General features: G+C 38.3%; 3 protein-coding genes across 4 annotated transcripts; 2 read left to right on the forward strand and 1 right to left on the reverse strand.

Annotated features, from left to right (window-relative positions):
* Positions 1 to 28840: 28840 nt before the first annotated feature.
* On the reverse strand, positions 28841 to 103342 carry LOC131076384 (uncharacterized). Its single transcript, XM_058013529.2, has 4 exons — positions 102962 to 103342; positions 30331 to 31324; positions 30031 to 30197; positions 28841 to 29879 (listed from the first exon to the last, which is right to left on the reverse strand). The coding sequence occupies exons 1-4, from the start codon at positions 103129 to 103131 to the stop codon at positions 29672 to 29674; spliced, it is 1539 nt and encodes a 512-aa protein (XP_057869512.2). The 5' UTR covers positions 103132 to 103342; the 3' UTR covers positions 28841 to 29671.
* LOC131856331 (uncharacterized) lies at positions 39572 to 42217 on the forward strand. Of its 2 annotated transcripts, XM_059207997.1 has the most exons (5): positions 39572 to 39766; positions 39886 to 40118; positions 40219 to 40371; positions 40464 to 41386; positions 41486 to 42217. In XM_059207997.1, the coding sequence occupies exons 1-4, from the start codon at positions 39678 to 39680 to the stop codon at positions 40877 to 40879; spliced, it is 891 nt and encodes a 296-aa protein (XP_059063980.1). In that variant the 5' UTR covers positions 39572 to 39677; the 3' UTR covers positions 40880 to 41386; positions 41486 to 42217. The 2 variants fall into 2 exon arrangements, with proteins under 2 accessions (XP_059063980.1, XP_059063979.1); XM_059207996.1 differs by lacking the exons at positions 39572 to 39766; positions 39886 to 40118; positions 40219 to 40371 and having other exon boundaries at positions 40894 to 41386.
* Positions 103343 to 110432: 7090 nt separating the features above from the next.
* Positions 110433 to 111371, forward strand: LOC131076379 (replication protein A 70 kDa DNA-binding subunit E-like). The gene has a single exon (XM_059208580.1). The coding sequence runs from the start codon at positions 110433 to 110435 to the stop codon at positions 111369 to 111371; it is 939 nt and encodes a 312-aa protein (XP_059064563.1).
* Positions 111372 to 144179: the final 32808 nt, after the last annotated feature.

Consider the following 144179-nt stretch of genomic DNA (forward strand, 5'->3'; position numbering starts at 1 on the left):
ATCCCCATTTTAATCGATTGGTTGAGGAAATAATGAGGAGAGATAGACAATACTTTTTGCAAGTGATGGCACAAGTGGAGCCAAGATACCTCATGATTTTGACATGTCTCAAATAATGGAAAATCGACCTTTGCAACATTCTCACCTCAACATGGATCAAAGGAGGCCTAATAGTGGAGGCAATAGAGGACCACATCTTGTGCCTAAATCACCATCATCTTTGTTTCAAAAACCTGAGGTCCCACATACACATGGTCAAGCTTATGATACTCACCTTCGTAGACCATCATGGAAGTCTTATGCAGAAAAATACACTCAAGCACATACCAATGCTAAGGACCAACCACCAAAGCAATTGGATATCCAAAGACATGTTCAAAATTTGGACACAAGGAAACCCCACATCAAATTTGGGGGCAACACATTAGAACAAACTCATGACATGCCTGTAGAGTATGGTATACATGGACAAAACAGATATTCCATTCCTCATTATGACTCCATACCAGGTGGTCCTTATACGCAGCATCACTATAGACCCCCTCCATATGAACATGTGTATAATCAATACCATCCATATACGCAACATGCTTCTCCTCCACCCGATGGTTCAGGCATGGGGTATGGTCCAAGAATTTGGTCTCCACCTAAGAATAATTTGGAACAGAAAATGAAGGATTTACAAAAGAAAATGAAGGACATAAATACACCGAAGCCAACTTACACAATCAGAGACATATGTCCCTATCCATTTCACAAAAGCATTCCAATGCCTCCATTTCCTACACACTTTGTAACACCTAAGTTTGATAAGTACAGAGGCAAAGGAGATCCTAAGGCACATATAAGACAATTTTTTACAGCTTGCATTGAGGTAGCAGCAGAAGAGACATATTTGATGAAATTATTCCCACAAAGCTTAGGTGATCAAGCTATGGAATGGTTCTCCCAACTCCCACCTGGAATTAAGTCATGGGATGACTTAGCATAGGCATTTATCCAAAATTTATCATACAAAATAGAAACAGACATATCAGTCACCACTTTGTGCAACACCAAGCAGAAGGATGGAGAATCTTTTTCATCATTTTTACAAAGATGGAGAAATCTAGCCAGCAGATGCTCTTGTGAAATTCCACAAAAACAAATGGTAGAGATGTTCACCTAGAATGTCAACAAAGACATTGGTTATGACTTAAGAAAAGCTTGTTTGTCCACCTTCAAGGATGTCATTGAAAAAGGATTAGTGACAAAAAAGGTCCTAATTGAGCAAGGCATCAGCAAAATATTCAAGGAAAACAAAGAAGACTTTAAAGGAAAAGACAAGCCAAGATTTTGGAACAAAAACAAGAACACAGTCAATGACGGTGTTGTTGATGCCAATACGGTGCGACCTAAAATCATTTTTTAGGGGATCAAGCTCTACAAACAATCAAGTGAATACTCAAACAACTTCCAAATCACAAAGGAAGTACACCCCATTGAGAGAACCACTTGAATCAATTTTCAAGAAGCTAGTGGCAAACAAAATAATAACAATCCTAGATTTGCCTCCATATGAGCCAAAGGTGAAACCAAATTGGTGGAATGATGATGAATATTGTGAATTTTATAAAAGCAAGGGACATAAAACAGGAAATTGTCATCGACTGAAGAACATCATACAAGATCTCATTGATAGAGGTGACATTGAGATTGAAGTACACTCATCCAATCAAGAACATGAAATCTTTAAAGAACCATTCCCAAAACATGACAAGGGAAAAGCAAAAGCCACAGATGACTAGACCAACTATACCAAAGCATCTTATAACTATGATTCAACTATCAATCACATTTCGATGGACAGTTATGTCTCTACCATTATCATCAAGGATAAAATGCCTGAGAATTTTACCTAAAGACCCAAAATTGTCCTAAAAGGAATTGGATCTTCTTCCGAACCTACCTCTGAATGTAATGTTACAACTCGTCGGGGTAAATTCACCTTGCAAGGTGCTCCAGCTAAAAACACACCTTCCGCGTCAACTAAGCCTGAGTATGACCTTGTAGAGAAGTTGGGGAAGACGCCCACACTTATCTCAATCCTTGAGCTCTTACGCATATCCCATGCACATAAAGCCATTCTTGACAAAACCTTGAGAGACACTTATGTCCCTACCAATCTGAACGTGGACCAGTTTCAAGCCATGGTGGGATACCTTTCTGTTCCACACTCCCTTACATTCACAGAAGTTGACGATGGCTCCATGAGCCAACCACATAATGCACCTTTACACATTGAAACCTTCCTACACAAACATCAGGGATAACTTTAAGAAACCCCCGGACAGTTGTGTAAAATCCTGGCGAATCAAACATTATTTTTGGGGTAAAATTTTCATATCGATGGTGCAAAAAAAAATTTAAGTGAGGAAAAAATTATTTTGTATTGGCAATTTTTTTTCCAAGTTACGAAAATGCCATAAATTTCTAGCGAATAATACCTTGTTCTATGGGGAAAATATTTATTGTGGTAGGCAAATAATTATTGTTAAAAGGAACAAATATATAATTGTATGAGAGAAAAATTTTACTCTGAAGGAAAAATTATTTAAATGTATTGGCAATTTTTATCCACTGCTTGAAAATTATTTAAGTGTATTGGCGATTTTTATCCACCGCTTGAAAATTATTTAATTTGTTTTCGCAAATATTTTGTTATTTATGGTACAATATATAATTCATTAGCGATTTCATAAATTCATTGCCATTAATAGACAAGGCACATCACATCACATCACATAATACATTGAGTCTGGGCTCTGCACGATGTATCAATAAGCGCGGCCTCTTTGACACGTAAAGGGTGACACATACCTAAAATCTATCAATGATTTTAAACCATTCGATGATCGTAGATCAATGGCTGAAGTTTTATTTCGGCCTAATTTTCTAAAGAGAACATAGCTCACCAGAAAGTGCCCAGAATGGAATTGGATTCAATAGATAGGTATCAAATGTCACGAATCATGATCGATAATTTCATTCATTTAATATATATCTATTCACTTACGTCAATCCACTCTATCCCACGACTTCCAATGTGATACTTGGCAATTTGGTACTGGTTCATAGTTGTTTCCAATTTCGCACACTTGTGCATTTATGGGAAAGATTTGCAAAGATACGAAAGATTTAAAAAAATTTATAGCAGTTAATATTGTTAAAGAAGTAATTATTACAATCAAGAGCTTCAACAATTTATATACGATCTCTGCTTCTTTCATCTTCAATTAGCCTTTGCCATTTGGTAGATAAATCGTCAGAGCTCACGGTATTTTAGATTTATAGGCTCACTGCTCAGGTTGTTTAATTTTTTAATCTATTTTCTCATGATGGACACTCTCATCCGCTTGAGAAGCATTTCTACAGAGGACCAGATGGCCTTTCTAGGCTCCGTTAGAGACCCAACCCTCTAATTATTCAACAAGGAGTTTGAGTCGTTCACCAATGAGGTTGGGCGGATGGTGTTGGGCAGAGAATTTTTATGAAACGAAAATAGGTACCGTGTTAACACGGACCTTACATCCCACTTCCTAGTGTCTCTTCTGGACTTGGGAGGAGACAAGGTGGATATGTTGATACTGTTGAGGAATTTTTTTAAGGAAGACTTCCTTGTAGATGGTATTACTCTTGTCGTTCTTGCAGAAGTAGAGGTGGAGATCCCTTGGGCGAGTGATTTATCCAAGCTTCTCCTCTCTGACCAAACATTGTTAGTGGCGAGGCAACCATTTCTCCTAAACCTAAATGTGGAGCAGTTGACGCATCACAAAAAATGGGGGCGGATTGGCAGGGACTTCCTCCAAAAATGGTTCCTCCTACATGACTTTCCAAACTACATGTGGCTTGAAGAATGCTCTTAGCTTATGCTATCTGAAGAATTCTACATGGAAGGAGGGCCAAATTCTTAGGGCAAAATTGTAAACAATTCCACTAACTGTAGTTTTTTTTTCTTATGTCCTTGAACCCTAACAGGCTACGTGCCAGTGGCTCACTCATTTTGGCTTTTAAGTTTTGGGGGGACTCAAGTCTCTGACGAAAAAATTGTAAATTTAAAAAGCATAAATATTAATGATAATTTTTCAAATTCCAGTTTGTTTCAGTTTGCCTCTTACAGTCTTATGCATATAAAAATGCTTTCTATAATTTTATTTCATTTTTATTAATTAATTTCTTTCAAATATTTTTTGTATATGAGCTACGTTGTTTCAATTATTTGTTAAACAATGGAAATAAATTTAATATCATGATCTTTTTATGTAATGCTATAAAAAAAAATTCAATTCGTTCCATTATTATTTGTACATTGATTATGGTTGATTATAATTTTATAAATATATACTATATAGTCATGCAAAATACAAAATCTCAAAAGTATCAAGATACAAAAGTTTATCGGTAAAGGTTTTTTCATTCTATTAATTCAAAAGTTTCAAGATACAAAATTTGGCCACAGCTTATAACAAGCAGATGAAAAAACTAGTTCATTGTCGATAGGCGGCTCACTCAGTCTCACTATCCCCCTGGGTCGCCTCCTCCCAGTCCCTTCCCTCCTCGAAGGTCGATGCTTTGGCTTTCCCTTTTTCCACTTCAACTTTCATTTTAGGAATGAAGTTTAGGCACCCGAAGTCGGGGTCACCCTCCAAGCTTGCCAGTAGCTGTATGGACCTTCCTTCTTCAACCCTATCTCTCAATGCCCTACCAACCTCCATCCTTGCCACCACATGCAAAGCCTTTAGGATTTCATCCACCCTCATTAATTTCACAGAGTTTCATCGCTTCCCACCCTACTTGGGCTCGTTCATGGCACTGGTATTTGATTTCATCCTCTAGGCCACGAGTAAAAGGAAGCAATTCCTCCTGGTCGTCCCCTTCCTTAATTCGAATGCCAACTCCCGGCAACACCCACTCCAAGATTGAATCCAGGTTAATCAAAAACTCCCCATCAATCAATTTGACCAATGTGAGTTTTACCTTTTCCACCTTCGGTTCGAATTCACAAGGCCACGCCATAATCAGAGAGTAAACCTCCATGTTAGTTCGATACCGGTGACTGATATGTGCCACCTCCTCCGCAAGCATTAGTCGAGCTACCACCCACAACTTCTCCTCCTTAAACCTGAATAGTCCTTGCATTCGTTTATCAGATACTTTGCCCAAAAAGGGCACCAACTTCTTGTCTGTTCGAAGTGTGAAATTGGCCTCCATTGTCACCTGCAATTTCAAAATCACTTCCTGCAAAAAATGTCTTATAGAAGGTACGATTCTATGAACTACGGATTTGTTCTGTAGCTGCTTCAAAGCAAAAAGTGGTACACACTACACAAATCAAAAGGCAAAAAAACTGCCTCCGTCTTATAGGCCGGGTAATGAATGTGCACGATAAGACATTAATGTCATGAGATCAGGAAAAAGATTTCCTGCCATCCTCCCCTTCCTCCGTTCGTGCGACATGTCGCAGGCAACTCCTTCTGCAACAATTAATCACCACCTTGGCATTTGTACTTTCCAAATTTGCTCGCCTTAACAAGTTGAGGACTGCAATTGAACATTTTTTTAAATTAATACACTAAATTTATGTTGAACTTTTATATATATTTTTAAACTATTTTTGAAAATTATATATCGTAAACATATTTTCAAAGAATTTTGTTAAACTTTAAATTAATATTTTAGATTTAATATTGAATGTTTTCTTTTTAATATTAAACTTTTACCTTTCAAATTGTATATCAAAATTTATATTTTTATTTAGTTATTTGTTTTATTCTAGAAACTAAGTTTCATGTTTTATACTATTTTTGAATTTCAAATTTTTACAAATAATATTAACATTATATTTAATAGTTATCTCAAACTATTGCACATCTTTAATTACAAATAATATTAACATTATATTTAATAGTTATCTCAAACTATTGCTCGGAATTGAACATTTTAAATTTAATTAAATTGAATTAAGTCTATAGTCTATAGACTATAAATCTCTTTTTTGGGTGGAATTTCAAAATGATTAAATAGACTTTAAAAACAGACTCAAAAAGTAACATGAGTATGGTGATGTGCCAAAAAAATGGTAGAAGTTGTGGGACCCACTTCATCTTAAAATAGGTACCATGGACCGTTGGATGAACAAAGATCAACGACTAGGGTGGATTTCGGCCCGAATGTGGGAAGTGAACACCTTTCTGAGAACTTCACCCGGAATCGGACATTTTAAATGTAATTAAATATAATTAAGTCTATAGCCTAAATTATATTTAATTATTTTTCGGGCGGAGGTTTAAAATGATTAAATAGACTACAAATCAAACCCAAAAAGTGACAAGATTATGGTGATGTGCCAAAAAAATGGCACAAGTCGTGGGACCCACTACATCTTAAAATAGGTACCATTGACTATCGGATGAACAAAGATCAATGGATTAGGGTGGATTTCAGGGTGAATGTGGGAAGTGAACAGATTTCTGAGAACTTTGCCCAAAAAAGTGACACGAGTATGGTGACGTGCCTGAAAACTGGTAGAAGTCATCGGACCCATGACAACTGACAACATGTACCATCGTCTGTTGGATGAGCAAAGATCAACGGCTTAGGGTGGAATTCGGCCTGAATGTGGGAAGTGAACACATTTGGGAGAACTTCGCCCGGAATTGAAATGTTTTAAATTTAATTAAATATAATTAAGTCATTAAAGCACTTTGTCAAGCGAAAGTTTAAAATTATTAAACAGACTTAAAAATCGGACCCGTAAAGTCACAACGGGTACCTTGGTCCCTCGTCCATTAGATGAGCAAAGATCAACGACTTAGGGTGGATTTTGGCCCGAATGTGGGAAGTGAACACATTTGGGAGAACTTCGCCCGGAATTGAAACGTTTTAATTTTAATTAAATATAAGTAACTCTATAAAGCACTTTTTCGGGTGGAAGTTTAAAATTATTAAACAGACTTAAAAAACAGACCCGTAAAGCCACAACAGGTACCTTGGTCCCTCATCTGTTGGATGAGCAAAGATCAACAGCTTAGGGTGGATTTCGGCCCGAATGTGGGAAGTGAACACATTTGGGAGAACTTCGCCCAGAATTGAACGTATTACATTTAATATCCTCAAAATTTATACTGAAGTTACGAAGTAGTGAATGTTTTGTCCTTCGGCATTGAATAGTTATTAATAATAATTAATAAAATTACAACATGATTCTTAATGTCCTCGGAATTTATATTGATTCACTGAAGTAATGAATGTTTTGTCCTTCGGCATCGAATACTTATTAATAGGAATTAATTTTGTCCTTCGGCATCGAATAGTTGTTAATAGTAATTAATAAAATTACAACATGATTCTAGATAATTTGCCCTTTAGGTTTTACTTTTCTACTTTTCAGAGTTTTCAAAATAAGAGACTCGTAAATCATAATCGTCTTTCATTTCTTGGACAAACCTGTGAATCAAGGTAGATTCAGAAACAACTACTAGATTGAGGAATGCAAGTTGCAACAGAGACTGTCTGTGCCAATCTAGTGAAATAGAAATTCCAATTTCCGGGTAAAATCTAGAACACCTACATCCCGCCTTTTTTGCTTTTGGTAATCTTGTGGTCCAATTTGAGGGTTAGCATTTTCAGGTTTTTATCTAGCATGATTTTGAATTATTGACAATAATAGTGATGGGGAAAACGGGATGCAATAGTTCAACAAGAAGCCAAGTGAAAAACAAAATGTACCTAACCGAATTGGTTAAAACACTAGGTTTCACTGATGAATACCATGATATTTATGACCCTGCTATCCATGGTGAAAAGCGTATCATAGATATTAGATATACATTGTCTAGTAAGGCGGGAGATGCAAAGAGGGTAAAATTTACTGTTTTCAACCCAATGTTACAACAAAAAACAAATAAAATCGCATCATGGGATGTTGGATTGGGAAGCATGGTGTTTCCTGAAGTATTCCCTTGCCCTGATTTTGTCATGGTCTGCGCCAAAAATTATGATGAAGATAAAAAAGCAATTGTCAATAAAAATACAAAAGAGGAAATTCTATCCATAAACGAAGGAGAATTTGCTCGTTTGTTGAACCTGAGATTTGAAGTCAAAAACTCAAACGTCCAAATTGACCTTGAAAAGTTGGCAGGGAATTATGAGAGTCTCGATCCAAGTCATAGAGATTTATTTATCAAAGCTCTAATAAAGAGTGGTACTGGTATTGTGTTGGATCAGAATCATAAGCCTCCTTATGATTCTAACATTTTTGCTCCATGGGTTGGGGATACTATTTCCTTGCTGTCGTTTTGCCTGGGATTGGAAAATGATAGGGAAGTGGGTGCAAGCCTTCTTGAAATGATTTATAATAGCCATTGTGTAGGTCAGCTAGTAAGATATAATTTGTTGAGCACATTGTTCAATCCATGCAAAAACAATTACCAATGATCAAAAAAGGTTCCTGTAAGACATTTAGGTTCTCATCCTACTTTTGCTATCTCCTTCTATCCAAGTATCGTGCAATATTCGAGACCAACAAGCTTCAAATTGTGAGCTATAAGATTGATGAGAAGACTGGGAAGAGAACAAAATGTCCAATATATGATTGGACGCCAAAGATAAGGATGCATGATAATAGGAAGAACTACAACCATATTGTAGACTTCTTTTTGGCACCAATGTATAATAAAATTACAAGCACTCCAATGCCTAGGTTGCCTATGTCTTGTAGAGATTGCATTCAACTCGGAAGTCAAATAGAATTGGCTAATTGGTTCTTCATGGAAGAATTCACTATGTTAAGGTTTTACGGATTGGCAGTAAAACCATATAGACTTCCAATACATGTGACAGACAAGGTATTTGCATTAGAGTATGTACGGCAATTGGAGAGCACAGATAGGCACTTCCATAGTCAGCAAAAGAAGAGCATATTTCCTTCCTTGCCTTTCTCATGTGGAGTGTTCACATTTGAGAGAAAAGCATTCAATGTGGCACATGATTTTTTGAGAGTTTTTAACTTTGGTGATGAGGGTCTTTGGCAGTATGATCCAATCGGTGTAGTTCAAGCAAGGCTTAAGAAAAATGGGAACTCTTCAGCATTATGTCAACATGAAAGTAAACCATTGCTAGAAAAGCTTAGAAACATGGACTCCTGGGATAAGGTTAAAAAAGAGATGGAGAAAATTGCAACTGACAAAAACATTTCAACAGAAGAAATTTCATCACAAATTATGGCATTGCAAATGCACACGAAGAGGACAACAGAGGAGGGCCAGGGCATCCAAAATAGGAGGTCCTACAATTTCTACCTGAAATCTGCTAATCCATCTAACAAATCTATTCCCAAATCAATTCTGCACGATTGTAAAGAGAATTATTTCACTCAAACCAAAATAAATGATTTTTGGAATATGAGGAGGAATCTTGGTGAACCAAAGACAAGTGCAGAATTTGAGAGCATCGACGAGGATGCAGAGTTTAGCAAATTGTGGGATATGGAGCATGGTAGGACTGAAGGTGATGATGATGAGCATGAGGTTGTCATTGAGCCCCCTCCAACAACTACTACAGCCCCAAAAATATTAGGTGGAGTCAGTGGGTCCATGAAAGAAAAATATAGCAAAGGGGCAAACCTTGTGGAAAAAATGGGTTTTGAAGGTGGTGGTCTAGGTCCCAAAGGAGATGGCATTTGGTATCCACTTCAGGTACAACTTCCATCATAGTCAAAATCAAAAGGTCATCTTAAACCAGTCATTGGAATTGATTCTTCAGATTCATCATGGATAGGTACTACTCATTACCCTCAGGGTCCACCTACATTTGTTTCAGGTTCAAATCCACAACCCCCAGGTCCACCACCACATCATGGTATTCCCATTAGTGGTGAATCAAGTGCCACTGGCACTAGTGGGGAATCTAGGGATAGTATTCCTATTATTGTTCAGTCAAGTGCCGCTATGATTGGTGGGGTTAGCATGGGTACTACTACTGATACTAATTGTCTTGGTGTTGGACAAGGGCAACATCAAAATATCTCTCGCAAGAGGCCACTAGAGGTAGATACTCAATCTCATACTATTGAGAATCCTATATCAAGTGCAACTGACACTAGGAATCAATCATTTGCAGCTTCAGATCACACACCTCAAAAGACTATGAAAACTACACATGAAAGTGTCAGTGGGAGTGGGACAGCATCAGGAACTATTGTTGGTAATCCTGGTCAAGCATTAGTTAAAACCACAAGAATAAGTTGAACTGGAGCCTATGGTATTCCTATGTCACCTTTCAAACATTCAATTGCTTCAGCCAGCCTAGATTTTCAATTTCGTGATTACTATGAAAAATATGAACACACAACAAAAGCAAATAAAGAAAAAAAGAAAGCATTTCATAGGAATTTTGTGTCTGAAGTTGTAAACGAACAGCCTGCAAGGAATAGGGTATTTCCAACATATGACCCATAGAAAGATATGATGGAGTTCATGGTTGTTATGCCCCCAGGCCCATCTAAAGATAAAAATCCACCACATAGTCAGATAGATCCCTATCAATTTCAAGTTAGCACCCTCCAAATGGATTTTTCCAAAGTACATAATATGGACAAAATTAGTGTGTCAAAAAGGACTAATGAAATGGTCTACACTTCACTACTAAAGGTGGAGAGAGAAAAAAATAAACTGGAGAAACAAATACAAAAGTTACAGGCAGACCTGGAAAATGAAAAAATCAAGGAGGAAAGCAGCAAATAGCAAGTGCAATGATTTACAGAAAAGGATAAAAAATTTAGGCTCTGCAATAAAAATTGCAAAGCAAGAGAAGATGGATGCAGAATTGAAGGACCTGACAGAAAAACTGGCTAAAAGCAGTAAAAAAATCGTTGAGGGAAAAGCCAGTTTTCAAAAATTATACAAAAGTTATGAGTCTGCTGCCACCGAAATGAGAAAATTACAAGACCTATTAGATCATGGGAAGGAAAAAGAAAAACATTTGCAAGAGGAAGTAGAGGAAGAAAGAAAAAAATGTGCACAAATGAAAGAAGACCTGCACAATGCAAATGATAAAATAAAAACTTTGTAGGATAGATTGAAAGATAACATGAAAAATACAACGAAGTATAGACAAGAAAACATTTGGCGGCAAATAATGCAGAGGAGTGAGAAGTTGTGTGAATGGTTTCAATTCACTGAAAGTATGAGACATTTTTTTATAAAAATCAAAGGGCACTATGAGAAGAGCACACATGTTTATTCAAAAGAGGAAATAGCAAAAAAAATTCTGAAAGTAGTCTACAGTTCCAGTGATAGCTACTTGGCATCCAAGGGAAATAAGAGCCACATTGATGCCACAGTTAAGACATCATTTATCATTCAAAAATGCCAGAAGTTAAGGGAAACATCAGAAGTTATAGAAAGTTGTGGAAAAAAGATAGTGAAGCTGGAAGAAAAGAAAAATAATTTGATTAAACTTGGTTTGTCTAAGCCTGTTGACACATCAAATAAATTCATTGGAGAAGAAGCTTACAAAAAAATTATGGAGATAAAAAAGAAGTCTGATTTAGACTTGCTTCCAAAGGACACAACTCCCAAAAACTTTCTGGAATTCATCCAACCATTTACAACTCTAAATTCGGTATTGGATGAAACAGTGATGTCAAGTAAATCTTCTAAATATGGAATGTTGACGAAGTTGGAGTTGACTTTCCATAGTTTATAGAATATTGACCTTCCGTCAAATGAAGAGTGGAGCACCCTACAAAAACTAGCACAGAATTCTTAAGAATCATAGTATGTATTGCACAATTTTCTTCTTTTATTCTTAATTTCAAGGTTTTATGTTTTTTCTGTTTGCTATTTTGCTAATCCAGCCTATGAATCTATGATGCACTCGTTATTGCTATTTTGCTAATCCAGCCTATGAATCTATTTTATGAATAGGAAAAAAATAGCACTCGCTATTGCTATTTTGCTAATCCAACCTATGAATCTATGATGCACAGTGCAAAACTTCAGCCAGTAAATTTGTAATCTCAAATTCTCCCTTGCTTTAACATTTATTCATTTCTCTATTTCTGATTAGTAGGTTTTAGGCACTGCTATTATCTATGTTTGATTTGTCATGGCGTGAATTAATATTTAATTTTGAACTCTATTTTTTGAACAGGAGACATCAAACATGTACCAGATGTTAAATTGCTAATACGGCCTATGATGGCCATATAAATATGTGTCGAGTTTGTGATTTTGATGTTCAGTGTTCACATGTTGCAAACTTGCAATTCGACCTGAAGTTGTTGTTGCTCCCTTGTTTCTATAAAAGGGAATTCAGGGTCATTTGCAATTTTGCAAAGGGTTTCAAAACTTTGTATTCACTTTTGCATGGACATTGGAGAATCACACGGGAGTTGTTGTTGCTCTCTTATTTCTATAAAAGGGAATTCAGGGTCTTTTGCAAAGGGTTCTGAAACTTTGTATTCACTTTTGCAATTGGCATGGAGAATCACATAGATTGGTGTATTGCTATTGAATGAATTGTATCATATGGCTATATTTTGAAAGAATTAATGAAAATCTAAGTGCTCTACATGTGTATTACTATTGAATGAATTGTATCATATGGTTCTAAAATGTATGACACAGATTTGAGACTCAAACATGTATAAATAAACAATAAACATCTTTGTAATTGTATCAATAAACACATTATGGTTTTTTTTTATTATGCTATTTTAAATCTGGAAATAGAAAGTTGAAAAATATAATTACAAATCAATATTAATTTCTAATTGCAAAAAGTAATATGCTTTTGTAATATGAATGATGAGATACAGTAATAAGATTAATAAATACCAATCTCTTACAGTTGTCATTCATCCTCATCAAATTCAGTGCTTTCTTGATTTTGATTCTTGTCTGTGGTTTCTTCACTCCGAGTCTGAGTCTGCATATCTTCGCCGCACTGCATCTCAACGCTACCATTAGGTCTAGTAGTCCCACTGGCACTTTGGTTTAAAGTGTTACCCAAACTTTTTCTTTCACATTTGGACCTCCAGATTTCCAGTGCCCTGTTGTAAGGAAAAGTGTGGACATCATACCTAGATGTATAGAGCCTCAAGCAATTTTCCAAATTTTTGTCTAGTTTGTTTCTTAGCTTTGATTTTAGGAACCCCAAAGCACTGAAAACTCTCTCATCTTCCACCGAACCCAATATCATGGTAAGACATAAATCAGCAAGCTTCACATATTCTATCATTGAATCACACAAGGATGGGTTCTCAGCTATATATTTCCAAAGCCTTGTTACTGATCCCTCTTCGCGAGGGTTCTCCATTTTGGCATATTGTTCTTTCATAGTGTATGCAAAATGAGATGATTGCTCTCGAAGATGAGTTTCATCTAATATTCCATCTATAGTTACTCCATTAAATTCTCTGGATATGCAAAATTGTTTTATCAAAGTCAGTAGCTTACTTCGAAAATCAGATGCACTGTTGAGACTCCAATAATGAGGAAACACAATAGACATGGCTTCGAGTAGGTTGTCAAGAGGGAATCTTCTTCTAATTTGTGAGGAAAGATCATATGCAATTTTCTTCACAGAAGTAGTTACAGTCTCAACAATCTTGTCGAAATCCTCCTTTGTAACTCTTGCTAGTTTCTTCCTGGGGTGCTTTCATGGTTCCTCAGGGTCGACCATGGCATAGAAGTGCACTGGTATCTCAACTGCCTGTACATTGGCACATACCTCCCCGTCTGCACCGATTTATAAAAATTTATCAGGATTGTTCAAATCTGTGAGTGTCCGCCACTTAACAAATTTTTCATCAGATAGTGTTGGTTGATTTCGATAGATATTGTTGAGGGTCATGCATGTCATCTTACGCAGCGTAGCATATTCTGCAATATACAGAGCTCTTTTTTGGGCAGCCTTCATAATATTCCTCATTTCCTTTAGCATGGGCAGAAGAGCTACTAAAGTTAAGAGTGTCTCTAAATTACTTAACCTACCAAGAAGTTCAGGAAATTTTGGTTGATCTGATTCATCGTGAGTTGTGTGAAATAGTCCAATCAAGGATGGATATTCTGAAAACACTCGATGCACTAGACCATCCAAAGAAATCCATCTGGTATCATTATCCTTGAGAAGCTTGTTCCCATCAGTTAATCCATCAGCAAAGTGTTGAAATTCCATAAATCATATGGGACTTCGACAGAAGTGTGAGTAGAGCTCTCTGATTAAAATTTCAATTTTTTTAACCGAAGCAAACTTGCTCACAATTCCAAAAGCTAGATTCATTCTGTGAGCCATGCAGTGAATTGCAGTAATGTATAGTGCAAATGAAGTTTCAATCTTTGTACAGAGACCATTCTTGTGACCTTGCATTACCGAAGCTCCATCTGTTCCAATACAAACCAATTTTTTGGCTACCGTCATGTCATCCATACCTCCATATTCAATTAAACTTCTCTTTACTAGTTGAAATAAATTTTCCGCTGTCACACTCTCCTTCATTTTAGCAAGAGATAGTAGATGAGGTTGGCGGGTATGATTCTCTACAGTATAAACATGCATGCATACCCATGAAGTATTGTCTAATGTCGTAACTTCATCTAAAGAAAATGCAATGAAGTTTGACTCTCTTATTTTTTCCTGTACATCTTTTTCAACCTCAGCAAGACAACTTGCCCATTCCCATCCACTGTTTACTGACCAGTGTCTATTAGGATAGTTAGGAACTTTCAAAAAGTGTAATAAACCACTAATTGATGGGAAATCTGTCATAGCATGTCCTCTGCTCAAAATATGAAAAACAACACTTAACTAAACAGCTTTTCCCAGTTGTTCTATTTGCGTTGCTTTTCCAAAAACAGCTTCAATAGAACCTTTAACTTCAACAGGCTTCGTCTGTAATTTCTCATGAAAATAATACTCTTTAGCATTCCTCACATGCTTACATTCATCCTTTGTTTTCCATCTTATCACTGATTTTTCAACCCCGTCTATCATTTGTTTTTCATAAACTTTACCCATATGCTTTTCTATGGTGTCAAATTTTAGTTGCAACCTAATTTCCTTGTTATGTTTCCAAGTGCAAATCTTACACTTGCATTCTATTGGATGCTCACCTTCAATTGGATTCTCGACTGGTTCAATGAATGGTACTTTAATGCCTAATTAATTTGAAAATTCCTCACTGACATATCCCACTCCCGATCCTTTTTTTATTATGGTTCACCCTTTTTTGCTATGGCTTTTCTTTTCCCCTTCCATGCATTATCATCAATGGCATTATCACCCAAGTCGATTATATCATTCTGGCTAACTTGGGTATCTACCAGATAATCTTCTTCAAGATCATCTTGATCTGAGATATCAAGTTCACCGTCATCTTCAACATGCGGTGCAGGTGGCGAATTTTGTACTTGTACTTGTGACGATGTACCTTCCTGATTTTCACCAGTACCACAATCTTTTCCAATGTCAAAGTACGAAGACAACGTTCTACTTTTTGTTGGCCTCTCCTGGCCTTCCTCACATTCAGGTTTCCTACCCCTCTTCCTGTTCGACATCACCAACGAAATAAAGGCTGCCAAAAAAATATCAATTTGCTGAAGAAGAAATAATTGACTATAATGTATAATATACCACTTCAAAAATATGATCACTCACCTTTAGGCTTTAGGTCACTAGCAGTTGCCAATACAGTCAACAACAATGATTTTCCTTGGTCTGAAACTTCACTATTGATCAGAATTCAGAGCCTAGAACCCACCAGATTGTGTTGAGATAGATCTGATCTTTGCATGTATTTATACCAATCCTTATATGGTGAATTTCGCGGGAATTTTATATGGTATACAAATATTTGGCGAATCCCGCGTAACTATAACAGGACTTGTGTAATTTTCAAGGCGATTATAGGTCGTCCAAATACGACTTATGTAATTTTTGAGGCGTTTATAGGTCATCCAAATAATAGGCGAATACAATATAGTTGGCGAAAGTTGGGGTGAATGGAGACACACGTCCCCCTAGCTAACAAATCTTCACATGTCTATAGGTGGATTAAGGTCATCTATTAAGGCAACCTCAGAGAGTGTAGGCGAAACAATTAAATTTACCGTGTGTCCACCATATATTGTATTGGCGAAATCATCGCATAGAAATATTTAATTACATAAAACATATGGCGATCGGGCCCTGACTTTGACGGAAATTGATAATGTTTTGGTGACATGGCCACCCCCAGACAGTACAAAATATTCGCCATTTCCAACATGGCCGACGTGAAAAATTTGTCATTGACGAATATTTGGCACTAAAGTAAACTCTGACAAACATTAAATAAAACGAGTCCTGATAGACAGAGGAGCAGGTCTAAACATTTGTACATTGAGCACTATTAAACAATTGGGATATTCTGATAAAGTTGTGAATGCTACAAACAAAATTACCATCAAGGCATATGATGATGAAGAGCATTCGTCCAAAGGCACAATCACCTTACCTCTCAGAGTAGGGCCGGTTACAAAGGATGTCGTTTGTCAAGTCCTAAACCTGGATCTCACATAAAACATATTGCTAGGACATCCATGGATTCATGAGATGAGAGCAGTCCCATCTACATATCATCGATGTATCAAGTTCCCACATAATGGAGTTGAAGTAACAGTTAATGGTGATCCTAACCCATTCGTATATTACAACAATCTGCGACCTAGATCAGAAATAACAATACCAGTCCATCGAGAGGTTGTTCCTTCATCAGCATATGTGGATCCAGAATCCTTGAAAGCTTCTACATCAAAACAAGAAGAGATCAAAGAAAAATTCAAGATTAAAGACATGGGATGTGGTGAGTATATCTTTCATGTTTATCAGCTCCCACTATCTCCTAACACATTTAGTCGACAAGAACAATGTATAAATAATTTGCAAGGAATTGGGTGTGAACCACCTAGTGTTGTGGCTACTAAGTCTGAATGCAAATCTCCTCTAATGGTGCAAGCAGCTCTTGATATCAATAGTCCTAAGAGTGGTTCCAACAAAGAATCTATTGAGCATATTGACAACCCTCTTGAGAACTCATATAGCCTTACCATTTCATCTGTTCATTCCATTTCCATCTCCACTCCTCTCCTAGACTTGGATCAACAAGAATCAGAAAAACCCTTACTAATTGGGGATCCAGAATCAAGCTTTGAAAAGAAAAATCTAAAAGTCAAAAATAAAGAAAAGTCCTTTAGTCCAAATCAAAATCAAAAGCTATTGGACTCTGCAAAAATCAAAGTCAAGGATAAAAATCCCATGAAAGAAAAAGAGGAAGAGTTGATCTCCCCTAATATCAAAATAACTAGGGGCAAAAATTCTAAAATTTCAAGTCAAAAAGAATACTTGTTGATCCTAAGTCTCCATCATGCTATCCTACTTTCACTTCTTTTCACAATCATAAGCCTTCATCACTCATCCACTTGTTTCACACATCCTTTCCCTTCTAGCGATACATTGTGGACCTTTAATGGATCTTCCTCGAGGGACTTTGTTGTCAGGGATGCCCAAACTTCTTTAGGTGACACGCATATGGGCCTACGTAGTCCACACACTAGTAATTTTATCTCAGTTCCTTTATCAAGGAAGACAGTGACTCAAGCTATACATAATTCAGTCAAGGAACGACGCATCTACAATCATAAGGTGAAGCCTCACACATTTGCAGTGGGTGACTTAGTTCTCAGAGAAAATCCTAAAAATCAGCAAGACAGGGAGAAGAAGGGCAAGTTCGAACCAAATTGGTTTGGTCCTTACATCATCACAGCAGCTTATGGATTAGGTGCATATCAACTTTCAACCCCAAAGGGCGAACCTTTGGAGGATCCTATCAATAGCATGCACCTTCGCAGGTTTTACACATAGCTCTTCAGAGTATCCTAATTCAAAAATACAAAAAAAATCAAAAAAAATCAAAAAAAATCAAAAAAAATCAAAAATGTAAAAAAAAATATAAAAAATACAAAAATACAAAAAAATCATAAAATAAAAAAATCGTTACTTGGTGAAAACCTGGCAAACAGGTGCCTTGTGACACAAAAAAAATTGAAAAATCAAAAAAGTAAAGAAAAACATTTCGTCCAACGGTCAAAACCACTTCGATGGCACCCTGGGCAAGTACCATGGTGAAAACCGGGCCACTGGCGCTATGCGTAGAGACATTGTGCCTCCCCCCTTCAGGATTCCATTTCATCTTTCACTTAGCACACACTCACAACCTCTTAATACATAATAAACTTACCAATTTCCATCATGGCTGGTCATTGATCTACCTAAGATTGGTTAGCCATTCATAATAAACCTCTCTTTTCACCCCTTTCCATCCATAATAAATCAGCTCCTACCTGTGGCTAAGGCAAATCCTACGTCTAGTAATGGGTGTGGAACTGAGCGCATCACATATTTGGAGGAGTACAGTTTCTTCCAATTTTCTTTAGTCTATCCACGCACAATCCATAATAAGGCAACATTTGCATCACGGGTCCACAATAAAGTTTCGTCTTCTCCACAATAAAGTATCAGTTTCATGGATTCAGTCAGTTTCAGATGAAACACAGCAGCAACAATGGGCTTCAATAAATCAAATCTTTCAACAGACTCAGACAACATTATGGTTCAGTGCTATCTATCCTTTTGTGAAAGTAAACATTGTGACCACAATCAAATAGACTTATGCAAGTGACAAGAGACACTAAACTTGAGGACTACAGTGGATGTTGGTGTCAAGTCTTGGTTTTCTTTTGATTTTTTTTTGTTTTTGGTGACATGTCTTTTAGCTTTTCCGGGATGTCTCTAACTAGAGATTTTATCTCCAGGATGTCGTTGACTAGAAAGGCGAGGATGGGGTATCGTCACCTATTTTTCTTTTGTTGTCTGTGGATTGTCTCTTAGTAATGCTATGACTTGTCCAAGGATATGAGGACACTGTGAGTCTAGTGTGAACTGGGGCATTATTTGTTTGTGACTGTCTAATCTCCATGCAAACAGGTACAATGACTTTCTAGGTCAAACATATGTCTCGATTGTCATAACCTATTATGCTATAATAAAGCTCAATGATGATAACACACAAGAAGCTCTTTCACTTCCATATCTTCTATCATCCATCCCCCTTTCTTGATTGACTTCTATCATCCTTCCTGAATCTATGTAGCCTGCTATCACATGACTAAGTATAATGACACACCAAAAAAAAAATGTTTGCATTTCATGTAGTTTGCACCTACATTACCACATATTAGCATTTCATACATACATATAGATATCACAATTGCATCATATCCTACACACAACACATGTTAGCACATTCTACATTCTCATCATATTCATCTGCATTTCATACATTCACATTTGCATTGGCATAACATATAAAAACATAAAAATTCAAAAATATTGCATTTCATCATGTACATATTTGCATCCATATCATAACCATCACATAGAAACATACATCATGAAACATCTCATCACATAGAAACATACATCATGAAACATCTCATCACATAGGCACACATGCATATAGCTTTCGAAAGGATGAATCTCATATATATATAATCATAAGTGTCATGATACAATGATGTCAAAATCATATGGCTACAATCATCCAAAGGTGTCATCATACAAAATGGTACAAAACGGATACATAGGGAGCCCTCTTAGGATATAATGAACTCCCTCCCTCGGAGCCACCTAGCCTCGACAGAGTCTAATCCCTGGAAGGACCCGCTCTAGGATCATCTCCCATGTCCCCTCTATTTGGTGGTGGTGGAGGATTCATGACCCCACCGCTAGATGCATGTCTCCTGTCTCTCCCTCCAGTGGTCATTGTAGTCCGCAATGGTCTCCGGAAGCTCCTAGCCCGCTGATCTGGTGGCACCGCTCCATAGTATAGGTCTCTCCAGTAGCCTATCTCCTCCCCTGGCCATAGAACATAGGCATATTTGGCCCATGTGTCTGCTACTGCCTGTCTCCCTGCCCTCAGTGTTGTCTCAACCTCTGTATAGCATTAGTACTGCCAACCCTCATGTCATCCTATCCAGACAGAGGAACTCACTGATCACTCCTGTTAGTACTATTGGTAGTGCTAATCTTGTTTGTGTCATCGTGTCCCATACCACGTTTCCAGCCCTCATCTCCAATCCCGGATTCTGGAATACTCATCTCAGTGCATCCCTATCTCTATCTTGATCATAAGGTACTAACTCCCCATCGATCGGTATCCTCAGAAACCTGTAAACATCCTTTAAGGTGACTGTCACCTCACCCATCGGCAAATGAAAATTGCAAGTCTCTAAGTGCCATCTCTCAGCCAGCGCAGCCAGCAATCTCATGTTCGCTTGAAACTCAGGCACATACAAAATATGTCGCAGGCCCATAGCCTGAACCGCTGCTCTCTCCTAAACTGTCAACTCTACTCCAGCATAGGTAGGTCCTCCTGCAGTCAAGAAAATCAACTGTGTTGATCCTAGTGGTACTCCCTGTTCATCACAAAGTGTTGCTCTTTTTAGTACTCCCTGTTCATCACAAAGTACTACTTTTTTATCCTAGTGGCATTCCATGTTCATCACAAAGTGTTGCTCTTTTTAGTACTCCCTGTTCATCACAAAGTAGTATGTTTTGGTACTCCCTGTTCATCACAAAGTGTCTTGATCTATCTTATCCTAGGGCCTCTACTTGAGTGTATCCTCTTGAGTAGTTTCCTAATTAGCAACGTATGCTCTATCACAGAATTGTCAATCCTAGCCCTATCTGCTATCCTAGTCTTCCTTAGAGGACCTTCTTGAGTGTATCCTCTTAGCAACTTATCCAATCGACGGCGTATGTTCATCACAGAACTGTCGATTTGACCTAGAAGACATAAACGTGCTTACATACTACACATACGCGTCTTTTCTGCACAGACACACCTGACATACATAGACATGCCTCTACTCTGCATAGACGTTGCTACATTCATAGACTCGCCTGGCAAAAACACAAACGCGCCTAGCCTACCTAGACATGCCTGACACCATCACAGATGCACCTTAGTGTTTTTTGCCCACTGCTTGACATATCTAAAATGCATTAAATGTGCTACCTAGCATGCATTAATGACAACATTTATTGCTATAAAGTACAAGGAGGTTTTGCGGTACATACCGACTCTCCTGGATCTGTTGGCCTCTGAAATTGGTGAATGCGATCAAATCTATACACCAATGCCATCATTGCTGCTCTATTCTCTCTGCACTCTGATCTCTTGGATGTGTGGATGACAATGAGGATGTTTTCCCCTCCTGGTCTATCTTATAGACTGCCCTAGCCCTAGCCCTAGCCCTAGTCTCCCGTGTTAGTCTTCGTTATCCCGTGACTCTATCACTCTATCCGATCAGTCCATTCTAGCCTTTCTTATCGAGAGATTGTTTGTGCTCTTTTCAAACATTTTCATCCAATCTCTTGAGGGGGCATATCATTCCCATTTTGGGGCAACTTTGTATCAGTTTATCTTATCTTCTTTGAAACAACGCGACAAGTTGCATTGTCTCAAAGAGGGGAAACAATGTAGACACCTAAAATTGTCTCATCTAATTTATTTAATTACTTTAGCTTAAGTCTTCTATTAATTAAATAAATCTTTTTTTATTTAATTAATTCATTTATCCTCTTCTAGCCTTATTTCTCATTTAAATAAATACATTTATTTATTTAAATTATCCTTTTCCTAAATTAAATAAATACTTTTATTTATTTAATTATCCCACTTCTTCTATTAATTAAATAAATCTTTATTTATTTAATTAATTTATTAACATTTTCTACCCATGACACATGTCATTCATCTCTTAATTCCTACACTACCTACCCTCTCATTATTTTCTTTTCTTTTATCTACCCTCTAATCATAGCTGACCATTTATCTTTTACACCTCTCAATCTTATCCCTTCATTTCTTATAGTGTCTTCTATATAAGAGGATTCTCCTTTCACTAATCAATCTACACATTCTAATCATTCTAATCAAGCCTTCAAGCAATCAACCCCGCTGACTACCCGACTACTCTACACTTTCGAACATTCATATGCGATCAAGCCTACTTGCAACCACATTTCTGTTCTTTGTTGAGATCTTGTGCACACATAAAATCTGAGAGCAAATATATCAAGCAAGATCAATGGAAATAGAAAGAATGGAGATCCAAACCCTATTGGACATGTGATGGTAGAATCTTTGTGATTTCATTTGATTTGCATTGTCTTAGGTAATCTTCATATGTTATGGTGGATCTTTGTTGTTGTTAGGCTAGGGTTTTGTGGTTGAATCTATTTAGTCTTTCAATATTGTTGTTATCCACTTTCACCATAAACATAAACAATAGAAGGCAACAAAATGTAGAAGCCATGGTGGCTAGCATTGAAGGACCAATGGTGAAATCACTAAGAAGAAGAAGAAAGCAAGTGATAAGACCAACCCACCTCCAAGAATATTGTCTCTAACAAATTGATCCCAATGGGGCATGGGGGTGAACTCACAAAGCTGGTTCCCACTTTTTCCAACGAAGGAAATTGGCTAAAGTGGAAAATTTTGTTTATAGGGGGTTCGAGCGAAGTGGGGGTGTTCGAACGGAATACCCTTTGGGGTTCGAGCGAAGACCCCGCTTCACTCGAACCCCATCTTTCGAGCGAAGCACCTTTAATGTCCGTTTATGTCATTTTTCAATTATAGCGCAGGGGTTTGATCAAACCCCCCTTCATTTGAACCCCCCTAAAAATGGGGGGTTCGCTCAAACCCCCCTTCGTTCGAACCCCTTTTTTAGCACTTCTTTGAAGATTTTTACATTTTTTTGCAGATTTTTGGCCTTGAAACCTCTGGTTGATGGCTCAAATGGAATGATCTTGACAACCCAAAATGTAGTATTATAGTCCTCGAAGCAAGCTTTCCAATGAATATAAGTTTATTACATATTGAGTTTATTATGAACTTGTTTTTTTAATTTTACCAAATATAGGTTTTTCACCGAACATGAACTTCTCTGTTCAACGCATTGGGAAAAATAGGAAACTAATTCAAAAAAATTCTAAAAAATATCTAAGCCCTGGGTATTGATGTCTTCTTTCTAACAAAAATAATAAAATTGAATTTCGATATATATAGAATAAGTTATGTGTTCAAACGTAAACCTATGTCTGAATTATGACTAGTCGGACTTCAAAACTTAATAAAATGAAAAATATTGAACATATCACTATCAAACCAACTGCAAGCCTTGGATATTGATGTTACAAACCAAAATTCGAAAGAATTGAGTTTTTATCATTTATAGAAAAAAAGTTATGTGTTTCGGGAGGCACATCACTCTTAAAAAATGTAGTTTGTTGTAAAAAACTACTTTTCAAGGGAGACGGAAAAGTTTTTTAAAAAATCCTTGAAAAAAAATTGAAAAAAATATATATAGAATCTATAGACAAAATTCTACAAATCACTAATTTACATCATCTTCAAATTTTTAATAGTTTAAAAGTTAGAGTTGTCGGAAGTTGAAGATTATTTTAAAATTGTTCATCTCAGTGTCAAAAGTGGCAAAAAAGTGGGAACCATTATTGTGAGTTCACCCATGGTCAAAACTCTATGGTAAAGCATAAAAGAAGTAGAACAAAAGAATCAACTTCCTCAATTCAAAAAAGTAAGATTACTAAAGATCAATTGCCTAAATGCTTTGGCAGATTTAGGGAACTAATGGATGCCTCCAACTAAGTTTTATTGTGGACTTGAACTATATCTCATAGAATGTTAGGGGACGAGAATCCCAAGACGAGAAATATGTGGTTAGGAGGTTTCTTAATTTAGCTAAGAATAAAGATGTAGTCTTTTTGCAAGAAGTTAAAGCCATCAATTTTACACTTAATGTAAACTTAAAATGCATTTGGAAAGATGCATCCCAATTCACTACCAATCATGATAAAGGTAAAGTGGGGGGTTGTTATTTATTATCGAATAAATGGGATATTCATAGTATGACTCTTTAGAGCCCTATAATAGGGTTGCATGGAACATAGTTTAAAAAGATTATCTAATCTTTGGATTATGCTCCCTCTATGCAGCAAATGATTATAGAGAGAGGATTGAGTTGTGGGAATGGTTGTATAACCTAGTTGATGTTCCATGGATTTTGGGTGTGACTTTAACATGGTAGAACACCAAGAAGGTAAAATTGGAGGCTTAAAATTTGAGTGGAAAGGTAATAAAAAATACTACTGGTCAAGAATGAAAGACAATCTAAAACAATTTGACCCCCTTGAAGGTAAACATAACGATCATAACTCAATATGGTACACATGGTGTAATTATCAACAAGGGAAGAAGAGGATATATTGCAGACTTGACATGATCTATGTCAATAGAGAATACTTTACTTTCAAACAGGATGGAAATGGAAGCATTGTCAAAGTCTCTCCTTATACTTTGTCATACCATCATCCATCCAAGCTATCATTACCATTGGCGGTACCTCATCAGTTTCCCAAATCAGGGATAAAAGCTTCCTACTCAATGTTAGCCTTCTGAATGATGATGATTGCAATTGTGCTATTTATATGATTAAAAAAATTAATAGATGGTGAATACCTATTTCCTTTGCCATTGCCAAATGGGAGCAAAATGTCATTAGCTAGAGGATTTTGTTTCAAACCATTGGGAAGAAGAAAGCCAAAGACAACAGAAAGTTGGAGGATGAGTTGAATGATAACCTCCTATGTGAAGCCCAACTTCAAAGTGAGCCCTTTAATTCAAAACTTAATGAAAACCTGGCTTCGATCAATAATTCTTTAAGGAAGATCCAAAATAGAAAAATCCAAGTGATGAGGCTTAAGGCTAGATTGAACTAGTTGCAAAATGGGTTTAAAGGGTCTAGATTTTTTTTTAAGTGTTTAAAGCAAAAGGAGTTCAAAGAGAAAGTTGAGAGGTTTGTGAGGATGGCAAAGCAGTCCATGATCGACTTGAAATTAAGAAGGCTTTCTTCCAATATTAAGAAAACTTGTTTACCACAAAAGGTAATAGCTTCAAGTGTCAAGAGGCTAGAGAAACCTGCAGGAGGCTTATCCCTAATAAAAAATTCAGAGGGATACATACACGGTCTCAACAAAGTTATCACCCTAGAAGAAATCCAAAAAGTTATCGAGGTGTTTAATAATGATAAGTCTTCAAGCTCATAAGAAGAACATTCAATGGATTAGTGAAGATCTGCTACAGATTTATAAAGAAGCCCTAGACAAAGGAACATTAGGGAAGAGCATCAACAAGGGGATCATTAAGCTTCTTCCCAAGGATGGTGACAAAACTCTAATAAAGAATTGGAGGCCAACCACCCTTCTGAATGTCTCATATAAGATCCTTACCTAGGTTATGGCACTTAAGCTTGTAGAGATTCTTCCAAAGTTTGTGAGTAATACTCAAACTAGTTTCACCAAGGGAAGATATATTTTAGAGAATCTTTTGCCTAGTCGGGAGGCAATGAATTGGGCCAAGGCCTCTCACCAAAATACTGCAATGTATCTCCTGGATTTTGAGAAAACCTATGACCAAGAGGAATGGTCTTTTCTGATTATAATGCTAAAAGCATTTGGTTGCCTTGACAACTTTTGTCACATAGTTTAGACTCTCATGAAAGATGCCACTACCCAAATTGGCATCAATGGATTATTAACTTAAAGCTTTGTGCTTGAGAGGTCAATCAGGTAGGGTTGTACCCCTTGCCCCAATTACCTTATTTGGTATAGCATCTGATGCCATCTATTACCTATTCAGAGATCCTACTATTTCACCAAGGGTTAAAGGCATTAGCCTCCCCATTGGCAAAGACCTTGATATTTAGTTCAAGTTGATGATATAACCCTCTTCATTAAACTCAAGGAAGGGGGTGTGGTTTCCTTGTTAGAAAATCTTAATCTATTGTGTGACATTTTTGGGGCAAAAATTTCTAATGCTAAATCCATACTATTTGGATGGATAGATGACCCACCTCTCTAGGTTAACAAATTCAATTTCCAATGGGGTGGTCCCACTAAACAAGCGAGATACCTTGGCATTCTTTTTGTTGTTAACCCAAACATTAAAGAAATGTGGCTCTGCATAGAAGGTAAAATTGACCACTTGTTGCTAAGTGGATCTTCAAGGCTATGGAAGGCGAAGAGCCTAGCATTTCGATGCCCAAACAAGCCAAAACCTAGAAACTTCTTCCTCTTGATGATTTGCTAGTTGGGACTTTCCTTGTTACTCCTACAGCCTCTATTGTCTTCGAGACTATTTGGAAGGCATGGTAGAGTATTAGGAGTCTGATCACCCAAAATGGGGTTATTGTGGATGGCAACAATATGTGAGGAAAGGTCCATATGGTGGAACCTTCTTCATAAGGATAAGCCTTTGGCTCTCCTTCAAGGATGCTCTGCCAAGAATTGGCATCTTAAGGGTATTAGATGCTTTAAAGACATTCTTTGTGATGGTCAGTTAAAGTCATGGGTTTCCTTAAGCCGAGAGTTTGGCCTCTCGGCCTTCCTCCAACTAGAGAACCTATACCCTCCTTAGCGATGCTCGTGTTAATCTGCATTTGCCGAATAATTGCTCCTAGAACAAGGAGAGATTTCAATCCTATAAGTGGGTTAATTGTATCTCTTTATTGAATGTTAATGCTAAATTGATTTATAATTCCTTATGCAGCAAAATGGATTTAGTTGAGCATCTTAACGAATGTTGGCATTTGAATTTTACTAACAAGATTTTGCAGGATGTATTTTCCAAAATCTAGAACAGCAACATAGAACCTAAAAAGGGTTGCTTTAGATGGCTGCTCACTCTCCAAAGGTTGCCATACAAAATTAATAAGTATGACAATGATCTGTGCTCTGTATGCACTAAGCTTGAAACTAGTAAGCGCATCTTTTTTTATTCTTTTATCGCAAAAGAAATCTGGAATTGTTTTTGTTCTAGCCTAATTGATTGGCACAATAATAATAAATGCTCCGATAACCTATTTGGTTTTGTTCATGGCATGAAAAAAGAATGCAGATTGTTTTAGTTCTTTCTTACAAGTGAAATTTTATGGCAAATTTGGATTTTCAAGAATGACGACAAGTTTGAAGGAAACAAAAGGGTGATTACCGAGTCTTTTAAGAGAATCATCTTTCATAATGTTTCCATGCAAGTTTCAGTTACCATGAAGATATCAAGATTCAAGTTTGAAAAGCTACTAAAAAATGGTACCAACACAGCTAAGATCCCTATGGCCACACTTGGGTACATACCAATGAAGACTATCAACCATTTGTGAAAGGCCTTCAAGAGTTTGTGAAGGCGTACAATGAAGGAAAGAAAACAAATGATAAGCTCAAAGGCAAGCAGTCTAAGGAGCCCCAACCCAAGATCAAGGGAACCAGATACTTCATGAATGTAGATGGATGGTCAGCCTTGGAGGAGGTGAAATCTAGTGAGGAGATATCTGGCATTGACCTCCAATTGGGTGGGGGGGGCTAAGACCGGTGCAATGTTAGCAGGAAGTTCTAGTTGCATAATGAAAAAAAGGCCTTTTTGAGGATTTTATAGGGTAAACTTAACTTGATATTGCTTTAACTTTTTGTATACTTCATGTTCACGCAGATTTAGGCCTTGCACTATATGCAATACTTGAGCCCTACGTGACTATGACAGACTCTTAGCACGATTCTTTTTGGTGGTTGAGTAACTCAATCCTAATACCAGCGATAAATGCTTGTGTAATGTTTACTATCTTTAATAATTAAAAAAAAAAATTGAACCACCAAATGCATACCACTAAACATAAAGAATAGCATATGCAAATAAATGTAGAATCAAATCTATAAAGTTTAATTATGAATAAACTTATTACATCATTTCAATATTTGACAATTATAATTCAGTTTCAAAAGCTCCGAAACTAATTCCAAAGAATATTTCAAACAAATACACAAAATATAGCAGCTTATTATTTTTATATTTCTACATTCATGAATTGTCTAAGTAGCTTGATTGAGAGAGGGATTTGATTTATACCATGACAAATGCCAAAATGATTACAAATAATACATGAAAAAATGATAAATGAAATAATTCATCCTCTCTTATATTGATTACTAATGCATTAGTCTCTCCTCCCTGTCCTTCCTATATTTACCTCTACAGATCTTCTGCAGTTCATTTTTCTTCTCCTTGAGCTTTCCATCATCCTGATGATGGATCACAGAGTGTGATCCGAAACGTTGATGCAAATAAACACACAATCAAAACCAGGAGCATACTGAATTACTAACATGGATTGTGGAAAACTAATATCTTTAAACTTTTTTTTTTGCTCGATAAAAGCCTAGACTGTAAATTGTATTTAATTATAAATAAGCAAAATATAACATCATGTCTTAAAATATTATAAAATACTGCAACCCTTTGCCATTACCAGCCCAGATCAACCCCCTACAAAGTCTGATTCTAAATACAGATATAGTTTAGTCAAGTTAATCCATAACAATATTAATTTACATATAATTTGCTATCAACGTAACACGTGCACCTTCTTCGGGTGCAAGTGCTCCTTGTACACAAGCGATTTCTGTTTCCGGATAAAACTAGTTGGAATCATCCAATTGTCACAAAGTAATGATAAACCTGCATAGAAAGGAGCTATCCTAGGTCTTCTCTAATGACAGACGAGGGAAGTTTCAAATCTGGATATTTCTAGTAAGAGAGAACATATATAAAATTAAAAACAATCAAATCTCTAGAACAAAACAAAGCAACTTTATTCTTTGTTAGTTCCATTGACATTATTAAGCCATACAGTAATGGACTCTCAACCCAGTACAGAAAATGCTACATGTTTGCCAATAAATTTCATCCAGCAGACCCACCCTTCTCATCAGTCTTCCCAGTATTTAACATTTACAACCTTTAGAAGTGGTAATAAACCTCCTCGAACAACTATTTCAGAAAGACACCAAAACCCATTACTGGTAGATTGTCCATGGTAAACAGGTCACTGAGTTCTGCAATCTTTTGTTGCGATTAACCTCATTGCCCACAATGCTGCAGTTGAAGATTTGCCAATATAAGCTTGCTGAAGTTCTAAGCACTAGTGAAGTGCCCCTTTTGATATATGTCCATATGATAAATATAAGATTTTCAGAATCTGTAACAAATTTTGTAACAAGCTTCTCAAAATAACTGTAATCTTTCGCATCAACAATTTGGTCACCAAGGGAAGAAAGAAAGTCCATATGCCAACAAGCTACTCCAAGATATGATGCCAGGTGCCTCATCCACAATAAACAAAGGAAATCATACAAACAAGATGCCGATGTCAAATCATTACTAGTAGACACAATTCAAGTTTGAATTGAACGAAAATCAGAAAATTCGTTAGTTGGACAGAGCAATAACACTAGCAAACATCTCTACAAAGAAAGCCCATGCTTAGTAGTTAGTACAGTGAGATACAAGGATACATCATACAAGGGAGTATCGATGAACAAACTGAGAAAAATTCTGAAACAAATTTGAAGATATAAATCAGTCTCAATTCCCAGACAGATTTCTAGTTCGTCGTTAGAACTAACAACCAACCAAAGCCCGAGGTCTATGCTCTAATACTAATAAGGGCATCCCTGTCTGCCGTACTGCTCTCACAAACCCCATATTAGCAGTCAATGTCGGAGCATGCAAGAGATCTCCAGTGCCAAAGATCACTTTATGCTTCAATTTGATTTTCCCAGTCTCAGGAAGGCCCATCACACGAGCAGAAGGATTGTCTGGCAAAACCCTGCCATTTATGTAGGATCACCAAAAATTTACAAAGGCAACAATCCCCACAGAAAAATAATAATAAAGAAAGAGCTAGGTGACCAGGAGTAGCAGATGCTAGATGCAAAATTAGTACAACGTTTCAGCTGAAATTAGCATAGGTAACTTACAATATACACTTTAGTAAGCATTCTGCTCGCAGTTTCTCATTAGGACCACTGCACATTGAAATAAGATCCCTGAATTCATCATCAACATATTGAGAAATTATTGCTCTTTTTCCTCCTAGAATAGATGCCATATCTTCCAAGATGGGGTTCCTAATCTCAGACTTCGCCTGTTTCACAAGTGCAATAACACATCCATGGTCATATTTGAATCAACAAAATTTCGGAGTCCTTAAATTAAACTTCTGACATTAAAGACTACATATCAAGCTTTCGTAAAAATTAACAAGAAACCAACATTACCTGATCCCTCATGAAGCTTGTCGTACTCTTGAAGCGCCTGTTCATGTCTTCCACTGACATTTCAACCAGTTTCTTAGCACAACCATTGCTTAGTTCAGAAACAAGTGCCACTAAGGCTGTTGTATCCAGATTAATCAGATTGTCTTTCAAAATAGTTGTCTCTTTACCATTTACCAACAAATCTGAAGACAAGTCCATTGATACAAGTATTGAAAGAAACTTCTTGTCAAGTTGGGGGATGCATTCCTTCAACAGGCCTACATTTTCACTCAATAACTTCTCTTCCAGTCGATCCATATGTTTTTCTTCTTGGGCAAAGTCATTCTCAGGACAGCTTTTGTCTACCATGTTAACCCTATCAATTTGACACTGAACATATCCACTCCCAAGATTTTTCTCTTTAACTTTTATCTCAAATGCCATCCAAACTTGATTTCCATTGGAAGCATCACTCCTTGAATCTTCTATGCATTTTTCTTTCATATCAAGAACATTGACCCATTCACCGCCTTCCACATCCTGAAAAATATCAGAAAAGTAACATGTCCCTGGCCTTCCTAAATATTCTTTAGTTACATTTTTCTTTTCAACAATATTTTGCTTGAAATCAGATATTTGCACTGCACTATAATCTTCTTTGAGTCTTTGAGCGATAACATTCTCAATCCCATTGGCAAAACAAAGAATTATTGAAACTGGCTGTAGAATGACACTGCTCAATGCAGCTTCCAGGAGGAAATCCAAACGTGTTTTTAATCCCTTTCTACTGCATTTATTTGACCAAGAAATATACTTTGGATTTCTATCAGAAACAACAAACCATGTTGGCTTTCTGTTATAAGTACAAACTATATCAACGTGAGTTCCTCTGAAATCAACATTAAAAGATCTACCTTGCAATGGTCCTTGGATCGTCTTGCATACACAAGACACTCCATTTATACCTGGTTGTAGCACAACATTCACAATAGCTTCCACATACCCAATGTTTGTACTGCAAAATAACAAACATCAGTTGATGGATAGAAAATCTCTTTGAAACAACAAAAACTTTTATCATTTAAGAGGTTTCTCTGCCCATAACACGGCAGCATGTCACAGAAACTAGAGAACCAGCAAAGAAAGGAAGAAGAAGAAAACAAGACTATTAAACAAGTGAGTTCAATGAAACTACTACTACAAAATGTTGGTAAAGATGTTGTACACCTTGCACATAGGAATATTCAATATTATGTAAAGTTATGGCCCTTCTCAAAATGGAGCACCACAATTTAGGGGTAAAATATTTTCCATGGATGATTGTTGCATGTAACAATAGAAATCCATTTTATGTGCTGGCACTTTACGTAAAGTATTTAATACTGAAAATCATGATTTAGTGGCCTCGTGGCTTAATGGCCTCATGATTCAATGTGAAAGGTATATCACACAGACGCATTTAATATGAGAAGCACATTTGATAAATGCATTTAATTGTTAAATATCTTGTAACAACCATTTAATGTAGGGTTACATGAAAGAATGAAACAAATCATCTTAGGCACTTAGATTGAAGAAAGTATCTAGGTTGATCTAGAATTATGATTCTTGATCCTAGAGTCAAACTTGGGCCCAACTTGGGTACACTCCTAGAGGCTTGAGTTGCTTGTTGAGAGTTCCTTACCACTTAGAAGTATGCAATGGGACATGTAGATCTCATTTGTTCGTGGATTGGTCTTATGAGGAATGCAACAAAGTTGCTCGTTCTTGCTGAAGACGGCCTCCTTGATTGAGAGATTTAATCTCCTATTGAGGCTTGGAACTTGATATCGTATAATAATTATTTTGTTGTTGAGGAAACATTGGCTTATGTGCTTTGGAAGCTAGTTTTTCCTAAAAAAAAATTCTCAGGGTATATCAAGCTCTCTCTCTGTCTCTCTCTTCCATGTTACTACTATGTTGGAATAATGCTAGAATAATGTTAGAAACTTAGAACAATGCCTGATATAGATCAAATGACTTGTGACACCTCTCTTAGTAGGATCAATGTAGAAAATTATTTAATATTTGTTTCCATTTGGTACCAAAACTTAGTTTTGAGTTTTGATACTAGTTATTTCCACATTTAGTGTCAGACCCAAGTTTTAGGATGTAGAAGAGAGCATCTTCCATGTGGTATTAATTCTTGTTCAAATGCGAGTTTATTGCAATTGATCTCTTTTTAGGATACAGTTATGGCAATCACTTATAGAATAAAGGTAGAGAGAATCAATGGACTGAGCTTTGAGCTCTAAAAGCTCAAGATGGAGGATTTGCTTAATAGTGATGAGTGAATTGTAGATCATGTTGTAAGCTTCCTTGGAGTTCATTGTCATGCCCAGAATTTCACAATGAAATTTGGCTAAATCTATCTTTTTGAAACATTAATTTCGCACATAAATTATGATGAGGGGAACTTGCAATCTTTAACCCTGACAAGAGGTGGCTTATTCCTCTTCAGGTTATGACACTTTAGACTTTAAATGCAGGAGCAGTTTCCTTTTTAAAGTAGATACTAGGTAATCACAATTATGGACTTTGTACAAATATGACCCCTCAAACTCCCATTGAGGCAACTGGGTTGTCTGTGGTATCAATGTTGATTGAATTCCACTTTAAGGACAAGGCCCGAGTCCAAGGGTCAACCATTATTATTAAATTTTACAAACAACCCCTGCAAGGCCAAAATTAAATTGAGTTGGTTATCCATTAAGGCAAATAGAGTTTGAAGCTTAAGTATATGTCCTTCCTTGATTGAATTAATCTCGGCTTTTGTGACCAAATTCACCTCTCTATTTCTATAGTATGAGCTCATATTATCCACTGTTCTAAAGCATCTAGTATTAGAATGAGAACAGAACGAGATATAATCTTATTGAATTGTAACGGCTATAATCTTATTGAATTGTAACGGCTACAAGGCCCTATTTCATTGTATATCTATATATAAGCTCTAGTAACTATTGAAAGTTATTTATCATGAATAGAATCACAAAGTAATTAATATATCTATATTCTCTCAAATCTTTACTATTTTAGAATGTAGTCTTTGGCTTCTATATATCATCATAATTTTTTTTTTGTTGGGGTGTTTGTGTCTATGGGTTTTAATAGTGTGTGGTCAAGCGTAATAGTGGTTGAGAGGGTATTTAATTGTAAGTCATGTGAGGTAAGTTGGGTTAGGGTTCATAACCCTTAGTTAAGTTTAAACTCTGGTGGACCTAAGAATGGGTCTTGAAAGAGAGTCAAATTCCCTTGATCTTTGAGCAAAAATAGACCCCTAAGGCCTATACCTATGATATGGGGACCTTTTTAACATGTGACCTTGTTCTTGGGGAATGATAAGACCCCTCAAAAATCTACATTTATGAATGTGACGAGTTTGAAGTGTGGGGGCTTGGGATGAGTGGCTTGTCACTCTCAACCTCCCACTCCCCAAAGTTCATTAATGAACTTAGGATTGACCACAAGGCACACACATATGTGAGCCACCTTGTAAGAGGTATTGAAAAGAGTGTACAAGTACACCCCATGCCTCCTAAGGCCTTACACGTGAGCACTTGCAGGAGAAATTGTTGGTTTTGAATTCCTATATACCTCGTGGTGAAGAAGAATTTGCCCAAATTCTCCTTTAGGAGAATCCTTATTGTATGAGAGGAGATAAAAGAAATTGTGAAGAAGATCTTGTTTATGGAGATGGAAATCCAAAGTTGGAGCTTGTAGAAAGATAAGTCACTTTTCCACTTTCTTATTCTAAGTGTTAAGGAAATTGCCTATTAAACTATTGAGTGCAAGAAAGATGGTTTAGAGAGAATGCTAAAACGATGTGTTGTAAAATGAGTGAATGAGCTATGTAAATAAGCTATTACCATTGATCTTGATGGTGCACAATGTTCCTTTTTTCTCAGGGGTTTGGTTAGAGCCCATGAGGCTTCATGACACCAATATGGTAGGGTGGAGAGCAAGTCCTTTTGTTGTTCTTTAATATTGGAAAATCCCTATTGTAAAAGAATAAGGTTAATTTGAGATGGCAACTTAAATGTATGGGTTAAAAATTACCATGTGTAATACAGGAGCAATTTTTGTTTGAAAGATAGTCAAAATTATTCCATCTTAAATTTACCTTGAGGTGCATATTTGTGTAATAATGGAAATGTTAAAGGAATTTTGTTGCCATTTTATGGTATAAAGAACAAATGTATGATATTACTACATACAAAATAGGAGGACCATAATACTTTTAGGAAGAATATGTACTCACCTAAAGCATGGAAGTTCCTTTCCTCCTGTAAATGCCTTCTTCAATAAAATGGATAAGCAAGGGCAGCATGTTTGTCTTAATAGAATTTCATATTTGTATACATGTATCTATGGGAATGGTCACACTTTCCCCCCCTTCTATTACCCTAATCAAAATTAAATGATCGATTTCCCCTTCTTAAAGACTACCCATGTCCATACGTGAGTGGGTTCATACTTATGAAAGAACTTGTCTATACAGATGAAGGTATAAGACATTACTCTTAAGACATTACTCTTAAAAGTAAATAAATGAATAAATAAAAATATTAAGAGAAGGCAAGAAGCTACCACCAAAGACACAATTAAACTATGGATACTATGTGCAAATAAAGTTCTCATTCAAGAATGGGGATAGTAGGTTGCGTCAAATTGTATATGTAGACTTATGTAATAAATATACTCCTAGATATTTCATCTAAAGTGGATAACTGTACATCAAATACACTTCATTTAAAATGGACAAATACTATATATATAAAAAGAAAAAGACTAAACCCATCCAATACTTGCTTCACTGCTGTGTATATCATCACTCGTCAAGATACAGAACCATGAAATGTACTCACCATCCCTTATAGATTATCACATGGCAATGCAATCTATTGCTGCTAATCTTCTTTATGTATGCATTAAAACCATTCATAAATTTCGCTAAAAGTAAATATATACTATGAATACTGCCTTTAGAAATATATAAATATAATAACAACAAAGCAATGTTAGATAGCATGATACAATAGGAGGCGGCTAAGGATAACTTTGTTGTCGAGTCCATGGCTGGGGTCAACTCTCATAAAGGATCCAATAGCCACCCTGGTAGGAGCTCACATAGGAATTACAGATGACATAATCACCCTAGGAATTGCAGATGACATAATCACCCAAAAATAAAGAAATAATATATATTTATATACTAACAATATCATAAAATGCCAAGACTTCCAATCTAGCCTGGCTGTAAGAAATTTACACATGCATTTAACCTCAGGGCATCAACCGAAGAGGATACCATTAGAACAGAGAAAATCTATCACCTATGTGAAATCCTCATGCCTTGCTCAATTGGCCTATCACCAACTCATTAGAGAAATGAGAGAATAAAAATGGAAGACAAATCTTTGTCTCTTTCCCTCTCCCCTACTTCGCTTGCTCTAGCACCTAGACAATGCCAATGGCGAATTCTCTGTGGTTGTCGCCTTGGGTTTGCAAGGGGCACTACAATATTAATGTAGAGGTTCCGTGGCCATTCACTTATTTCCTTTGCAATTTTGCTTAGAGTGATAGCAACATATGCACGCCTCTTTTTCCCCAATGCTACACTTAGTCAATATCATGCCTACAATGGGAAAGTAAGGAAAAATGGACCAAAATCAGAGCAACAGAATTAGGACCTGTACAACACTATCACCATCAGTTCTTATTGATGCATGATCTATTACAGTAATCCTCCATTTACAATCTCCTTCACCCCTACCCTTGCACACTTCCACTTGCAGGTCATTACTTCTAGACTTGGTCATATAGTGACCTAGAACTCTTGTTTAGCTATAAATTCTAGTTAGGTGTAGGTTGTGGGGTTGGTCATATGGTAACCCAGAGCTCTAGTTAAAGATACAAGGTTATGTGGATGTTGTGAGTTGGTCATATGGTCATCTAAAGCTCTTGTTTAGTGTAATATCCCTTTTTAGAATATTCCTAAACCCTACAATCTTTTTGTATTTTTTCAACTTATGCAAAACTGTAATGAAGAGGAAATACAAAACAGCAGCTATTGAACTTCATTAAGTATCAAATATCACGGTTATGACAACTATCTGAATACTCATAAATGTCAATGCAGGGTACTATAGAAAACCTTTTTCATATTATATTTAGCAAAAACCCCATTTAATATGAATTATAATCAGCAGCATTTGACTTACAAGGGTTGTGATTGGTATCTAAATTCTAGGTACAGCTGATAGACGAAAGTACAGCCCACTAGTGATGATGATAATATGGCAGTAGAGTTTTCCCAATCCGTATGGCCAGAAAGAGATTATAGCAGCACCCTTTAGCAATTTCTAAATGCAATGATTAGGAAATTGTGGTGTGACAACTCCAAGAATAGTATTGCACCCACAGCTTAGTATGGCTAGGTTTCATTAGCAGCAATAACGATCTAGCAACAAATGCTTTATCTTGGCGAATGTTAACATTGAAACTCACACAACAGAAATCAGATTTGAAACTAATACAACAACAGAAGAGCAACAATTAATCCCATTAATATTTGATCAATTTCCCTCAAAAAATAGATTTGAAACTTGCTGGCAATTCCTCAACATACATAAATCCTCCAAAACACTCCTTATTTGCCCAAATCTAGAATTAAACTTGCAATATTCAGTATCAATGTGATCCCAAATACAATCACCTTACTTGGATATGAGAATTTTCATCCTCCAATCCTAATTGAAAACCAAGAGAATTTTTGTCCTTTGAATTATGACACACGAAGGGTTTTCATTCTTGGATAAGAAGATGAGCACAAATGCTCAAGCTTTGGAAAAGAATTTTATTACAACAAAAATCAATGCTCCTTTTAATCAATTTTCCCTCCTTCAATAAATTTCGTTTGGGCTGCTCAATTGAATTTCATTTTCCCTCTTAGGGTTGGGGTCTTGGCTCGATTGGCAAGCGCTTCCTATGATATGCATGTGGTACCAGAGGACGTGTCGCACCAGCGATACTAGTCACGTTAAAAAGTTTACCAGGCGCACTGAAGTTTATATGGTAGTGTAGTGTCCCCATTTTAGTAGACAAGGATTTTGGATGATTAGCCTATCATTCTGACTCTCGTAGGCTAATAATTGTGGATAGAGGGTCTTTTGAGGCAAAGGTATGGTTAATGGAGGTTCTTGTCTTCTCAAGAATTCAGTATGTTCCAGTTTGGTCTTTGTTTGGCTCAAATTGGACTTCGTTTGGGCTCAGTTTCATATACTTACTATTTATAGTAAGTCAGGAGACAATCAAGAGGGACCCTTTCTAATTTTAGTAAGTCAGTGGGTTGGACAAAGGATAAAATGGTCAACTCCCCAGTGCAGACAGAATGAAGAAATATTAATAAAATGGTCAACTCCCCAATGCAGACAGAATGAAGAAATATTAATTAATCATGGAGTTTATGCTTATTTGATTATTAATAAAGTGATAACTTTATTAATAAATTTTATTATGAGGCCATTTAATGTTATGTTATAAGTTATTATTCTTTCATAAAGAAAGGGTCATTTTCATCATTAAAGAGGGAAGCCAAATTGTTAATGAATTATCTGACGCATAACCTAAAGTTTATTCATTAATGAGCAAATGAAATAATATTTCATTTAGATGATTAAATGTGCCTGTTTGGGAGAGGTTCAAACTTCTTATAGAGGATATATAAGCATGAAAAAGAGAAGTTCGATTATTATGCTATGCATCAATTTTCTTTGAACTTGGTTTGGGAGAAGAGACCGAGGGTTTCAAGCTTTCAACAGCCATTGGAGAACGGAAAATCTTCAATGTTGCAGCCATTTGAGTTGGTGAAATATGCAGTGAATTTGGCATTCAGGAGTTCTAATTGGGCTAAATTGGTGAAGTTTCGTGGACATTCAGAGCAGATCTATAGTGTCCCTGGCTAAGTTCTGATTAAAAATCTTAATATTCTTCACTAACACATTTCATCGAACCAGAGAAACGAAAATCGCCTAAACTCGCCTGGACTCGGCGAGTCCGAGTGCGAGTCACCCTCGCCGAGTCCTGGGGACTCGGACTCGGACTCGGCCGAGTCCAGGCACCAGACTCGCCGAGTTTGGCGAGTTTGGCGAGTTTGGCCGAGTCCCGTGCCTGGGACTCGGCCGGCGGCGATGTGAAAGATAAGTTAAAAAAAAAACAATTTTAAATGGTTTTTTTGACTCTTTTTTTTTGTGTTATTTTTGTTTTATACCTAAAAGTGACTTTCATTTCATTCATTTGCAAAAATAGGAGGAGTAAAGTGAGATAAAAAGAATAACAAGGGTGCATTGAAGAAAAACCAGCAAGGAAGATTTCTTCAATTTCTTCAATTTTCTTCAAGAGTTCTAAGAGGTAAGTTGGTAACATTGTTTTTTTGAGATTTTTTTGTTTCTTATATGCAAAAATTCATGTTTCTATTCTTTTTTTTTTGAAAGTTTTACATTTTATTCCAAAATCTTTTCTATGTTACTATGTAGGCCCAGGGTTTGTAATTTTATTTTTTTTAAAGTAGGGTTTGACAAACCCTACAATTTAAAAAAAATAAAATTGCAAACCCTAGTTACCCTACTTTAGCTTTTTTGAAAAAAATGTTCAATGAGAATGAAATTATGAATGCACAACATAGAATGAATGTCTTAATTTATTTTTGCATTTGTAATGTTTTATTGCAGCAACCTTCACATTCTTATTTGCCTCAAGTTTCACAAAACAATCATACAATGTCCTCTTCTAGACCTCCCATTAGAAAGGACCCTGCTTGGAAATATCATGAGGATTTTCCAGGGCAAAGAAAAGGGCAAACAAAGTGTATATTTTGCAAAACAATATTCCATGGAGGCATATATAGATTGAAATACCATATTGCTGGTGTGCGGGGGCATGATGCCGACCCATGCACAAAAGCAGTCACTGAGGCCGTACGTGATTGCTATGTAATGGTTGAAGAAATTGAAAGGAAAAGGAAAGAAAAAGAGGATCTCACAGTCATTGGGAGACATGCACCTTTAGGAACAGGGACACAATTAGGTTGTGTTGGAGGGCCTTCTTCCTTACCTTCATATCGTCCCACTCATTTTGCTACTACTCATGCTTCCGGTTCTGCTTCTATAAGTGCCAGTGCTAGTGCCAGTGCCTCTGCCCCTTCTCATGTTCCTACCACTGGCAGTGGTAGTGGGAATGTTAGCATTGGACCTAGGATTCGTAAATCTAGGTTGGATACCTTTTTTGCACCTCGCACTACTCCTGGGTCCCAACAGTCACTTGAGAGCATGGGTTGGAACAAGGAGGTCCATGATGCTGCTAAAATGGCAGTTGGCAGATTTTGGATCTATGGCAGTATTCCATTCTTCACAGCCAGGTAAATGTTTTATGTTTGATTGTTTTAATTTTTATAATTTGATTGTTCGTATTAATTTTTGTTGTATATAGTTCATTATACATAGTACATACTTATCTCATTAAAATTATTTGTGACAGGTCACCTTATTGGCAAGAAATGGTTGATGCCCTTACCATTTGTGGGGCGGGGTTCAAAGCCCCTTCTGAGTTTGATTTGAGCGGACCCATTTTGACTGAATTGGTGAATGATGTGAAGAAAGAATTGGGTGATCAACACCAAATATGGAGCACTAAAGGTTGCACCATCATGACTGATGGTTGGACAGACAGGAGAAATAGAACTCTCCTTAATTTTCTTGTTTCTTCCGCAGGTGATTGATTAATTTTAGTTTCATTTAGGCATTAATTTTTTATTTTTCATTTAATGATTTATTGAATGATCATTGATCTTGCTTTATTTTTTTATTTCAGGGGGCACCGTTTTCATCAAGTCTATTGATGCCTCCGCCCATTGCAAGAATGCCACCTACCTATGTGAGCAGATAGAGGAGGTGATTAATGAGGTGGGTGAAGAGAACGTGGTACAGGTGGTGACTGACAATGCACCAAATTATGTTGCTGCAGGTAAACTTTTGATTACAAACTAATTTTGTTTGCAAATTAATTTCTATTTTGTAACCTCATTAATTACAATGCAACAAATTATGTTGTTGCAGGCAGACTATTGATGGAGAGGCACCCATCTATAGTTTGGACTCCATGTGCCGCCCATTGCATTGACCTCATGTTAGAGGATATTGGAAAACTTCCATGGGTCAAGACATGTGTAGAAAAGGCAAGAAATGTGTGCAAATTTGTATATAATCATTCATGGGTGTTGGCTCTTATGAGACAATACACAGAGCATAAGGAGTTAGCTCGTCCAGGAATCACAAGATTTGCCACAAACTTCATCACATTGCAGTCCATGCTTCGTTGTAAGATGGCCTTGAGACGTATGATTGTTGGTGAGGAGTGGTCTTCCTCATCCTATGCTGCCACCCCAGCAGGAAAAGATATGGCAGACTGCATTTTTGATGAGCGAGGCTTTTGGAGCCCTTGTGATGAGATAGTGAAGGTAATTTTTTTATAAATTCTACAATTTTTATTTAACTTTTTGTTTTATAACTTATTCATCATATTCTCTTATTTGCTCATGTTTTAAATTACACAATATTTTCAATTTTACAATTTGTTAAGCCCTTGGTGGTTTTGTTGCGAGTTGCGGATGGAGAAAAGCCCGCAATGGGCTACATATATGAGGGCAAGGATAGGGCGAAAGAGGGCATCAAATCTATCTATGCAGGAGATGAGAGCAAGTATGGTCCCATTTGGCAGATCATTGATAAGAGATGGCATCATCAGCTTCATAGGCCCATCCATGCAGCAGCCTATTATTTGAATCCGGCATTCCATTTTAGCCCTACTTTCAGGGCTGATGCGGAGGTCCTTGATGGGCTATACTCAGTCATGGAGAAGATGGCACCTGTTGGTTGTACTCAGTCAGATCTTATGCGAGAGCTACAGTTGTTCTCAAATGCACAAGGGGAGACCTTTTCTCGTCCTATCGCCAAAGAAAGTAGGACAACTATGATGCCAGGTAAAAATAAATTGTAAGGCTTAATTTTAGTTTTATTGTATATTGTTAAATGAGTTTATGAGAGACTGATTTTATTTATTTTTCTCATTTCAAACTCAGATAATTGGTGGAACTTTTTTGGCCCAACGACACCAAATCTTCAGAAGTTGGCCATTCGCATCTTGAGCCATCCATGCAGTGCATCTGGTTGTGAGCGCAATTGGAGTATGTTTGAGCACATACACTCCAAGAGGCGCAATAGATTATCCGTGGAGAAGATGAATGATCTTATCTTTGTTCACTATAACCTCCGCCTGAGAATGAGAAAGAATGCATTAGCTGACATCTCTCCTATCATTCTAGATGAGGTTGATCCTGAGGCAGAGTGGGCCATTGAGACAGATCCTGTGGCTGTCTTTAGTGATGATGACACTGATTGGATCGACCAGGTAGATATAGAGGCTAAGGCTGTAGCCATGGCAGAGGAGGAGCAGAGAGCACGAGCAGAGAGAGGAGATTCAGAGGCAGATGGTGATAGTGACAGAGATGGTGACAGTGACACAGATGTTCCTGATGTTGGTGAGCATGGCGTGGTGTCACGAGGAGCGGCTATGGCTGCCCAATCATCTATGACCTACCTTAGACGCCTTCGTAGGGGGGCGGGGCCTTCATCGGAGCCGACGTCGGGGCCGGAGGGTGCAGACTCCTCTGCGCCATAGGCTTGTAGATGTATTTACCTTTGTTATTTGTATGGAACATTTGATGATGATCATATGATGACATGGATTTTTTATTCCATGAGTTTTGTAATATTGTATACATTTGACAATATTTATATATCTATGTTTGTTATTTCCTTCAGCTACAATTTGCGTTTATGCTTATGTGATAGATCATAGATGTATACTTGTGTATGTATTATGTAATGAAATGAGCCAAGTTTGATGATGTTATTGTGTCTTATTCAATAAAGGGTGCATGAAACAAGTTTTAAATCTTAAAAAATCTCTAAATTTTTTGAGTTTTTCACTTTCCCGAGACCAGCCGAGTCTGGAGCCGAGTCTGACGCCGAGTCCCGAGTCCGAGTCCGATTTGGCCTTGCCGAGTCCGAGTTTCGTTTCTTTGCATCGAACACTTGGCTGCCATAGTTTAGTCTGCTGTCTTAGTTTTAGGTGGATATCAGGGACATCTAATACTGATTCTTCATGTAAGGTCATTCACCATAGAAAGATAATATCATAGAAATGTTTGGACAACAATCACAAGTAATAAAGAAGCAAATGAACTTGTAATCAGACATATATTATTGCTGTCATTCTGTCAAATGGTTGGCATACAACCTCAGAATCCACTAATATAAAATGCAGCCCTATGGGGTTGGAACCCTTATTTATTTACTTATTTCAAGACTTATTACAAGCTCTAATACATTGACTGAAATGTACCCTAATTCTCAGACTCTGTCTGAGGACAAACACCATGCAATACTGAAAATATAAATGGGAGAGATGTCTAGAAACCTGTTCTGAATGCTCCCAAGGTAAGCGATGAAGAATGCAAGCAACATCCAAGCTCATGGACCCTTCAATATGCAATAGTGAATCATGCCTTGTGCCGTCCCAGATGCAATAGTGACAGTCTGATAAATAATGATATGTCTGCTGATGGCCTTCAATTAATGTCACCAACTGATCGCTTTAGCCCCTAGGGTGTAGCGCCATTCACCAAGAGGAAGTCTGAAACTCCAATAATGAGTTGTATGCAAAATCATGGATTATCACCAGACTGATACAAATTGTTTCAAACTTGAGATGGATGGCAAATCTTGGTCGAACTCTTTCAATCACCTCCCAAAATGAATTGCCTTGCTTCCTAGATGAAGTCGCTGTTCACCAAGGTGAAAAACGATGCATCAACAATGATCAATGAACAAAATCAAGGGTAACATGAAGTCTGCGCCAATCTGATATATCTGCAATACAATTTCGATTTCACCTTCAAGACTCCAAAATAGCATCGCCCTCCTCTTTAGATAATATCGCTGATCCAAACACATGAAGGCATACTTCTACCATGATCAATGAGCAAGATCGTGACATTATGAAGGTCTGAAGCATAACTCTTCAAATCTGATATGAAGACTCCATAAGCCCAATGTGAAGAACTGAATATTCCTCACTCACCAAGCAACCCTTCAAAGGATCTTTCACCTCCTCAGTTATGCGGATCGAAGGGAGGTATCGTTTGTTTGCCTTCTCGGGTGAATAACTTAAAGTACATAGATAAAGCACGTAATGCAGAATAATAATGCCATAGATATCAAGTCAAATATAAGAGATGTTATTCCATTCATAATCGTGTGTCACAAGTTACATTCAGAAGTATATAAAGATACCGAAGGGGTGCGAGCGCCAACTGCCGCACCGCAACCACCACCCCTTGGTTACCACTAACCAAGACAATTACAACTTACAACTTAATTAACTAGTTTTATTTGTTTACAATATTGCCGCTAACATCATCCCCCCCAAAAAAACCAAGGTCGTCTCCGGATGACAAAACAACATGGAAGGATTACAACATAAAACTCAGAACTGAGAAGGAGGTGGAGGAAGCATCCCTGGTGGAGAGGGGGCGACGCTCAGGTGAGCGCGTAACTTGTAGACCTGGTCAATCCGCAACTTGAGGTCCCGCTCCACCACCATCTGGCGTTCCATCGCTGTTTTCACCATCAATGCGGCCTCCAAAACTTCCTTATCTTTCTGATCCACCTGCTCCAAAGCGCTACTCAGTCGGTTCTCCAACATAGTCCTGTCTTCCTGCACTTCCTCCAACCGTGCCTCCAAGGTACCCCTAGCCATCCTCTCTCCGGTTAACACTATTTCCAAGGCAGCTCGTTCTGCATCCCATGTGGCCGCCACCCGGGCCAACTGCTCTCAGTGGAGTTCCTCTGTCTGCTAGAGCCTAGTAACCAACTCATCTCGGGCCAACACGGCCTCCCTGCGTTGGGTCTCTATACTGTCAGCAATATATTGCGTCCTTCGCAACTCATAGTAAGTTTCTCGAAACGACTACTCTATTTGCCTCAACAATGCCCCTCTGCTAGTTTTGCCAACCTGCTCCCGGAGGCCCCAATTCTCCAACATCTGCAAAGTCTTTGTGGTAGGCCATCCACCAAACTCGAAGCACTGAGTAAAGTGGGTCCTGCACCTATCCCTCGTGAACTCAAGTAGCCACGCCAACTCCTCGTCTGCCCGGGCCTCACCCTGATACCGTACTGAGGCTACTACCCATCTGGCTTCCACAGCCATATCCGCCAAAAACTGCTCTAATTCCCTGTCGCCATCCCCTCTCGAAGATGCTACTATATCTTGCTCCTCCACAACCTCGTGGGAAGTCTGAGGGAAACTCAGGGTGAACTCCTCCTGCGTAGGGCTCAACATCAACTCGCGGATGGGTGAGTGATCCCTCGATACACTCCTCGTAGGCTCTAGCAAACCATCTCTGACTAGGTCCACAATCTCGTGAGGACTCTGCTCCCGCCTTGGAGAAAGGACTACTGTTCCAACGGGGGCCATTGGTGCCAACTTGAATCGGCTCAACCATGCATTCATGTCCTACTGAGAAGGGCAATCACTCCCTCCAGAAAGTTCCAGTGGTACCGCCATTTCCCCAACTGCTGTCCCTCCAACCTCTACTACTGTCGTGGGATGACTCTCTTCCACCACCAGAGGCTCTACTAGTGTCGCGACTGCAGGTGGGGGGCCATAATCACGGGTGTCCGACCTTGCCCAAAACCAAGAACTGGCACTGCCATCACTACCGCACCTGGAGGAGGCAACATGGTACCTGTGGAAGTCATCTGCTACACAGCCGCCGCTAATGTTGCCCCCATGTCAATCTCTCCATGTTGCCCACCCTAACCTACCATTCTGAAACTAGTCTCCGTGGCAAAATCACTGGAGTCCTCCACCTCCTCACTAGGGTCACTATTGCCAGACTCAGACTCTGTTGCCGACGCTGAAATCACTACCTTCCTCTTCCTTTTCGTGCCAAAGTGGATATCTCCGCTTAGCGCCATGGTATCCAAGTGCATCCAATAAAATATGGGGGGCTGTCCAGGGTGTACCCAACCTTGTGGTGCCAAGTACTGGTCCTGGTTTGGTGAGCCCCGAAGGCGTACTGCATCCAAAAAGAACCCGATAGCATAGTAGGGCATGTAGAAAGTCCTGTGCTGGAGAGTCATGAATTCCTCCATTCTGTCCACTAATACAGATGCCCAGTCATATACTATACCGTTATGGATGCCATTCACGAGCACCATCTGTGCCATGGCAATATCCGAAGCTCGACTTGCTCCCATCAACCGGCTCTTCACGACATCCACCAGACACCGCCATATTCCTTCTCGTAAAAATGACTTCTTCAGACCGCGACTCTTGCTTGCGTGCTGAAGGCTAGCAAGTTCTGCTTGTGTGAGGTCGTCGCGACACATCAGTTTCAAAAGTTTATCTTTGAAGTCAGGGGCTATTTTATGTGCCTTACCCACTTTCTTTCCGTGCATCCCTGGAATACTAAAAACTCTGGTAAATTCGGTTGAAGCAAACGATACTGTAAGCTGCTGGTGGTCATAATCAAACACTGATTGCCGCCTGTGCGAGTCGTAAGTACCAATCATGGCGCACAACACCACCTCGAAATCCCTGATGCAAAAAATTGGCATCTGGATGGCTCACTGTACCTATGCAAGTCGCAGTTGCGTCTTCAGAGGGTCATCATTCGGGGTCTCATTCCACCATCTCCTGCAATCTGTGCCAGTCAAACCCTCAAAAGTAATTGTGTCCATGGTCACGTCACTCTTTGCGGGAGTCTACTGCACTTTGGAGCGTACCTTCTTCCCTTTCTTTTGGCTGCTGTCAACCATGTCGCCTCTTACCTTTACACCCGAAGGCAGAATCCAGACCACACCCTTGTTCCCTGAGGTTGACGGCACTGCACTAGGTAACTGCCGTAACTACTTTTGCCAATTTTTCCCACTAGCATCCATTAAATAATGCTTCCTTTGTCGTTTGTGCCCTCTTTTTTGGAAAAAAGAATAGAGTTAAATTAATTAACACGTGCCTCTTTCTCCTTCCCTGGATTGCTGTAGCCGTACGGTAATGTTGTGTTGTTGTCGTCCCGTTACTATTTTGCTCCCTTGTGCGATTCCTTGCTATGCTGGGCCGGGCTGCGTGTGTGGGCTGGGTCGAGCTACGTGTTGCTTTATGCTGGTGCGGGCTGCGTGTTGCTTATGCTGGTGCAGACTTGTGCGGGGGCTGCATGTAATTTTTTTTTTTATGCCGGTGTGGGCTTGTGCAAGGGCTGCGTGTTGTTTATGCGGGCTTGTGCGGTCTTGTGCGGGGCTTTATACCACGGCGGTCTTCACCGCACAATGGTGTCCACCGCACAGTGGTGTCCCACCGTTCGGTGGTTCTCCCGTCAGTGGTCCACCGCAGCCACTGTAATTACTTTGTTTTTTTTTAATTAATTTTTAACTTTTGACCGTATGGTCACTGTCGTGCAACCGTACGGTTTTTTTTTTTTTTAAATTGGTATTGCTTCTGGAGGGTTCGGGGTCAGTCGCCCATCTTTCGTGGTACTGTTTTAATTTCGACCCATTGACGGCGTCAGGTATCTCCTTCCCGTCGAGTGTCCACAACTTAATCACCCCGTTGGCGTTGACCTCGCATACCTTGAAGGGCCCTAGCCATCGCACTTTAAACTTTCCTAGTTTGATTTCGTTACTCCCATTGAATTTCAGCACTAACTGCCCTGGAGTAAACCTCATTCGCTGAAGATGCTTGTCATGCCAGACCTTACGCCTTTGTTGGGCTGCCTCTGTGGCCCATTGTGCGATCATTCTTTTTTCGTCCAACTTGCTTAAGGCATACAGTCTCTCCCTCAGGCTCTTCATATCCCCGAGTCTGTTCTCTACTGCAATGCGAAGGCTTGGCACCATGAATTCCGCTGGCACCACAGCCTCCTGCCCGTACATAAGTTGGAAGGGCGTTTGTCCCATGGTCACTTTGTACGTCGTGCGGTAAGCCCACAACGCGGAGGGTAACTTCTCTTCCCAATCTTCCCCTTCGACCCCACATGACTTATAAATGACTCCTACCAAGATCTTGTTCGTGGCCTCCGCCTGCCCGTTGGCTCGAGGGTCGTAAGGACTTGAGAGAGTATGGAAGATCTTAAATTCTGTCGTGAGCAACTTAATAACATGGTTGACAAAATGGCCACCTCGGTCACTCGTTAGCTACATGGGGATACCATAACGAATAATTATTTGCTCATAAATAAATCTGGCTGTACTCACCGCCAGTTATCGGGTAGGGCCCGTGCTTCTACCCACTTAGTCAAATATTTTGTGGCTACCACGATGTATCTGCACCACCACCTAGAACGGCTGACTTTGAGTGGTCCGACAAAGTCCAACCCCCACCGTTCAAATAATTCCTACACGTGCGAGGGGTTGAGCGACATAAAGTCCCACTTCAATGGTTTCCCAACCCTTTGGCACGTGTCGCAACCAACAACCCATTCTCGGGCATCATTATATAGCGTGGGCCACCACAAGCCCGTGAGTAGCACCTTTCATGCAATAGTGTCCGGTCCCATGTGGCCCCCCACCGGCCCTTTGTGCGCCTCTCGGAGAACTCCTCGCACCTCCTCCTCCATCACACATCTCCTGAGCATTTGATCCGGTCCCATCTTATATGACAATCCATTGATGAGTTGGAATGTTCGACTTTGTAAAACCAGTTTCCTCCATTCTCCTGGTAGCATGCTTGGGGGGAAGACTGAAGTAGAAAAATACTCCCCAATGGCCGTGTACCATGGTGGTAATGCAGCAATTTGGAATAGGTGGGCATCTGGGAAATCATTGTTCACCCCCTCCGCTGGTTCTCCTGACTTTATGCGTGATAATTGGTCCGCTATCACATGGCTTGTCCTAGGCTGCACGATAATGGTGAACGTAAACTCTTGCAGCAAGCGTAGCCATCGACTAATCCTTCCCTGAATTATCGATTTGTTGACCAAGTACATGAGGGCTTGATGGTCCACGTAAAATGTGAACGGTGTCGCCAACAAATAGTGTCTGAATTTTTGTACCACATAGATCATCCCCAGTGCCTCCCGTTCAGTTATGCTATAATTTTTCTCTGCTTTGGATAACAGTCTACTGGCAAAATAGACGAGATGATCCAACCTGTGATCTCCCACTTGGGCCAGTGTGGCACCGATCGCAAAGTTTGAAGCGTCCACATGGACATGGAACTCCCTGTCCCAATTGGGGTAAGCGAGGATGGGAGCAGCTACCAGCCTCGTCTTCAATTCCTCAAATGCTTCACTCTCCGAGGTCCCTCAGGTGTACGGCTCACCCTTGCGAGTAAGCTTGTCCAAGGGGTGGGATATTTGTGCAAAGTTTTTTATGAACCTCCTGTAATAGCCGATATGGCCCAGGAAGGACTTTACCCCGGGACATCCGTAGGAGGCTCCATCTCCACAATCACCAGTATTTTGTCTGGGTCTGTCTTTAGACCTGCTTTGCATACAATGTGCCCAAGCAATTTGCCTTGAGGTACCATAAATCGACATTTTTTGGGATCAAGGGCCAACCTTGCCCTTCAGCTTCTCTCCAGGCACTCTCTAAGGGCTACCAAATGCGTATCTTGCCCGCTATAGATGGACCAGTCGTCGAGGAAGGCTTTAAAATTCCCTACCGACATCTTGTCAAATATGTGTAGTATAATTCGCTAGAATGTTGCAGGTGCATTGCATAGGCCAAATGGCATCCGGTTGTATGCATAGACACCATCTTTGACCACGAAGGTGGTCTTCAATTTATCTTCCTCGGCGATTGAGATCTGGTTATATCCGGAGAATCCATCCAAAAACGAGTACATCTCATGGCCGGCTACCTCCTCCAGTATGCTGTCTGTAAACGGGATTGGGAAGGGGTCTTTAATCGTAACTACGTTGAGACATCAAAAGTCCACACAAATCCTTATTTGGTTAGCCTCCTTTAGTGAAATGACTATGGGCGACACCCATTCGCTTGTCTATACCAAAGAAACGGGACTCGGACTCGGCTCGAACTCGGCAAGGCCGACTCGGACTCGGACTCGAGACTCGGCATCAGACTCGGCTCCAGACACGGCTGGACTCGGGATAGTGAAAAACTCAAGAAATTTAGAGATTTTTAAATATTTAAAACTTGTTTCAGACACCCTTTATTGAATACACCTTAAAGACACAATAACATCATCAAACTCGGCTCAGTTGATTACATAAACAAGTATACATCAATCACATAAGCATAAACGCAAATTGTAGCTGAAGAAAATAACAAACATAGATATATAAATATTATCAAATGTATACAATATTACAAAACTCATGGAATAAAAAATCCATGTCATCATATTATCATCATCAAATGTTTCATACAAATACCAAAGGTAAATACAACTACAAGTCTATGGCTCAGAGGAGCCTGCACCCTCCGGCCCCGACCCCCTGCGGAGGCGTCTAAGGTAGGTCTTGGATGATTCGACTGCCATAGCCGCTCCCCGTGACACCATGCCATGCTCACCAACATCAGGAACATCCGCGTCACTATCTGCCTCTGAATCTCCTGTCTGTGCTCGTGCTCTCCACTCCTCTGCCATGGCTACAGTCTCAACCTCTATATCTACCTGGTCGATCCAATCAGTGTCAAACTCGGAGGTTAAATTTTCTCTACTTCTATCGACACAGTTTCCCCCCATATTTTTCGACGGGGGTTTGGGGGTAGCGCCCCCAAGGTGGGGTCAAGGGGCATCGCCCCTTGCGCGCTCCCTATCGCGATACAGGGCGAGGTCGAGGGGCAGCGCCCCGCAAGGCAAAAAAAACTTATTACAAGTCTGAATTAGGGTTTCTTTGAGAGTCTTCCTTAGGGCCTGGTTTTGCTCTTGTTGCTAATTGGGTCTTGCTTGGTGAGTGAGTATCATTCTTAAAGGTCCGAGCTAGGTCAATTTGGTGAGTGATAAAGTCTGGAATGTCAATCTGATCTTCAAATGCCCTGAAATTTGGCTAAGTCTGGAATGTCCTGATCCTGAAATTTGACTGATCCTGAAATTTGACTAAGTCTGGAAAACTGAAGAATCCTCCAAAAACTAGATTTTGCAATATAACTCCTGGAGGCCCGAAACCACTCTCAAACATCCTGACAGTATATATGGAATATAACTTAAAGTATAAGTGACATTTCCATACTTAAATGTTATATTCCATAAAATAATCCTGACAGAGAGACCAAAATGTCAAATTTTGCTCCTGACCCTTCCAAAAAAACTTTTTAAAATGTTTTTTTTTTGTCATTTTATTAACCCAGCCAATAGCCGAGTCTAGGGCTCAGGACTCGCCGAGTCTGGCGAGTTTACTCCCCAGACTCGAATGAGTCCAAGTCCGAGTCCCTAGGACTCACCGAGCATGACTCGTACTTGGACTCGCCGAGTTTGGGCGAGTCCGAGCGAGTCCCGTTTCTCTGGTCTGTACTTTAAAAATGATGTCGGCCTCCAGCATTTTTTCTATCTCATCATTCACCCACGCTGCATAGTTGCGGTTCATCCTATACGATCTCTTGCGTACATGGCGGGCTCCGGGTACCAACAGGATGCGGTGCACGCACAATTCAGGAGGTACCCCCTTCAAGTCTTTGTACGTCCATGCGAAGACGTCTTTAAACTCCAAGAATATTTTGAAGGTCGTTGTCTTCAGCACGGGATCCCAGTCATCCCCGACTAATATATTCCGTGGGTCCTCCTCCTTTCCCAGGTTTGTTGCCTTTAGCTTGGACTCTTCAAATTGAATTGGTTTGTCTTTCTCAAACCAATGTGCGAGTGCCTCGTCCACTCGAGCTTCCCCCTCCTTATATTCTTTATATTCTGGAGGCAAGACCTCCGGCTTGGCGGGCTCCTCTATCTGCAACATGTTGCAGTGAAAAACTTCGTAGTCCTCCATTTGCCAATGGAAGAGCCCGTTGAGTGAGCACACCTCATCTTCAAAACATCCCTCCAATTCGAGCACCCCTTCACTGTTCGGCTCCATCGCGTTCTTGCCCTTACTTTTGTCGAGACCCCCTTCCCCTTTATAAGAGTCCTCTGAGTCCGAGTCAAAAGAGGCGACCTCTTCGCCGACATCTTGGGTCAGGAGGTCAATGGTATATTTCCGCCCTCCCTTCTCCATGGAAAGTGTATTTTTCTTCCAGTTGTGGTTCACCCTCGTGGTGATCAACTACACTCTCCCCAAGATGGCGTCGTAGCCTTTCTTTTTCAAGGGAATAACTACAAAATCTAATAGAAAGGGTTGCGTACCAATTGTCACCTGCTGGGCCATCAATATGTCGAGTGGCTTGATGTCGTTTTGGTCGGCTCCTACCAGATTAAATGTGGATGGCCACAGGGTGGGTTTCCCCAGCCTCTTCCATGTCTCTTCTGGTAGTACATTCACCCCAGAACCTCCGTCCACAATGGTGTCCTTTAGAACGGTTCCAAGGATGCCCATTTCTACCACAACTGGGTGTCTACCACTGTTCAAGGTTAGTAACATCGGGTCAGTCGAAGGGCTAACGGGAACCTCCACCTGTGGTGCACTCGAAGGTACGTGTGCGGTGCTTAGCAAATTGCTGAGGATGGCAATCCTCAAATGTGGCATGGAGTCTAGAAGGTCTTTTACCTTTATCAGTACCTCCATCTGCAAGACTTGCCCAATAATATTCTTTTCCACTTTCAGGTGGGTTAAGGGACTCATCGTCTCCGTGTTCTTCCGTCCTTCTACCGCCATTTCCCATTCAACGTCGACCTTTGCCTCCCGCAGTCTCTCCTCTGTGCGGGGGTCGGGATACGTTGCCTTCTTTGCCTGCGCGCGAGTGATCACCAACACTTCACCCGTCTTCTCAATATTGAGGAGATTCACCCCTTTTTTAGGGCATTTTGTGTCATCATGATCACCGGGGCCACACCATCTACACAAGCTCTGGGGGGTTTCAGTATTCTGGCACTCCTGAGCGAAGTGCCCCCATTGGTTGTAGGCCCCACATTGAATTATTGGCCGGCCCTTAACGTCATACTGCATTCTGCTCCAATTGTTGTTGTTGTTATTGTTGCCTCTCCCTCCTCTTCGGTTACTTCTGTAACCACTAGATGATGCAGCGGTATCGGCTTGTGGCTGGGTGGAGCCCGCTGACAGTGAGAGTTGCTCTTGCACGAAGAATACCTGGTTCCCTTTTGTTTTCATGTTGTAGGGGCATTCTTTGACAGCATGTCCCAACATCTGCCAAATTTCGCAGAATGCCTTCTTCGGGCAAGTGCCTTTTGTGTGACCTTCTTCCTTACAATCAATGCACCACACGTCTTCGTTTTTGCTCGTGCTTCCTTTCATGTTCTTAAATTCCTTCAACATACGGTGCATATCCTTTTGAAGAGCTTGCACCTTCTTACTTGATGATTCCTCACTGCTGCTTTCTCCCGAGGACTCCTCTTTTGCAGAGGACTTGTCCTTTTTCTTCCACGATGTTTTGTCTTCACTTTCTAAGTCCATCGCGTAGTTGTATGCGTCATCGTATGAAGTGGGCAGTACAATTTTCATCTCTCTCCGCAGGGATGACCGCAACCCTTCCACGAACCATCTCTTCTTTAGTCCGTCAGCCGGTTGGTTCTCCATCTTCCCCAGTAACTCCTTTAACCGTTGGTTGTATCTTTGCATTGTCTCGTGCTTTCCTTGCTTTGTGCTTAATATCTCCGCCATGATCTCATTATCATCTCTAAGGAGTCAAAACTCTGTCTCAAAAGCTTTCTGTAGGTCGTCCCATGTTCCCACCTTTGTTTTATCCACATCAGAGTACCAATCAATGGCTACTCCTCTCAGGGTGGCAAGGAACTGCACCACCCAATCTGCTTTGTCAACTACCCCGTTGGCTGACCATATTGTCTCACATGTACGACAGTGTCATACGGGGTCATCGTTGCCATCTCCATTGAATTTAGGCAACTTCTGTTTGCCCGCCATCGATGGGGGTCGTCTTCCTGGAGGTGGTTGTGGCTGAGTCTGTGCGTCGCTCCCTCCGGTGCCAGTGGTGTGTCCTGCGTGGGTGACTGGAGGTACGATGCTTTGCCTATTGTGTGGGGCACCTACAATCGTACGGTTGTCCTCCCCTTCGTTCTCCCCCGCACCCACTCCTAGCTCCCTCTGGTGATCCTCACTTCGTGGCGTAAGGGATAAGTTTCTAAACTGATCCCGAGTCTCTTCAACTAGATTCCTCCGTAACCTTGTCTCCTCCAGAAACTTTTCATGGCTCCTCACCCTACGGTGTTCTGGCGATGCGTAGAAATTTCCCTCGGCTTCTGCACCCTCCGTGACACCTCCTTGGTTCCCTTCAGGCACCCTTCTGCAGGTCATCCCTCAGCAAGTTGCCTCAACCTCCATCTACGTTCTACTTGCTGTTCCAGAATCAAGGCCCTCTGTGCAGCCTCCCACTCATTCATTTCTGCTTTCTTATTTCTATCTTTATTTAATAGGTTGGGCATTAATTCCCATACATTTCCATAATTCACAACACATAAACCAGAACACGCCTTTATTAATTCATTTCGTCAATACAACTCGTGTCAATATTATGACACCTTTATTTAAATATAAAATGTTCCTTTGTCCCTATGGGATTCAGGGTTCAATTCCTTCCTGGCCTCGTGCCATCCCGCTCCGCTTCCTGACGGCTGCTTTCTTTGTACTGTTGAAGGATTTGTTGGCGTCGCTCTTCCTGGGCAATCTCCTCTAGGCGAGCTTGTTGTGCCAGCGATACCTGTGCAAGCAACCGGGGAAGGTGGTTCATCAACCAATTTACTGTCGGGCTAACCTATAGCGCTGTCCACACGGCACTTGGTGGGATTTCCGCCTCCGTGGCCTCTCGTCGGATGTAGGTCTTGATGGCTACTTGGAGCAGAATTGAAAATTCCCTCCTCGCAGTGTCTTCTGCGTTGTAGAGCTTTGTTTGCGTGTCGTTGGCCTCTGGGTTTATCTCACCAACGGGTAGGCCCATCGTGTCCGTGCGCCATCCGTGTCTTCCATTCCCGAGTATGTCTAGGCAACGGCGCCAAATGTTTGCCCTCTCGGGTGAATAACTTAAAGTACACAGATAAAGCACGTAATGCAGAATAATAATGCCATAGAAATCAAGTCAAATATAAGAGATGTTATTCCATTCATAATCGTATGTCACAAGTTACATTCGGAAGTATATAAAGATACCGAGGGGGTGCGAGCGCCAACCACCGCACCGCAACTGCCACCCCTCAGTTACCACTAACCAAGACAATTACAATGATCAATGAACAAAATCGAGGGTAACATGAAGTCTGCGCCAATCTGATATATCTGCAATACAATTTCGATTTCACCTTCAAGACTCCAAAATAGCATCGCCCTCCTCTTTAGATAATATCGCTGATCCAAACATATGAAGGCATACTTCTACTATGATCAATGAGCAAGATTGTGACATTATGAAGGTCTAAAGCATAACTCTTCAAATCTGATATGAAGACTCCATAAGCCCAATGTGAAGAACTGGATATTCCTCACTCACCAAGCAACCCTTCAAAGGATCTTTCACCTCCTCAGTTATGCGGATCGAAGGGAGGTATCGTTCCCAGATCAGATCTACGGACAACCCTTGGCTCCACAACTCAAGACAAGAAGATAACAAACAACTGATGCCCAACATGTCCTTCCTCTCTTCTATTTATCCATTACATAATACGTTTCCATCACCTTCTAGAAGATAAGGTTAGGTACACTTTATATTATTTAATTAAACATGTTATTTTAATGTACCTTTAATTTAATAATTAAATAAAATTAACACGTCCCCTGATATGTGTTATCTCCTTATAACATCAAAATAACAAATAAGTAAGAGATGTGAAGTCACCAATCACCGCTATAACTACCCCCTAAACAACTCCTTGGCCTACAAGGGTCAAATATAGGCCAACCACGAAACAACTACACGAGCTAAGGAGAAGGGGACATTACAAGATCCAAAGGGGTTTTCAACTGGCAGATCGAGATTATTGTGTTGGTGACTTTCTTCAGTCATTAGCTTGCTTCTTTAAGCTATACAGTTGCTGCAAAAAGCTTGCCGTATACCCTCATTGTTGGGCGTACTTGTATGGTGCAATTTTTATTTAGAAGGCACAATAAAATCAAAGGAAATCATCTTTGGCAGCACTGGTATAAGAGAAGAATAAACACAGCATTTGGAAGGCCAAGATAAAGTCTATCAAAAGAAACAACAAAGTTTATGGTTGTTTTTGTAGTTAACAGGTTCCATATTTGTTATTACCATTACTGTTTGCTACATTCCAATAAAGAATTTTTTTCAGCTTATTGTTTATTGCATTGCCATGTATCTTGAGTTGCATTTCAATTAAAGCTTTATGGTTATTTGTATTTGGTTTATTATCAGCATATGGCTTGTATGTCAATTGTTTGCTTAAATGCCTAGTGGTTGTAGGTGTACATTGGAATGTATGGCAAGTGTTTGTCTTTATGTCAACTAGCTGTACTAGTTAATTTCAGTCATTTACATGTGTCAAAGGTCTGAAACAGCTAGTATATCATTTCTACAACAATCTTGCATTGTTAGAAGCATTCAATAACCTCATTTGTAGCCTACGAACTCAAAGAAGACACTCACAAAATTCATAACAGTGGTTTTCAGACATTGTATGCTAAGTGTTTGATAATATTCCTTAAGCCTCTAATCAACATTTTCAGGGCAGAATTGGCAAGGGCCATTATAGGTGGGCTACCCGATTCCTGCAGTCTAAGAAAAAAATTCATTTTCCCTCTTACAATTCCCTCCAAAAGTGTTTAAACATAATTTTTTAATTAAGTATTACATGGGGCCTTATGATGGCCCATTTAGATGATAACTTTATTAATATAAAATAATACAAAATTATAAAAGATGAGTACTCTTTATGTTTGAATAGTGAATCATGTATTTTTCTCTGTGATGAAGAAATTTGAGGTGAAACCCCTTGTTAATGAGTTCTTCTCTGTGAGGGAGAAGATCGAAGTGCAATCCCTTGTTAATGAGTTCTTCTCTGTGAGGGAGAAGTTCGAGGTGCAATCCCTTGTTGATGCATTCTTCTCTAGGAGAAGTCTGAGGTTAAAGCCCTCGTTCCACCTCTGCGAGTAGGCATGGTGGAGATGCATTCTTTTCTGGGAGAAGTCTGAGGTTAAAGCCCCCGTTCCACCCTCTGCGAGTAGGTATGGTGGATCCACCGGGCACCCTCTGCGAATAGGCATGGTGGAGATGCATTCTTCTCTAGGAGAAGTCTGAGGTTAGAGCCCTCATTCCACCCTCTGCGAGTAGGCATGGTGGAGCCACCCTCTACGAGTACGCATGGTGGTAATGCATCTTTCTCTAGGAGAAGGTTGAGGTGAAAGCCCTCTTCCACCCTCTGCGAGTAGGTATGGTGGGTATCATGGAAGAAATTTCATGATGTGCTTGTTCACCCTCTGGGAGTAGCTATGGTGAACGTATTATTCATGGGAGTAGCCATGGTGGTAGTCACTATGTGACTTGGTTATTCAGAAGAAATCCTCCCTAGCTAAGAGGGAGTGTTGTTGTGTAGCTAGGTCGGATCCCTTCTAGGGCCGACCTAGTGCACAAAATGCCAAGTGACTTGTCGGCCTTGGCATTTGGATATCTCGGTTGTATGAGTCTAATTTGGGGTAGTTCCTATTTGAGCAAACCACTTATGTGTAACTTGTGATTAAGTTAAATGTAACTTGCAACTAAGGGAGACTCATATGTAACTTGTAATAAATAGGTCTGACCCTATCCTTGGTGCCAAAAGTATATGGTCGGCTTGAGGTCTATTAGGAGGTATTGATTCATATATATGCAAGGTCATGATTGCATCAATAGATATGAATTCAATAACATGAAGGTCGTGTAGTGTGCTCAAGGGTGATGATAAGAGCTTATCGTCTATGGTTGGGAAGGCAACAGATCTGATGTTTGCCTATGGTTAACGAGCACTACCACAAAATCAACAACCATTACAAGTCAATTTTGAAGATTGTTTTATATGCTTCATCAGCGAATTGAGTTGAAGAAATCTGTATTACAAAAAGACTGTTGATAGAGACAAGTGGCACAGGTGGCTAGGTATCATTGGTTGTCTTGTTTCAGATATTCACTTAACATAGGACTGTAACAGGTTCTTGCAGATTTGTTTTATGATTGATATCTTCAGATTATTTTACAGAGGGTTTATGTTGATCACTGACGTTATAACAGTAATGGTTTTCTGAGTTTAAGTTTCAGATCATTGCATGTGATGAACAGCAGTACTGGGAAGTTGTTTGCAGGTCTTTATCTGTTTTCAGGTATACAGAAACATATTAAGCTTTTCAGCATTTGTTTAAGTGTGTCATTTTGCAGTTATACAGAGACATTTGGCATCAAGACTTCCTATATTTTAGCACATTTCATTTCTATCTCAGATTGTTGAAATTGTCTTGTATAATTGATATATAAATGAACATACTCTGTAACTGATTTCATTCTGGAGTTGGTGCTCCAAGAATCTTGAGTTGGTGCTCAAGTCATTGAGTTGTGTATTTGGAGGGTTGGTGCTCTCTTAAGAATTTTGGTTGAGTTGGTGCTCAAAAGATTGTAAGAGGATTAACTGTGAGGCTGGATTAGGACAGTAGATCCTAGCAGCATTTTCACCATGGTTTTCCCAAACTCCCAAACTGGGTTTCCATGTATACCTTTGTGAATCGGTCTCATTGTGTGATGTTTTCTTCAGATTTTATTTTGGTGCTTTCATTTCAGGATTAAGATTAAAAATTTCATATAAGTTCTTCAAAAGAATTAATTGAATAAGAATTCATGTTATGTCATTTACTACTGATTCAAACCCCCCTTTCAGTAGTAAATATGTGTTCTACAATGTAGTAGTTTCCTTCAACTTCAAAAGAATTAATTGAATAAGAATTCAAGTTGTCATTACTACTGATTCAAACCCCCCTTTCAGTAGTAAATATGTGTTCTACAATGTAGTAGTTTCCTTCAACTATAAAAATTTTGTCGAGTTGTTCATGTAATTCTTGTGAAGACTTCTCCATTCCTCTATCTGTTGCATATATTTTGCTTTTCTCACTCTTAAACTGCTTTGCTTGCTAATCCACAATCCCTTGCAAGGCCCTTGAAGACTCCTTATACATGCCCAACTTGGTTATGTGTTTGGTTCTTGCAACTTCTAACTTTCTTGAGGACTGCCTTATGAGAAAAATGAACTCACCACCATGTTATCTCTACACCACTCTGATATAACTAGGAGCTGAAAAATCTACTCCAAATGATACTCTTGAGTGTTGCAACTATGAAATTTTTTTATCAAACTTGTTTTCTTATAAAGCTCAAATTTACCTAAAGATTGTGGTTTTGATAATGAATGAAGCGGGAAAAAACAATTTAGAGACCTTCAAATAATCTTCTTGAAGTCTCCATGCACCAAGCAAGGATTTACTATAACTTCTTTCATGTATATCAGCAGGGTCTAATATTATTGGCAAATAAATATATGACCACTGTTGTTAGACAGCTGCCACATCCCAAACTTTCTTGTGCAACAATATTTTGAAGATCACTTTGTTTTTCTTTGAAAATTTTATCATTTTCCACCAACTTATTTTGAAACTTAAGCTAAAAATATAAAATCTGATAAATAAATAACTATATCTTTATTTGACTTTGACTGCAAGCTTCTTCTCGTTGCCAAAACTGATTAGCTACTGTGGCATTCTTGCTTCTAGTCTCATCCCTAATGCAGCATCTAGAATCTTTATTGTAATCTCCAAAGATCTAAAAGCTACGTAGCTAGAAGAGATTAGAATGTCAATAATTAGATATAACTTGAATTCTCAATGTTGCCAAATGTCTAGTAAGTAGAAGAAAAAACTTGGTTTGCTGGTGTTCCAAGTATCCAAGAGAGCTAAAATGACCAAGGCAATACTTGTCATCCAAATATTTCAGCAACTAATGAAAAAGAGAATATCTCTGTTGACTCCTCAAGGTTCTGACTTTCAAAGCAAACCAGAGTAATTAAATTCATATTATGGTAGTCAGAACCCTAAAGATTTGAAAAGCCACGACCAAAGCCAATGGTTACCTTAAAGCTCCAATTTTCATGTATGACTTCAAAAATTGGCCCAAGCCAATGTCTCATTCTGGCCTCATTCAAGTTTCAAGTGTTGGATCACAATAGTTGAAAAATAACTAAACCCACAAATTGAAGCATCGTATCTTAAACCTAGAACAATGGCATGATAACTATAAGCAATGATTAGACAATGCCACTTGGTTCCTCAATATTTCAACTTATCAATTCTGCTTGAAGATAAAATGGCAAGTCCACACCCATCAACCCAGAGGATTTCAGAAGCCATGGCAAATATCCTTGAACAGTCAGAAGTTTAACAGTTATTGTAGCTCAAATTTGGATTGGCAACAAAGCTATTTGGGAAAAGTAAAGAAATATGAAAAAGTACATTTATTACAGAGAGCACAATTATCTAGATTCTATATAGACTTAATCCTTTTAAAAATCAACAAACTGCCTTAACTATCACACCTACCTTAATTCCATAACATGTTATGTTGGACAGTGATTATGTTGAGTGTTATTCACTAACATCTTCATCCCCCTCCTTAAAGTGAAAATAACTCACTAGTAATAACCTTGACTCAAGAATAGCTGACAACGAGAAGATGACACTTGTCTGCTTAATATTTCAAGCTGTCTATTCTCCTTAATCTAAAATGCCCAAGTCTCTGCTCATCAAACCAAAGGATTTCAAAAATAATGAGCAATATTGTTGAACAGAATTTTTGGGTTCCTATAACTCAAATTTTCCAGTGTCCATAGCTTTTCCTTGTGTTTATGAAAAATTCAATTGATGTCAACAATGTTTGCAAAAATAAACAAATACAAGAAAAGGTACATTTATCACTTAGTGAGCACAATGATGCACATAAAATTCCCCATTTTAACTCCTTAACATCCTATGTTCGGCAATGACTGTCGAATGTTATTCCCTTACGCCCCACTCCCCTTCCTTAACATGAAAATGTCTTCTAATGCAGTACTAATTTCCAAACCCAATTCAAGATCAAATTTTACATAGCTAAAATATGAATTGCTTTAGGGTTCATTATTCAGGTCTTAAATTTTCACTCTTTCGCCCTAGATCTAGAACTTGTACCAGCTTACAAGGTGGATCCAATTAGACAGTCACCATCTCTAGATATTATAGAGATAGAGCCCTATCTAAGCCTACTGATTCATTTTGACACCCTTCCAAACTTATAATACTCCATCAAGACCATCATTGATCATAGTGATCATACTATAAAGGAGGAATCATGATATTGCCTAGACAACCATTCATGCTGATCTATCATCCGAAAAGTTTGGAAGTTAGCATACCTTAAACTTTAAAGTCATCATAACTTGTCAAAATGCTATTTTCCATCACTTTTGTCACTCATTCATTATCTTGGAGTCATCTATAGCATAAAAACTGCTTTCATATTTTTTCATTTTGTTTCTTCCTTTATTTTTTCCTCCTCTTTACAATTTACCACACCAAATACCTTGACCTTACTACTTGGGCCTATATATGACATGGTTTATTGCGTAGAAACATGACTTGTTTTTGAAATTTCATTCCCCTTCTTCCCCACAAGCAGGATTAATTCTCTTAGAAGTCACATAATGATACATGTGGTAACTAAACCTTGGGGGATTTATTCAACAGGATCACCAACATGGAGTCAAGGGGCAGAAATCTATTGCGATGTTCAGGGGAAGAAACCCACCCAAAAATTATAGTCAGCATGGGACCACATTTTCAATAACTGTTGCAAGATGAACAATATTGTCTTCCTCAACTTTTATTCATATTCTTTTCTACTCCACACTGAATTTAAATGTATTGTACCCCAGCATCTACAGGGGTATTGACAGATATATGCATTCTACATCTCTTCTTAAATATTTGCCAACAAAAAAATTTCCAAATTAAGAAAAAGAATTTCACACTTGAGATCTGCCCTGCTTAAAAAAGCAAGTTCATTTGGCAGACGCTGTCTGGATTTCTGCAATAGCCATTTGAGGGGTCCCAGGATGTTTGTGATTTTAAAGCAAGACCAATTCATTTCACTATTCAAGAAGTTGGCTTAGTCTCTTGCCAAGGGCTGTTGGGCAAAGATTGACCAAAAAAAGGATTTTTCACCAAGATATCTGTGGAATCCTGAGCATCAGCAATGGCAGAATTGGTGCCATAGTTACTGTTTGGACTAGCAGAATTCTATGTTGCTGGGTTCTCCTAATCCCCCACACACAAAAATGATTTAAAAAGTGATTTTTTAAACTCCAAAAATTTATTTGAAAAAAAACTAGAAGCAACCTATAAACTAAAACACACCTCTTGCTCATTGTTTGACAAACACAACTCTATTCACACAAACTCATTCTTGCTAAGCCATATTTGCATTTTGAAAGGTAGCTGGTAGTTTTTGAAGAAGAACGATCACAAAGTGCCAAGGGGGTGAATATAGCTTGGACAAAGGATATATATTCATCTAAGATAGGCATTCTAACTAATCATTTTAGTTTTTTAACGAATTTTTTCAAATTTAAAAAAAAATCAAATTTCTTTTGCAAAAGCAAAAGGTTTCAAGATTTGTTATAATGTTTTTTGGTGTTTGTTTTGAACTTTTATTAGTCTATATATATTATAGGGTAGCAAACTGCAATTTATTTGGAATGGCCACTACTTCAAGTTTAGTGGGCGTTGAGACAAATAAACAATTTAAATATGATCAACATCTCCTCTATGAAAATATGTTATGATGCTCAGAGAACTTCCAAAAGCTGGAGTTTTTATTTGGAATTGTAATTAATGTGCAGTACAATTTAAGAGCTCATGTAGTCAAGTGAAAGCTCACTTATGTGCTATAAGGGGGTATTGAATTAGAATATAAGGAGGGAAAGATAAGAAGGGGTTGCCAAAAGAAAATGGCATTCGTTAAAGAACAAGAAGAAGCTAACCCAATGAGTGAGTAATTAAAATCTCCTCCTTTGGCAAGGAAAACATCATTGAAGGCAGCTACATATTCAATAATGGCCTCCCAACATCCTTTCTTGGAGAAGCCCTCTGTCCAAGAAGAAGATCCCCTTCTTTCTTCTTGCAAAAGAGACCCATTGGTTAAGGCATTTGAAATTTGAAATGATCTCTAGGGTTTGTTGATCTGTTTAACCACTTTCAAAACTATGATTTCAAGGAAATTGTCACAACAACAATATTAACACAGCAAACAATAAGCACTCGGTTTATTTTATTTTCTCGACAGTTCCAAAACGCATGATATTCTGATGTGGTGATGTGTATCTCATCAAGCAGATATTACATCAAATAGACAACGGGAAATAGTGTTGTTTAAACAAAACTGAACACAGACTTTGTAATTATAAAGACTGGGCTCACTCAAAACTTCTTGAATATGAGCGTACAATGCTGCAGAGGACAGGTTGATAGCAACCGCAAAATGGGGCCTGTGAAGTCACAAATGACCAGCAAAAACCTCCTAAAAACCTGTGCACCCTTCCAAATGATGAGCTCCTAAAGTCGGAGTGTAGGGGGGCAGTGAATAGCTAGGGGAAGTTCTCCAAACAAAGTGATCTGCAATGTAGAAGACTCGCTATTGTTGGTGCTCGCTATTGTTGATGCCTTCCCTAAAGGGTTATTTGCTGCACACTGTAGTCTGCTACGTTGTAAATATGCCTTAAACAAGAGGGCTCACTGCTGTGAATGTGTCTATTCAGCCTCCAGCAAAGGATGTAAGTGATCTGGAATAAATTTACTCCAACAGCCCTATGTAAATCTGACCAGCAACTTCTTGTGGTCAAACAACAACTTTGGCAGCCACCTATAGGTCAAACTTATCCTAGATTAACACTGTTTTAGATCAAAACTAGAAATAGGATTAGAAATTGCACGTGTATAGGAAAATTTTATCAGAGAACACTAGGGTTTGGTTTCCTAACCTTGCAGGAAACCGCATCTCAACTTACATATTCAAGAATTCTCCTAAATGTCAAATCAAATTTTCCATGATTTATACCCAGGCAGCAGAAGACTTATTTATACTTGTTAGGAAATTAGCACTACAGCCCAAACTATGCTGACCAACAAGGAAATTACTTTATTTTTACGTTTTTTCATTTATTCAAAATAGGGGTTGGCCCAATACTAGGCACCCAACTAAAATTTTCAAATATTTTATTTTATTTATTTATTTATTTAGGAAATATTTATTTAAATATGTATAGCTGATGTGTTTAAAAACATCCTAATTAAAAAAACTACTGGAGGCCAACTTAATTTAGAGGGAGCATAACAGTCCTCCCTTTTCCAAATTGTTTGTCCTCGAGCAACTTCAGACTTTGGTGCTCAAGAATCTCCACTCCTTCCCATGTCGCATTTTCAAGTGGAAGATTCTTCCATTTCACCAAATACTCTAGAATGACTTTGTTTCTCAGTTCCTTTTATGTCACATCAATGATAGCTTCTAGTTTCAAAATCAATTTTACTTGATCATCAAGCAGTGGCAAATCAAGTGATTGTGTAACTTTCTGTCCAAGGGTCTTCAACCATGATACATTGAAAAAATTATAAATTCTACTGTTTACTGGAAATTCCAGCTTGTATGCAACCTCACCAATCCTCATCATTATCTTATAAAGTCCATAAAGTCATGGCCTCAACTTCTCAACTCCACTTCCCTTGAGGAAAGATTGTCTAAAGGGCTGTAACCTCAAGAATACAATGTCTCCCACCTCAAAAACTCTTTCAGTTCGATGGTGATCAGCAGACAACTCTTTTTGGTTTTGGGACTGTTGTAAGTTACCCATAAGTGCTTTCACAATATCCAAGCTTTGTTGAACCAATTCTCTAGCTTCTGGTACCCTACTATTTGAAAGAATCAAATCCATGGATAAAGTAGCATTATATTCACAAAGTGTCTCAAAAGGAATCATATCTATCGGTAATTGTAGCAATATTCCCAAATATGTAGCCACTTGTCCCATGTTGTTTGCTGTCCTATAACATTTTTCCTCAAGTAACTTTCTATCCATTTGTTCACAATTTTTGTTTGCCCATCGGTTTGAATATGAAAGCTAGTGCTTGGGGTCAATTCTACGCCTATTAATATAAAGAGCTCTTGCCAAAACAAGCTGAAGATACAACATGAAAATGAGCATATGTAGTGAGTCGATCAACAACCACATAGATACAATCCTTACCTTGCACCTTTGGAAGTCCTATGATGAAATCCATGGAGATACTCTCCCATTTCTGATTTGCAATGGGTAGGGGCTGCAATAAGCCAATTGTAAATACATGCTCTGTTTTATTTTGTTAACAAACCAAACATGTCCAAACATGCCTCAACATATCACCTTTAAGCCCCTTCCATGAAAAATTCTCCCTTGCTTATATGTCTTGTAGTACCCTAAATGACCAAAAAGTAATGTATCATGACATGCCCTCAAAATTCTCTCCTTCACCTTCGATTCTGGAACAAGACATATCCTATCCTTGTATAGGATGAGCTTATCAACCACTTTGTGATTGTCATCTTGTAACTGCTTGTCCAAAAATGTCAATAGCATGTGTGTTCTTAGCATATTCAGCAATTATAGAAACCTTCCAATCAGCAGATATATTAGTCATAGAGCAGAAATAAGGTTTCCTAGATAGTGCATCGGCCACCACATTACTCTTTCTCTTAACATACTCAATGTCAAAATCATAGCCTTGCAACTTACCCATTGGACCATTTTTGCTATCTATCATTAAAATCCCTTTGATTGAGGAAGAATTTCAAATTATTATCATCCATTTTCACCACAAACTTTCTACAAACCAAGTATTGCCTAAATTTGGACAATGCATGCATGATGGCTAAAATCTCCTTGTCATAAATATAAAAGCTCTTCTTTGTCTCCTTAAACTTCATATGTCAAATGTTATGGGGTGTGTAGTGTCATAAATAGTAACCCCTTCACAATTTCATTCTCCTTTCAGGCCCTTGCTTTAGTGTACCTTCTTCTAGGTCATCTCCGGCCTATTTTTGGCCCTTGCTCATGAGGTGACTTGATCTTATGTCTTGAGCTTGTGTAGTCAACAACCACCTTTAGTTTTCCCTTTTCTAGGTGGACTATGCCGCTAGTGCACTGGGAAGCCTAGTGCCATTGTCCCTCCAAAAAGGGCCCAAATTCAAATGTGTCAGAGTGCCAGTTCCTGTCATTTGTGATTCGATCCCAATATTTTGATATGACCATTTGAAGTTGGCCTAAATGTGGAAATACCTTGAGAACCTTATATAAATGCAACATATCTAATTCATTTGATCATATCTTCATATAGCGATTCCATTTCAAGTCCTATTTCCTTCATTCAAGAGCAGATTTGAATACAAGGAGCATCAAGCTACAACAACTTATCTTCATGTATGTTTTCATGATGGATTTTGTTATGATCTATCATGTTATTTCATCAACACTTGGAGGACTTGTTTTAAGAGAACTACGTCACCACCACATTTCAATTCAGATTTAGCCTCTACCCTACCAAGGGTAACCTCTCATCCAATCACCATTTCTTGCAATGGAGGTTAATTTCTACTTATGATTTGACTTAGGCAAACTCCTATGCATCACAACATTTTCCCTCTTATCTATGCGTAGATTACAAATCTGACAGCCGAAAGTTGCAAATTTGCAAAGAGCAAACTGAGACACACATTTGTATATTTTGAATAGTTGAAAACTTGTGAACTATGCTGATTAGCACACTCGTCTGAAAATTTCTGGCTGAATTTTGGAGGGAGTAATCTACAGAACATCCTAATGCGGAATTCAAAGTTTTAGCTAATGGAAGCACCTCCAAGACTAAGACATCTAGCACAATTGTCTAGTATTTTTAGGCTCAGATTTCAATGGTAGGTTTCTTTTTCTATCTTATTTCTAGATTTGTACTTTTGTGCTAGCTTTTTGATCTGTTTTTGTCTGTTTATTCTGAATCTTGTCAATTTCCTATCATTTAGCCTAGTTCTTACATCTTTACATCAAATCATATCAAACACGAAATGAGGAAATAATCATACACAACATCCAACTCTCCTTTACAACTTAAGTTGGATCTTGGTGGCTGTTTCCCTGTAATGTCCCACCCCAGGTGGAACATTGTCATTGCAACCTACTTGTTAATTTTAGTTTAATAAACTATATTAAACTGTGTTTTTGGTGGTCTTTCAGAACTAGATAGAAGTTGCAAAAATGTGTTTTGATTTGAGTTTGTAGTTTTGAGAGAAAGAACAATTGAATAGCTTTGCAAGTAAGCAAACTGAAACTTACTAAGAGATTACAGACAAGCTTACAATTTCAATCAGATTGCTGCTGTAAACTATTTCACTAGTTCATAAGACAAAGATGCTATTACAAATAAGTTCCTTGTATTAAGGTAGTTAACAAGCTGATTTGAGAGTAAGCACACAACCAAGAAGCTTACTCAGAAAATAAATTACAATAGTATAAAAATCAGTCTTCTTCTTTTCCAATCTGCTACCACATAAAGGTCTGATATACGCTCTTGTGTTGCCTAATATACATTGTGACTAGCCCTTGAGTTGGGGCTGTTTAGAAACTCCACAATCCTCAGCTGGTACGGCCTGTTATAGGTATGATTTATGTATATTCAACTCTTAATGACTGCTGCAACCCTTGTTTGCTGATTGTGTGTTGGTGAAGTGATTTTGCTAAAGGATAACAACTCAAAATAGAGTTTGGGCTGGAAATGACCCTCCAAAGTGCTCCAAGTGGGGTCAGCTAGGCACACAAGCACCTCACTCAGCCAGCATCAAATAAACTCAAAATGTCATGTCCCCTCTCTAGCGCTGCTGTAGCTCAGTAAACAACTCGCTAAGTGTAAGTTTTCCTCCAACACTTAGTCGATTTTAGTGAATAAAGAGGAGGTTGTGTTCAATAAGGTGGCGGGGTCCATGTTCACTTAAGTGACTCCTGATTTTCAGTCATGAGGATGGGGCCATTGCATTTCGATATCCAAACATTTTCTTTAAATTCCTTATGCTTATGGAAGGGGCACTAAATACATAATAAGAGTCGCCTGATTTATAGGAATTAGAGTGGGCGCGGATTTTAGGTTTGGTTGCCTTCTTAAGGTTGGAGAAAGAGTTAAGGCGGATTATGTTTTTTTTATTCTGATTTTTATTATTTTTCTCTGCCTGCCCTAGGACGAAAACCCCATGATAACCAGCTTGGACATCTGATCGTCAAACGGATCTGCACAGTAATAGCACGAAGTCTCAAACAAGTGAACCCAACAGCATCATTTCTCACAGTATTCCAGATTTATACTCGGAACTGCATGGATTGTGACTCAGACTGTGATATATGGGAAGCCGTCAGTTTCTAGTATTTCAAGAAAGCACTTTAATTTCAGTTAGCCTAGCACGGGTACTCTACTTTGCTCAACTAGTGTTGGAAACCCTTGATGTATGAAATAAGGGAAATAGCCTTCAAACAATAAGTTCTTTAATGGCTCTGTTTATTCTTGTTCGATTCAATTTCAAGGTTTGCAAATAAACTAAAAAATATCGTTGCATGTTTTAGAGTAGGATCTTGATTGTTTATGCCTAGCAAAGAATATTTCACAAAAGAACTGATCCAAATGCCTCTCCAATCTGCTGTAAAGTCTTCTACACACAGGTATGAAGTTGCTATTAATAACTAAACAAAAGATGATACTAAATTGGTATTTTTTGAGCTTCTTCTACCTAGAAATGGTACGGCCACACAAGTAGGTAGCTAACTCAGATTTCTCTACAAAAACTTCTAAACCTTGATGCACAATGGAGATCCCTGATCTGAAATCTCTCCTGCCACCCTTGGGAGATGTTTCACTGCTACAAGTAGTTGAATCTCATGGAAGTTATCATCCCCACAAGCTGCAGTTTCAGCATTTCTTTCTGTGTGTATTGGTTTTGGCTCACCGGATCCTGTGGAGTTGGATTTTGCTTGAAGACTAGACCATCTACCTTATTCCCAAACCGTATCACATTTAGATCATTTTCCGGCAAGTTATCACTAACGGTTTCCATGACAATTTCTTATTACCAGTTGCCTGGACCTATTTGCATTTGTGATCTACCGGATCTCTTTCGTAGCTTGCAGAGCCCTGAGCGTTGATTTCGATGTTCTTTGGCATGTGGCCAACCTTTTCCCATGATTTGCACTTCATCCTTTGGATTTTCCGGAAGGATTTCTTTGGCGGAGGCCGACCTTGTTGGTTTTACACATTAGGTCTTGTTCTTCGGGTTTTGATACCTTTTTGGGCCGACTAGATCCCCTTGGATCATATATATCATTGTAATTGTACATTACAATGCAATCAAGTAGCTAGACTGAGCGTAGACGAAAGATCTTGAGATTTGAGGTCCCGATTGTGACCTATTCTGTACTTTGAGTATATTCTAGCAGGCCTGTGAACCGGTTTTCTATAATCTGGTTGTTACCGGTTGGTTATAATCAATTTTCATGTTATAATTCAATCTGTTTTGCATTGCCTCCATCATATCTTTGTGTTTCCGTTGTGTTTACTCTTGCTGATCGGTTCAGATTGATCTCTTTGAGATTTCTCCTTACCGGTGACTGCGGTGACTGCACCAAGTGGTATCAAAGTGAGTTTTCGTTCAGGTTGTCCTAAGAATTTTGTTGTAGGGTGGCAGAATGTCGATCCAACCTACAGCTGCAGAGGACTAGCGAAAGATGGCATGAAGAGGAACTAGGAATGGTGGAGCGCATGGGAATGCAGACCCTACTGTGATGGAGATGTTGCGAAGGATAGCAGCCCAGTTGGAAGCCGTGGAGACAGCACAAAGAAGAGGCCAACATATTGAAGATGTAAGTGAAGATGAAGGAGAAGAAGCCCCGGCAGAAAAAGTAAACCCACCGGCAGTTGATCCGGATGAAGAGAGGTTTTTAAGGGTTTTGAGTAGGGCTAATACTAAACCACATTTTACCCCACAGGAATATGATGGAAAGTTGGATTTCGATGAATTGATGGATTGGATCTCGGAGATGGAATAGTATTTTGATTTTGAGAACATTGCAAAAGAAAGGAAGGTGAAATATGCCTGTACCCGATTGAAAGGTCAAGCACCTCTTTGGTGGGAGCATTTGCAAGTTGATAGACAGAGAAGAGGTAAAGAGAAAATCAAGACTTGGGATCGGATGGTTGCTAAGTTGAAGTCAAAATTTATACCGGTTGATTATCAGGTGAATCTGTTCCGAAAGTTGCAGAATTTGAGACAGAAAGAATCTAGTGTGAAGGAATACACCGAAGCATTTTACAAGTTGAATATTAGATCCGGACATGTTGATGATGAAGTTGAACAAGTTGCAAGATATTTGAATGGGTTGCGGATGTCTATACAAGATGAACTCAGTTTGATCAAATTGCATAGTGTTGAAGAGGCTTACCAGTATGCCCTGAAGGCTGAAGAAAAGTTAAACAAGAGACATGAGCAGAGGCAGAGAGGTAGAGGTGGAAGGTTTACCGGAGGTAGATTTCAAGGAGGAAGAGGATATACCGAAGGAAGAGGTACCGGTACAGATCAGAACAAGGACAAGGAAGTAAGCAAAGAAGGTAATTCATACCGGAAAGAGGATAGAAATCTCTACCAGAGGAGAGAACTGGATGGCTACCGAAATGAGAATTTTGGCAAACAAGACAAGAAGATGTTCTGAGGTACTTGCTATAAGTGTGGAGGAGAAGGGCATAGTGCATTTGAATGTAAGAAGACAGAGAATATCGGAAGAGCAGCAGTGGTGGAAGAAAACCCCACCGAATCAGCTAACAAACCGGAAGATGGAGAATGGAGGGTGTCTACTGATTCCAGAGCAATAAACAAGATCACAGTGAAATACCGGTTTCCTTTGCCTAAGATGGATGACATAATGGACTGTTTCAGAGGAGCAAGATACTTTACAAAAATAGATTTGAAGAGTGGATATCATCAGATTAGGATCAGAGAAGGAGATGTGTCATACCGGAGAAGATGAAGAACCCTTGCAGAGGAGAAATTTGTTCAAGACCAGATGTAAGGTATCCGGTAAGTGTTGTAAAGTTGTTATTGATAGTGGTAGTTTAGATAATCTTGTTTCAGAGGAGATGGTGAATAAGTTAAACTTGGAAAGGTTGAAACACCCTAAGCCTTATCCGATAGCATGGATTCAGGATGAACATAAGTTGTTGGTAAGTGAGCAATGTTTGGTGAAATTGAAAATTGGGAATTATCATGATGAAGTTTTGTGTTATATTATGCCTATGGATATTTGTCACCTTTTGTTGGGTAGACCTTGGCAGTTTGATAGACATGCAATACATGATGAGAGGAAGAACATATACACCATTGTGTCAAATGGAATGAAGCAAACCTTGTTACCTTTGGAGGAGCCTTTGAATAGTGAAGTTTGTACGAATGCTAGGATATGTTTGGTGGATGGAAGGAAGTTCCTGGATGGAATGAGACATGAGAATGTATGTTTTGCCTTGGTTCCTAGGAAGACTGAGAGACCAAAACCGGAAGAACAACCAGAGGAGGTAAAGGAATTGCTGACAAAATATGAAGACATCATTTCAAGATAATGTGCCTGATGGATCACCACCGGTAAGAAGTATCAGTCATTGCATGGATTTGATTCCCCGAGCTAATTTGCCTAACAAAGTTGCACACTGGTTGACACCGGCAGAGAATGAGGAATTAAATAGACAAGTGCTAGAGTTGTTGAAGAAAAGTTTGATCAGAGAAAGTCTGAGCCCTTGTGCAGTACCAACAATGTTAGCACCTGAGAAGAATGGAGAATGGAGGGTGTCTACTGATTCTAGAGCAATAAACAAGATCATAGTGAAATACCGGTTTCCTTTGCCTAAGATGGATGACATAATGGACTGTTTGAGAGGAGCAAGATACTTTACAAAAATAGATTTGAAGAGTGGATATCATCAGATTAGGATCAGAGAAGGAGATGAGTGGAAGACAGCATTCAAGACAAATGAAGGACTGTATGAATGGTTGGTGAAGCCTTTTGGGTTAACTAATGCACCGAGTACTTTCATGAGTTTGATAAATGAGGTATTGAAGAAATGCTTGGGTAAGTTTGTTATCATTTATTTGGATAACATTTTGATTTTCAGTAAGACAAAAGAGGAGCATTTGTTGCATTTGAGACAAGTTTTGCAGAGGTTGAGAGAAGAGAAGTTGTTGATAAATCTTAAGAAGTGTACTTTCATGAAGGAAGAGTGTAATGTCCCTACTTTGAAATATAATTTAATAATAAATAATGATAAAATTAAAATACAAAAGAATATATATAAAAATTAAAATTAAAATATAAAAGAATATAATTAAATATAATTAAAATTTGATTAAAGTTAATGAAAGGTCAAAAGGCATGAAATGATAAGTTGTGACTTCCTCAAATGTGAGATATAAAAGGGAGAAGAGAAACTCATTTGAGGGGGGGAGAATTTGAAAAATGAGAAGTGCAGATCTAATTTAAAGAAGAAGTGCAGATCTGATTATAAAAGGTTATGTCCCTTCCAAAGGGCAGAAATAATGAAGAGTTGCACTCTTTCAAAAGGTGCTAATGGTGAAAGGGTGTGTCTCTTGCCAAAGGGCATGCATGATGAAGAGGTGTGACCTCTCCCTCACATTGAGAGGTTTAAAGGAAAGGAATCAAAGCATCCAATAACATCACCATGGATTGATAAGATCAGAACTGTTATTAAGTTACAGGCAGTAACATCTTTGTTCTTGGTGGTATGCATGGGGATGAGCTGAGAATGTATGCTTAATATATGAAACCTGATAATGTTTTCATGCAGAATTAATAGTAATATTAATATGGACTGCAATATGTATGATAGTCATACTTAATTTCATATATATATTCATAATACATAAGAAATTAGTATACTTATAGTCTAAATCATGTTATTACTGTCAGTATTTAAGAAGATGGGAATGAGATGTTCCAAAGAGGGGCAGTCTAAATCCAAGCAATAGGTTAAGTCCCAAGATAGGGTGGGGATCAGCGACCCATAAGCCTTGAGGGTATAGACCCAAGATAGGTAAGGGCTTGGATCCGTAAACTTTGAGGGAAAGTATTGTATTTGGTCTCTAAGCACTTTGGTAACATACATAAACCCTTCTCCCTTAAACTGAAGTAGTAGCAGGGTCTGATATCTATATTAACAACAATGAATCATGAAATTCATCATCTAATGAGGAAAACAAATAAGAACTTGTTAATAATTAATTGAAGAATATCAATCAATTTTAGTATATTGAAATAGATCAAGTAGGCGACATTACAAAGAGTTAGTCTATTTGGGATTTGTGATATCTGCTGATGGTTTGAAGATGGACTTTGAGAAAGTGAAAGCAATTGTTGAGTGGCCTACACCGGAAAGCATTGGAGAGGTAAGATCATTTCATGGATTGGCTAGTTTCTACCGGAAGTTTATCAGAAATTTCAGTTCAGTTTGTAACCCTATGACTGAGACCATGAGAGGAGATAAGAAGGAATTCAGGTGGACCACTGGAGCAAACAAAAATTTTGAGTTATTGAAGCAGAAAGTGATTGAGCAGCTTGTGTTAGCTTTACCTAATTTCAACAAAGTATTCCAAGTTGATTGTGATGCAAGTGGAACAACAATAGGAGCAGTCTTGAGTCAAGAAGGGAGAGCAGTAGCTTATTTCAGTGAGAAGTTGAATGATGCTAAGAGAAGATATTCAGTGTATGATCAGGAATTCTATGACATAGTTCAAGCATTGAAGAAGTGGAGACATTACTTGTTGCCTAAGGAGTTTGTGTTGTATACAGATCATCAAGCCTTGCAGTACTTGAACAATCAGAGTAAGTTGAATTAGAGACATATGAGATGGGTAGAATTTTTGTAGAGTTATACCTTTGTGTTGAAGCATAGAAGTGGGAAATCTAACAAAGTTGCTGATGCATTGAGTAGTGTTAATGCATGGTAGCTTATGCAAGATAAGATCTTCCTAACCTTCCTTGTTCTGTTATTTATCTACATGCTTCATGTCTGATTTATATTGCATATGATTATCAGATTGTACAAACATTGCTTATCATTATGCTATCGGGCTAACAACCCGATAGCGTATTAATGTCAATTGTTAATTGGCATTAATATGCTATCGAGGTATTAACCCGATAGCATATTAAATGCTATAAGTTATCGGGTTAAATTCGCCGATACATACTTGCTATCGGGTGCATAAACATTGGCACCGATTCACATCTGTTATTGGGCTTAATTATATTGGGCATATTTGTTATCAGGTTTAATGAATACACCGCTTCATTTGGCATTAACATTGGTTAACAAATGCACCGGTTGGATTATATACATCGTGCACTTTGAATCATCGGTGTTTATATGAACCAATTCATTAAATTGATCAGTCATTATATTATGATATTACAATATGCTATCAGGGGTTTTTGAACCAATAATCAGCATTGTGTTAATGGTATAATTGTAAAGGCACCAATCAATGGGTGCATTGATCGGTCATGCCTAAAAGGCATGACCGGTCAATACACCAATTGACCGGTTGCCTAAATGATATATATGCCAACTGAATTCATTTGGAGAAGACATAGAAAATATTAAATGATCTCTCTCCTTCAAACCTGGAGATAAAAATTAGAATTATTAGACATTGACATAATTCCTCATATCCATATATAGCATTCATAGTTCATAACTTGTTCTTTAATTGAAATTGAAATAACTTTACAAGTAGGAGAAGGAATCTGCTAACAGAGATGAGAGTGGTAGTGTTAGGATTTGAAAAGTTGAAGACCTTGTATGATGATGACCCGGATTTTGGAGAACCTTAGAAAGCATGTAGAGAACCAGTTATGGCAGATAGGAGTAAGTGATCGGATTATTTCATTCAGGATGAGATGTTATCCAGAGGAGTTCAGTTGTGCACACCTAAGAGTTCTATGAGGGAGAATTTGATAAAGGAGAAACATAGTGGAGGATTAGTTGGACACTTTGGTGTTGACAAAACAGTAGCCTTGGTGAGTGAGCAATACATCTGGCCCCAGATTCATAAGGATGTTAGGTAATATGTGCAAAGTTGTAGAGTTTGTCAAGTTGCAAAAGGGAGTAGTCAGAATGTGGAATTGTATAAACCTTTGACAGTACCAATAAGACCTTGGGAGGATATAAGCATGGATTTCATACTTGGATTGCCTAAAACACAGAGAGGGAATGATTCTATATTTGTGGTGGTCGATAGATTCTCTAAGATGGCTCATTTCATACCTTGTAGGAAGACATCAGATGCAGTGCATGTAGCAAACCTATTTTTCAAGGAAGTAGTGAGATTGCAGGGGTTACCTAAGAGCATAGTTTCAGACAGAGATACTAAGTTTGTTGGTTACTTTTGGAGAGCACTTTAGAAGAAGATGAAGAGAGATTTGGAATTCAGTTCTACTTTTCACCCACAGTGATGGACAGACAGAGGTAGTAAACCGGAGTTTGGGAAATTTACTGAGATGTTTAGTTGGAGATAAAACCGGAAGTTGGGATTTGATTTTAGCACAAGCAGAGTTTGCTTACAATAATTCAGTGAATAGGAGTACTGGAAAAACACCTTTTGAGATAGTTACCGGAATGCATCCTAGAGGTATATCAAAATTAAAGGATATTAGCAGTGAAGACCAAAGAAGTTCAGAAGTAGAAGACTTTGCAGATCACATGGCAGCCTTGCATATTCAGGTTAAACAACATTTGGAGGACATGAACAACAAATATAAGGAGAAGGCAGGTGAGAAAAGGAGACATAAGGAATTTGAAGTTGGTGATGAAGTGATGGTGTATCTGAGAAAAGAGAGATTCCCGGTTGGAACCTATAACAAATTGCAGATGAAGAAGTTTGGACCCTGTAAGATCTTGAGAAAATACAGTTTCGGAAATGCATATGAAGTGGAGATACCGGATGACTTGAAAATATCACCTATATTCAATATTGCAGACCTTCATGAGTATCATGAACCAGAATTCAGTGAAGATGGTATAGTAGACTTGGAGAAGCAGTTGCCCCGGAAGGAACCAGATCAAATTGATAAAATTTTGGACAGTAGGATTGGGCATAGTATCGGAGCAATCAGTATAAGGAGTACCTGGTGAAGTGGAAGGGCAGACCAATGGAAGATTCATTTTGGATTTCTCAAGCAGAGGTAGACCGCCTTGGTTTTCCTTTGACCCCAGCAAAGTGAGACTCACTTTTTCAAAAACCCCGAATGTCTGATGCAGGAGCATCCCCGGTTCATGGCAATTTTGCACCAACCAAAAATATTTTCCTTTTGTTTTTGCTTTTTGTTTGCAGTTTCAGCATTTCTTTCTATGTGTACCAGTTTTGGCTCACCGGATCCTATGGAGTTGGAGTTTGCTTGAAGACTAGACCATCTACCTTATTCCCAAACCACGTCACATTTGGATCATTTTCCGGCAAGTTATCGCTACCAATTTCCATGATAGTTTCTTGTTACTGGTTGCTTGGACCTATTTGCATTTGTGATCTACCGGATCTCTTTCGTAGCTTGCGGAGCCCTGAGCGTTGATTTTGATGTTCTTTGGCATGTGGCCGACCTTTTCACATGATTTGCACTTCATCCTTTGGATTCTTCGGAAGGATTTCTTTGGCGGAGGCTGACCTTGTTGGTTTTACACGTTAGGTCTTGTTTTTCGGGTTTTGATCCCTTTTTGGGCCGACCGGATCCCCTTGGATCATATATATCATTGTAATTGTGCATTAGAATGCAATCAAGTAGCTAGATTGAGCGTAGACGAAAGATCTTGAGATTTGAGGTCCCAATTGTGACCTATTTTGTACTTTGTGTATGTTCTAGTAGGCCTGTGAGCCGGTTTTCTATAATCTGGTTGTTACCAGTTGGTTAAAATCAAATTTCATGTTATAATTCAATTTGTTCTACATTGCCTCCATCATATCTTTGTGTTTCTATTGTGTTTACTCTTGCTGACCGGTTTGGACTGATCTCTTTGAGGTTTCTTCGTACTGGTGACTGCACCACCTAATTAGTGTTGAAACCCTAACATGTCAATGTCCATTTATAATATGAATTTTAACTTAAGATTATTTCCCATTTAATATTTCTTCACTAATGGTGTGGCCAACTTAGAGTTATATTGTTTGCTTTATGTCCACACCTTTTATCTCTTTTCCCCATTCACTCTCTCACTAGATTAATCACTTAAGTCGATAACTAAAAGCTCTAAGTGCGTTTAAGTGATCCCAAAAAGAAGTTATGAAATTCAATGCAACTTAACTGGAATGATTAAGCTTAATGCTCTGGCAAGTCAAGAAGGAAACCACCAGAAACATATTTGTGAAGACCAACCTGCTTGAGTCCTCTATCCAACCTGTTAGTCTACGAGGACCTAATAATAGACTAACCCTGAAAACAGAACTGGCTAAGGAGGGAACATTACAGCCTAATGAAATTGATATTGATTTGAGATCTTACTTTTTGTCTCTAGGCTAGGCTCCCATTTCCCATCATCTCAGAGGTCTATCCTAAATCAAGAATGCTCCAATCCCCTCCTAAAGCATCACACCTAAAACAAATACATCAATACTGAAGTTCTCCTCGAGAAGGCCCTTTTCTTCAGCAAATACGTCAATGGGGTTGCAAGCTATGAAAACTCCTTCACAACTCCTATAGTAGTCACAACAACCCACAAATCCTCTCAAATGTGACAATTTTCTTGGTCTAGGCCACTCCTATATTGCCCTAATCTTTTCCTCATCCATGTTAACCCCTTGGGCACTAACCTTATGACCTAAATATAATATTTCAATAAAACTGAATCCACATTTGGATGGCTTGGTGTAGAATGAATGCTGCTCAAGTATGCCAAACACCTCATCTATGTGCCTCAAGTGGTCCACCCATGTCTTACTATGAATCAAGAAGTCATAAAAAATACCTAGCACAAATTTCCTCAATTTTATAATAAATACTTGATTCAAGCATGACTAGAGGTGGCTAGTGCATTGATTAAGCCAAAGGGCACAACCAAGAACTCATAGTGCCCATAGTGACACTAGAAGGTTGTTCACGCAGATCCTCATCTCTAACTCTTATTTGTTGATACCTTGATCATAAGTAGAAGTACATCACACCATGAAGCTCGTCTATTAACTCATCAATCTTGGGTATGGGGCAGCCATTCTTGATTGTCTTTTTGTTGAGGGCTCTATAATCAATGCACATCCTTAGACCCATCGTTTTTTTAAACTGACACTACAAATGAAGCAAATGAGTTGGAGCTAAGTTGTACATGCCTCATGTCCAATGAATCCTTAATTGCCTTCTCAATCTTCTCCTTGTATCTCCTAGGGTGTCAAAAGGGAGTAGTGATGACAAGTTTTGCTCCATCCTCAAGCTGAATCACATGTTCAAAGCCCCTATCCAGTGTAATGTTTATCTAAGATGGATTATATATCAACATGAGGACCTCTCATCCTTGGAACTTTAACCTTGCACAAAATTTAACTCCAAGAGGGCAACATAGTATGAAATAGGACAACATTGTCTCTGCTTCTCTCGACTACAACTTCAACTAACACTTTTGCTTTTGCTCCTTGCTGGACTCTAGAACTCTTGAACTATTCTTTGTAATTGTTGTCTTCTATCACTTTGTATATTGATCTAGAGAGATCTTCTCAATGATCCCTCTCTCTACTCCTTAGTGTTTGCAATACATTTTCTTTCTTTGTTTGGTCATAGGAGCATTAATTGCCAAGGGTAAGTTGTCTACTTGTTTCCCTCCCTTCTTCCTCCCTATGGTTTCTCTCTTTGTACCGTTATAGTATTTGTTGCTAACGTTGCTCTCGGGTTTTTTCCTCGCAGGTCCTAGAGGGCAATGAGGTTATGTGCCAACGACCTTGGTAGTCTAGAACAGAGACAATCGACGACACCATTCATTGTCAGGATGTCCCATACAATGTTCTCAAGGACCTCGTTTTCCCGAGCCTCCCATCGAATGTACTGGTTGATGAACACCTCCCACAAGTACACCAAGTCCTGTGTCAACTCGTCCTGCCTTGAATCCTCTTCTTCCTCGAATGAATTTGGCCATTCAATCAGTTGGCCCATTACTCTGCCATCTTGTTTGTCGCCATTCTTGGTCACTCTTAGATCTCCAGGTTCGAATTAGCAATGGCACGAAAATGTTTACTCCCGAAGGGAACTTGCTTGATTACACAGAGTAAACAAAATATAAAAACAGAAGCATACTAGAAATAATACCAACTAACAGTACTCAACACAACATATGGCAGAAATATATTCTTTATTACCAAAGTGTAATGTATACAATCATGAATATTTCCTAATACAACAATGAAAGTATATGTAGTGCCTAGCGGTTGGTTAAGACTGCCAACCATTGGCAACCACTAGCAACCTCTCAAGAACAAACCAATTACAGTGCCAATTATAATAACAAAACATTATTCATTATTACGGCAGTTTTGTCGACTACAAACTCTCTTGGAGCTGATTATGTGTCCAAGAAATAACAATTCTGTTGTACCAAATTCACACTTGGACTCCTTAGCAAACAAAGATTCACTCTCAAGGATACCTAAAACCTCATCCAAATGTCTTAAGTGCTCTTCCCATGACCTATTGAAAATGAGAATGTCATCAACGAAGACCAAAACAAACAAAATTGCTTCTTGAATATTATGTTCATGCAAGACTGAAATGTAGTAGGTGCATTAGTCAAACCAAAGGGCATGACAAGGAACTCAAAATGACCAAAGTGACATCTAAATGTAGCTTTTTCTATGTCCTCTCTAACTCTAGTCTTATGGTATCCTAATCCCAAGTCTATTTAAGAGAAACAGATTGCTTCATGTAGCTCATCAATGAGCTCATCTATCTGAGGAATGGAGTACCTATTCTTGATAGTCTTCTTGTTCAATGCTCTATAGTCTATGCAAATACGCATGGTACCATCCTTCTTCTTCACCAACACCACTGAAGAAGCAAATGAACTCTTATTTGGTCTAATGTGCCCAATATCCAAAAAAACCTTAACTGACTTCTTTATCTCATCCTTATGTCTCTTAGGATGCCTATAAGGAGTGGTGATGACTGGTTTAGCTCCCTCCTCTAACTCAATCACATGCTCAATGCCTCTATCAAGAGACCTACCTATAGGGATGCTACTAAAAACCTTGCTTCGCTTGGATAGAAAAGCCTAAATGTCAAGTGGATAGGACCTCTTCACCTCCTCTATAACCAAAGGCATAACAACAAACTCTGGTGCCCACACAACTTGATCGTGTCTAAAGATCCTCTCCATACATCTGAAAGATACAACTTATAATCCTCCATTAGGCATACCTCTCAAGACCTTATTCCTACCTTTTGATTTGAATTTCAGCACCACGGTCTAAAAATAAAATGTGATCTCACCAAGTGATAGAAGCCACCGTATCCCCATCACTACATATGTAGCTCCAATACTCACCACATAAAAGTCATCATTCACTTCATAGTTCCATAACTGAAAACTCAGTTGTGGATCATCCCAATGCAATTAATGGTGAAGCCATCTACAACCATCACCCGGAAACCATCCACCTCTTGTATTTGAAGTCCTCTACATACTACGAGTCCTTCATCATTAAAATTATGTGTAGCTAATGTATCAATCAAAGCAACCAATCGTTGTCCATTAAGTACTTTGATGCGTAGGGACTCATTCTTTTGAAAACTATGTAATTGGGCAAGCTTCCCATCATTCTCCTTACCCTTTTCAGTCTCTTATGTGGACTCTTCTTCCTCTTTCTCATTTGAAACAGATTGTTGGTCTGATTTTTCTGATGAAGATTCCTCTATTGAATAATATTCTATCTTGTTTACTTTGCCTATGGTCGCACATTTATGTCCCAAATTCCAAGACTCCTTGCAAGAAAAACATAAATTCTTCTTTCTTAAGTCATTCAATGCATCTCCATCAAGTCTAGTGACTGATTTTTTTTGCATATTGGTGTCCTTTGAGAAATGCATCTTGTCCTTTTTGTGTGAGAATGGTTTGCACTGAAATTTTGACTTAGGGGCAGCCCACTCCACACTCCTTTCTTTTTTATCATGGCTTTATGCAAGGATAGAGGATCAAATGCCTTAATCCGCTCTCTTAATGTCACCATAAGTCCTTCACTAATAAGACCACCAATCTCTTCTCTATAATACCGAAAAACCGTGAATGAGAGCCTCTGAAAATCTGCTATGTAAGCATCTACTGTACCATACTGCCTCAGTTGAGCTAGCTCCCTAAAATGCAATTTTGGGTCCTTACCAAACCTTTCAATGAGTTTGGTAGTGAACTCATTGTAGGTGGTAATTGACCTATGATTCAAAGTAATGAGTCCATGATACCACCACTCGTGTGCTACTCCATCCATATGCAAAGTAGCAAATTTAATTGTCCTGTCCTCAGCCATGGGTTTTGAAGCTAAATAATTATCTAACTTATGCACCCAAGCTCTAGCTGAACACTTATCACTGCCATCAAAATGGCAAGAGTGATCTTACCCAAAACATATCGTAGGTCTTTTTGAACTTCTGGTCCTCTAAAATCAGTTGTTCCTCCACTTCTCTTCTTCTGATCCATTAATTCATTGAAGGTCAAGTTGCTCTTGAGTGGCTCGAGGAGGTTGTCATACTCTATGTAGGCATGCCTTAACTCATCCACCAAAGGTATAGAAGTCTCGTTAACAATCTGCAAGGCCTCTTTTTGAATAAAAATGGGTTAGAAGGGCCTTGAGCAAGTGTTTGAGCCTACTTCTATGGGCTGCTTTTGAGAATTAATTTGCTGATTGGAAGAACTGCTCTCTGCATTGTTTGTTTGGTTACTCTGTGAGGCATTCTGATTACCATGTGTATTATTGTGCATACTTAGATTAAATTTACCCAACAACTGAGACATCATATCAATCACCATGTCAAATTTCATTCCAATCCCTGTAATTGGGCTCAAAGAACAAGCTCTCACCTTGCTTCTATCCGTTGTGTTTTCACCATCTTTGGGAGGTTCTCGATTGCCTAAAATTCTTGAAATTGTCTCTCCCTTTGGAACTTGGGGGAGCTGCCAATGATTCTTCCTCTTTTTTCTATAAAATATCTCTGTATCCTCTCACTCATAGAAGGTTAAAATCTGATTATAAGATACTATCAAAAGCTGGCTGGAATAACTTGTTTTGATACCACTACAATAACCACCCCTATTATTTTTTAAATATAGGGTGCAATATTGAAACTAATGAAGAATAATTTGCTGATTAGCTACAGATTACATGCACAAAAATAAACCAACATATGCAAATGCTCTTAACAATAAACTAGAGGGATTAGACAATCACCACTCAATTAGTACAATATCATAGAATGAAAATGAGCAGATTGCAACAACTAGATGAAGTGGGGGTTTTACACCAGCACCACTTCATCAGTATATTTGCAAGAAATAAGAAGAGTTGTTTTAAAATAACAAAATGAAGATGGGGCTATGCCTTCACCTCTAAATCAGAACATTATAATGAAATGTCTTCCAACCCTTCAATCATGAGTTAGCTCAAATACAATATCAAAGTGATAAGCAAATGAAAATCAGACCTTTAGAAGAACAGCAAACACACTCCAGCTCCTTAAGAAATTGTACATGCAAGTGCCAATCAACACCAAACAGATTCTTCTATTTCACCAACCATTATTCCATTCAAGGGCACCTCAAAATGCAGATTTCAGACCTCAGATATTGCAGATTTTAACTCAATCTAAATACACCAGCCAAGGGAATGGTACAGCCTCCTTGAGGAGGCGATTTTGCCCTAGAAAATCAGTTATTTGCCAAACTCTTCAAATGAATGCTCAATAGAAGTCGCCCAGCAATTATAAATCTAGAGAAACAATACCCAAATTGATAACCTTCAGCCTTCGGAAGATATGAGCAAAACTTGATTTCAGCTACTCAGAAAAAAACACATTACCAGAATTCAGAAAACCCACACCAGCACTCAGAAAACAACTCTAAACTCTTCAAAATTCACACCAAACAATTGACAACCACACTTCACACCAAACACCACAAACCCACATCAAAATACTGTAAAGAAGTTCATCTCTTCAAGCCAAATATCCACCTGTAAGCTTCAAACACACTGAAAACCTGCACCTCTGAGAACCAACCAGCTACAGTGGATCTTTCACCATTGAAACCAGTTATCTAGTTGAAGGATTTCATCCTCAACCAGTCAAGGTATGAACTCCAGAATCATTCCAACAGCACAACTGCAAGATATCAACTTCAGCAAGTCAAATGAGAGCTCAAAACATGAATATATAGAGTGAAGAAGAAATTAGGGCAACCAAAACCTTTTCCTCCAAAACCAATTTTGAAAGCAACTTAAAATTACCGTAGAAGTTTGACCATTTATAAACTCTCAAATAAAACATTTTAATTTACTTTAAAACTCCTTATTCCTCCTTGGCGTCACAATTTTTGGAAGAATATAATAAACTCTTTAAACTATTAATTTTCTCCTCCTTAATCATCAACTTAGGATGTCCAATGACCCTACATTATGAACAGCTTCATGTTACTAGGCACAAGGGAGTAGATTTTTAAAAAGAACTTTATAAAGATTTAGTAAATAAAATAAAATCAATCTCTTCTGAAAGCAATACTACTCACCATGTCCAGCTAAAACCCACTACAAACTGAAATCATCTCTTCTAAAAGCAATAGAACTCATCAAGTCTAACTGAAACCCACTACACTGAACTGAGAGGAATTAAGGCCATGACCAAGTGCTAAAAATAGTAACATGTCAAAAATAGAAAGTTTTCCAAAAACACTAAAGATCACTGAAAGGGCTCACCATAGGACACTAAGTCCCCTACCAAATCTACTTAGCCTACAGGAACCCAAAACTAGGCTAATGGAAAACTCGAACTGAGCTGGGTGCAAGAAGGGGACATAACATCATCTTAGATCTGGTGAGCCATCACTGGGGATGAACCTACGTATTCTGAGTTCCATTACCTGGCATCAATTTATACACTTAAGTTCCTGTTGATGTGTTTTTTACGCACATGCGAACACAGAATAAAATACCTAAAGGTACCTTATCCTCTCTTGAGTAAAGAATGCTGAAGATATCACGAAAAGGATCAATCGGAGAAACTTCAAGGTTCTTGTATGTAGGGTCTCTACGTGTGGATAAGCTCTCTGTGATATGATGTGATTTGCTGGAATCACAAGGGGACTTACACTTGATGACTGAACTTCTAATTTGCTTTGAATATTGCTGGAACACAGGATTTTACTGCCTTAGATTTGAAAAAAAGGAAAAAAGATGAGGGTGAGGAAAGGATCTAATTCTAATACTAAGAATGTAGGAGCAATGAATGATCTTTGATGAAACTCTAACTAAGTCTTGTTTTGACATCGCAGGACCATCTCCACAAGGCTAGTGCGATCTTCAAAGGAAAGCTTTATGATGTTCAAATCATCACTGCAGGCATAGACACCATCAGGCTGATGCATATCAATGAAGAAGCGATAATTGAAGTTAGGCTTAAGCTGAACGATTCCAGTTGACTACGCAAGGCAAGTCTGCAATCAACAAACTGCTAGTAGTATGGATATACGAATTTCACCATCAATCAAGCACATTTCTTCCATTCATCTAATCATCTACCATCTAGGATTGAAGATTCAACAAGAAACCATGCATATTGCAAGAAACGACACACTTCACCATTACTTCAATGAAAATGGAGTTTGTTAACAATCAATGGCAACAATTTCTTGCCTTGTCCTCCTATTCTACTCTAATTGCTAGACTAATTCGCTATTCTAACTACTGACTCTCTATCTTCTATTCTATTCCCCTTTCTAGCTCCTTCTAACTGCCTTTACAAAATGAAGAGTCGGGGCTTAAATAGTGCCCATAATACAATTCGATGGCTCAGATCAATTTGAGATCAATGGACAAGATTCAATAATGAAAACCCTAATTAGGGTTTGTTACAACCATTACATAACATTTAATGCTTGACCAATAATAAAATTTTATCTTTAGGACACATGTCTTCTCTGGAAAATTCGACCAATAGATAGCTGGGGTAGGTACATCGAAGTTTGTGCCACCTTCCATGAGTTAGGTACATTGAATCTGGACATGCTAAGGTGGACCAATCCGACTGGAGAAGTGATGACTAGGATGCCAACTCGTCTGACACTTGGTTGATGCCAACTTGATGTTGCTGAGAAGCTAGCTTTAATTAACTCTTCTGAAACTATCTGCTTCTTCAACGAACCCTTGCTCTGACTTCCTTTTCTTTGATGTGCAGGACGATTGATGTACCTCGCCTTGGAATGCTAGATTGGAGAAGTCGCCCTTGATGACGTTAGTCCAAAGAAGGTTGTCCTTGTCGATGCTAGACTGGAGGAGGTCGCCCTTATCCTTGCTTGATCGTCCTTGATGAGAACCTGCCGACTTGTAGATCCTCCGAGCTTTGGAGTCACCATCTTGATACCTACACAACATTTCAAAATTAGTAATATATCTTGAAGTCTAAAAATTAAACTTAAAAGGAAGATTCAAGATTTTAATTAGGAAACTTCATGATAAATCTTGAGTTATCATTTCCTAATTAACCATGTAATACTTAGATTTTTCCAAAAATGTCTAAAAATCAAACCTTCAACAATGGTGTTAAGATGATTTCGCCATACCTCCTCTTGAGTTTTAAACTCTAAGAAATGATGTAAAAAAAATAGATTTCGCTAGGCAAAGTGTAGATCAAAGCCTTCTCTTGAACAAATTGCACCTCCTCTAGCTTGGAAAAGAATAAACTCCACTAGCCTCTTCAAAAATCTGGAAATTATCCTCCAATCTAGCAAGAAATTCGCCTCTCCAATAGCCTTCAAAATGAATTTCGCCCTCCTTAGTCTTCAACACTTAGTAGAAATTCGCTCCAAACAAGCTATATTTTGCACCTCCAATTTGCTCTCCAATTTTGCACTTAAAGGAATGATTGAATGATTTGAAATGTGAAGCAACACTCCTCCAATATATAGAGCGCTCACCTTCCACTTACCCATGAGGCCGGCCTAGCAAAAAAAAAGTGAAATAATAAATAAAACCTCAAAAGGAGTAGGCCGACTTGTCAAATAAAGGCAAAATAATGCCTCGTGCGCTCAACTTTTAATTTTTTTAATTCCAAAATTAATTTTAGATGCCTCCAAGGGAATTTTTATTAATTTCAAGGCTTAAAACTTAATTTATTAAATTCAAAATGCCTTAATTTAATGTTAATTTAATTTTAATTTTCCAAAGGCTTTGAAGTGAGCAAATTTGGTGAATTTTAAGAATATCAACGCTCAAACAATGTCAAAATGAAGGATATCATCAATTTCGCCCTGGACCCTTGGAGAGGGACAGGAGCGAACTTTTCACTTTTGCTCTTGATCCTTCATCTTTTATTTGTCAATTCTTGTTGTGGGGTAAGCAATAATCCCTTTCATCCATTCTATGCATGCTTAACTTGTTTTTGCAAGGCAAAATAGGTGCTCCAAATATTTTCGCCCTGGACCTCCAGTGAAGGACAGGAGCGACTTTTGCATTTTAGCCTAGGATTAGCAAATTTTGAAGTCAAATCTTTGTTCACCATGCTTTAGAAGACCTTTTCCATTCTTGCACAACCTTGCCTTAGCGTAATCTTGGAGGGAAGTTATTGGTTTTGTAAAAATCGCCCTGGTCCTTCAGTGAGGGACAGGAGCGCTTTTGAGTCCTTTGTACAAATTCTTGATCGCTTCAATCCTCAAATTACTCTAGGGCATAGAACATCATTCCCCACTCCCTTTTGAGTCTTGGAAACAAAAAGTTATCTTGAAATGCAAGGAAAGTGGGCACACTTAGAAATTTCGCCCTGGACCCTTGGAGAGGGACAGGAGCAAATTTGCAAATTGTCATCAAAATTTGTAATCCTTGCATCTCAATTCTACTTCAAGGCATTTCAAACATTGTCTCAAACTTGTGTCAAGGCTTAGATTTGTCCAAACTTGGAAAGAAAAGCTGGATGTTAGGTTTTTCGCCCTGGTCCCTCAGAGAGGGACAGGTTCGATTTTGCAATTTCAAGTTTATCCGTCCTTTGTTAGCCCTCCAAATTATCTTCAATGGGCTAAACATGCCTTCTTCCATTCATTTCAACCACAAAACTTGCCTTGTCTTTGCAAGAAAATTGCACTTTTAGAAAATCGCTCTAGACCTTCAGTGAGGGTCAGGAGCGCCTTTTGTCATTTGGGTTGATTTCCTCCTTTGTTGACCACTCAAATTATATTCAACAGATAGAACATGCTTTCCTTGATCTCTTCAAATCATAAAATCACTTCGATCCTGCAAAAATAGTGCAAATTTGAAAATCAAGCTCCCGACCTTCAGTGAGGGACAGGAGCGAATTTTGCCCTCTAGGCCAAAATGCTTCACCTTTCATCACGAAATGTCTTTGCTAGGGAAGATTTCACCTTGTTACACGCCATGAATAAGAGTTCAAGTCCAAGAAAGGTCTAAAAATGTGTATATAAAGAAAATAGGTCTGATCCTTTAGTGAGAGACGGGCGATTTTTGTCTTTGTTGCCCAAAATTCACCATTTTTCAAACTTTCAAAAGCATCCAGTAACGTCCAATCTTCTCTCCGGAAAACCCTGCACAAAACGAGTTAGCCAAAATTAGCGAGAAATAAACTTGAACAACATTTTCACCTTGGACCCTCAGCAAGAGTCAGTAGCGAAATTTACAATCTAGGCTAAATTGCTCAATCTTTTAGTTTCAAATCACTTCACAGGGCAAGGTAAGATCATTTTCAAGGCCAGGAACAAGGTTTCAAATTCAAGCGAGTTGGCAAACGAAATCTACAATGAATTTTGCTCTGGACCCTCAGCAAGGGTCAGGAGCGAAATTTCCAATCTTGGCCAAAATTCATCATTTTCTTCAAGGTGTTCAATCAATTCCAAAGTCCAAACAAAATGCTTTGCAATTCAAAATTTGGTCGAATAAGGCCAGGAATAAGTCCTAGGTTGATTTTCGCCTTGGACCCTCTGGAAGGGTCAGGGGCGGGATTCGCTTTGGACCTCCTGAGAGGGTCAGGAGCGAAATTCGCTCTGGATCCTCAGCAAGGGTCAGGAGTGAAATTTGACTTTTTGAACTCTCTGACAGGATAATTTTATGGAATATAACATTTAAGTATAAGTGACATATACTTTAAGTTATATTCCGTATATACTTTCAGGATGTTTGAGAGTGGTTTCAGACCTCCAGGAGTTATATTGCAAAATCTAGTTTTTGGAGGTTTTTCAGTTTTCAGACTTAGTCAAATTTCAGGATCAAGACATCAGTCAAATTTCAGGATCAGGACATCACTCAAGCCGGACTTGCTATCCATGTGATCCCCTTGGTGACACTCAAAACGCAAAGGCTAACAGACAAAACCCTAAAAGACCTAGAAAACAAACCCTAAAAAGCAAAAAGCAGGGGTCCCCATTTGCAATGGGGCGATGTGTGAAATGGTCACAACAGTTCCACAAGTCCTAAAATTTGAGTCTTGGAGCACCATTCTAATTGGTATTGTTGTGTTCTTCCACTTTTGTATTTGAGGACTTATCTGTTTAACATCAGGTACTTGAGTTTATTACTAGGTACTTGAATCTATGATGTCACTGTTGGAAATTTCTGTTGTTCATTTGTGCAAATATAATAACTGAGTGAAAAAGGATGGATATATGTTCATGAAAAGAATTATAATTTGTTGGTTGTTTGGGAATTTTAATTTTGAGCATGCTGTTTGGGTGTTTAAATTGTGCATACAAAGCTTCTTAAGATTTGCCAGCGATATTTCATATGTAAGTCTAGCCAGCAACTTCTTGTGATCAAACAACAACTTTGGCAACCACGTGTAGGTCAAACTTTTCTTAGGTTAACAATCTTTTAGATCAAAATGGGAAATAGGATTAGAAATTGCAGTGTATAGGAAAATTTGATTAGAGAAGGCTAGATTTTGGCATCCTAAACTTGCAAGGAATCAAGGGTTTCATCTTAGCTCACCTATTCAACAATTATCCCAAATCTCAAACCAGATTTTCCATGATTTATGCCCCAGCTAGCAAAAGGCTTATTTATACCTATTAGGAAATTGGTGCTAGGGCCCAAACTAGGCCGACCATCAAGGATATTATTTTATTTTTACATTTTTTCATTTATTCAAAATATGGGTTGGCTCAAAACTAGGCATCCAACTTAAATTTTCAAATATTTTATTTATATATTTATCATATTTGTTTATTAAAAAATTTCAACACCCAAATTAAAAATACGGAAGCCAACCTAATTTGGGGGGACATGATAGCATCTCAAAATGAAACAAGAGTCATTGCAGAGGAGAAAATTGCACATTGCATTTATGCCAATAGTCTTCCTTTCAACTTGGTGAGATCATCATATTGGTGGGAAATGGTAATGGCAATCAGTGATTTGCCTTCTGGTTTCATAGGTCCTAGGTATGAAAAGGTGTGCACCACCTTATTGGCAACTTCTTTTTGGAAATATATCACTCAAACCAATTAGTGATTCTTCGATTGAAACAAGAGTGTCTATTATTTTTTAAGGACGGGGAGATTGCAAAAACTAATCTTTAATAGATACTACTGTAGTGTCCCCCAAAGGGACAATGTTTTTTTAGTCAATGGATAGTGAGGGGCAAATGAAGGATGCATTATTCATTTCTAAAATCCTCATTGAGTACATAGGGATTGTGAGTCCTGAAAATGTTGTCCAAGTCATTACGGACAATGCAAAAAAATGTAGGATAACAAGAGCAATGGTTGAGGAAAGGTATGCGCACATTTTTTTAACATATACACTCCCTTAACTTGCTGATGCAAGCAATTGGCACTCAAATAGAGTGGATGAAAGTTATATACCTGAGGGTGAGGAGATACAAATATTTGTGACAAAACATCGTGTCACAAAGTATTTTCAGAACTTCCTCGAATTCGGAATTGTCGAGGATAAATTTATTTTATTTTATTTTCAAATTTAATTTATGCCATGTTTACTTATATTTTAATATATTACTAACTAATTTTTTACACAACATTAGGTTGTTGAGACTTGTTGATGTGTTTTTTACGCACATGCAAACTCAGAAAAAAATACCAAAATATCTTACCCTCTCTTGATCAAAATCTTTTGGATGCTGAAGATTTGCTTAAGGTTCATCCAAGAAAGACTACAATGTTCCATATGTAGGATCTCTACATGTGGATAAGCCTAGTTGGTCGTTGCAATTACTGTTTCATCAATGGGCATTTATGGTTCGAAAAGAATCAACAATTGATTAGCAGATGGTATGCGATGAGGTTTCTTCCTAAAATTACTAAATGATTAGCAAAAAAAAGGCAAAAGGTGAGGGTTTAGAGGGAATTCAAAGCTATTCTAGCATGAATGAATTAAGAATGAATACAAATGAAGCTCAACTAGTTATAGCATCGCCATACATGAACAACTTTGCTAAAACTAATGCAATCTTCTAAGAATGTTTTAAGGGTTTTCAAATCACTGTCAACCATAGACACCATCAATTAAATGCACACCAAAGGTTGAGCAATAATCAAACTTAAATACTTCAAAATGCTCCAGTTGACCATGCAAGGCTTACTTACAATCAGCAAGAGAGCTAGTGGTATGGATAATGAGCTCCACAATGTATCAAATGCAACATTCCATTATGAAATCTAATGCGAAAACTATCATCAAAGAATTAGCTCAAGAAGATAGAAGAACCATGCAATGAGCTTCAAGGATTGAGTAAAAACACCATAACTTCAATGTTTCATTAATCCAATAGCCAAATAACAACAAATCTTCAAGCCTTAGTCTTGCTATTATTGCTCTCTCACTAATTGTATCTTGCTACCAATTATCAGCTATTGACTATAAACTTAACAAATGAAAATGAGTGAAGCTTATATAGAGCTTCCAAATACAATGAAGGGCCGAGATCAAATGGAGATCAAGGGCCAAGATTTTGCCACCTAAACCCTAATTAGGGTTTAACACAAACAAAAACCCTATCTAGATAATCACCACTATGAATGAACCAATAAGAAGAGAACATATGCTGGTGCGGAAATCAAGGAAGTATCCTCCAATAGGAATGCGAAATGCCACATGGGATCATAACAAACTGTCTTCTAGAATCTGGTTTCCCTTTTCACGCTCCCTCTTGGCATATTCAATGAATCTAGACACCATCTCCTCTATCTCTTTCATTGGGATCTCTGGTAGAGACTTGAGTTGCTCTTCCATGTGCATTACTTCATCGAAGGCCTTGACAATAGCATCCTCCCATTCAGGTTCAAACTCTTGAACCTTGCTTGTCAAAATCACAAACTCCAGCATATCATTCATTTGTTCTTTGGTTACCATACCATCCTCGCTGTAGAAAATTATCTTTATCCTTTCTTGCAATTCCTTGGATTTAATGATTGTTCCTGGATCAATCTTTCTTCTCAAGACATCCTGCGCTACTCCTACTATCTTATCATGAATTCGATGCATTTCATCTTGGACCTGGCCACATCCATTTCCAATTTCTTCGAAGATAATCTTCTTCGTGCGAAGCAAGCTACTCCATTGCAGAAGATTTGGCATTGTTCCTTCTTTTCTTACTTTTTCCCTGGATAAAATCTCTCTTGGTGTCTTTCTTATTACTTGAAGCACTGGGATGGTAATATCTCTAGCATGAGTGAATGCTTTGGAAGCCTCTATAAGCACATGAGTTCTTCCAAGGACTTTTATAACTGTATCAAGTGTTTGCATGATACGTTTCATGAACTTATTCACTCTAATGTATGAATCTTCTATCCATGCATCCATCAATTGTGTTGAATTCCTCATTTTCTCCATATGATCCACTGACTCTGCAAGAAGCAAAGGAGGCGATGTAGCTGCTGGACTTTGATGTGTCAAAGGTTGTTGGAATTGTTGAACGTAGTACCTCCATGCATTTATCTCCTTCTCCAATCTTCTATTCTTCTCTATTTCAGCTCTCAACATATCATTGACGGCCTTCACTGAATTAGTTGCATCACCAATAGCTTGCTCGGACGTGAGTGGGCCAAAGTCAATAGTCTCCATATCATACTCATCAAGTGCAATCTCTCCTTGATATTTTTCAACTCAAGGAGTGGCTATTTGTAACTTTCTTGATCTCGATTCATCTCTAATGACCTTTGACATCTTAGTAGCTTTCTTCTTCTCAACGATTTCTCGAGTTTGACTTAGAAGGCTTGCTATGTCATATGTTTGTTCTTCCTCCTCTACCACTATTACTTCTTGAGCTAGCCTCTCTTTTAGCCACTCTGGAATAGAAGATCTTCATTCTTTGATTTGTGCTCCTTCGATCATTTGTTCATCTCTAGGTGGTGAAGTAGCTTCATCATCATCTTCACCGCCATCTTCAATCTCTTGAATGAGACGAATGAAGTCCTCTTGCTCCTGAGATGCTTTCTCTTTGCCTTTTGCGTTATGAACTGTGGATTCAGCTGATTCATTGGCTCCTTGACCTAATTCTTTTTCAATACTTAGCTCTTCCAATTGAGAAAGGGGATGATCTACACTTGATTTGTGTTTCTTCTTTGCGGGTTCCTTCTCACCATGATCTTCCTTCCTCTTGGATCCTTTTGAATGAGATGGTTGAGATGTGCTACCACTTGCACTAGCTTCATCTTCTTCTGTTCTTTCTTCTAAGTGGAATGTTGGTGTTATGTTTTGCTCTTTCAGCTTTTGGTGCTGCACATCTACCCACACGTGAGTGTACTCCAAGACTGGTTTCATTAATTCTTTCAAATCTTCAATCTCTAAATCTGCCCATTTGAATTTGATCTCATCTTCTTTGGCATAAGCTCCTTGGAGATATTTACCACTGTCTTGAACTTGATCAGCCACATGGAATAGTCTGCCTTTCCTGATGAAACTGAGGGGTAGTCTGGAAAACATCTTCTTCTTCACCTCTATATCATTTGGGATATTGACCCAATAGTCTTCTAAATGCCATCAATGTCTATAATTTTTCCCCAAAAGTTCTCTTACTTTGCCATATGGATCAAAGCTTTCTCTCATTGTGAATAGCTTAAGTGAATGACGTGCTAATTCCTGCTCAGCATCTTCAGCTGCATAAATGGATGGGCATGACTCAATGGAATCTCCAAGCGTGATAGGAAAAGGAACACCTGCTCCATGCCTATGTCTATATGCTTTGACATATGCCAATAGCTGCCTTACCACCTCAAGCAACACCACTCTATTTGTTGGGTAACGTGGTAGCATGTAGGGAGGAATGGGAGATCCCTAGACTCTGATATAAGTGAATTTCGGGAACTGAATGAACCACACACCATATTGCTCTACCAAAGCTTGTGCCTCTGGTGAAAGTCTTTGTTGTGACCCACCACGAAATTGCCTCGTGACATGCATAGTGAATGCATCATTCACCCTCCTATAGTGTTGTTTTGTTGGATGTCTAAGTTGTGGATAGCAATCATACACCTTGATTTCTCCAAGTCTTCTTCCTATTACTCCAATATACATGAGTCTTGAATATTGAAAATTTCTTGCAATATAAGAATTCATATAGAATGTTCTGGTGCGCATTAACCTCGTTAATTGCTTATCAATATTGTTGCTGATAATTCTTGCCAAATTGATCATCTTTTTATCCCAAGTGATAGTCAAGTGATAGTCTCAATGTAGTAAAACATCCGTTCTTCAAAGTAGAAAGCCTTAGGCGCTCCAATTACTCGATGGAGTAAGGTGATGAAGTCCCTGTACTCATCATGGAAGTCTACCCTGTGCAATTTATCAGGCCATCTGCTTCTGCCTCCTCTACTTTTCTTCAACCAAAATTTATCAATGATCTTCGCACAAGCCTCGTGATCATCTTCATAGGTCGATTTAGCTCCTTCTAGAGTTATGTAAGTCATTTCCTTGGACTCAGGTAGATGGAATGTCTCGCTAATAGCTGTCTCCAAGAGATGCAAGCACCTTCCTGTCCTTTGTGACGATTCTCCTTAACTCTGAGTCATAGTGTTGAGCACATTCCACGATGAGTTCGTAGCATTGCACTGCAGGAGGGAAACCAGCTGCGTTGATAAGTCCACTTTCAATCATCTTCTTGGCTATTGCTATAGGTTTGTTAATGAATGATGGGTGGCAAAACTTCTTGGTGTCGAACCTGCCAAGATGAGTGTCTCCAATTTTGCTCCAACTTGACATGATCCTACTCTCGAACGTACTCCTCTTCATATCTTCCTTAATGAGCGCTTGACGGGAGAGAGTCTTGCTTTGCTTAGGAGCTGTCATCTTTCACCTCAGATTTTATTGTTTTCACCCTTTCAAGAGACTTATTGTTGATAAAAATCTGGAAGAGCTATGAACAAATTCGCTCTTCAAAGAACCCTCTTGCCAATGAAATCACCTTGATAGAGACGTTGCTACTAACAAATTCACCTTATTGCTGATGAAGTTCGCTGATTATAGATGAATTTCGCTATCTGCTGATGCAATCTGCTAGCTGCTGACAAAATGTGCTCAAGAGAGAAGGGATAATTTGCTTGATTTGATGTTGAAATGATTGATTTAACTCTTCTTATATAGGCGATCCAAATGAATAGATGTGTTTCCAACCCTAAGGCCGACTTTGCAATGTAATCAAAATAAAATTTACCCTTAGCCAACATACCTCAAATTCAAATTCAAATTAGCCTTGGGTGCTTAAAGCATGCCTTAATTGTTTTTTTTGTAAAGAATGAACTTCGCTTCATAATACCAATTTTCGAAGTGGTTTTAATCATTTCTCCTATTTGTCCAACTTCATTCACAAATCACTCTTCTTGACAACATCATGAACTTCACTCGTCTTCTCCAACATGAAGTTGAAGTTGTGAAATTACTCTACTTCGCTCTTCTCAATGGGATCATGAAGTTCATTTGATATTGTATCCTCCTTAGGTGATTATCTTTCTCTTATTCAATTTTGGTCACGCATGAAATTCGCTCTTCTTGATGAAAACATGAACTTCGCTCATCTCTCCTCCAACATGAAGTTAAAACTTCACTCACTCCCTTCAACTAATGAAGTTTGCACTTCGCTCTTCTTCCTTAATGCACGAAGTTGATATATTTTGTCTTAAGATCGCTTCATTTTGCTAGGTTATGAACTTCGCTCCAAAGTGCTTGAACATGAAGTTGTCAATTTCGTTTTAAAATGCAAATTGTGAAGGAAGGAACTTCGCTCTATAGTGGTGAAACATGAAGTTCACTCATCTCCTCTTGAACATGAAGATCACTCATAAAGGCTCAAACATGAAGTAGCAAACTTCACTCATTTGTTCAAGTCATGAAGATTATCCTATTCAAGACACAAACTCGTGAAGAAAAAACTTCACTCCTCCTAGTCAAATCATGAAGTAAGAACCACGCTTCATAAACTTAACTCATGAAGTTAAGAATTCGCTCTACTACATGAAGTTATGAATTTCGGTTTTGAGTGTTTTAATCATGGGGTAAGCGGTTTCCCTCATCCTTCCATTTTCAGCGTGAATAAGCTCATTCCAAAGGTTTCATTCACGAAGTTGTGAAGCTAGAAAATTCGAAATCTAAGACAAACTTAGAGGTGAGGCGAACTATACAAGAGCTAAAGATCACTTGATTGCACATTCAAATGTTCGAATTCATACTTACTCTTATCAATTCTCAAACCAAAGACTCAAGGCAAATTCACTCAACCTAAAATGGTGATTTTATTGAACTTCTAAGAGGATGATCGCTGCTCTAAATTAGTGAGTTAGACAACTCAATATCACCCAGCATAGTCACCCATAATTTGCACAAGTCTGCTCCACAATGGTGATCAGATTCGGGTTTGGAATGGAGCTCGGAATGATCAATAGTTTGCTCAAATATAAGGTAGATTCACAGCTCAGATTCCACACTAATTCGCTCAGCCACAAGAACAGATTCGCATTAATTAGGATGACTATTGGTGTTGGAAATAAGCCACACCCGGACCAACGATGGACTGGTCCAAGAGGGGCCAGTAGCTCAGTGGTAGAGCACTCCAGCAGCGTATGGAAGGTCCTAGGTTCAAGTCCTAGCTGGTCCATGTCTCAACATGGTATCAGAGCCAGGTCCAGGCTAGGAGCCCCAAGCACATGAGAGGTGTGGCTTAAGGGGGGGTGTTGGTGTTGGAAATAAGCCACACCCGGACCGATGATGGACTAGTCCAAGAGGGGCCAGTAGCTTAGTGGTAGAGCACTCCAACAGCAATGGAAGGTCCTAGGTTCGACTCCTAGCTGGTCCATGTCTCAACATGGTATCAGAGCCAGGTCTAGGCTAGGAGCCCCAAGCACACGAGAGGTGTGGCTTAAGGGGGGGTGTTGGTGTTGGAAATAAGCCACACCCGAACCGACGATGGACTGGTCCAAGAGGGGCCATAGCTCAATGGTAGAGCACTCCAGCAACGTATGGAAGGTCCTAGGTTCAATTCCTAGCTGGTCCATGTCTCAACAATGACAAATTCGCTAGTAGAAGACCACAGATAGTAGAGCAAATATTCGTTGATGATGAATTGTATTTGGTTGACAAGATTGAGTCTTGTTATAAACAAGACTCAATCAATCCTTTGCTCAAGTCGGCTGGCCTAATTTGGCCGCCTCAAATTCATATTTCCTTTTTCTATATTGGCGCCCAACCTTGGGGTAATAAATTGATTAAATGTTACATTGTTTTCCAATTGGGCCCAACCCAATACTTTACAAGTAATTTGCTCATGACAATATTATGATTATTACAATATATATTTAAATTTTTAATTGCCACTTAGGCAACATTAAAATTTAATCCACATAATCCGATTCTAGCTATCAAATTTCAACAGAATAGAAGTAGATTAGGAGAGGGAAGAATTGTTGGTATGACTTGTAAATGAGATACTCTTTTCATTGAATTTATGGTGAAATTTGTTATTTCAACAAGCCTCATGTTTCTACTTCTCAATTTATTTTCATGTTGATTAGATTGAATGGAAGAAGTTGTTGAATGTATTCAAGTGGAATCCACCTAATCCATACCACTAGCCTCTTGTTGCTTGTGAGCGTGCCTTGTGTGGTCAACTGGAATAACATGAACTTAACTTTGAATCATTCTACACTCATTGTTTATGCATTAACTTGAATGGTGATCAATGTTTGGTGGTATTGATTCGAATATTTTGAAATGTCCTTAGAAGATTGCACTGAGCTTGTGTCGAATTGTTCAAGTTGATGGTGAGACCTAGCTTAGTAGGATTCCATCTAGTCATTCACTCATCTTCCTACATTCATAGGATTAGAAAAGACTCTCTTAAACCCTACTTCTTTATCTTCCAATTGAGTAGAGAGGACCTAAATTCCTGCAAATCAAACATTAGGGCATTCGAATGTAAGTCCCCTTGTGATTCCAGCATAATCACATCAAACTACTAAGCTTATCCACACGTAGTGACCCTACATTTATGAACCTTGGAGTCTTCTCAAATGATCCTTAAGTTAATCTTTAGCATCCGATAGATTTTGTTCAAGAGAGGATAAGATACTTATGGTATTTTATTCTGTGTTCGCATGTGCGTAAAAAACACATCAACACGCCTGTTATGCTGCCCCTTCAGCATCACAACTTTCCTGGGGTCCTTCAGCTTGCTACGGTTGATTGGAGGCCTAACACTCCTATCCTGTGTAAATGCAAGTTTGAGCAGGGCCCTGTCCTAGAGTTTCGATGTCGTCAGTCGGCACAGGTATGTTCTTCATCCCTTCCCTTGCCTGTCTCAGTGCCTGCTGGTTTGCCTGTTTCTGTTTGCATGATCAAGAAGGCCCCGCCTTCTCCGGAGTTCGTCACTACACCTCTTCCATAGGTCGGCAATCCTGTTCTTGTTCCATCTTCAAGTGAGTCACCTACTTCCTCCCCAGAGGCCTGCATGTTCGGTTCCTTGGAGGACATTTCGGCTTTGTCTATGATTTTCACACGATCATTGAGCCTCGCCTCCTCCGAGCTTGTAGACGAAGACGTTGCCACTACTGCGTCCCTCGCTCCCACTACTGGTGAGGCACCTGGTGAGGCCCTTGCAATAGTCCCTCTCCGAGCTCCCCCCCCCTCTCCCTATGACCTAGATTGGGAGGACGAGGCTCTTCTTAAGGACGATGATCTCCTGCAAAACAATCCCCTCCTAAGGGCTGATCGTTAGGACTTTTATTTTTCATCTCCATCTGTGAACATGTATGCGTGCATGTGTTCCCCCATGCTTGCATTATCTGTTTGTTCCCTCCCATGGGACCCAGGTCACCTCGTAGGTACCTGGATATGGGAGGTTGACTGTCTTTATCTGTTGTTCTCTCCTACAGGACCCGAGTTACTCCATAGGTGTTCGGATACAAGGGATTTTCTGTCATACACATTCCTCTATTTGTTTAGCTCCTATTTGTCCTATCTTACTTTTCAACATTCGAGGACGATGCAAAGCGTTGGGGGCATTCTTTGCTTTCTTCCATGTTGACCCGAATTTTTATTTTATCTCTATCTTCCTGTGCTCATCTTCAGATCCGAGAAATTTGGCGCTATGACGATACACCCATCTCGCAGTGATACTATATGTCCTTTTGACACTGCTATGGGTTCCAATGCCAAACTATTGGATCCCCCTATCCTCTTGCATTGCATCTTTTGATGTTGTGGACATCTATGTGTCACTATCTCTTAGTGCCATTCCACGGAAACATCTCGTTATGTTGACGTGCCACATCTCTTCTTCTCCTTAAATGACATGCCTCCCATGCATATCATTCTAAGGAGGGGCCATCATATCATCATTTATGCATTTGTGCGAGCATTTTTATGCTTTTTCTGGCATTTGCTTCATCATGTGCGCCTAAGTGGGGGCGAAACCACTTGATCTGTTCCAAAGATTGCCTACATGGGGGCTAAACCATCTTTCCAATCTGCATCATCTTTCTTGCCTTGGTAGAGGCCAATCTACTATGTTCCAATTCCAATTGCCCTATCGCATGGAAATCTAGCATGTCGCTACCCATGCCGGCTAACTTATCTGCCCTATCGCATGGTGATCCAGTGCCTCGCTACCCATGTCGGCACATCATTCCACCCTATCATATGGTTATCCATATCGGTGTTCCAATATGCCCTATCATATGGTTATCCATATCAGCATTCCAATTTGCACTATTGTATGGTCATCCATATTGACTTATCACACCTTATCATATGGCTCTCGGCATGGCACATCACGCCTTATCATATGGCTCTCAGCATGGCGTATCACGCCAACCATATCGGCGTTTCTTGTTCCAATGGCGGCCGCCCTATCTTGTATATTTTCGTCATCAAGGACTTTCCTCCACGGTGAGGCTTGTTCTTGTTGTGCTTCGTTCCAATTTTCTTTATCATATCTCTGTTGGAATCACCGCTGCCGTTACACCAAAAGCTCAAGCTGTTAGTGAACGAGAGAGCAGCCAGAGTTAAGGATCCACGGGAGGTGGAAGAAAGCCATGTCGCGAATCCACAAGAGGTGCTAACCGCGGCCAACAATCCCCCCCTCAACACCTACTGAGGATTCCAGGGGCACCCCCCCTGCGCACCAACGGAGGATTCCAAGGGCAACTCCTGGGATCCAAACCCATGACCTGGCGCTCTGATACTAATTGTTGGAATCACTGTTGCCATTACACCAAAAGCTCGAGCTGTCAGTGAATGGGAGAGCGGCCAGAGTTAAGGATCCACAGGAGGTGCTGACCGCGGCCAACAATCTCATCATCCATCAAGCTAGACTGCAGCTAGCGTGTTGTCGATGTTCCAAGTACCGATTTCTATTCCAAAATTCTAGCATCATATCGCCAGGGGCAACTTTGTCTTATCAACGAGCATCTGCTTCCCTATCGCGAAATTTTCTCTCCTCTTCACCTTTTCTATCTTTCCTACTTTAGCTTTGCATCTCTTAACGAAGACATGCTTGCTAAAGTGGGGGCAAAATGTAGAGTCAAAAATATCACCCTCGTCACCTTTAGTGGCAATTGCGACATGTGGCACCTCCTCCACGCTGCTTGGACGACAGGTTCAACAACTTGTCCTTTTCTCCACTGAAGAAGTCCATGTCAGCTTCCCCAGAGGCGTTACCAACTCTGCCAATTTGACAAATTCACGGACGCAGGCACGACGCGGAGACGTCCGCGCAACGCGCAACCGTCACGCCAACCTGTCAGTGAACAGGTGGTCGTTGGGACGATACGACCCGCGCTAGGAAGGAATCATAATGCCTCCCTGCGCGGCCATTGACATTCAGACTCGTCCCTTAGCCTATATCCTGGGTTTTGGGACATTCCAAAGGATCTTTTGGCAAATTGGAGACTTGCTCTTGGAGATTAAAACTCTTGGAGACACCACCACCATTGTTGAAGCATCGTCAAGCTACCAAGTTTACCAAGCATACCAACACTTGCCAAGCATTAGGGGAGTAATCTAACTCTATCTTGCAAAACCCAAAATCTCGCTTATTTTCCAATTAGCAAATAGTATAACATTGTCTTTATATTTGTCTTTGCATTCTTCTTTACCAACTTCTTTATCATTTTCCTTTCCCGTAGCTTTTTAGATTGTCCATGGAGGTGGAAACACCAAAACGGGGGTTTGACTTAGGCAGATTGCAAAACACAACCCCCAACATTTTCCCTCTTGCATTTGTGTAGGCACAGCTTCGTAAAGAGGAGATTATCTTGCAAGAGGCTTCACAGCATAGACCAGTTGTGAGATTTCTTTATTCTCTACTATTTTCCTTATTTTTGTTTCGTAATCCATGTTTTTCATAGTTTTCAATATGTTTTTAGCTGTTTCATAAGTTTTGTCAGCGCGTCCAAGACTTTCTACCCGGACTCTATGCTCTATCCGTACAGGACGATAGTGCGCCGCGCTGGTGTCCCAACTACGCGTGCTTGTCCTGTGGACAGATGCTCTACAGAACCGTCCAAAGACACTTCCCGGATGGCTAACGCTCCTTGTATAAATCCGTTATCCCCTGGCTCATCTTAGCGCCAGTTCATAGAGGTAATCGGAAGGACAATTTGTTCCTCGAGGTGACAAATTCCCTCCATTATAGTTATCATGGCAAAGCAAGACTTGATAAGAAGGAGTTTGTCTATCCGAGTAACATTCATTGTTATATTTGATCTTAGGAGTAGCGTAGTCTTCTTAAACCCTATCTTTTAGCCCTTTTTAAATAAAGTTAATTGTCTATTACTACTTCCATCCGGAGGAGATTCCTGCCCACACCTCTTGGTAAAAGTATAAAACAAACTGTCTTGTCACATTCCAGCAATATTCAAACATTCAAGAAGAAATCAAGATTCAACATAAGTCCCCTTGGCTTACCAACAAACACATCAAACCATTGAGCTATCCATAAGTCAAGACTTGACTATAGAAACCTTGGAATCGCCATTGTTGATCATATAATTCAGTATCCAAGAAGATTTCGATCAAGAGAGGATAGAATACTTTTGGCATTTTATTTTGTGTTTGATTGTGTATAAAAAACACATCAACGCTATGTTTTGAAGAAAAATCAGTTAAAATATTTACCACTAGAAGGCAGCCATTTGGTAAAATCAATCCCAAGATATAGGAGTCTGTCCCTCAAACTACCAACCACTCTGCTCGATCCTCCTGCTACAACATCTCTGATGACAAAGTTCATGACTCGGATATTTTCAGGCAAAAAACTTGTATCTTCCTAAATTACCCTTTTTCTGTTTGCATGTGATTCCCTGAGCAATTAAAATTTGAGCAGTAGCTCCATGCTCCTGCATCCTGATTAAATTAGTTGTTTACTCAAAATTCAAATCACCTTCTAATTTTAAACCATTCAGGTTGCAATTCTAACAAATTTGCAATCGGACTGCTACAGGAAAAGTTTGATGATAATGTATGGACTCGTTGACCTAGCCTTACAATGGAAAAAAAAATAAGGTATATACCCATATATGAATTGTGAAAATACCCATAACTGCACTTTATAGTTTATACTCACAATTATCTAAATAAAGTCAGGTTTCCATGCCCTAATATTGAGCTAAATTACATTTCTAGAATGGTTGGTTTGAACTACAATCAAGCAAAAAAATTAAAAGCAAACCACATGGCACTTCAAGATACTGACCACAATCGTAATCCATAGCATAGTATTGGAACTCATTAACTGCTTGATATTTATTTTCTTTGTGTTTCAGTACTCCTGAATCCATGTGCTTGTACAGAGTGGTCTATCTAAGAAACTGTAAATTGATATCTCAATTCATCATTCATCCTGATGATGGGTCACAACGCGTTGCCTGAGCTGTCGAGGTTTTTGATATTTTTATTAAAAAAAAAGAAAAAACAATGAAATAAATATTAAAATAAAACAGGAAATTTGAATGCGTTTTCCATCCAGAAGCTCTCACTCAACAGAGTTTTTTAAACTACATCCCTAGCTGACCCATTCGAGCCAACCTAATTCAAATTAGGAGACTCGCTACTTAAAAAATCTTGCAAAAACAAAAAAAGCATAAAGCTGCCAACATGCGTCTCCCTCTGTTATTTAAGCATCTAGGTTTTAGTTTTCTAGTGTTGAAAATACTATAAAACATGATTATAGCACAGAGGGCAGAATTTTGCAAACTCTAGATTATTTATATCAATTTTTAGAAGATTCTCATTGCTGTTTTGACTGATTTAACTTTCAAAGTTTTTCACCTTCTTTGGCCGAGTTTCAAAGTGAGCCTAATATCTCAATACCGTGCTCTCAACGACTATGAGCTGCAGAAAAGTGAAGTGCTAATAGCACAAATTCTTTGTCAGAACTTTTCTTGCTAAGCTGGTCGAATTAAATCACAACAATCCCGTTTTGAATTAAGTGTATCTTAATGTGTCATTTGGCCCAAGGCAGTTAAAAATTGTAAAAATCTTTATTAAACATAAAACACTCACAATTACTTCGCACACGAAGATTACTTTCCCTAAAGCTCAGTTAACTGTAGGGTTTTCAAGATAGAAATAAGTACCTAATCGGGCCTGACAAAATGGTTGAGCGTGACAGAAAATTGAGCTCTGCTTGCACTAATTTGAGAAGGCGGTCTTTGCAGGATTGTGTGATTTTGGCAGTTGGTAGAGACCGAATTAGGTCCACCACAACGTTGCATCTCCTCGTCAGAGTTTCATTCATTCTGTCCATCTTCAGCTGACCATTGAGCTTTGCTAAAGCCCTGGTTTTAGTTCAAAACAAACCAGGGGGTATCGAAAGATCGATTTTACATGCAAGTGTAATTTATGACACGTGCAAATCTGCAACAGATCAATATTTTGAAAACCCCTTGTAAGAGATGTGTGAAAGTGGTTTTTCACAGCATCGAAGCTTTTGAAAGCTTGGGTGAACGTTTTAAAATGAGAAATTGATTCCCCCTTGTTAAGCCGATAGGCTTTTAGTGGGAGAAAGCCGTCAGAAAATTGGAAGACATTCCGGTGGTCGTCAGAATGTCTTGTCGGCAGCGTTTTTCTTCCGGTGCGTGCGTGTATGCGGTTTCTTCCGGTGCGTGCGTGTATCCTCTCCGTGCATGCGCTTTGTTTCCAATGAACGCTGTCTTTAATGATGTCTTTAATAATTTTGTCCTCGAGGTTGTGCATGAATGTCGACGTTCTTTATGCGTGTTGGCAACCCTAAAATGTTGTTTGTTTTGTTGTTGTCGCTGATATTTCGCTCTGCAATTTACGCTCTGCAAATGTTTGCATAGATTGTTGGCTTTTGTTCGAATATTTCGCTCTGCAATTTTCGCTTTGGAAATGTTCGCATAGATTGTTGGGCTTTGTTCGAATATTTCGCTCTGCAATTTTCGCTCTGCAAATGTTCGCATAGATTGTTAGGTTTTGTTCGAATATCTCGTTCTGTTTTGTGACTATTTTACTAGGCTTCCTTCTGAGCTTGGCACTGTTTATGGTTTGAAGTTGCAAGGTAAGCTTCCATTTTTTTTAAATAGGTTTTCCTTTTGTATTCCATTTTGTTTATAGCCTGTTTATTTTGTGGTTCCGTGTGTTGTCGGCAATATTTCACTGTACAACTTTCGCTCTAGAAATGTTCGCATAGATTGTTGGGTTTTGTGACTATCCTTCTAGGCTTCCTTCTGACCTTAACACCGTAAATGGTTTGATGTTGTAAGGTAAGGTTCTAGTTTTTTTTAAATATGTCTTTCTCTTGTATTCCCTTATGTTTATAGCCTGTTTATTTTGTGCTTCTGTGTGCTTGCAGGGTTGCTCCTCTGTTTATGTTGCTTAACTGTTTGTGGGCGTCGCTCCTTCCAATTTGGAAGCAATTTTCGAAGTTGTTTTGTGAGTAGCAAGTCGTGAAAGGTTTGAATTTGCAAGGTAGATTTTTGTATTATTTGTTTTTTTTTCTTTTTGTAATGCATTTTACTTATTTTTTCCTTCTGTGTGCTTGTAGAATTGTCGGTTTGTTTATGTTCTTTAACTATTTGTGGGTGTGGCTACTTGCACTTTGGAAGCCATTTTCAAGGCTGGTTTGTGACTTTCACGACATGCATGCTTTGAATTGGCAATGTAAGTTCCATCGTTTGCAACTATAATATTTAATTTGTTTTAGTGTTGTAAGCCTTATTTCACTCTGCAAATTTTCGCATGGGTTTGTATATAGTGGTGCAGTTAGGTTTTGTTTTGGTTGTGCCTATTTTATTCGGCTCCTTTATGAGCTTTATGCCTTGAATGGTTTGATGTGCTTGCAGGGTTGTTTGTTTGTTTATGTTATTTAATTGTTTGTGGTTGTGACTATTGAAATTGCAAGGTAAGTTCATGTTTTATTTAGATTCTTTATGCGCCCTTGGAATCCTAAAATCTATTTGGTTTTGTCGTTATTGGCAATGTTTCAGTCTACAAATATTCGCATAAGGTTGCATATAGTCGTCGATCGTGAATGGTTTGAATTCTTAAGGTAAGCATTGATTTTATTAAAAAAAATTCGGTTTTGTAATACTTTTTTATTATAGTCTGTTTATTTCCTCCTTGGCTCTACTTGTAGGGGTGTTACTTCGTTTATGTTATTTAACTATTTGTGGTCGTGACTACTTTCAATTTGCTAGGCACTTTCACATTGCTTTGGATATAGTTGTTGACTTAGGTTTTGTTGTCACTCTGAGTGAATGGTTTGAATTTGCAAGGTAAGTTCTAGTTTTGGTTAGATTCTTTTTTGTTTTGTACTACATTTTTCTATACTCTGGTTATTTCTCGGTTTGGTGTAATTGCAAGGTTGCTACTTTGTGTCTTTTGTTGTAGGTCAAAAGGGTTTTAGTTTGGTTTTGCTATTTGCAGATATTTATTCATTTAAGTTTATTACTTTGTTTTAATCTTTTCGTGCTCGGTTATGTGCACCAATGCAGACTGTTTTATTGGGCTTGTTTCTGAGGTTGTCAGCGTTGAATGGTTTTACGTTGCCAGGTACTTGTTTATTTTGTTTTTAAAGTTTTCAAAATTTGTAATGCATTATTTGATATCGTCCTTATTTTTGGGTATGTTGTGCTTGCAAGATTGTTACTTTGGTTATGTTATTTAAGTGTTTGTGGACGTGATTACTTTCAATCTGCATCGTCTCTGTTCACTTTGACAGGTATTTAGGTTTTGACCATTTTGTTACTAAGAAAATTATGGCTTATGTTAGAAGTGTTTTAGTTTGCTGGTTAGATCCATAAAATCTAATTTCTTTTGCTATTGTCAAGAATATTTTCCTGTGGTCATCTCCAGGCATGTGCTCTGTTTCTCAAACAACGTTGTCTTTAATGATTTTGTTCCCAAGGCTGTGCATGATTGTCGACGTTCTTTATGTGTGAAAAGATTAAGAAATTGTTAGAGTACCAATGTATATATGTATGTATGCATGCGCGCGCGCGCACACACACACACACACACACACACACACACATATATTTTAGAACACCTTGAAGTACTGATATATGTATATGTGTATACACATGTACATATATATACATACATGTATGTGTAGGCATCTATACATGTATATCAATACACACATGCACGCATATATATATGCATGTATGTACATATAGACATGTGCGTATGTATACGTACATAAAATACTCTATGTTGTAGTCTGAAAGTAGTCACGTCCACAAATAGTTAAATAACATAAACAAAGTAGCAAGCCTGCAAGCATAAAGAAATTTTTACAGTGTGAATACATACATATATATATATATATATATACAAATGCAATTATATATATACATCTTCATATATATACACATGATGTACATATATATATCAATTTATCTTACTAAATAAAAGCCTTCGTGTGCACAGAGCAATAAATACTCACAGCTAAAACATAACCTAAGTCGACAACTAAATCAAAAATTACAAGAAAATTTATAAAGCAAAATACTTTCAATAAGACAACCTTGCAAGCAAACGAAAGGAGAAAATAAGTAGACCATACAAAAAATGCATTACAAAACAAAAAAGAGTTTAAATAAAACCCAAGCTTACCTTCCAAATTCAAACCATTCATGGCATGAAGCTCACAAAGAAACCGTATAAAACTGTCATAACCAAAACAAAACCTAACTCCACAACTATATACAGCCTTATGCTGCTGTTGTCAAGAATGTTTTCCTGTGGTCATCTCCATGCATGTGCTGTATTTCTCAAACAACACTATCTTTAATGATTTTGTTCCCAAGGTTGTGCATGATTGTCGATGTTCTTTATGTGTGCAAAGATTAAGAAATTGTTAGAGTGCCAATATATATATATATATATATATATATATATATATATATATATATATATATATATATATATATACACACACACACACACACACACACACACACACACACACACACACACGTGTATATAGGGTTTTATTAAATCCATGTTTTAATAGCTCCATTGTAAAGTGTGTAAGATTTGTCGATACAAGACTACATTGTAGTCTGAATGTAGTCACATCCACAAACAGTTAAAAAATATAAACAAATTGTATATATATATATATATATATATATTTAGAACACGTTGAAGTACTGATATATGTATATGTGCATACACATATGTACATATATATACATACATGCATGTGTAGGCATCTATACATGTATATCAATACACACATGTACGCATATATATATGCATGTATGTACATATAGACATGTGTGTATGTATATGTACATAGTGTACTCTATGTTGTAGTCTGAAAGTAGTCACGTCCACAAATAGTTAAATAACATAAACAAAGCAGCGACCCTGCAAGCACACGGAAGGAGAAAATAAACAGACTATAAACAAAATGCAATACAAAACAAAAACATATTTAAAAAAAATGGAACCTTACCTTGCAACTTCAAACCATTAACGGTGTCAAGCTCACAAGGAAGGCCAGTAAAATAGTCACAACGAGAACCAACGTAACCACCAAAATAGTCACAATGAGAACAAAACCCAAAAATCTATGCGAACATTTCAAGAGTCAAAATTGCAGAACGAAATATTGGCAACAACAACAAAACAAATTCCATTTTAAGGTTGCAAACACCCATAAAGAACGTCAACATTCATACACAGCCTCGAGGACAAAATCATTAAAGACATCATTAAAGATAGCATCACTTGAGAAACAGAGCATAAAACAGTCACAACGAGAACAAAAGCTAATAACCTTATGTGGAAATTTGTAGAGCAAAATATTGTTGACAACAACAAAACAAATTAGATTTTAAGGTTGCAACCAGCCATAGAGAACATCGACTTTCATGCACAACCTTTAGATGAAATCATTAAAGATAGCATCGCTTTGCCAACAGAGCCCACACATGGAGATGACCACAAGAAAACGTTGGTTGACAAAATATTTGGTTAGGGTAACACAAATCAGATAACTGACTTTGTGCACATGAAGGCTTTTAATCTCTAAGATAAATAACCACTGAGAAATGTTCCATATTTAGAACATTAATATATTATAATTGATGTCTATAATTTTGATTTTGTGACAACTGTAAAATTGAATACTTACATTGCACACTAAAAGCATTCATGCCCATACTTAAATATGCATCCATGTATACATATAGATATATATGTATATATATCAGATGTATATGTATACATCTATGTACACTAATATACACATGTATACCTGCATGTATACACATGGATATATATATATATATATACACATACTCTAAAATAAATGCAACTAAGCACTTCTCTTGCAAAGTGAAAGCTTTGTAAGTTGACACATTAGACAATTTACAAAACTTAATGTGTTATCGTAATTATTACAAGTTTTTAGAGTTAGTTAATAGTAAATTCATTATGGTTGACAAAAAAAAATGTGATCTACTTAAATATTTGCTCTATTATTCATGTATGTTCACTTTTTGTAGTGATGCATTTCCACTCTGTCATTCAAACAGAAAACAACCACACTAACACTATCAAATTTCAACAATGGATACAAGTTTGAAAGCAACAGAGGACATCAACACTGTAATTGAAAGCATGTTGCAAGAAAGCAACAAGTTAAAGAGTAACCTCAAAAAGATCATTGCCCACTACGAACATAAATCACCAAAGCAAACAACAGTCAACCTCTCTACATCTTCTAGTGTTGTAACAACCATAGATAGTATTGAAGTAGCACCTTTCCCAATACCAAGTACTGAACAATTAGTTGATCCAACGACTATTTTCACATTGGGAGACAAAGTATTTAAAAGGAGTGATAACGACCTTGGATGGGTTGCTTGGGTTGATCCTATGTTGTTGTAATTATTCAATCTTTGAAAAGTTGCATTCTTTTTTTGGTTAACATTCAAAACAAACAAAGGCATTCCATATTTTCAAAGATCTTTGATTAGATAAACTCATATTTTGTTAATATGCTCTCAAATATATAAATCATTATGTCATATTTAATGTTTTTTGAGCTTATCAGCATATAACCAATTATCGCTTTCAATGCATGTTTCAATCACATTATGGTCAATTCATTACCATTTGAAACAAAAAATAAATTGTAACAACATTGCTCTATGCTCACTTAATTTTACTCTGCTTGTGCATATATACCTTTGATAAGCTTACATCATGTTGTGATTGTATTCTGATATAAGAACTACAATTCATCATGCTTATAATTTACTTTTAGTTCTCAAAAGGTATACATGCACAATGGCATCTTCAGCAACTACCTTTGAATCCATAGAGCACTCCACTATTGATAATTTGGTAAGCTAAATTATCAAAACTTTTCAATATAGAAAGCTTTTATGCTCTTTTTTTCGACAGTTCATCGGTCTTTTCCATACCATCCTTTTCATTACCACATGCATGCTTTTTTCATAGCATAGTACAAAAGTAGATGCATACTCTATACATAACATAGCTTGATTACATAATTTACTAACACAAGCTTTACATTAACAAGTAAGGAAATATATGAGCTAGTTGCCATTAAAATTAAATCCTCTATATTCATATTATTTTTTATAGGCAAAAAACCAAGAGTATGTCCCTACCCCTTTTGTAATTCAATCTATCAATACTGGGGATGACCTTCCTTCAGCATTGCTACAAGTTTTATCATTTCAGAAAATGCAGAACAACAAAGATGATACTAATAGACATAAATTAGTGTTATCTAATGGCACATACATGCAGTTGGCAATCGTGCCTTCTAAATATGCTACTCTGATAGATTCGGATATTCTAAAAATAGGCACAATAGTCCAATTATCGACCTATACATGCCGATACATATGGAACACAAGGTAGGAAATCAACTATGATTATTAAATACAATATGTTTCATCTTTTTTTAATTTTGTTTATCTATAATTAACAATAATTTAAGAAGAAGTCTTTTGTTTTCACAGGACTATTGTAATACTTAGTTTGGAAGTGAAACAAACTGATTGCCCGTTCTTTGGTAAACCAAAATATCTATTCAAAGAACAACAACCAAAAATTATGTCCGAGGACAGACCATCAACATCTAAACGATCTCTTCAATTTGCAACTGAATTGCCATCCCCACAAACAACAACTTCTGAAAATATAAGCCCTATCAAAACTTTGAATCCATACCAAAATAAATGGACTATCAAAGGGAGAGTTACTCATAAACGGCCTATTGAGGCATATAGCACAGCAACAAAAAATGGCCATGTGTTTAGCTTTGACATTGTTGATTGTGATGGTTCTGAAATTAGAATTACATGTTTTGATGAGATAACTAAGTTACACTCTAACCGTGTGGACATAGGTTCACATTATATTATTTCAAAAGGATTTGTTAGGGAGGCAAATGCAAGGTACAACAAACTAAATAGCCATTTAGAAATCACCTTGTTTGATACATCCATACTAAAATGCTGCACCAACGAAGAACAACCAGATCAACAAAATCCTCCTTTCACACCCATTAGTGAATTGTTTCATCTAACAAATAACATGCTGGTTGACATAATTGGTCTTGTTCTATATGTTGGAGATATCATTCCTATACACAGGAAAGATGGCACTCAAACACAAAAATGTGTGGTGAAAATTAATGATCTATCTAGTTCAACAATTGACATCAACTTATGGGGTCCAATGGCAGAACAAAAGGGCCTAGAATTGAAAAATATGTTTACCAATGATAGTGTGCTTATCCTTGCTTTGCGTAATGCTCGTGTTGGCTATTTCAATGGGAAGCTTATAAACATAACAGTCGCAACAACATTACATATCAACCCAAGTTTTCCAAAAGTAGAGCTTCTAACACTAAGAGGAAAGGACCCTTTGCTTGATGTACCCTTTGTTGCAGAAACTATCCACATAGATGGCAGATATACTAGAGTGACAATTTCTTCAATCCATGAGCAAATGAGCATCAAATCAGAAACAATTCAGACAACATTGCTAGCTGTTTTGCAGTTTGTGAACGTCAATGACCAAAACCTCTATTACGCAGCTTGCCCACTGATAATCAATGGAAGGCCTTGCAAGAAAAAATGTACACAGTATGTTGATGATTCTTGGTTCTGCTCTAGACATCAAATGACTATGCAAGACTGTAATTATAGTTACCTCTTGCCTCTAAAGTTGCAAGATGCCACAGGTACTCTATGGGCCACTGCATTTGATGAGGGTGGCATTCACTTGCTACACAAAACTGCAAAACAGCTCTATGCACTACAAAACGATGCAACACCAACAGAGACACCTTCCTCAGTGATCAAGACCTTACTATCATGTTACTATTCATTCACAGTGTTGGTTTCTATTGAGACATATAATTCAGAAATGAAGATGAAAGTGACAGTCAATAAAGTTGCTTCTGTTGACTTCAAAGCTGAGTGCCATGCATTACTTGCAGAAATTGGCTGCCTAAGTACAGATACTTAAAATTATAACGCATCTTTTCTAATTATTAAACTTTGCAGTTTACAATACAATTATACTATTAGCTAATTTTCATATTTAATACTTTTACATACACAAACAAGTACATTTTACAAAGACAAGGGTGCTTCTATAAATATCTATATGGACATTTCTTACATCTACCAATTATCTGTTTGAAAGTTTTTCCTCTTGACATAAGTTATTTTCAGTCATAGTCATTACTTTTAAATGTGTTGACACTATGTTGTTTGCAAATAAAATATACATATATGCACGTATATTGTTCTTTTTCTGGTCTTATACCTATCTGTATAACAATACAATACATAACTATATATAAGTATTCGTAGTTATAGTATTTTCGATATATACATGTACTTATATATGTGCATATGTTCATATACAAAACCTTGAATTTTTAAATTATATGTATATGTACATGTGTATATGTGTACATACATCTGTATGTATCAGAATATACTATGGTTGTGCATACCTATATTACAATCATGCTTTTAAAAACACAAAACATAAAAAATTATTATATCTATACGTAGATATATGACAATGCTACCTTTTGCAAAACCAAGTTGCTAACAACAACATATTTACATAGTACAACACTAGAAAGTCAATTTATGACTTTCCACAACCCATACATTTCAAGTAAAGCCAATTAAAAAGATATATAAAAAGCTGTACATATAAGTTGAGCCAACGAGAGCAACAAAACAGTAGAACAGATCATTACAGATACAAATAAACACAATAAAAGTAGTTTACATACATAACAAATCCTTTGAAATCACATAACCATACATGAAGCAATTTTCAATTCTTATACATTCTTCATACATGCTTCAAAGTTAACTACCTTCAATTATGAAAATTCTGACATACCTCCTCTCTCTTTAAAATATTAGATATCTATCCAGCCTTGCCCTCAAGAAATTGATGCTATCAAATTGAAGAGAAGCCAGACCAATAGAACTTATTATGCAAAGAACAGAGCCGATATCTCCAAGAATCGACAACTGAAGCGTCATGCACTTCATAGACCTTCCAATAACTCATGGCAAATATTAGAAACAGAAAACAGTGATGTTGGCAAATTAATCTCAATCAAACATTTTCTACTGCTCTTGAACTTGCTATGAAGGCTGCTTCGTTTCAAATATGTTGTCTAATTTTTACAAAAAGATTAATATGTTGGAGGTCACACAGCCATGTTCTGTTTGCAAATAAATGTATGTGGGCATGACTATTAAAAAACTCAATCATATAGTTGTGTGCATGAGATGTTATGGTGAAAAAGGCCTCCACCGCTTCTCATTATCAAACAATATGGACCCAGGTGAGCAACCTTCTATTTTAAAGTCTCTCTCTCAAGTAGAAGAAATGCTCATATCAAGAATTGCCCCTATTTTACAAGTAACACATGCAAGGGGAGGGCAATACAAATATTCTGTCCATACAATAAACTTCCCACAAGATATTTCTGATATTGCAATAACATTACCTCAGCATATTAACCAATTAGAAATTATAATTGTCCGTAGAACAAATTTCCAAGGTTTAACTTATGGCTGTTACATGAATAGATTTCACGTCATGAAAGCATTGGCTTACAAAATAGAACAGGATCAATACTACAAGGATGTAGTCATTGATCCAGATGCAGTGCTTCTATTGCCAGAGCAAACCACTAACATTATAGACCTACTGCATTTAGTACATTCCCCGCAAGAAGATGTTGTTGAAGATACCTCTACTGTACCGGATATTGACAACGAAGAACAAATCAGGGAGAATAGTTCCTCATTTATCCCACAACTACCATCATCAATACTAGAACTTGATGCAATCAAAAACATCCTCCATCTAGATAGCAGCATCAACAACATTATTCCTTGACCACAAATGAGTACATCACCTATCAATGAGTACAATACTGAGGACCTCCTTTCCATGGCATTCCCAACGCTTTTCCCTACTAGAATAGCTTTACCACTACAATAAAGAGCAAAGCAAGTGCATTTACATGAATATGCTTTGCACTTGATCAAATACTATGATCAAAGATTTGGGCAACATGTTCGCTTTAGATATTATATCTACAATCTCATGATGAGACATCGATCCCAACAATCAGCTTTTGTCTTCATTAAGACTAATCTACAAGATAATCTTCCACAGAGTCTTTATGGTCTAAAATGATACTTGCAAAACACACCATCAAGTGAATTACCAAATCATATCATGCGATATGCAGCCTCATTGCGTGGTACACGAGCATTTTGGAGCAAGTCCCGGTGTGACCTTACATCAATGATAGAACAGTTAGGTGCACCTACACTGTTCTTCACCTTAAGCTCAGTTGACACAAAATGGTCAGACTTGCATAAGTTATTGCCAAAGTTAAAGTCAACTACTACACCTAACAACAGAAGACAATTTACTAAAAATTTAATCAATAATCCTCACATTATAGTTTTATACTTACACTTAAGATTTCAAATCTTTCGTGATGAAGTCATTGTGAAACAATTGAAAACTATTGACCACTGGTACATATATGAATGACAACACCAAGGCTCTGCACATATACATGGATTTCTTTGGTTTCCCCAAGCACCAAATGTTGATAACCTTAACTGGTCAGATCATGCAAATATCCAATCAGTTAAACACTTCTTTGACTAGTACATCACAACATGGAATCCACGTCCTGAAGAGACTAGCTTGAACATGCAATATATGCCTGCAATTTTAGATCCATGCCTTGCAGATATAGAGATCATATCCAAATCAGATCCTTGTACTGATTACACTGAGTTACTCAATGTTGTTCAATGACATACAAAGTGTTCAGAGTATACCTGCTTGAGGAAAAAAAAGCTCAATCCTTCAATGCCGATACAAAGCTCCTTGGCTTGAACAATCTGAATCCTCACTAATATTAGACCACAACAATAACCCATCATACAAACCAGCAAGGAATCATAGCCGCCTAAATGTACACAACCCTACAATGCTCGCCATATGGAGAGCAAATATTGACTGTCAGTCTACCTGCTCCAATACAAGATCCAATACACCAAGTTCAGTAATTTGAAGGTATGTAACATTCTTCAAATTTTATGTCCTTTACTTTCAGGTTTCTTGCTTTCTTCATGTTCTCTAATTGTTCACAGTTTTCACCTCTACTTTGGTTATGTTATTTCACTGTTTCGGGATGTGATTACTTTCAGTCTGTAACGTCTTTGTTCACTTTGACAGGTATTTAGGTTTTGACCATTCTGTTGTTAATTAAATTCTGGTTTAACTTATAAGTGTTTTAGTTTGTTGTTCTTTGTTTTGTTCCTGCTTTGTTTCTATTACTTAACTGTTTGTGGGTGTCACTACTTGCAGTTTGCAAGCATTTTTCAAGGCTATTCTGTCTGCTTCAAGCAATGAAAGGTTTCAATTTACAAGGTAGATTCTTGTACTATTTGTTTTCAATCTATAAAGTACCTGTATGCTTTCTCAAGGTTTTGAATCTGTACCTATTATTCAATTCAACATTTGTTGCCTTCTCTCTCTAACAGTCATTCCCACTTTCAGGTTACTGCAAAAAAAATCTTAAACAAAAGTTAAGCAGAAAAACTACCTCACAACAAAGAAGTACTCACATCCATCATATAGGAGATTCCAATTCTGCAATTACACATTCATCAGGTATTATATTACTAAAAAATAATATCTTTCAAATTTTCAAGATTTTCAAAGTTTTTAACTTCACCAAATTTTTATCTTATCCAAAACTAACATATATAAATGAAAAAATGATGCTGGTCTTTCATCATATACATCACATGCAATTCAACAAAAGGCTATATAACATGCTGCTCTTACCAGCATGGTGGATGGAGGGTGGATAACAACAAGACTTTGGGTCCAACAAAAATTTTTGGTTAGGAATAATATAGCCTACAAAAAAAACTGTATAACTATATTCATAACATATTCTTCAAGTACATCATGCTGCATACACCAGCATGGGGGATGGTGGGTGGAAATATTAAAATTTGGGAACAACCATTGGTTGGGATATGTACACAAACAATTAACTCTTTCACTTTAATAAAAATTTCTTATTCAGTTATTTCAATATCACAACTCTTAATATGTGTGACTCTACAACATAGATCACCTCATGTCTCTTTTTCCCTAACTTCTCTAAGCACTCTCATTTATTGAAGAACCTTACTTTATTAAAATAAATAACTAAGTGATTCAAGACACCATGCTACTCATGTGTATTTGTATAACTCTATTGAAGGCTTCTACCCTTAACTAAACTATATCACTCATTCATGCTCCTTAACAATCACACCTATCGGCCTCCTGTTGCAGGCACTTCCCCTGCAACTGCTAGTTATCAAAGTTATGGAATGTGCTAGCAATTGAATGAATGAAACAAGGCAAAATATATCAAATTAATTTGTTTTTAAGTTTATTTTTATGTTAGTTTTTTTCTTATGTTCAGTAAGAAATCTTTTTTTTGTGAAGTTTTTTTTTTTCAAAAAGTTTATTCAAATTGTTCAACTTTAATTCATTATCAAACTAAATATCTTTATAAGTTGCAAATGTTATTTTATTTTCATTACCTTCTTTCTTCTCACTCTTCTTTGGACACCTTCCATCTACTACCAGTTTGACATCTCAATGATTTCAAATGATAAGATCGAGTCCTAAATTATGTAATTAGAATTTTGACCTTTTCATTGATCAGAGATCTCAAATAAGATTATCTATTATGTAAAATTATTTTATTGTATTTGTTTAATTAATATTATTGCAATGAGTTGAATAATTCTATTTTGAATAAATTAGAAAAAAAAAAAATTTAAAATAAAGATATAATTTGTAATCTATTATGATTTTTTTAAAATTTCTAATATTCTATAATTTAATATTATAATTCTATTTTTTAATTTTTTTTATTCAAATTTTATATTTTTTATTATTAAATTTTTTCTATAACTTAATACTAAAATTATATTAATATCCTTTTTTTTATTTTAAAAATCTAATATCATCTCTTGTTATACTTCTCGCTAAGATTCAATAGTATCATTTCATAACATTATTTTAATTATTATGTAATAAGATTTGTTCTTATAATATGATTATGTCTTTATATTCTAAGAATTATTTATATAAATTTTAATATTGAATTTTAATATTATAGATATTACTTTTCTATTAATATAATTTTTAATATTTTAAACTCATAATTTAATATTTATATTTTAGTTTTTACAATCATTATTTAATATCTTTTTGTTATTTGTTAAATTTTTTGTAGTTATTAGTTTTTGTTGTTAAGTATATTGTAACAGTTATTGATTAATAATTATATTTGATAATAAATTATGGTAAATTATATTTGATAATAGATTATTTAATTATATTTGAACTCTTAAGAATGATTAAAGCTAAAATCTAATATCTTTCATAATATAAAAGATAAACCTAATTATCTTATAATATTAGAAAACTACTTTTATATTACTCTAAATAACATATATTTGCTAAATGCTTTCATCTATCTTTTCATTTCTTGGTATAATCAACACTTAAAAAAAAAAAATAATATTATTAAAATTAAAAAAATTATTTACAAAACAAAGAGAGAAACAATACCATCTCAAGATGACCAAGTCATAATATTATTTACAAAACAAATAGAGAAACAACATCATCTCAAGATGATCAAGTTAGAGCTCATAATGGGTCAACATGGGCTAATCCATCTTTAGAGTCAAATGAAATTATGGAGTGGTCAAAACCTGAACTGGGGTGGGTTAAGGTCAACTCGATAGAGCTTCTAAAGGTAATATAGACACTTTAAGAGTAGGTTATGTAGCTAGGGATGATAATGAGAACATATTGGCAATTGGGGCTTAAAAACTATTGGAGGGAACAAATAATGAAGATAAAGCTAAGGTGGTGCTTCTCGTAATCATTCTAGCCTCCAAACTTTCAATATCCAAGTTGCATTTAGAAGGTGACTTGCATATTATAGTTAATGCCATCTCAAAATGAGAAGCTCAGAATTGCAAAATTAATAAATACATCAAATTAATGAGTAAACTATATTATTTCAAAGATTTTAAAATCTCTCATATAAGGATATATGGCAATAGGGTTGTGGATACCCTATCTAATTAGGATTGGCATTTAATGATGGTAATGATGGTTTTTGTTGGAATTATTTCTGAGGCATGAGAATTGAGGTGGAAAAGGATGGAGTGTAGGATAGAGATATAGAGAGGTTAGGTAGATAGAAGTGGAGGTGATATTTAGAGAGAGAGAGAGAGAGAAGGGAAGGAGGTAGAGAGTTAGGGGAGTTAAAAGTAGTGATGGATGAAAAGAGAGGTAGGTAGGGAGGAGGGGGGAGATAAAGAGTGTGAGATAAAGAAAAATATATAGGGAAGGAGGGAGGGAGAAAATGAGAAAGACAAAAGTAGAGAGCAAGATCTATGAAGATGAATAGAACTAGGGAGGAAGGGAAGAAGAGGTATGTGGAGAGAGGGAGAGGAGAGATAGGGAAGTAAAGACAGAGCATGGGAGGGTGGGACAAAAATAAAGGGAGAGAGAGAGAGAGAGAGCACTTAGTGATTGTTGAAATTTGATTATGTCTAAGAAATTATAAGATCTAGAGTTTGGGGAGAGAAGAGAAAGTGAGATAGAGAGAGGTGAAGAGCGAATGAGAGAGATAAGAAAATAGATAGGTTTAGAGCTTAGGGGAGACAAAGAGCATGAGATAGAGAGATAGAAAATGAATGATGATATAAGCCCATTGATTATTGAAATTTGACTAAGTCTGAAAAATTATAAGATCTCCTAAAATCTAGAATCTACATTATGACTCCTAGAGATTTGAAACCGCTCTCACACATCCTGGCAATATATACATAACTTATACTTAAATGTTATATTTTTATGTATAAAAGGGAATGCAATAAATAAATAATGCAACAAAAATTACAAAAAAAATTATGTGCAATAAATTTTGGTTTTACCAATCTATATTAAAGAATTTATAATTTTATACTTACTATGTAAAAAAAAATCTAATATGGAGTAAATGTCACTTTCTAAAAGTGTTATTAACTATAAACAAGAAGTTATTAAAGCTTACATAAGAAAAATGCATGGATATCTTTTAATTTTTAATACATTTACAATTTTCACAAAAAATCTAAAATATCACTGTGTATGGTGAAAATGGATAACAATAATAACAATATTGAAAGGCTAAATGAATCCAACCACAAAACCCTAGCCTAACAATCAACAAAGATCCACCATAACATATGAAGATTACCTAAGACAATGCAAATCACATGAAATCACAAAGATTATACCATCACATGTCCAATAGGGTTTTGATCTCCATTCTTCCTATCTCCATTGATCTTGCTTGATATATTTGCTCTCAGATTTTTATATGCACAAGAGCTCAACAAAGAACAGAATGTGGTTGCAAGTAGGATCGTAGTGTAGCCAAAAATGATCATTAGCATGAGTGATTAGGGTTTGATAATGAAGGAGGCATCTCCTTAAATAGAAGACACAATATGAAATGGAGGGATAAGATTGAGAGGTGTAAAAAGAGAGGTCGGCTAAGATTAGAGGGTAGGTAAAATAAATACCAAAATAATGAAAGAGGTAGGTAGTGTAGGAATTAAGAGATGAATGACATGTGTCATGGGTAGAAAAAGCTAATGAATTAATTAAATAAATAAAGATTTATTTAATTAATAGAAGAAGTAGGATAATTAAATAAATAAAATATTTATTTAATTTAGGAAAAGGATAATTTAAATAAATAAATGTATTTATTTAAATGAGAAATAAGGCTAGAAGAGGATAAATGAATTAATTAAATAAATAAAGAATTATTTAATTAATAGAAGAATTAGGCTTAGATAATTAAATAAACAAAATATTTATTTAATTAGACATGACAATTTTGGGTGTCTACATTTTGCCCCTCTTTGAGACAATGCGGCTTGTCACGTTGTTTCAAAGAAGATAAGATGAACTGATACAAAGTTGCCCCAGAATGGGAATAATATGCCCCCTCGAGAGATTGGATGAAAATGTCTGGAAAGATTGCAGATAAGCTCTCGATAAGAAAGAAAGGCTAGAATAGAAAGGTCGGATAAAGTGACAAAGTCACGGGATGAAGAAGACTGACTCGAAAAATGAAGGCGAGGGCTAGGGTAGGCTATAAGAGAGACCACGGGAAAAAGACATCCTCATTGTCATCTACACCTTCACGAGATCAAAGTGTAGAGCGAGAAAAAGAGCAGCAACAGTCAGCAGCGATGGCTTTCGTACACAGATTCGACCGTGTTCGCCGATTTCAGAGACCAGCAGAGGCAGGAGAGCCGGTAAGTACCACCAAACCTCCTCGTACTTTGACGCATTTGCCTTTGTCATTAATGCATAGTAGATAGGGCAATAAATGCGCTTAGAAGTAGGATGCAAAAAATGCAAAAACTAGGAAACCGCGTCTGCGTGCTTCAGGGGCGTTTATGTTGTAAAGTCGCGTTTGTGAACAATGTAGGCACGTTTATGTCAAACAGGCGCGTCTGTGTTGTTTAGGCGCACTTGTGCAGTCAATAGGCACGTTTGTGAGTTAGAAACGCGTTTATGTCTGAAAATGCAAGGTTTTGTCTTCTAGGTCAAATCGACAGTTCTGTGATGAACATACGTTGTCGATTGGATAAGCTGCTGAGAGGATACACTCAAGCAGGTCCTCTAGGAAGACTAGGATAGATCAAGGCACTTTGTGATGAACAGGGAGCACCAAGATAGAGTACTTTGTGATGAACAGGGAGTACCCAAAGTATGAGCAGCACTTTGTGATGAACAGGGAGTGCAAATGTGAGTAACACTTTGTGATGAACAGGGAATGTCACACACGTAGTACTTTGTGATGAACAGGGAGCACTACTAGGATAGATAGCAACACTTTGTGATGAACAGTGAGTGTCACTGAGATAGATAACCATATGCATTTAGATAGCGAGTAGCATTTTATGATGAACAGTGAATGCCACCATGACTGACATGATTGATTTGTGTGACTGCAGGAGTATTTGCCTATGTTAGAGTCACGGGAGAGATTCCCGTCCACACAGAGGTTGCGACCGGAGTTGTCATTTCAGGATAGAGATACCATCGAGGAGATGGGTTTGAGACACGTGCTGTATGTGCCTGAGTTTCGAGCAAACATGGGTTTGCTGACTGCGCTGGCCGAGAGATGGCATTCAGAGACATGCACTTTTCATTTGCCGATGGGTGAGATGACAGTCACCCTGGAGGATGTTTATAGGATTCTGCACATACCGATCGATGGGGAGCTGATTCCATACGATCGCGATGGAGACAGAGAGGCTTTGAGACGGGTGTTTCAGGATCCCGGCCTAGAGATGAGAGCAGGACATGTGGCATGGGATACCATGACTGCGACAGGGTTAGCTTTGCCAGCTGTGATCGGAGGAGCTATCAGTGGGTTCCTATGTCCGGACAGGGCGACACGGGGGTTGGCAGTGGGTTGGGTAGGAGCACTGGAGATATTGGTGACGCAACACACTAGATATGCGTGGGGTCCATGTGTGTTGGCCCACCTATATTATGAGCTTCACCAGTTTGTCTACCATGGATCAGTGGGACTGGGTTGTGGAGTGACACTATTGCAGGTTTGGGCGTACGAGCATCTGCCTATCACACAGTCGATACACTTCAGAGGCAGGGGTCATGGACGGAGTTTTGTTCATCTGTACGACATGATCACTTCGCAGCCTCGGATTGGCAGGTTAGACCATTAGCGGTGAGTGATAGATGACATTGACGTCGTCATCTGGAGGCCGTATCTGGGATGCGAGGAGTGGGAGGATGACGTAGTGGAGCTTCCTTACACCTTCCGGAGCAGGTATCTGATTGGGCGGACACCCTATATACTGGAGAGACAGCTGGTAGACAGAGTATGCAGACAGTATGGCAAGATCCAGAGGATGCCACGAGGCTCGGGTATGTATGCCCGTACAGTTAGGGATCAGGCGCAGTTCGGGCCTTTATTGTCATATGATCAGGGAGTCACATAGCTGGCAGAGATGGTGCCCCTACCCTGGGATATGTGGCCAGAGATCGAGGACATCGGGATGGATGCAGAGTATTCAGCATATTGGGCCGAGCATCCATTCCCTCGATTGACAGATCCAGGAGAGCTACTGGAGGGAGATGGAGGAGGAGATGATGATGATGATGGTGGGGGTGATGGAGGCCGAGGCCGACGGAGGCGGAGGGGAGTAGTTGGGGAGAGGAGGGTGGCACCTCAGAGGGAGGGTGGACAGGAGGGACAGGCCTAGGTGGTGAGGGGTCGCGGTGGATTGCCCCTACAGGTACCAGCAGCACAGGGTCCTAGAGCACAGGGACAGAGACAGGGACAGGTGCAGGGACAGGTGCCAGTATAGGCACAGGGATAGAGACAGGGATAGGGACCTAAGCATGTACCGAGACAGGTACCCGTTTAGGCACCAGTACAGGTACAAGGGCAGGCACCCGCAGAGGGAGAGCCACAGGCAGAGGCAGAGGGTGGGGATCCAGAGGAGGATGAGCTGATTGAGCTCAGGGAGATCTGCCAGGGCTAGGCAGATGAGATCCAGGATCTGGAGAGGGAGAGGGACTGACTCAGGATCAGGCTCAGGGATACTGAGCGGGAGAGGGATCAGGCGATTCAGCGCTACACTGAGGCTGAGATAGTGCTGAGGGTAGGGAGGCAGGCGGCGGAGGACACAGGAGCAGGCTACGCATATGTTCTGCGAGTCGGAGAGGAGATTGCCTACTAGAGGGACCTGTATTATGGTGCCGTGCCAGCAGATCAGCGGGCGAGGAGCTTCCATAGACCATCGCGGATAGCGACAGCTACGGGAGGGAGCCGGAGGAGACAGACATCGAGTGGTGGGGTCATGGGTCCTCCACCACCACCAGATAGGCAGGGTGATCCTGGAGTGGGTCCTTCTAGGGCTCAGATTCCGTCGAGGCCAGGTGGCTCCGAGGGAGGGAGTTCATCATAGCCATAGAGGGCTCCCTTGTATCAGTATTTGTACCATTTTTTTTGTATTGTAGACACCTGCGGGTGATTTTGTAGCCATATGATTTTTTTTGACATCATTGTATCATGACACTTTTGATTATATATATGAGATGATTCCTTTTTGTGGCAGCTATATGCATGTGTACCTATGTGATGAGATGTTCTTATGTGATGCTTATGAAATGGATGCAAATATGTATATGATACAATGCAATGTTTTTGTTCTTTTATGTTTTATATGTGTATGCATGATGCAAATGTGAATGTATGAAATACAGATGAATATGATAATGCAGATGTAAATTGTGCTAACAGGTGTTGTGTGCAGGATGTGATGTAGTTGTGATATCTATATGTATGTATGAAATGCTTATATGTGGTAATGCAGGTGCAAACTACATGAAATGCAAATGTTTTTGGTGTGTCATTATACTCAGTCATGTGATAGTGGGCTATGCGGACTCAAGAAGGACGATGGAAGTCAATCAAGAAAGGGGGGATGAAAGACAGAAGATATGAACGTGAAAGAGCTTCTTGTGCGTTATCATCATTGAGCTTTATTATGGAAAAATAGGTTATGACAATTGAGGCATATGTTTAACCCAGAAAGTCATTGTACCCTTTTGCATGGAGATAAGACAGTCACAAACAAGGAATGCCCCAGTTCATACTAGACTCATAGTGTCCTCATATCCTTGGACAAGTCATAGCATTACTAAAAGACAATCCACATACAGCAAATGCAAATAGGTGACGATACCCCATCCTCGCCTTTCTAGTCAAAGACATCCTGGAGATAGAATCTCTAGTCAGAGACATCCCGGAAAAACTAAAAGACATGTCACCAAAAAGATAAAATCAAAAGAAAATCAAGACTCGACACCAACATCCACTGTAGTCCTCAAGTTTAGTGTCTCTTGTCACTTGTATAAGTCTTATTTGATTGTGGTCACCATGTTTACTTTCACAAAAATGATAGATAGCACTGAACCATATGTTGTCTGAGTCTGTTGAAAGATTTGATTTGTTGAAGCCCATTGCTGCTGCTGTGTCTCATCTGAAACTGATTGAATCCATGAAGCTGATACTTTATTGTGAAGAAGATGAAACTTTATTGCGGACTGGCGATGCAAATGCTGCTTTATTGTGGATTGTGCATGGATAGACTGAAGGAAGTTGGAAGAAACTATACTCCTGAAACATGTGATGTTCTTAGTTCCATAACCATCACTAGACGTAGGACTTGCCTTAGCCATCTAGATAGGATCTGATTTATTATGGATGGAAAGGGAGGTTTATTATGAATGGCTAACCAATCTTGGGTAGATCAATAATAAGCCATGATGGGAATGGGTAAGTTTATTATGAATGAATTGGTTGTGAGTGTGTGCAAAGTGAAAGGATAAAAGAAGGAGGGAGGAGCAATGTCTCTATGCATGGCGCTGGTGACCCAGTTTTCACCATGGTACTTGCCCAGGGCACCACCGAAGTGGTTTTCACCGTTGGACGAAATTATTTCTCTTTACTTTTTTTTATTTTTCAATTTTTTTTTTTAATTTTTTTTAATTTTTTTGTATTTTTGAAATTAGGATATTCCGAAGAGCTATGTGTAGAACCTGCGAAGGTGCATGCTGTTGATAGGATCCTCCAAAGGTTCACCTTCTGTAGTTGAGAGTTGATATGCCCCAGATCCATATACCGCTGTGATGATGTAAGGACCAAGCCAATTTGGTTCGAACTTGCCCTTCTTCTCTCTGTCTTGTTGATTCTTGGGATTTTCTCTGAGAACTAAGTCACCTACTTCAAATGTACGAGGCTTAACTTTGTGATTGTAGCTGCGACTCATTCGTTGTTGGTAAGCCTTGAGATGATTAAAAGCAGTTTGTCTCCGTTCATCTAGCAGTTCTAGTTCTTGTAAGCGAGAGACCCTGTAATCTTCATCGTTGATGATGTTTTGCAAAGAGACCCGTAAAGAAGGTAACTCGACCTCAATAGGCAAGATGGCTTCAGCGCTGTAGACAAGTGAGTAGGGTGTAGCTCCTGTAGGTGTGCAGACACTTGTGCGGTAGGCCCAAAGTGCAAGATTGAGTTGGATATGCCAGTTATGGCCAGCGTCGTCGACTGTCTTTTTGAGGATTTTAAGAATTGTTTTATTAGACGCCTCAGCTTGGCCATTACCCTGGGGGTAATATGGTGTGGAGAAACGATGGGAAATATGAAAGCGGTCATAGAGTTCATGAACATCCTGATTTTTGAAGGGATGCCCATTATCAGTAATAATGGAATTAGGAATACCGTATCGGCAAATGATATAGTTAAGGATGAAAGTAGCAATTTGTTTCCCAGTGACTTGTGTAAGAGGCACGGCTTCAATCCACTTTGTGAAATACTCTGTGGCTGTGATAATGAATTTATGACCATTGGAAGAAGGAGGGTGAATCTTGCCTATGAGATCGAGTCCCCACTGACAAAAGGGCTAAGGAGACGCAAGTGGTTGTAGTTCTTGTGCTGGTGCATGTATGAGGTCTCCATGAATTTGACATTGCTTACATTTCTTGACAAACTGATATGAGTCTTTTTCCATGTTGGGCCAGTAATATCCAGTCCTGATGAGTTTCTTGGCCAAGGTAGGACCATTAGCATGCGGACCACATATCCCTTCATGCACTTCATGTAACGCAATTTGAGCTTCATCGCTTTCTAAACATCTAAGAAGAGTGCCATCTAGACCTCGTCGGTATAGGATATCAGCTAGAATGACATATTGAGAGGATTGGCAAATGAAAGTGCGGCATTGGTTATTCGATAGATCAGGAGGTAGGATATTGTCACGAAGATATGTGAATATGGAACCATATAACTGGGATTCGGGACCAACAACGCATATCATTTCAGTAGGAGTGATCTCATATGAAGGAATCAACAGGTTGTCTACCAGGAACTCATAGCAGGTTTCATTTTGAGGTAGATCAATTAGTGAAGCAATTGTAGCCATGGCATCTGCAGCACGATTCTGCTCTCTTGGTATCTGCTCAAAATCTATCTTTGTGAAGTGTTGTTTCAAATCATCCACCATTTGTTTGTAATGCATTAATTTTTCATCTTTTGTTTGGTAATCATCAGTTGCTTGACGGATGACTAGTTGAGAATCCCCAAAAACACGAAGTTCTTGGATCTTCCACTGAACTGCAATTCGTAATCCAGTTGTTAATGCCTCATATTCCGCTATATTGTTAGTGCAAGGAAATGATAAGCGGTATGATTTTGGTATAGAATCGCCTTGAGGAGTTATAAAGAGAATACTAGCACCTGCCCCATGTTGTGTGTATGAGCCGTCAAAGTATAATTGCCATGGCTTTGCATGTGATATTGTTAAAATGGATTCATCTGGAAATTCTGAATTTAGAGGAACATCATCAATCATGGGAGCATCTACTAATTGATCCGCGATTGCTTGTCCTTTTATTGCTTTTCTGTCTACATAATCGATGTCGAATTCACTAAGGATCATTACCCACTTGGCCAGTCGCCCAGTAAGTGTAGCTTTGTTGAGAAGATATTTTAATGGATCAATTCTTGCAATCAACTTAGTCTTATGAGTGAGCATATAATGTCGTAATTTCTGTGAAGCAAAGACCACAACGAGACATGCACGTTCGATTGGTGTGTAGTTTAGCTCATATCCCACCAATGTGCGACTGATATAGTATACTGCTTTTTCCTTGCCGTCAGCTATTTGTTGTGCTAGGAGTGCCCCCATGGCTGTTGGAGTAGCTGATATGTATAATAACAAAGGCTGATCTGGAATTGGTGGCATCAAAACTGGGGGATTCAAAAGATAATCTTTGAGCGTCTGAAAAACTTTTTGACAGTTATCATCCCATTTGAACTTGATATTTTTATGTAGCAGGTGCTGGAAATGATTACACTTATCTGCAAGTTGTGCTATGAATCTTCGTATAGACTGGAGTCTCCCTTGTAAGGATCAAAGTTGACTGATATTTCTGGGTGGCGGCATGTCCAAGATAGCCTTGACTTTTGCTGGATCGGCTTCGATTCCTCTTTTGGACACAATGAATCCTAGGAGCTTCCCGGAGGTTACTCCAAAGACACATTTCTTGGGGTTTAATCTTACCTTGTATTTTTCCAACCAATCAAAGATGACTGAAAGTATGTCCAAATGTGTATCTCTGTCTATTGATTTACCCAAGAGATCATCAACATAATCTTCCACGGTTATGTGCATGAGATCATGAAAGATAGTGGTCATTGCTCTTTGATATGTAGCACCTACATTTTTCAGCCCAAAGGGCATGACATTCCAACAGAAAGTTCCCCACGGACAAGTGAATGATGTTTTGTGTTGATCCTCGGGTGCAATCCTGATTTGATTATAACCAGAAAATCCATCCATTAAAGATAACATTTCGTGACCTGCTGTGAGATCAACGATCAAGTCGATATTTGGTAATGGAAAGTCATCTTTCGGACAAGCTTTGTTGAAGTCTCTGAAATCTGTACATATTCTGATGCTGCGATCTGGTTTACTGACAGGTACTAAATTGGAGATCCATTCGGGATAATCAATTGGGCGTATGAATCCGACATCCAATAACTTCTCCAATTCTGCTTTGACTAGTAATGCCACTTGTGGATGCATTTTCCTTAATTTCTGTTTCACTGGCTTTGCCCCCGGTTTGACTGTCAAATGATGCATTACCAAATTTGGATCTAGTCTAGGCATATCAGCGTATGACCATGCAAAGTTGATTTGTCATTCTTTGAAGAAGCTTATGAATTTTGACCTTTCGGACTCTGTCAATGATTGAGCCAGGAATATATTGTGTGGAACCTCTTCTGTACCAATGTTTGTTTTGATAGTCTCCTCTACCAACATGGATGACTTTTCCTCATATGATGCTGGGAGAATGTCGAACCTTCCATCTTCGGGTGCCTCAGAGAGGTTTTCACCCTCAGATACGTCCTTTCTTTTTACTTTTTTGGGATCAGATAGCGCCACAGTGTGGTTTTCACCATAAGACCCTTGATTTGTTCTTATTTTCACATTTTTGCGATTGGAAGGTCCGACACCCTCACCGAAATATGCCATGTTGTTGAGTTCTATGGTGTATCCTGCTTTGTGGTCCCCAAGAGGAAGATCATCTCGTATGCCAAAATAGTCAATAATAGCTTTGTCATTTTGAAATGTGTCAAATTGTGCTGGTCCTTCATAATCCCAGTCAATGAGTTGGTGGTGAACAAGGGGAAGGCCTTTAATGTTTTCGGAGTTTGCAGGGCTAAGAGTGAAGATGTGGTTATATTCGGGTATATCGAGGCAATCGTCGAGGTCATCGATGGCACTCTCCTCATCAGTTTCGATCGCAAGCGAATCCAAATTGTCGTCACTAGTAGCGCCTTCCGGGACAGGTGTCCTCATCCTATGTGATTTCGACCTAGAACCTTGAAACAAAGACTGTGGGCAATCTTTGTGGGTTGTTTCTTGACCAACTCTGAACTTTTTATAAAATTCCTCTTCTTCTGTGGGTTCATCTGGCTCTCTGAATGTCTCGGTGAGCTCATAGTCACTGGAGGATTTGTCTGAACCCCATTCCCATTCGTTGGAATCTGTGGAATAGTAATCCTCTTGTTGGACTTTGGCAACTTTGATTTGTGATACCTCTTCTGTCCTTTTAGTGTGGATCTTGGAAGTCAGAAAACCAAGTCCCTTTGAGCGTTCCCTTTTTACAGTCAATTCAGGTTGTAAGGGCTCCATAACGCCTTCTTTGCGTAACCCAAGAGGGCTTTTTCCATCATACCTGAATTTTTGTAGAATCTTGAAGCCTTTACCATATTTCTCACAGGGTATATTGATCTGATCATGTGTGTCATCTTCAATGTCTTTGTAAAGCATTTTGTATAAATCTTCCTCTTCTAGTTCGCCCCATCTTTGAAAGGTAGTAGGATCCCATTTGAGTATCATGATGGATATTTTCTTATTAGGATGTGGCCTTCCATATTCTTTTGGAGAGCTCATGACTTGTCGTAAATACATGGTCTGATTTAAAGTGTATTCTCCCATGCCTTTGTCTTGAAATTTTCCTTTAAGTTCACCTTGTTTTGATGTCGAAGGTTTCAATGACTCAAGGTCAATGTATGCTGAAGAAGGAACAACCTCACGATTACTGGGAATGATGGTCTCAGTATGTGATCTCAAGTTATTGCAATATATGAACGGATTAGGATCACCGTTAACTGTTACCTCGACTCCATTATGAGGAAACTTAATGCATTGATGATATGTCGATGGGACTGCCCTCATTTCATGAATCCAAGGACGTCCTAGCAATATGTTGTATGTGAGATCCAGATCTAGGACTTGACAAACCACATCCTTTGTGACTGGCCCAATTCTTAGAGGTAAGGTGACTGTGCCCTTGGATGAGCGCTCTTCATCATCATATGCCTTGATGGTGATTTGATTTGTCGAATTCACAGCTTTATCAGAATATCCCAATTGTTTAATGGTGCTCAATGTACAAATGTTTAGACCAGCTCCTCCATCTATCAGGACTCGCTTTATTCGATGTTTGTGTATGAAGGCTTCAACATGTAGTGGTGCATTATGTGGCTGACTTACGGAGGCGTCATCAGCTTCTGTGAATGTAAGGGAATGTGGAATGGAAAGGTATCCCACCATGGCTTGAAACTGGTCCACGTTCAGATCAGTAGGAACGGCAGTATCTCTCAAGATTTTGTCAAGAATAGCTTTATGAGCGGGGGATATGCGTAAGAGCTCAAGTATGGAGATGAGCGCGGGTGTCTTCCCTAACTGTTCTACAAGGTCGTACTCAGGCTTAGTTGATGAAGAAGCCGTATTTTTAGTGGAGGCACCTGGCAACGTAATTTTACCTCGGCGGGTTGTGACATTACATTCAGAGGTAGGTTCGGAAGAAGATCCAACACCTCTTAGAACAATCTTGGGTCTCTAAGGAGGATTCTCAAGATTTTTATTCTTGATGGTAATAGTAGAGATATGATTGTCCATTGAGATGTGATTGATAGTTGAATCATAGTTGTAAGGTGCTCTAGTATAGTTGGCTTGATCATTTGTGACTTTGGCTTTTCCCTTGTCATGCTTTGGGAATGGTTCCTTAAACATCTCATGTTCTTGATTGGATGAGTGTCCCTCAATCTCAATGTCACCTCTATCAATGAGATCTTGCACAATGTTCTTCAGTCGATGACAATTACCTGTTTTATGACCCTTGCTCTTATGAAATTCACAATACTCATCATCATTCCACCAATTTGGTTTGACCTTTGGTTCGTATGGAGGAAAATCTGGAACTGTGATCACTTTGTTTGCCACTAGCTTTTTGAAGACTGATTCAAGTGGTTCTCCCAATGGGGTGTACTTCCTTCGTGGTCTAGAAGTTGTTTGAGTATTCACTTGATTTTTTGTAGAACTTGATCCCGAAAAGATGAATTTGGGTCTCATTGTATTGGCATCAACAACACCATCATTGACTGTGTTCTTGTTTTTATTCCAAAATCTTGGCTTGTCTTTTCCTTTAAAGTCATCTTTGTTTTCCTTGAATATCTTAATGACTCCTTGTTCAATTAAGACCTTTTCTGTTGCTAAGCCCTTTTCAATAACATCCTTGAAGGTGGACAAACAAGCTTTCCTTAGATCATAGCCAATATCCTTGTTAACGTTTTGAGTGAACATTTCTACCATTTGTTTCTGTGGGATTTCGCAAGAGCATCTGCTAGCTAGATTTCTCCATCTTTGTAAAAATGACGCAAAAGATTCTCCCTCCTTTTGCTTAGTATTGCACAAAGTAGTGACTGAGATATCTGTCTCAATATTGTAGGAGAAATGCTGAATAAATGCCTCTGCTAAGTCACCCCATGACTTAATACCAGGAGGTAATTGAGAGAACCATTCCATAGCTTGATCGCCTAAGCTTTGCGGGAACAACCTCATCAAATATGTTTCTTCTGCCGCTACCTCAATGCAAGCTGTGAAAAATTGTCGTATGTGTGCCTTGGGGTCCCCTTTTCCTCTATACTTGTCAAATTTTGGTGTCACAAAGTGTGCAGGAAATGGTGGCATTGGAATGCTCTTATCAAATGGATAAGGACATATGTCTCTCATAGTGTATGTTGGTTTTGGTGTACTTATGTCCTCCATTTTCTTTTGTAAATCTCTGATTTGTTGCTCCAAATTATTCTTAGGTGGCGATCGATTTCTTATAGCATATCCCATGTTTGAGACACCAATTTGAGGAGGAGCTTGTTGCATGTATGGATGATACTGATCATAGACATGTTCATATGGAGGAGGTCTATATTGATGCGGCATATAGGGAGCACTTGGTATAGCTTCATGTTGAGGAACCCCATATCTATTTTGTGAATATATACCATATTCTATAGGCATGTCGTGTTCTAATGTATTGCCCCCAAATTTGACATGAGGTTTCCTTGTGTCCAAATTTTGAGCATGCCTTTGAGTATCCACTTGTTTTGATTGATCCATAGCTTGAACATGTGATTGAGCATATCTATCTGCATAAGGCTTCCATAATGGTCTTCGAAGGTAAGTATCAGATGTTTGACCATGTGTATGTGGGATTTCTGGTTTTTGAAGCAAAGTTGATGGTGATTCAGGTACCATATGCGGTCCTCTATTTCCTCCACTATTGGGTCTCCTTTGATCCATGTTGGAGTGAGTTTGTTGCGAGGGTCGGTTTTCCATAAGTTGAGACATGTCAAAGTCATGAGGTATTTTAGCTCCACTTTGTGCCATCATGTGTAAGAAGTATTGTCTATCCCTCTTCATTATCTCTTCAACCAATCTATTGAAATGAGGATTCATAATGGATTCTTCTATATTTGCTGATTGTATTGAAAAGTTGTCCACATTGTCATTGTGTGTAGCATTGTTCTTTGTAGTGTCTGTGTTTTCCACATTTGGAATTTGTCTATAAACATCCATGTCAGGCAATGTAGTGTGCTCAGGATTGAAAAATAAATCATTGTCATACTCATAAGAACTCATGTTTGCAGACTCTTGAGCTTCTTTAGCTTTTCTCCTAGATTTTTGAAGACGGGTTTCAACCATGAACTAGGTGTTTGACCAAGATGTGAGAGACTAGATGAAAAATGAAAAGAGTATGGAAGACCAAGAGTTGTATGGAGTGTAAATGAATCTTGAGGTGTACTTGCAATGTCCAAAGTGTAAGACCAAGTATGTAAGTAGTAGAGTAGGTGTGACTTCCAAAGAGATGATAGTTTCTCTTGATGAGGTAAGCTGACCTTGACTCTAAGTAAGACCAAATGAGACCCAAAGGTAAGAAACCTTGATGAGGGACCACTTAGCAAAGTGTAGTTGTATGTAGTATGTTGACAAAGTATGATGAGGACAAGCAAGTGACCTTTTTGACTCAAGTTTAGACAAGTATGAATGTAAAATGAGATATGAAGCAATGATGGACTGTATGAGACCCTAGGACAGATTGAATGCTAGATGAAACCTGAAGAAACAACCTAGGAAGCTCAAGTATTCCGAAACTGATTTCTCTTGTTTGCTGGACTGTAAAAAATTTTCAATCCTGGACACAGACGCTTCTGTATACTTCACAGACGCGATTCCCAGACACAGACGTGTCTCTGTTCGACACAGACGCTGCTAGACACACAGACGCTATTATGCCCTTCACAGACGCGCTTAGATGACTCAGACGTGGTTAAAACAGACACAGACGCGTTTATGTAAACTTCGTGCAATTTTTCCAATCTGTGAAGTTGTTTTGTTGTGACCAAATCCGACTGTTTGACTGTTTTTCGTGACAAGAGGACACAATGTTGATGAGGACTCAATGTTTGCAAGTGTTTAGACTCCAAAAGTGTGTTGTTTGATGTAAAATGTTTTGCATACACTTGAAGACACAAAAGACACAATGTTTTGTTGTTTGGTCTTGAATGTTCGAATGTTTAACATAAGTCAAGCACAATTCTTATGGCTGGCCAAGACAATAGTTGTTGATCCCATATAGGGTTTTACCCCCGAGGCTACGCTATTCAGAGCGGATACTTAGATGCTTGACCTCACTGGCTGCACCCTCAGCACTCACTTCTCGGGTCAGCCAAGCATCAGTCCCCATGAAAACTCCCCATGGTGAACTTTGTATCTCTACTAAGAACCATATGTGTGTGGGCCGCTACCAGAGGTCCGACCTCCTGCCTCAACAACTAGAAGGATTTGGGCTTCTAAAACAAAAAGGTGCTATTAAGGGCATCCGCTCGTGTGGCCATACATGCGGCACTTTCAGCTCTGTAAATACAGAAGGCTCCCAGCCGGTAGGGGTTACGCCCTACAAATGATCAAATAAATTTGATCAAACGGGTTTATGGGGAGACATAGTGTCGGTATGAACTAATCAGCACACGTTATTCATAGTTTTCACCATGAATACATTTATTTATATTGGTTTGGAAGAAGATGGCTTTTCTTTTGCTACCACTTGGGTCGTTCTCTTCTCACTAGTAGTCCTAATGACCACACGGGAAGACAGGCCCTCTAAAGATTAAACAAAAAGAGCCTATTGCTCAAAACACAAAAGACAATTATTTAATTTTAGTGCACCAATGGAAGTATTTGCTAATCTATGAAAACAAGGCACACAACAAAATTCCAAAACCCTAGGCAAGGACCTGCAACAAAATTTGTTAGTAGTTTGGGTTGTTTCAAATGATCACCCCTTCCTGCAAGCACACAAGTTAGGTAAATTTTAGAAACCCAAGAGACTTTGTGAAAGAGGGGCCTTCAACAAAAACGTTTTTGCTTCCAAAACAAGCTGCACAAACTTAGTTAGCCTGACAGGGTTAGTCCAAAAATAAACCAGATCTGAAACCCTAAGTGCGAAATCCGAAAATTGAATCAAAGAAAATTTGAAAATTCTGAAACATTCAAAACACAGACGCTGTTACCCCCGACACAGACGCGTCTGTATGACACAGACGCAGTTCTGTGACTCACAGATGCGGCCAAAAATCACAGACGCCCTTATCGAACACAAACGCGATCAGAAACAACACAGACGCGCTTATAAAACACAGACGCTCCTGTCTGAGACTTGCAAAATAAAACTTGTCAAAAACACAGACGCGGCTCCAGTATCCGCAGACGCTCCTGAAACTCAGAGACGCGATCTGAAAGTTCGCAGACGCGGAAAAACCTAAAATGTCGTCGAAAAATGTCCGATCTGCAACTTCAAAAACGCAAAACCTACAACAAAAAGGTTAAATGCAAAGGGACAAGAGTCCCACCGGGCGTGCCAAAATGTGTATGGTGAAAATGGATAACAATAATAACAATATTGAAAGGCTAAATGAATCCAACCACAAAACCGTAGCCTAACAATCAACAAAGATCCACCATAACATATGAAGATTACCTAAGACAATGCAAATCACATGAAATCACAAAGATTATACCATCACATGTCCAATAGGGTTTTGATCTCCATTCTTCCTATCTCCATTGATCTTGCTTGATATATTTGCTCTCAGATTTTTATATGCACAAGAGCTCAACAAAGAATGGAATGTGGTTGCAAGTAGGATCGTAGTGTAGCCAAAAATGATCATTAGCATGAGTGATTAGGGTTTGATAATGAAGGAGGCATCTCCTTAAATAGAAGACACACAATATGAAATGGAGGGATAAGATTGAGAGGTGTAAAAAGAGAGGTTGGCTAAGATTAGAGGGTAGGTAAAAGAAATACCAAAATAATGAAAGAGGTAGGTAGTGTAGGAATTAAGAGATGAATGACATGTGTCATGGGTAGAAAAAGCTAATGAATTAATTAAATAAATAAAGATTTATTTAATTAATAGAAGAAGTAGGATAATTAAATAAATAAAATATTTATTTAATTTAGGAAAAGGATAATTTAAATAAATAAATGCATTTATTTAAATGAGAAATAAGGCTAGAAGAGGATAAATGAATTAATTAAATAAATAAAGATTTATTTAATTAATAGAAGAATTAGGCTTAGATAATTAAATAAACAAAATATTTATTTAATTAGACATGACAATTTTGGGTGTCTACAATCACTAGTTTGCATCATCTTAAAATTCTTAATGTTTTAGTTTCTATGGATGATAGAAAGTGAAAATCCAATTAAAATTAATAATTTCAAACATCCTACTTTGACCAGAAAGTGGGACACACTATTGTGGGTTGATTCTACATAAAAATTGACAAAAGTACTACCAATTGCTATGACTAGGCTATTCCATGAGTCTAGCAATAAACACAACAAAGTTTGACATATTTCCTTCTCTTCCATCTTTATAACCATAGAATCTAATTAAGCTACCAATTTTTTTAATCTTCTATATGGTTTAGAATATGTCTACCTTCTTCCATCCTCAAGGATTAATAGAGATTCTTCCTCAAGAATATTTTGGTTGCTGAGGATTTGGCTTGATAAAAAAAAAATTCTTCTATAAATATTTTGCAATGGGTTATTAATGGATATTGATAAGAAATAATATGTAGCGACAATCTAATCAAACCTTTAATTTTGAGTTTATTCCATCATTACTAAGATGCTTTAGTAGCATTTGTATTAACAACATCTTGCAACCATAATCAATCAATCAATAAATATTCCACTTTTAGTTTTCACATCTCAAAGTTTGGGCCTAAATTTTTTTCTATTCAATACTACCTAATGTGCTTGCCATCTTTATTTTCTATAATAATTATAACAAATTTCTCCTTCTGCACAAGCTCCCACTTAAATGATGATTAGCTTAAAAATCCCTCTACTTAACAACTAAAACAAAGGCAATTAGTCTTTAATATCACTTGTAAGGAATAAAGGTTTGTAGAGAGAACTTCCTACTTTAATCTTGAAGGGAATAATGTATAGAAACCCAAAAGAATGATCCAAACTTACTACAGGAAGTAGAGAAATATAATCTTAAATAGATAAATAATTCTGCCATGACATAGTGATTTACACAGGGAAAACCATTTCAAAAGAAAATCCTCACACTACAAACCTTGAATTATGTATTATAAAATCTAAAAGAGGATCAAGATACACTTGCAATGCAAGTCTTTATAAGAGTATTTTACTAGCAATAAACTTAGAAGAATATTGGAAACATTCCAACAATATATGTGCAATTGTAAATTCTCATATAAAACCACTTCATTAGGTATCAATTCATAAACCAATGAACCAGTTGGAAAAACAAAAATGATTTTTAAAACCATGTTACAAAAATTCATAAAGGTGGTGCCCAACTTGGGCATAATTTCTAATTCCACCCATGAAAATTTTATGTTGCTTGCTAAAAATAGTATATCAATAATTCATCTATAACTCTCAATTTGACCCAACTTGTCATAACTACCTATTTCAAAATACGCACCATATGACAAATAATAAAGCCTATCATAGTTGCTCAATATTATAGAGTAACTCTCCCTATTCTTAGCTCTTATGTGTCATAAGATACTATAATAAATTCTCACAATATCCCACAAAAGAGGAACATTCCAATTTTTTTTTACATAAATACAACCTTGTAATGGCTTATAATTTATCAACAAAGTAGCAATGCATGACATTAGATTCCTTTCACATATTTTAATGCCTAATTTGAGGTGGAGCACAACTATTAGACATATAGAATTAAAATATGCCATATATAATTTATGAAAAATGTCATACAAAAAATAACACCTTAATTCGCAACATTTGTATGTTAGATCTCTCTAGATTAAGATTGGCATGCTTAATCTTGAAATTGTCAAGCCCTATTGACTCAAATCCCTCATTTTCCTATATAACATCTTTTATTTGATACTTAGTGTATATATATGCTCTAGCATTGTTGTAAAATCTATACTTCTTGAAATTAGATTTTGTGCATATTTGCAACAACTTCATCATAGAAGTGATACCCCATAACCTAGTCATATCCAGGTAGTTATCTCAACTCCTACAAAATAATTTCACATAGGAAAACAATATCTACCCCAGACATGTGCATTATAATTGAAATAAGATTGTACCCACAAGCCTATACCGCTATAATTGTAATTGTGATGCTCTAGGCAAGCACATAGGAAATTTGAAGTTTGTAGACCTTATCAACTCAATGAGTGTCACTACTGCCACTTCTATTCTATGGATAAGGGTGTAGAAAGGCCATCTAGAAGAAATCCAACAAATGAAAAGACAATTCAAAAGTTGAAGGTGAATGGAGGTTGTAACTTTCTCAAGCTTGGTTGCACTTGCATGTTGAAGAGTGTTCAAGCATCCATATCAATAGTGATCATATGAGGTGCTTGCTAAATTCTTCTTCTTCTTCTTCTTCTTCCATTCTTAGTGATCATGGGAATGAGAGCTCCTCTTACCTTTCCCTTGAATGCCCCTATTCAAGAATTACACATATGACCTTGCATCCACTCTTGTTTGAGAAAATCCAATTTGATATGATTTATAGAAGTTAAGCACAATATGATCTAATAAAGATAGAATCAAATTTGATCCTAGGAATTTGATTTGATCTTAAGTTTGACACATGTAAAGAATTCCTACCGATTAGAAAAGAGTGACATTTGAAAAGAAAAGAAAACTAACATGATTTCTTGATGTTAAATAAAAGATGACTAAAAAGGTGACAACCTAAGAGAAAACTAGTATGATTTCCCAATGCGAAACAACATCTTGACTACAATTTACCACAAAACATAATATATTAACTAAATATCTTCAACAGTTTGGATTTCCTTAAATATGTTTTGGTTTGTGGACCTCTTTTAGTACCTCATAGACTCAACAAACATATTGCAAAAGAAATAAAGCGTGTAAAAACTGGACTAATCATATATTCTGGGTGTTAAATAATTAAAATTGAGAATAATTTATGGTAGTTGTTTTGGTCAGGGTATCTAGATGTTGCATATCAAATATCAACTAAAACCAACATTAAAGATGATAATTTGTTCCCTATCCAAATCAATATTCCCATACAAAGTTTAATGAGTACATGCCATCATGATGAGAAGCTAATGCTATGGAAATACTAGTTAAAACATTCATAATTCTTTTATTAAAAAAAGAATAAAAAATTAATCTATTTTTTCTTTAAGATAAATCTAAAAATCTAAGAAATTTCATGTTACATGTCAATACTTCTTTTTCGGCCTTTCACCTCTGCAATGTAACTTCTTAAGAGACTGGGTATGGTTGGATAGTTATGTATTTTCATGTTTCCCATTGGAGAAGATGTATCTTAATCTCCTTCCAAAAATGGCTTTATATCCTAGACTTAATACAAAATGGAGATGCAATTTTCATGAAAGAAAATGGAAGAATCTAAGCACTCAAATCTGGAAATCAAAAGCTGAAGTGAATGCTCAGTGTTTAGCTTGGAAAATTTTGCACTTTAAGTTGTTGGTGGGTGATAGATTGAAGTATTTGAAGATTCTACCTACTAAGTGCCCCTTTTGTCAACATAATGAAAGTCTGAAGCATATTTTTTGGAACTATTTTTTGTCTAGAAAGAAATGGAATATTATAAATACTTAATTTTCTGAAATATTTAATCGTACTTTGGGCTAGAAAAAAGCTTTATTGGGTCATGGAATTCATAATAATGTTATTGTTGAGTCTATGTGGCAAACTATTTTGTTTAATATTTGGAGAAGTAGATGTTCATTGATGTTTTCTAATCATATTTTGCATCATGATATGGAAATTCTTTGATTTTACTCTGACATCATTCTTCAATTTGTTTCCCTTTGTTCGCAGCTGAAGCTCGAGGCTCGTTATCATAAGCAAATTTGTTGGTGTAATTATTTATTCTTATAGGATATAATTACACTTTACTTAAGTTGACTTAGGATAATGCATCTCATCATAGTTTGGATATGAGACACTTAGGGAAGTGTACACATAGGGATGATGCTTGTAGGAGAAATTCCACCTTTTGTGGTCTTATCTTGCTGTTACATTCCACATTCAGTGGATGATCCACCTCTTGTAGAATATTATATTATTTCTCCTACTTATCCCTATTTTTTCTTACCTACCCTTGTTTCTCATTGAGCCACATGTCATGATTGTGTGCTCACATATCCATTTGGCCTTGCCTATATAAGCAGGCCCATATTCGTTGTATTGGTTAATCCAGTTGATCACTTTTGCATATTGATGATAATACAATTTGTTCTCGTCAAACTATTGTCTCTCTTTTGTGTGCTTTTCATTGTGCCTTGATCTTGGCAAAATCTCACATGGTATCAGAGCCATTGGGGCTTCATTGATTGGTTTTGGGAGACATCTTGGAAAACTTCTAATATTGGATCTGAGATATTGTGCATTTTGGAGGCATCCTCAAGTGTTTTCGACCTCACCATTACGTCTGGGAAGCCGTTTCCATAAAAATCAGGTATAAACTCGTCCATATTTGGTGAAAGCTAAATTTTGGGTGTTGGAGGAATTTTTTACCCAATTTGAGTAGTACGATATGGATTTTCAAAAAAGATATTTGTTTTTGTGAATTTTTTTTTTAATTTCCTTTATTTAAAATTCGCGGTTGAAAAATAAAATAAAATATTGTATTGAAAAAGTTTCAAAAAAATCAAAAAATATATTTTAGGGGGGTACCTCCCCCCCCCCACGATCCTATATTGCAACATTCATTTTTTGTAGGGGTCGTACCCTGCGCAGCACATAGAGCCGTACCACCTATTGGACCTCTACGTCCTCCGTTGTCCCCGCTCTGACGAACTCCCCAATGACAAGCGACCATTGCCCACTACATCCTCTGGCCATTTCCCGGCCACCCTTCGGTTGCTCATCCTCGTGGGCCCCGACCACTATTGTCGGCCCTAGCCATCACCTGTGACCTACGACAACTCCCACTGGCAATAGCTCCCGTCGATGCCCGCGACCGCTGACTGCCGACTCACCGCCGACTGCCGTCTACCGGCAACCGCAGCCTCCACCGATCGCTTTCTGTTGACGATCGTAGCCTCCCACTAGCGACCATAGTGCTTCGGTCCCACCAGACCTTTCTTCCTCTAGTGGGACCCAAGTTCACCACATGGCAGGTGGCCACTAGCCTATGGGATAGAAAACTTTGCGCCCATGTCATCGCCACCATACAGTATGACCAATACAGTCAGCCTACCACATCATCTTTCCATACAGTTAGCAGGGAGGTGCGACAACCATTTTGATGGGCATATGATTGTCAAATTTAACATAGTGACATGATGACATCATCCTGCATCAGCACCTTTTTGAAAATTTTAGACCCCTCTCCATTGAGTAGTTTGATTTTTTGGGTCAACTTTGAAGGCCCATAACTTGCTCAATTTTGCTCCTTTTTGGGTGCAATTTTTTTTTATTTGGGCTAATATTTTGTGCTCTCTGCAGTGGTGTGGTTATTGTTTGATTTTGATGAACACAATTTTTAGAATTTTCAGATTATTTCAGTTGTACCTATCCAATCCTCAATTTTGCAACTTCAAAGGCTTCATTTGGACTCATACGACCTCCGTTTCAGGTGCCATTTTTTTTGAAAGTGCATATTTCATAGTAAGGCAGAATAGGAAGGTATTGTGGTAAAAGAACTTGATAATGATACCTTGGTAGCAGTGGGACAAGTCAATGATAATTTAAGGCTTTATTCATTCTCTCACTTTGTGCCAAGTTCTCCTTGTATGGCCTTTCTTACTCATTCAAATTCATAAAGTAAGCTATGGCATGATCGGTTTGGTCACCTCAACTACTGCTATCTTCAACAACTTAGCACTAAAGACATGGTCACAAGTCTACCTCGAATCAATTTTTCATAGGGTGTATGTTCAGGATGTTCCATGGGCAAGCATCCGGAGGAGAAGTTTGATAAGGGGAAGCTTGGAGAGCTTTGGAAGTTCTTCAACTTATTCATAGTGATGTAGCAGGTCCATTTCCATCACCTTCATTTAGTAGGGCCCACTATGTCCTCACCTTCATTGATGACTACTCTTGCTTCACTTGGGTCTATTTTCTTGTTCATAAGAGTGAAGTGTTTGACATATTTCTAGACTTCAAGGCTCATGTGGAGAAGCAATCAGGGAAAGTGGTCAAGATCCTTCGCATAGATAATGGAAGGGAATATGTGAACAAAAGACTTGAGGATTTTTGTATATTTGAGGGGATTGATCTTCAACACTCAGTTGCCTACACTCCAAAACAGAATGGAGTTGAAGAATGTAAGAATAGAACTCTCAAGGAAATGGATAACTATATGATACATGCACGTTCTCTTGATCCCGTGTTTTGGGCAGAGGCTATCAGTTGTGCTACACACATCCAAAATCGGGTTCCTCACAAAGTTTTGATGGGTATTACTCCTTTTAAGGCTTGGGCTAGTAGAAAACCCATTGTGAGACATTTCAGAGTCTTTGGGTGTCTAGGATGGGCTCACATTCCTCCACAGAAACGCAAGGCTTTGGAACCTCAAAGTAGGCCTTGTATTTTTGTTGTATATCTCGAGGGTGTTAAGGCATATTGATTGATGGATCCAGAGACACATGAGGTGTCTATTGAGAGGAGTGTTCATTTTGAGGAAAGATCTCTTTGCTTAGCCTCCCTTCCTCCTCTACCTTCCTCCATTGTGGATAGTGATGAGAGTGATTCAGATGATGAGACTCCTTCAACTTTGACTCATAGGGTTACACCTTCGCAGGTTCCACTAGTAGTTGAGGAGCCTTGTCCTCCACCTCCACCTAGACCTCGTTGGGCTCGACAGACACTTGAGTCAGCGGGTTCTCTTGTTGGGGATCCTTTAGATACATAGAGGAATCGATTACAACATTAGGACCTTCCACATGCATACATTGCTACTGCTTATGATCCACAAACATTTCAGGAAGCATCAGGGGTTCCCGAGTGGGATCAAGCTATGGAGGAAGAATATAGTTCCTTGATGAGGAACAACACTTGGGAGTTAGTCCCTCTCCCTAAGGTGAGAAAGATGGTTCGATGTAAGTGGATCTATCTGACCAAGCTTGCAGTGGATGGTAGTTTGGATAAGTATAAGGCTCAACTTGTTGCTAAAGGTTTCTCTTAGGTTCTAGGTGTTGACTACACTGAGACCTTTCTGCCTGTAGGCAAGATGAACTCCATTCGCTTGACACTTGCTATTACTATAGCTCATGGTTGGGCTGTCCATCAGATGGATGTGAAGAGCGCTTTTCTTCATGGGGATCCTGATGAGGAGATATATTTTGAGAAGCCACAAGGTTTCATCCAGGATTCTTCATTGGTTTGCCAACTGAGGAAATCTCTCTATGGCCTTAAGCAAGCCCCTAGGGCTTGGTATGCCAAGATGGATTCCTTCCTTCTCTCAGCAAGGTTCACCAGGTGTCATTCTAATCTAAATGTCTACATTTTATGACAGGATGACTCACACTTGATACTTGTGCTCTATGTTGATGATTTGATCATTACAGGGAGCACCTCATCCATCATTAGTAGTGTCAAATCTTCTTTGCATGACAGATTTGCTATGACTGACTTGGGTCTTGTGCACTACTTTCTCGGGATAGAGATTTCACAGTCACCTTTCGGGATTACACTTTCGCAACCCAAGTATGCTCTTGATCTACTTGCATGCTTTCATATGGCTGATTGTAAGCCTGCCTTCACTCCCTTTCTTTTAGGAGTCAAGCTTGAGGTTAAGTTCTCTTCTCAACCAGTTGATGCCACATTGTATCGTCAGCTTGTGGGTAGTCTCATCTACTTGACTCACACACGCTTTGACATTTCATTTGCAGTTGGCATGGTTTCCTGCTTCATGCAGGAACCACATGAGCTTCAACGGAAAGCCGTCAAATGCATCCTACATTACATCCAGGGTACACATCATTATGGGATTCACTATGCAACAGGCATAAGACTTCGCTTGGTTGGATACATAGATTCCGATTAGGCTGGCGATCTTGATGATCGTAAGTCTACTTCTGGTTACAACTTCCACCTTGGTTCGGGCCCCATTTGTTGACAGAGAAAGAAGCAACATTCTATTGCTCTCTCTTCGACTGAGGCTGAGTATCGAGGGGCTGTTGCAACAACTGAGACTATTTGGCTTTAGCATATTCTCACAGAGTTTGGGTTCTCCAATGCACGACCAACAGTTTTGCATTGTGATAATAAGAGTGCTATTGCAATCTTGAAGAACCCGGTTCAACATCAGCAAACCAAACACATCAAGATTCATATGCACTACATTAGGGATTTGATTCAGGAGTAGGTCATTGATTTGCAGTGTTGTCCTACAACGGAGAAAGTTGCAGACATATTCACCAAACCCTTCACTGAGAGTAAGTTCTAGCAGTTGCGAGCTCTCTTGGGGGTGCAAGATGTTTCATTAGGGGGGTCAGCTGACTTCTCCTTCCTCTCTTATGTGGGGGGGGGCGGGGGGGGTTCCTCTTTGAGGTTTTTTCCTTCTTCTTTGAGAGTCTTTTTGTACATTTATCTCTCTTTTGGGGGGGAGTTTTTTCCCACTGGGTTTTCTCCCTTTCTTCGTTTGTGAGAGATTGCATTACATAGGTTTGCTTGCATTTGCATATTGTACATGGATACCTATCATGGCCTAGTAGTCGGGACCCATCTTGTATTGTTAACTTGAGTCTTCATTCCCCTAACTTGCACTTAAGGGGGGGTGTTGGTGTAATTATTTATTCTTATTGGATATAATTACACTTTACTTAAGTTGACTTAGGATAATACATCTCATCGTAGTTTGGATATGAGACACTTAGGGAAGTGTGCACATAGGGATGATGCTTGTAGGAGAAATTCTAACTTTTGTGGTCTTATCTTGCTGTTACATTCCATGTTCGGTGGGTGATCCACCTCTTGTGGAATATTATATTATTTCTCCTACCTACCCCTATTTTTTCTTACATACCCTTGTTTCTCATTGAGCCACATGTCATGATTGTGTTCTTAAATATCCATTTGGCCTTGCCTATATAAGCATGCCCAAATTCATTGTATTGGTTAATCCAGTTGATTACTTTTGCATATTGATGAGAATACAATTTGTTCTTGTCAAACTATTGTCTCTCTTTTGTGTGCTTTTCATTGTGTCCTTGATCTTGGCAAAATCTCACAAGATTGAAGAAATCAAGTACCAGTTTATGCAGCTTCATGATAAGGATTTTCTTTGTGCAAGGCAACTGCATAGTATTTTCAAGTTCAGATTGTATTAATGTCTATGTGTTGTAAGTTTTGCAAGTAGTCTTTTATGTCTTGATGGGCTGTTATCATTGTATTTTGAAGACCTTTGATGTTGGTCTCTTAGTTCTTTATAGCTTTTCTGCTATACTTATCTAATGTTGTAGTTTTGTCAAGTATTATTGCCTTAGCTAGACAGGTCCATACTTCCCTTATTTAGTGTGTTCTTCCTTTACAATTCCATTTTTTAGACTACTATTCTTTATTGTATTATTTTCAGCTTATTTCAATATAAAAAAAATAATAAAATAAACTTCTTAAAACTTTCAAATAGAATCTCAATCTAATTTTTATGAACCCCTAATTGACACTCCT

Source organism: Cryptomeria japonica, chromosome 7 (genome assembly GCF_030272615.1).
Source record: "Cryptomeria japonica chromosome 7, Sugi_1.0, whole genome shotgun sequence".
Taxonomy (NCBI): domain Eukaryota; kingdom Viridiplantae; phylum Streptophyta; class Pinopsida; order Cupressales; family Cupressaceae; genus Cryptomeria; species Cryptomeria japonica.

Bases quoted from the DNA above. Each gene is read 5' to 3' on its own strand.
- LOC131856331 (XM_059207996.1), top strand. From the start codon at position 41,032: ATGGGCTACATATATGAGGGCAAGGATAGGGCGAAAGAGGGCATCAAA. The intron at 41,387-41,485 runs GTAAAAATAAAT...TTTCAAACTCAG, and splicing joins TAGGACAACTATGATGCCAG to ATAATTGGTGGAACTTTTTT.
- LOC131076384 (XM_058013529.2), bottom strand. From the start codon at position 103,131: ATGGACAGAATGAATGAAACTCTGACGAGGAGATGCAACGTTGTGGTG. The intron at 30,198-30,330 runs GTAATGTTGGTT...CTTGTGAAACAG, and splicing joins CAAGCTTCATGAGGGATCAG to GCGAAGTCTGAGATTAGGAA. The intron at 29,880-30,030 runs GTAAGTTACCTA...CATAAATGGCAG, and splicing joins TGCTTACTAAAGTGTATATT to GGTTTTGCCAGACAATCCTT.
- LOC131076379 (XM_059208580.1), top strand. From the start codon at position 110,433: ATGCTGGTTGACATAATTGGTCTTGTTCTATATGTTGGAGATATCATT.